We start from the raw sequence: 144,179 nt of genomic DNA on the forward strand, positions 1-144,179 counted from the left end.
AGCCCAGCCTTGTGTCTCAGATGGACAGAGGAAGGTGGCATGAAAGCTAGGAGTTCGATTCTTTCCGGAAGAGCTGGGCCTCAGTCCAGTCTGTCCCCCACCGTCCCAGGGTGTTCACACTCAGATGCGCAGTCTCGGTTCCGCACCTCTGGGCCTGCGTGCCGAAGAGGTCCCCTGCCCGGAGAGGTCGGCTCGCAGTGCTGTTCTGAACACATTCCAATAGCACGTGTTTATCTCCAGGGTCAGCCTTTCCGGTTGGTGCTCAGGAGGCCTGGGGAGCAGGAAGGGGGGTTGGGTAATGGCTGCTGGCAGCCACAGGGGTGGAGGCGTGGGGGCTCTGGGGACATAGACCTCGCCCTCGGGAGGCTGATGTGATGATGAGGTTTCCAGATGGTGCATGGCCACGTTTCTTTCCTCGCGTCAGGATGAGTTCCCCAGCTCCTCTGCTGCCCGGGGAGACGAGGCGGAGGCTCCTCTCCCAGGGTGGGTCTTCGGGAGCTGCTGGGACTTGGTGGGTGGGGACCGCCAGGTGGGGGCCGTGGGTCTGGAGCCAGGAGAATGGCAGGGTTTCCATTGTTTAGTTTAGATCTGAGCTCTGTTGGGACACAACTGGTTCTGCCTCTCCCTTTGAGCTCCGTCACCGGTGCCAGGACCCTCAGGCTCTGGCAGTGGGACAGAGGGGCCACCCGCCCTGACTAGGCTGGGCAAACCCCCAGGGTTTGACACCCTTAGACACCATTTCCGGGGGTTGCACCATCTTCCTCAGGAAAGTACCCTCCTTCCACTTATCCCCACCAGCAGAGGGCAAATGCCAAGATACCTCAGGGTCCCCGCCCCCAGCTCTGGGCGGCTTTGAGAAAATATCTTCAAAACCAATTTCAAGTCCTCTAATTTAGTCCTCATTTCCAAGTGAGATAGTCTCATCCTCCCTCAAGGTTGAGTTTTGGGGGGCAAGAGGGAGGAGGCTCATCATTTGATTCCTCTTCAGCAAAAATGGATCATGTCCACCCCCCCCCCCCATCCTCAGCCCAGGAATATTTACCCATGTTTACATAACCATGACAACAGGCTTTGTTCTCTACCACTTAACCCCTTTTAAAAAAGAAAGACAAATTGGAAGGCAGCCTTTTTTCCTGCTCATACCTCCTGCTCTGCCCAGATGACACCTCTTCAGAAACAAGGTAAGGGAGAGACCCCCACAGCCCTGGTGTGATGGTGGCCTTCTCAGGGGGAAGGGAGCAAGGAGGTTGCAATGGCCCAGCATCCCGGGAGGACGTCAGAGTCTGACAGCAATTGTCCTGCAAACTCCTGTGGGAACCACAAAGGAATAGCACCTCTGACTGGACTTCTCTTTCAAGCACTGACTGAGATTATGGCCATCGACTTTTATATATATATTTAGGTTTTATTTATTCATTTTTAGAGAGACAGGAACACGCATGCGAGAGAGAGAGAGAGAGAGAGAGAGAGAGAGAGGAGAAAAGCATCAACTCCCATATGTGCCTTGACCAGGCAAGCCCAGGTTTCAAATTGGGGACCTCAGCGCTCCAAGTCGATGGATGCTTTATCCACTGAGCCCCGCAGGTCAGGCCTTCGACTTTTTTTTTTTTTTTTTTTTTTTTTTTTTTGGCTATCTTCTTAAAAGCGGATAGGTGGAACAATCTGGTTCGCTGGTGAGGTGTACTTTATCTCTAAATGGGTTCCTCCTGTCCAGACTACTTCACAGATCATTGTCAAAGTAGAGTTTTAGAAGGGGTATAAAAGTGTTAGATTCCACAGGTTTAAACTACAGTATAAGCAAGGGAAACTGAGCCTCATAGGAGGAAAGCATTTGCACAAAGTCATCCTGTGTCGTCAAGAGTCTGGAAGCCCTGATCTCCCCCCCCCCCCAAGTTCTTGCCATGAGATCAGCCTGCATCTCATGAAATTTTCACTGTAACCACCCTCCTAACTTCCAAAAGGATCCCAGCCCTGAACCCTCAGGGACAGAGAAAGCCAGGGCTTAAACTCGACTCTGAAGACTCTTTCAACCACAGACCCACACACCTTTCCTGGGGCTTCTCCGTGGACTATATACCACTGGCCGGGCTCCCTCCTGTTCCAACACGGAGGATTCAGCTCCAGAACTGGTTCAGTGGCTTAGTGGCTCCCACTCTGAACACTCAGGGGTCCCATGAAAAGGAGCCCCTTGGCGATCTCAGCCCACAGCTCCAAGGAAGCCGGAGGGTGGGGAGGGATTCGATGGAGGGACTCCATAGGGCAGGGGTCCCCAAACTTTTTACACAGGGGGCCAGTTCACTGTCCCTCAGACCGTTGGAGGGCCAGACTATAAAAAAAAACTATGAACAAATCCCTACGCACACTGCACATATCTTATTTTAAAGTAAAAAAAAAAAACAAAACGGGAACAAATACAATATTTAAAATAAAGAACAAGTCAATTTAAATCAACCAACTGACCAGTATTTCAATGGGAACTATACTCCTCTCACTGACCACCAATGAAAGAGGTGCCCCTTCCGGAAGTGCAGCGGGGGCCGAATAAATGGCCTCAGGGGGCCGCATGTGGCCCGCGGGCCGTAGTTTGGGGACCCCTGCCATAGGGCGACCTCCGGAAGCAGAATAAATGTAGTGTAAGGCTCCCAGAGGGCGTTGGAAATGCCTGAATAGGTCCTTGGCTCCATCCTGCGGGTGTCGGTTTTTCTGACGACCCGGAATCCTGTAAAGTGACCTCGACAGGAGCGCAGGCACCAAGATTTGACCAGAGGTCACCCAAACGCAGACTTCGGACCCGGTTGTGAGCCACCTGCACCTACCTCCTCTTTCTTCCCTTTAATCTTCAGCTCCCGCTGCCCCAGCTCCGTCCACACGGGCTCTCCAGGCTATGCCGGAACAGGTGGACATGTTCACTGTAATTGAGGGCTTAGGAGGCCATCCGACTGGACTCTGCGAAGTCCCCACGTCCGAAGATGTTCATTGTTATCCTCCTTCCCTCTCTCTCACCTCCGCCTTCAAAGATAGCAGAAGTGGTGCTCTTTGCTGACTCGGACCTGAGTGACTGCTGCTCCGGCCGTCTCTCTTCGCGCCTTCTCTGGGGACCTCGAGGTTCTGTCTCGCTCAGAGACCCCAAATTCTGCCCGGGGCACACTTTACTCGCTAATTACCTTGAAACAAGCCGTCGCTAATTACCCTAATTACTCTTGGGCCGTGCCACACCGCCCCCGCGCGGGCCAGGCCAGGTGGCGCTGCGCCTGGCTTGGGGAGGTTCCTGCCGCCTCGGCGCGCGCAGAGGCCGGCGGGGCGGATCCGAGCTCCGCTGGGAGGTGCACGGCGGCTCTGTCGCCTGTCTCGGGTCCCTCTGCAGAGACTCCGCCGCCCGGAGTCCGGCTGGAGCTCACACACTTCGGGTGCCCTGCGGTGCCTGTTGAATAGAATCGGGGCGTCTTTTCGTCTTCCTTTCTTCACCAACCTTTCAGAGCGCTTCCCGAGTTAGGATAACCGAAGCCACCTGAGTACCGGGCACGAAAAAGGCCTGCTTCTCACTCCCTGCTCATCTATTGAATATTGAAAGCAGCCCCCACCCATTATTCCGTCTTGTGTTTTCATAAAGAAATTACTGTGTGTGTGTGTGTGTGTGTGTGTGTATGTATGTATGTATATATGTGCGTTTGATTCATCTATCTCCTGCCCTCCGGCCCATGTACGTTCTTGAGAGCAGAAACCTTGCCTATCCCGTTCAGTACCCCCAGACCTACAACAGGGCCGGGTGGACCCCAGGGTCCTCAATGTGTTAAGTCAGTGAATGGGCCGAGAGGCGGCTCCTCTGCTCGTCGACAAGGAATTGGTTAAGAACCCCACACTGGGGGGCGGGGTGAGGGGACAGGTAGAGCCACAATTCCAGAGTCCACTTGGGGGAAACAAACTAACACCAACAAAGAGCTGCTGCGCGGTGGAGGATAGACAGCGGCGCTCCTCCTCTGATCCGAGTTCTGCAAAGGGGTTGCCCCTAAGGCACTCGGTCTCTTTCTGAGATAGCTGCTCAGGGCCCACCCATAAGTCGACGTCCTCTCATTATGACCAAACAGGGCTCCTGCGCTTTGTTGGCAGGCGTCGGTACAGTCTGGCGTCATAATGCCCCCCGCCGCGCGGGCCACGACCAGGTGTCCCCCGCCAGCCTCCCAGGAGCTGCGGCCCTGGCGGGGTGGAACCCCCAGCGGCGGAGTGCGCCTGTGGGCTCCGCCCGCTCCCCCGCCACGCGCTCTTCTGATTGGCTGGCGGCATCCCCCCTGCGTGCTCATAGGCTGAGTCTCTCCTCCTCCGCCCCGGCTCGGACAGCGCGCAGCCAGCAGTCGAGAAGCTGCTCCAAGTCCCCGCAGGCTTCGCTCGGAGCTGCGGGAGGCGCGGGTCTCAGGGTCTCGCAGCCCGCGGAACGCGCGATTTCAGCGGGGCGGCTGTTCCCACCCGGGAGTCTCTGGTAGAGCCGAGCCCGGCAAATGGGCGCATGAGGAAGAAGAGCGGGGAAATGGACTGCTACTTGCGCCGCCTCAAACAGGAGCTGGTAAGAGAGGAGCGGGCGCCAGGGCGGGCTGCTCCCCAGACGGGTCCCTACCTGGCTCGGCCGGACCCCGGGAGCCGGGACGCGCGCGGTGGGAGGGAAGCCCGAGAGGGGAGAGGGGACGCGCGCTGGCAGGCGGAGGGATGGGCCTGTCTCGAGGGAAAAGGGCCACGAGGAAACTTGAAGCAAAGATGGTGTGAGCGTGAGGACACCAGAACAAGTGACAGAGCCCGAGCTAACCAAACCCAGGCTGTAAGGGGCCCGCGGGAACCCTGCGAGAAAAGAGGGCGCACCCTGAGACGGACAGACGGGCGGACCGACTGGGGACTAGACGTCGCCCAGAAAGAGCGGGACGCAGTTGGGGGGCGGGGTGAACAAGGTGAAGAGAGGAAGCAAAGAAAAAAACAACCTCACAGACACAGAAAAAGAAAAGAGAAAAAAAGAGCGGGACGCGGGTGCCGGGCTGCTGGGCGATGTGGGGCGCGTGGGGCGGGCGCGCGGGCCGGAACGCTGCCCGGGGCAGAAGGTCAGCGGGGACTGCTCGCTCGCGGGGAGCTGGCACCGCCTGGGGCCCCCGGCTCCGCCGGGCTTGGCCGAGCTGCCGAGGCTGCGGGGGCTCGCTGGGCCGGCTGTCTGCCCGGGCTTGTCTGCCAGCAGGGAGGGGGCTGGCAGCTGGAGCGGCGGGGGAGGGCCGTGCGGAGAGGAGGGGCCCGCCTGGCAGATCGCGAGCGGAGCTGCGGAGACCCAGCCAGATGTCAGGTCTGGGCTTGGGGCGTGCGGAGGGAGGGAGCGAGCGTGCGGGGCCTGCGAGAAGTAGCTCAGGGCGGGAGGGGCGCGTACCCACCCAGGTCGGGGGAGGGGGACCAGCTAAAACTCTGTTAGGTTCTCACTGACTTCATACACCCCCTCCCCCCCCATCATGTTCCTTCAACCACTAGACTTCAGACGGACTGTCAACCAGGCTCTGCGTCTTCGCTTCTGCCTCTGTTTGTCCCTTTTCGATTGTTGCTCTTGGAATCGACCTCTTTTCAGCCTCACTTTTCCCTCCTCTTCTTACTTGACAGAGCCCGGGGTGGGGGTGGGGGGAGCACCAGGATAACAAGAGCAGGCCTGGGCCAGAAAGTGGCATCCCAGGGTTCTCTGGCTGGCCACAGCCTCTCCTCCAGCCCCAAACCTGACACTCCTCATGCTGGGGAGGGTACCTGGGCAGCGGTGCCCGAGGCCAGCCTTGGGGACAGAGACTTGAGGTGCAGGTGCCTCTCAGTGATGCTTTTCCTGGTCGAGTTAACCAGACATGCTTCCTGTCAGTCCTACTCCGGAGCCTGCCTTCTCAGGTCAACAGTCACTTCTCTGATTCTTCCTCCTGAAGCCCTTTTTGTGGTGCCGGTCAGATGGGAAAGTTACCCAGAAAAATGCTTATTCCATGAGGGATAGAAGAGACTCCGTCACATCCCCTCCCAAACTAATTTTCACATGCTTCCCATGTCAGTGTGGGCTGGCTGGCCCAGCCCACATAGACACAATTCTGACCTTTCCCATGCATTTGTCCAATATCAGAAAGAAAGGTCTAGGTCATCACAGATAATGTCTGAAGTCCAAGGCCCATGCTGAGAAGAGAATCTAACAGAATCCTCTTTTTATGCTTGGAATCTGGGACCACACCACCCACCTCAGGATCTGCTTTAATAGAGGGTTTGTGGGTGTTCCTGGCATGGGCTTGAATTTTAAAATCCTACTGATTTGCATTTTTTGCAGCACCCTAGGTGGGAGGTGGTGAGGGGAGGAAGCCAGTCTGTGGATGCCAGGAGATTAAAAAAGGCACATAGGAATCTGCACCGAGCTGAGCTCCAGGTCTTGATCTGCACCATCTCCTGCCAAGGACCGGAGCCCCCAGTCCCCAGGAAGAGGAAGAGGAGAGGCTGAAGTCACCCAGCTCCCCATTAGCTTTCATTTGGCCCTTTGTCTGAGCAGTGTCAGCCTTTGACTCTCTTGGAGAGGAAGCCGAATGCCTGGCCTGGGGCCCAGAATGACACTCAGATGGGAGAGCTCTGCACCCTCCCCCCCACCCCTGGGGCTCCGCCCCCTCCCCTGCACCAGTCTGCCCTGAAAGGAGACAGCAGAGTGACAGGCAGAGTTGTTAGAGTCTTGTTCACTCCCTGACACCTCAGCCCAGTGCTTAGGTTGCTGAGCCAAGTCTCAGTGCCTCAGTTTCCCCAATGGGAGTGAAGGAGAAAGCAGGGATGAGTTAACCCAGGCTCAGCCATTTGGGTCCTGTAGGCACTATGGGGGTTGAATTCAATGCAGCTTGTTTATCCCCCATGTCAGTTTATGCCCTGAGTTTGAGGGTGTGTGTGTGTTCAACCCAGCCAGAATCTCCTCTGCCCCCCAGGAGGACTGGTTTTGCAGTGTGAGCCTAGGAATGGCACTTGTGGAATACCAGTCAAGTTCAACACTTATTCCACTGAATTCCTTTCCAGAAGCATTCGTCCTGCAGACGCTGTGGTTAAACCTGCTGGTAAAGGGAACATTAACAGGCTGTGAAACGGGCTCTGTTGAGGGAGTTCGGTGCTCCCCTCCTGCATCCTGGCCCTGTCCTTAGTCCAGAAAATCTAGACAAGTAGAGTCTGTTCCTGAAAACCAAAGTAGCAGAATTTCCCAGTTTCTTGAAGCAGAATATTTGCACTGTGATGAGTGAGTAGCGGGAAGGGAGGCTGAGGTTTGGGGAGCCTGGCTCAGTTCGATTGATGGCTGATGTCTAGAGAACTGGACCTTTGGCCCTGCCTGGACGGGGACGGGGATCAGGTTTCAGAGACGAAATGTGGCCCAAGAGTAGCAGCAGCTGACACTCTTCTTCATTAGGACCGGGGCTTGGGGGCTGCAACTGCTCAGCAGGGAACACATCTCTTCCCCCCTCCAGCCACCAGAGAGGGGGCCCTGCCTGGAACACAAGGCCTTGGGACCAGCTGTTCCATACACAGTTCTCCCTTGAGGGCCTCTAACAAAGGGGTGGGCACGGTACACGGAGGAAGCAGCTATAAGATGCCCACAGAGTGTTCCTCATGAGTTCAGATCAGGATAGAGCAAAAAGCAGTGCATAAAGGCTGAGTGATAGGGGCTTATGAAGGACAGCTAGGCTGGGAAGGCTTCCTGGAGGAGGACGAGGTTGATGGAGGCCAGCTCTTGGAAGGTCCATTCTGGCTGAGGCATGGTGAACCAGCAGAGGGACTTCTCTCAGGCTGGGGAAGGTCAGCCTAGGACAACATGGTGTTCCTAGAAGGCAATTACCTAGCCGCTAGTGGTCACAGATTCAGGAGGTTTTGGTGTATGGAGGAGGACGAGGGCCTAAGAGTAAGGAGGGCCAAAGCAAGGAGGAGAAAAGATGGTGATAGAGGAGAAAGAGCCGGAACAGCCTTCAGGACTTGGGACAAAAGAGCAAATTTCCTGAGGCAGAAAGAAGCTTTTACAAAGGATCTCACAGTGCAGTTTCCTTTGATGTTTAGAGCTGGAGTAAAGAGGGGTTTGGACTAGACCAAGTGGGCTAGTCAGTGGGAAGACGTAGGCCTGAACTCAAATCCTGGCAGATTACTTAATCTCTCTGCGCCTTGGTTTGCTCATCTGTAAAATGGGGTTTTAAGAATACTGACATTGCCGGACCAGGTGGTGGCGCAGTGGATAGAGACCCCGTGGGTCTCGGACTGGGATGCGGAGGACCCAGGTTCAAGACCCCAAGGTCGCCAGCTTGAGTGCGGGCTCATCTGGTTTGAGCAAAGCTCACCAGCTTGGACTCAAGGTCGCTGGCTCGAGCAAGGGGTTACTCGGTCTGCTGTAGCCCCCAGGTCAAGGCATATATGAGAAATCAATAAATGAACAACTAAGGAGCCGCAATGGAGAATTGATGTTTCTTATCTCTCTCCCTTCCTGTCTGTCTCTATCTGTCCCTCTCTCTGACTCTCTCTGTCTCTGCCACAAAAAAAAAAAAAAAAAGAATACTGACATTAAGCAGCTACTGAAAGGATTAAATGACAATATAGGTAAAGTACCTCCCTAACTTTATGTCCTTAGCATGTAACAAAGCGTCTGATATGTGGTAGGCGTTTGGTAAACTTCTAGTGATGGACTAATCAGACTGGTGTGAACTAGTCATTCATTCACAGAATGCATTTACTGAGTCCACAACCGATCCTGCCTTCAGGGAACTCACAGTAATAAGAAAGATAGTAAAATTTATTGATATTAACATTAAAACATTTTTAAATTTTATTGATTGATTTTAGAGAAAGAGAGAAACATCAGTTTGTTGTTGCACTTATTGATGCACTCACTGGCTGATTCTTGTGTGTGTCCTGAGCGGGGATCTAACCCACAACCGTGGCCTATCTGGATGACACTCTAACACGCTGAGTGTGTTAGAGGCCTGGCCAGAGCCTCATTATTAACATTTTTGGTATGACAGGCATATAATGTATTATGTCATTTAATTGCCAAAGCGACACTAAGAAGTTGTATTTCCATTATTCCTGTTTAATAAATGACACATGGTTGGGTGACTTGGCCCAGGTCCTGAAGCTGAGAAGTGGCAGAGTTAGGATTCCATTCGGCCAGTCTGCGTGTGAAACTCGCTGCAGCCAGCGCACAAACGCCAACCTCCACTACAGAGAGAGGGTACGGGCTGTGGGAGGCGCCGTTCAGGGCCCTGAGAAGGGAGAGCTGCCTCCCGCTGGGGAGTCAGGGGAAACAGGTAGCATTTGAGCTGGACCTTGAGGGATACATAGGAACACGAGCAGAAGAAAAACGGCTTTTCAGAAAGATGATGAAACAACACGCACTAAAGGCAGAGATGCCAAGTAACAAGGATGTCCGCAGACTGTCTGGCAGACATGTTTGAAGACTCGGGGTTTTTTTTTTTTTGTATATTTTGTATTTTTCTGAAGTTGGAAACGGGGAGGCAGGCAGTCAGACTCCCGCATGCTCCTGACCGGGATCCACCCGGCATGCCCACCAGGGGGCGATGCTCTGCCCATCTGGGGCGTTGCTCTGTTGTAACCAGGGCCACTCTAGCGCCTGAGGCAGAGGCCACAGAGCCATCCTCAGCGCCCGGGCCAACTTTGCTCCAATGGAGCCTTGGCTGCAGGAGGGGAAGAGAGAGACAGAGAGGAAGGAGAGGGGGAGGGGTGGAGAAGCAGATGGGCACTTCTCCTGTGTGCCCTGGCCGGGAATTGAACCAGGGACTCCTGCATGCCAGGCCGACGCTCTACCACTGAGCCAATCGGCCAGGGCTGGTGAAGACTCATTTGAGTTTGGCTAGAACATAGGGTAGGTGCAGAGAAAGAGGGGCGACAGGGTTGAATGAGTTGTTGACAACAGACTGTGGGGACCCGAGTGCCATGCTCGGGTCTGGCCTTTTCTCTCTGCGTTAGAATAGGAAGGTCGGACACCCCGTGGGTCTAGGAGGTGGTATGGGGGGGGGGATAGAAGAGGAGGATGAGTCAGAAGGCTTTCAGAAGAGCCCACACAGGAAAGTATGAAGGCCTGAACTAGGAAGGAGGAAAGAAAGGTAACTTCTTGAGGTCCCTTGGATGCCCAGGGAACTTAGTTGACTGACTGCTGTGGCCTTGGTGAGGCAGGGGGCCAGCTGAAGGGGCAAGACTGGGCACCTCTCTATCTATCTGCTTCTTGCTGGATGGGGCACGTGCCCCCCAGGAGATGGTTCCGTTGGGAGAGTGAGTGCATCCTTTTCAGACTTCCTCCTTTCTTTCCTGTCCTCCCTTTCTGATTCTTGGCAAAGTTTCTACATTACCTTCCTGTGGAGCATTCCAGCCAAAAGCAGGGGCCGTGAAGGTCCCCATTCACTGGGCCGGAGAATGGGCCACTTGGCAAAGAGCGGGGCTTTCCCCGTTTCTGGCCCTGACCCTCCTCGGCGCTTCCAGAGGGGTTGAAAGGAGCTGTGTGGGAGCCTGTGAGTGATGGGGTGGGGGAGCAAGGCGGGGCGCGCTGCCAGGCCCTTGGGCGAAGCTGGGGCCCATGTCAAAGGATTCCGGCTGAGCTGGGGAGGGCGTGAGAGGGACGGATGGAGGGCACAGCTGTGGAGTCGGTCGGGAGCCTAGGAGAGGGTTTGGGAAGGCTGCCGAGGATGCTGGTGGCACACTTTCCTGTCCCCACTCTTCCCACACCCCACCAGCCCAGAGAGTGCCCAGGGGGAGGGTGCTGCCCGTGGACAGCTGGCCCCACACTGCCCCCTCGAGGGCTCAGCCCTGGAGGTCCAGGATGCTGGGTCTGGCTTCCCAGCAGCAATGTCCCCTCAGCCCTGGGCACTCAGCCCCCTTCCCTCCTCAGAGGAGTCAGTGAAGAGGTGCCTTTAGTGGAAATGAACTGAGCTGCATCTTGGAGGCCCTCCAGGACTCCCTGTTCTTCTCCTGTGCTGTGGGGCCTCTGCCTGTCCCACGGTCGCCTGGTTTCTCTTCACAACAAGCCTATGAGGCTGACAAGGCAGGGATGATGCTGGCGTGGAAAGCCCACTGGCCTCGAGTGAGGGTCCAGGCTGCGGGCCCCGGTCCTCCCACATCCACACGCGGAACTTCAGGTGATAGATCAGTGTCTCCATGGGAGGCGCCCAGACGACATGAGGTGATGCTAAGATGAAAAACTCATTTCAGAGAGTTGCCATCTGCTCCTGGCAAGTGATACACGTGTCATCTCGGTTCCTATGTGAACACATGTACATACACAGTAGACTTGAATAAACTATTACATAAGAGGCTAGGCGGTCCGTAGATACAGTGAAAATCAAGAGGGAAGTTGCAGGAAGCATGTGTGGGAAACAGAGAATCTGAACCTCTCAGCTGCCTAGCTCCACGTCCTCCCAGTGGAGGTGACGCCGGCTTCGCCCCTGCCAGCCTCCCACAGTAACTGTGGCATCAGATCGGATCGGGCCATGGCGAGGGGAAGGCAGGTGCTACTACCCACGTGGGAGGGGCTATCGTTTTACAGATTCAGGACCTGGAGCACAAAAGGTTGGTGAACCTGCCGGGAGTGTGGTGTGGCTGGGAATCAGCCTGACCCTGGCCAGGTCTCACCCCACAGCAGGCCGCTCCTCACAGACCCAGGAGGGTGCGTGGCGTGTCCAGCTGTAACACAGGGAGAGGGCCAGGTCTCACCCCACAGCAGGCCGCTCCTCACAGACCCCAGGACGGTGCCCGGCGTGTCCAGCTGTAACACAGGGAGAGGGCCAGGTCTCACCCCACAGCAGGCCGCTCCTCACAGACCCCAGGAGGGTGCTGGCGTGTCCAGCTGTAACACAGGGAGAGGGCCAGGTCTCACCCCACAGCAGGCCGCTCCTCACAGACCCCAGGAGGGTGCTGGCGTGTCCAGCTGTAACACAGGGAGAGGGCCAGGTCTCACCCCACAGCAGGCCGCTCCTCACAGACCCCAGGAGGGTGCTGGCGTGTCCAGCTCTAACACAGGGAGAGGGCTTGGTCTGCTTCAACTGCAGCAAGAGAAACTCAAGACTGACATGAAAACATTTTAGAACAAAACATCTGGAGGCTCTGGTGGGCAGAAGATGGACTGTGGGGTGGGTGGGTGGGTGCTGGGAGCGTGGGGAGACCTTGTGTGCACTTTCTGTGAAAAGATTCTGGGGAGAGAGAGAGAGAGAGAGAGAGAGAGGAGGGTCTGCAGTAAAGATGGAACTGGCTGTGAGATCTCATCCCACTCAGACTCAGACTAAGCAGGTTGTGATTTGGTCCCCATTCCGAGAACCCGGGGCACTGGGAGGCTGGATGGGAACCCTGCACCCTCAGGCCTGGAGCCTGGGATTTAGTGTCCCTTGTTCCCAGCTCAGATGCCTTCGAGGTGGCCCCCTCCTCTGCCCCTACCCCACACTGCTCTCTCTCCTCCCTCCTCTGTCACTGCTCTCTCTCCTCCCTCCTCTGTTCCGGAGGCCAGGGTCCCACGCTCGGGACAGGACAGCAGCGTGCCCCCTGGCTTTCTCCTAGGGTGACATCATTCCCCTCGGGGTTGGGAAAAGCAGCTGCATCTCCATCAAGGCCCAGCTGATGGCCCTGCCCCCGGTTCCCACACTCGGGGCTTCCTCCTTCCGTTCTCACCCTTCAGTGCCAGTGCTGCGCTCTGCTCCGCTCCTGGGCGGGCTGACGGGCTGAGGGAGCTGCCTGACCACAGTCCAGAGGACGCCAAGGCTTCCCCGTCCTCCCCTTCTCTCTCCGCTGTGCGGGCGGGGGTAGCAGGGACAGGAGGTGGACAGGAGGCGAGAGGGTTTCTCCCCGGTCAGAACAGGTGGATGAGTGAAACCAGTCATTACTATGCATCTATGCGTCGAGGTTCCCTGAGGAAGAAACGTTCTGTGAGTTCTAAGGAGGCCTGAAGACAAGACAACAGCCCTAACTCGCCTCTAGGCTGCTCATAATCACATCCTCCCTCACCTGACCCTTCCACAGCTGTTCGAGGCAGGAAGTCTTAAAGACTGGAGAAATTGAAAAACAGAATTTAAACAACCTGCCCGGATCACACAGATTACCTGATCGAGTTGGGGTTTGAACCCTGTTCCATTAGTCTCCAGGACCCAAGATCTTAAGCAATACAGTAGACCATTTTCCCCCCATGGCTGTCATTGCAGCTCTTGTTTACTTAAATGGGGCCTCTGTTTTATGGGCAGCCCTGAAGTCATACATACCCACATTCGTGCTCAGTGGACAGGGTACAAAATGTCAGCATTATTCCTTAAGGAGTTTTCCATACTGGAGATTGAATGGGTTCATTTCATTCCTCCCACCCTCTGACCTGGACTGTGTTCAACGGTCTGGACGCGAGCCTGCAAGCTCGGACTCCTTGCCTCTGCGTGAAATGCAACCCTGAGATCTGTCCCCGACTCTCTCCCTGTGCAGGGAGGTTCTGTCTGGAGGCAGCCAGCAGTCTGGAGGGGTGATTTGGGCGTATTCAGTGGTGCTCAATATATGTTTTATGGGGCTGTGGCCAGTGCAAGGTACTAGTGAGGTTCTGAGGAGACATAGTGAGATGAGCGGTGAGTGCCGTGACCAGGCTGTGTCGGTCGGTTAGACTGGTCTGGCAGCTGGATGGCCTTCCAGGACGCTTCTGCACGTCAAGGGATGGAAAGGCAGATGGGAGACATCGGGGGACAGGAACAGGGCGGTTTGGGCAGGAAAGCCAAAACTGACCCTGAGGTTCCGGGCTGGGGTGAGGATGGCACAGGGGAGGGAGGGAGCAGGACTAGGGACGTCAGAGGAGCAGTTTGCAGGGAAGGGGCCTTGCTGAGTTGGGTTGGGGTCTTGGCCACTCCTCTGACTCTGCTCTGGGCCCTCCGGGCTGCAGCCAAGGAAGGGGTCAGGGAGGTGGAAGCCACAGAGGTCAGAGAGGGGCCCCTGTGAGTGCAGCCAACCCAGAGGCCCTGTCTCTGCTGCCTGGCAAATCCGGGGCTCTCACCCAGCCACCGCTTCCAGCCCTGTTGTGGGGGAAGGTGCAGTGTGGCGATTCCCCATCCTCTGTTGTCTGTTCGTGTGGCTGGCTCAGGGGAGCCTGCCCCTGCTCCCCCACCAGGGCCATGCGGCTGGCTCAGGGGAGCCTGCCCTTGCTCCCCCACCAGGGCCTTGAGGCTGGCTCAGGGGAGCCTGCCCCTGCTCCCCCACCAGGGCCGGGGTGGGCAGGGCAGCTGACCCTGAAGCCTGCGAGGGTCAGCTGCCATGCAGCCCTGCAGAGCCTCGGTGCCTGTCCTCCGCCCCTCATCCCTCCACCCCTCCACCCTGTGGGCTTAGCTCTGTGCATTAGGACAGAGGTAAGACGATCCCCACTCCCTGCGGGTCTCTGGGGGGCTTAAGAAACAGATGGTCCCCGCACAGGAGGCTTGCAGTTGGTAACCTGAGCAGAGCTGGGGAGGGAGTGGGCAGGACTCGGGCAGCTTGGGCCCGGGGACGGGAACCTCGTGAATGTTATCAGAAGCAGCGTCCCCTGCCCAGCCTCCACACTCGGCCCTAGCCCAAGTCAACCTCTCAGCCCCTTCCAGCTGGCACCTAGGACTTGGGCCTCACATGCCCACAAAGGGGCTGGGGAACTGGCCCCAGTGTCCCCCCTCTTGGCAGCACCAAGTGTGCCGGGAAGGCAGGAAGGGCCTTGGAGCCAAGTCCAGAGCAGCTGGGAGAGGACAGGTGTTCAGAGGGAGAGGAGGCCAGCGAAGCCCTAGACAGAGGGTTTCCCAGCGGGAGCTTCCTGGCCTCCTGGGCCCCCTCCCCACCCCGCCAGCCAGATGTGAACAGCAGGAAGGAAACCCGGGCCTACCCCTCCTCCCAGGGAACCGAGACCCTCCTCTTCCCCCGTGGAGCACAGAGCAGCCTTCAGCCCAGGGCCACAGCCAGCAGGCTTGGGTCTCGCCAGCGAGGACTGTGGCACTGGGAGACGTGTGTGTGTGTGTGTGTGTGTGTGTGTGTGTGTGTGTGTGCGCGCGCGCGTCCGAGTCCAGCCCTGTGAGCTGTGTGACCTCGGGCGAGGTACTTCACCCCACTGTGGTTAACTCACTTGTTCAAATGGGAACAGTAATAAAGAAAGATGAAAGGAGGTGATGTGTGTTGTGTTCCTAGCACCAGTCCTCTTACATAGGAACTGCTCACAAAGTGTCATTGTCCTTGTCCTCATTGTTCTTGTCATTGTCATCATCCTCTCAGGGAGGCTCAGAGGAGGAAGAGGGCACAGACACGAGGTCAGAGATGATCTGTCCACCCTCCCACTTGGCTCACCTCTGTAATCTAGAGCAAGTTCCTATGTGCCTCAGTGTCCTCATCTGTAAAATGGGAACAACAGTCGTCACTCCTCCACAGACAAGTCTGGGAAGTTAATTTATATGCAGGCACCGATACAGACCCCAGAGGGGGTAGGGCAGCGCCCGCCACAGCAAGTCCGCTGCCACAAACGCCATTCCTTCACGCCGCGGTCTCGGGTTCGAGTGCCTCCTCCCCCATCTCTGCCTGCTGTGCACCGGGCTGTGCTGGTGCAGGTCGCCGGCAGGCTGGGGTGACACTGGAGGGCCGAGTGGGGGGAGGGGGCCTCGGGTCAGGGCCAGCGAGGGGCCGCCCTGCCCCAGCCCCCGGCTCACTGGCCCTGGTGGTGGTCTCTCTCCGCAGGTGTCCATGAAGGAAGTGGGCGACGGCTTGCAGGACCAGATGAACTGCATGATGGGTGCGCTGCAGGAACTGAAGCTCCTGCAGGTGCAGACCGCCTTGGAGCAGCTGGAGCTCTCTGGGGGCGGCCCTGAAGGCCCGGGGACACAGCCAAAGCCCCCTCAGTGGGAAGGTGCCCGAGGACCTGCCAGGTCTGCCTTCTCCTCCCCCGCTAGCCAACCTTCTCAGGGCAGCAGCGCCAGGCACTCGCCCCCCGGCGGCGTGTGGGCGAGGGAGCCGGGCCCCCGGCCCAGGACACAGCCGCCAGAGCACCGCAGCTGCGCCGGGCAGAGGCCGGAGCTGGGGGAGCCGGACGACTGGACCTCCACCTTGATGTCCCGGGGCCGGAATCGACAGCCTCTGGTGTTGGGCGACAACGTTTTTGCGGACCTGGTGGGCAACTGGCTGGACTTGCCGGAACTGGAGAAGGGCGGGGAGAAGGGGGAGCCCGGGGAGGCGGGGGAGCCCCGGGCCGAGAGGGCCCCGCCGCGGGAGCTGGGCCGCAGGTTCGCCCTGACCGCCAACATCTTCCGCAAGTTCCTGCGCAGCGTGCGGCCCGACCGGGACCGGCTGCTGAAGGAGAAGCCGGGCTGGGTGACGCCCACGGCCCCGGAGCCCCGAGCCGGCCGCTCGCAGAAGGTCAAGAAGCCAGGCCGGCCCAAGCGTTCCGGACGTTTCTCCTTCCCGGGCCCGGGGGAGCCCCGGCGAGGGGAGAGCCCCTCCGCCAGCTGCCCCAAGGCCCTGGACGCCTCGCCCTGCGGCTTCGACATCAACACCGCCGTCTGGGTCTGACTCCTGGAGACAGGGCGGCTGAACCCGAGGGGCAGGTCCCAGGGCCGGCCCGGGGAGGGGAGCGGAGGCTGCTGTGCCTGTCCGAAGCCCAGGCCCAGGTTCCTGCTCCCCAGAAGGGACGGAGAGGGGGCCACAGTGTCCGGAGCAGGACAGCCTGTGGTTGGGAGAGGCTGTGCGGGCCGGCTGGTGACTGTGTGTGCGTTCGTGTGTGGGAGTGCGTGTTGCTCACTTTGGGGCTGGAAGGGGATGAGACCAGGGAATCCTGCTGCTCCTCGCTGCCCCCGGAGACCTCCGCTGAACAGGCTGCCCGGACTAGGGCACCAGGGCCTAAGGGTCCCCAGAGAGGCCCCCAGTGAAGACCGCATCTCCCGTGTCCCCGTAAGTGTTAGCTTCCCTGGCAGAGCACTGCTGCAGGCAGGGACACCAGGAGCAGCGGACGGCAAATCCCCCACCTCCCCACCTGTTCCTGCCGCCGGTGAGGTCTCAGCCAGCACCCGGGCCCTGAGACCCGGCTGAATAAGGAGTGTGGGTGTAAGGAATCCTGGGGAAGCCCCTTGTCTTTCTTTCCAGAAGCACAGGGAAAATAGTGCCTGTAGCACCTGGAAGCGTTTTCATATCCATTATCTCCTTTGTAAGGGAGCAGGCGAGGCAGGTGTTAACCCCGCTTTCCAGATGAGATGCTACCTGTCCCTGAACTCGATAGTGAGCAGGGGCAGCCCGGCCCGGCCTGACCTAGCACAGCAGCTGGGCCCAGAGCTCTGTGGGGAGACCCACACTGCTCCCCAACACCCCGTCTCAGGACACAAGCACGTGGCAATTCTCCAGTGAGGCCAAGGCGTGCCTCCTCCTTCCCAGGCGTAGTCAACGGGCTCATCTTCCACCTGACCCAGAACGGGCCGGGGTGGAGGGGCTGGGCACAGGGCACCGGGCAGCTCCTGCCGCCCTTGGCCCTAGAGCAGTGCCCCCCCCCCCCAGGCCAGCGCTGGCAGCCACCAGCCCACCTCCTCTGGCCTGGGGAGCCTGCTGGCTGGGAGCAGACAACACGGACCCCAGCTCGGAGGGCACGCCCTCTCCCCCTCCCCCTCCCTCCCCTGGATTGGCCCTCGGCCTGATGGGAGGTGACAGCTGCAATTAGAGGCAAGACGCTGCCCTCAGATCATTAATAGCAAATTGGAGAAGAAAAATAACGAGAGAGACAAGAGAGGCTCTTCCTACATCCTGGGCCTCTGGGGAGGGGAGCGAAGGGGGCTCTAGTGTGCGCTGCTCTCTAGCTCCAGCTGGGGGGGGGGGGTTCCGCTCGCTGCCAAACTCCCACGCAGTTGAATGGCAGGTATGTAGCTTTGGGTGACAGAAGCTACAAGAGGAAAGGCCCAGAATTTATTTTTGTTTTTGAGAGGTCTCTATTAGCTGGACAGTATGCACACATCTTTCAAGCTTTAGAATGACCCTAGAAGGTACTGTCATCATCCTCCTAGCAAATGAAAGCAGCAGGATTTGGAGCAGAGGCTTGTCTGGTTCTGACACCGTCTCTTCTGCTGTCCCCGAAGTTGGCCACTGAACTGGCACTCCCCAGAGGAACAGGTGGTGCCGCCCCGGTCTCCCCCACAGAGCTCTGGTATTTCAGTCCTGTGTGAAGGCCCGTGGGCTGAGGCTGCCTCGGGTGTGTGTGTGTGTGTGTGTGTGTGTGTGTGTGTGTGTGTGTGAGAGAGAGAGAGAGAGAGAGAGAGTGTGTGTGTGTGTGTGTGAGAGAGAGAGTGTGTGTGTGTGTGAGAGAGAGTGTGTGTGTGTGTGTGTGTGTGAGAGAGAGAGAGAGAATGTGTGAGTGAGAGAGAATGTGTGTGTGTGTGTGTGTGTGTGAGAGAGTGTGTGTGTGTGTGTGTGTGAGAGAGAGAGAATGTGTGAGTGAGAGAGAATGTGTGAGTGTGTGTGTGTGTGTGTGTGTGTGTGTGTGTGTGTGTGAGGGCGAAGAGGCCACTACTGATGCTGACTCCTGAGAAGAGAAGCCATCCAGCAAATCATTCCAGGAGGCACCAGCTCCGAGTCAGGAATGAGTCTACAGGAAAACGAGTCATCTTGTGGCCATTCACCTGTGACTCCTCTGTTTTCTGGGCCGGTCACAGCACTTCTGACCAGTGGAACCAAACTTTGTGAACACCCCGCCACGCCAGACATCGCGATGGGAACAGAGAACAGAGGGATGGAAAGGACCCCGTCCCTGACTCAGGGGGCCCGGTGGGAGAAGGCAGCACCTGGAACCCACGGGCTAGCCAGAGGGAGTCAAGGGCAAGAAAACATTTCAACTTGGGCTGGAACTAAACAATGAGGAGTGACGTGTGCTGTGACGCCAGCGACAGGTGTCAGGCGCTGTCATCTTCCTGTTCTTATTTCCTTCCCCCCACACTCCGGGAGTGGATGCTGTTCCTCTCGGGTCACATGGAGAGGCTCAGAGAGGTTCAGCAACTCGCCCGGGGTCACAGTGACAGCTGGGACCTGACACACCCAGTCCAGTCTCCCGCTCCTCACGCCACTCCACACGTTGACCACATCTGCTCCAGAGCCCAGTCCAGGGGAGCACCACCGAAACCTGTCCTCACTGTCCTCACGGTGTCCGGGCACGGGCAGTAACAGAACGCTGACTCCGGTGGGGCGGTCAGCCTGGGCCCCACAGGACTGATGTAACAGCCGCCTCACTGTCATACTTTGCTAATGAATGCTTATGGTCATTTGCTTCCTTCTCCTTCCCCTTCTGGGCTCCTGCCGCCACTGTGACCCTGATGGAGACTGTTTTTCTGAAGCTGCGGGAAGAGAGCAATGGGAACGCAGGGGGCCCCAGCGGTGCAGGAGAGTGTGGGTGTGGGGAGCTGTGTGTGCAAGGTGGTTGGTGGTGGTGGTGGGGACCTGATCGTGCAAGTAAGCGAGAAATGATAGCTTAATTCTGCTTCTGGGGCTCATTTTATGGTTAATTAGGACATGCAAATAAGCTGGAAGCTCATTTAATACCCTCCCTGGTATGGGGCCCTGCCTCACACCTGGCCTGCTTCCCTGGCAGGTACAGGGGCCCCCGGCTGGCTCAGGGCCCCACCTGCTTTTCTGTGGCCCTGTGGCCAGAGTGGGTGCCTACTCGTGTCCCCGACCAGAGCAGGAGCTAGAAGCGGCCCTGCTGGGCATGGCCTGGCCCGCTGGTCCCCTCCTGCCTCTGTCCTTCCAACCCTTCACTCCTGGGACCCTCTGCCCTCAGGCGCCTCCCCTGCACCCACCCATCAGGTTGAGATCAGAACCCACTCTCTCCCTGGTTCTCCCACCCCATTTCCCTGCTCCCCAGAGCCCTGTGGGGGAGGAATCCTTTGTCTCCCCCAAGTCAAAGGTGCATTTCCTACTGGGGCCCATGAAGCAAAGCACAGCCTGTCCGTGGGGAGCAGGGGCCCGTGTCCCCGGGTGACTTCCCACCCACCAGGGCACTGCAGGTACTGGGCCAGCACACGGCGTGGGCACTGCATTCGGAGCGAGACCGACAGGGTGTGAGACCCATTCTTGTGTCTGCGTGGGCCTGTGCGTGGAGCTTGCCGTCTGGGGGCCTCGCTCACTGAGGAACAGGGACAGCGCAGGGCTGCCGTGAGACCCAGAGGACAAAATGCACTGACGGGTCACGCACACTATCTGCACGGTGAGCGGAATCATTTACTGGACCCCCTGACTCAGTTCAGGCGCCAACCACGGGACCCAGGGCAAAGCACTACAAAGAAAGCTTTCTCTGAGCCTGGTCTCTTCTATTAAAAATGTATACCAGGCCTATTACCTCACAGGATGTAGCCAGGATCAGAGGAGACAATAGGTGTGGACATGTTTTTGTATAGTGTAAAAACATTACCCAGAAGGGCTGTGATTTGCCAGCTGACAGTTTTCCATAGAAGGACGCTGTGTGTGCTGGGGGTGGGGGACGGAGAGGGCAGCAACAGGGGCTGCTGGAAGTGGGGACCCCACGGCCCGAGGGGTGCTTTGGGGAACACCTCACCTGCACCCTCGCTCTCCTGCACGGTCAGCCCCCGGGGCGCTCACGCTCTTGGCAGGGACTAGAAGGAGCCAAGTGCTGATGGTTCTGGGAAGAGCCAGGCCTCTGCTCTGAGGCCTCAGTGGCCGGAGTGTCCAGGCCCCACACCCTCCCCTCCCTCCCTCCCCCAGCCATCACGGGGACTGACGGCCTAAAGGGGCCTGTGGCCGTCCTGCTAGGACCCCCGCCAATGAATGGGGCACAAGGTGTGGTGGAGGGAGGCGCCCATGGAGCCTGCCCCTCAGGAGAGGTCTCAGGGCCAGGCTGGTGCTGCCGGGCAGGGCGATGGGCTTCCAGGCCTAGAAGGTACTGGACCGACCCTGACCCGGACCCTGACGGGCAGGGACCGGCCTCAGACCGCACTATTAGACGTTCCCGGCCTCTCACTGCCTCCTCTGGCTGATCCTAAAGCAAATAGGATGATGACACCTCTCGGCCTGGTTCCCTCTGAACTTGACAGACTTGCTCTCTCCCTTCGCTCAGTCCCAACATAGCCCTCCACACACCACCTCCAGGCCAATACACACCCCAGTTCTGGCGCGCGCGTGCACACACACGCACAGGCATCACAGTGCAGTCAGCCGCACCGAGGTCCCCGAAACCCAGACCCTGGGTAGAGAAGGCAGCAGGAACCCCGACTCCAGGTCTCAGGCCACGAGACGCCATTTCCTCTCACTAGGGCTCTCTGAGCATGGCTGCAATGTCCCGGGGACACAGGGCTCCCTGCCAACCTGATGCTCAGGACCTCTGCCCGCTCCCCACCGTGCCCAGCTCTGGGCTGCCCACTACCCCTTCCTGCCCTCTCCATGCAGAGCTGTGCCTCGTTTCCCCAGCTCCGGGCTGCCCACTGCCCATTCCTGCCCTCTCCATGCAGAGCCGTGCCTAGTTTCCCCAGCTCCGGGCTGCCCACTGCCCCTTCCTGCCCTCTCCATGCAGAGCCGTGCCTAGTTTCCCCAGCTCCGGGCTGCCCACTGCCCCTTCCTGCCCTCTTCATGCAGAGCCATTCCTCGTTTCCCCAGCTCTGAGCTGCCCACTGCCCCTTCCTGCCCTCTCCATGCAGAGCCGTGCCTCGTTTCCCCAGCTCTGGGCTGCCCACTGCCCCTTCCTGCCCTCCCCATGCAGAGCTGTGCCTCATTTCCCCAGCCTGAGGCTGCCCACTGCCCCTTCCCGCCCTCTCCATGCAGATCTGTGCCTCGTTTCCCCAGCCTGAGGCTGCCACTGCCCCTTCCCGCCCTCTCCATGCAGAGCCGTGCCTAGTTTCCCCAGCTCTGGGCTGCCCACTGCCCCTTCCCGCCCTCCCCATGCAGAGCCGTGCCTAGTTTCCCCAGCTCTGGGCTGCCCACTGCCCCTTCCCGCCCTCTCCATGCAGAGCCGTGCCTCGTTTCCCCAGCCTGAGGCTGCCCACTGCCCCTTCCCGCCCTCTCCATGCAGAGCCGTGCCTCATTTCCCCAGCCTGAGGCTGCCCACTGCCCCTTCCCACCCTCTCCATGCAGAGCTGTGCCTCGTTTCCCCAGCCTGAGGCTGCCCACTGCCCCTTCCCGCCCTCTCCATGCAGAGCCGTGCCTAGTTTCCCCAGCTCTGGGCTGCCCACTGCCCCTTCCTGCCCTCCCCATGCAGAGCCGTGCCTAGTTTCCCCAGCTCTGGGCTGCCCACTGCCCCTTCCCACCCTCTCCATGCAGAGCTGTGCCTCGTTTCCCCAGCCTGAGGCTGCCCACTGCCCCTTCCTGCCCTCCCCATGCAGAGCCGTGCCTAGTTTCCCCAGCTCTGGGCTGCCCACTGCCCCTTCCCGCCCTCTCCATGCAGAGCCGTGCCTCGTTTCCCCAGCCTGAGGCTGCCCACTGCCCCTTCCCGCCCTCTCCATGCAGAGCTGTGCCTTGTTTCCCCAGCCTGAGGCTGCCCCGCGCCGCTGGTTGCTAGGCGGGGGCAGGTGTCCCCATCCAAAGGAAGATTCAGGTGGTTTCCTGGCTGCTGCCCCCTCCCCGTGTGCCTCCTCCAGCCCCTTCCTCATCTGCTCCCCCGACCAGAGGCTGGAGACTACAGCTGCAAGGAAGTGCGGCCTGGGGCCTGCGGGACACAGGAGGTGATGGAATCTCTGAGAGCCTGTGATGTCACCTCTCCCCCCATCTCCCAGGGGTGCCCGGTGTCTGGAGGCCCAGCCCTGCCCAACCAGACCCCAAAGGAACTCAGCTTATTTCTGGGGACTTCTCACTTGCCCTCCAGGGAGATGAGCTACTTGGGGGAGTGTCCCCAGCCTGGGGTTTTATGTCCCGAGGTCGTCTGCCCCAGTCTCGGATTGGCAGGCCTCTACCCACCTTCCACTCCCCTGGGCAGCCCTCTGGAGGCCTGCGTGCGCCTACACCCAACCACAGGACTTCTCAGTCACGGTGTGTGTTTCTTCCTGGCTAGACTGTGAGCGCCTCCAGGGCAGCAACTACTCGCTCCCTAGTTGTGTGTCTGCAGCCTGCGCCCAGGCCGGGGCACCTGACCCCACTCCCCCGAGAGCCCTGGCCGAGCAGGCTCCCACTAGGGGGAGACCAGCGGCCAAGGCCTCCCACTGCCCCCTCCAGTCACGAACACTCCGTCCCCAGCCCCTGAAGCTGTGCGGGCCCCTCTGGTCTAATGCAGGCTGTCCTCACTCCTCCCGCCCGCTCCCTGGCCCTGGCATGCTGTCACCAGGCTGCCCAGAGCTCAGGCCCTTCAGGCGACTGCAGGCACGCTCGCACTTCTCAATGCAAGCAACCCGCAGTCCTTGTCCTGGGGGACATCACGAGGCCGCCCTGCCTCCAGATTTCTCCCCCTCTGCGCCCCTCCTCCTGACCTGGCCCGTCTCCTGGTTCTTTATGGCAACAACTTCTGGCGTGGGTGTTTTTTCCTCCCCAGTGTTGCCAGGGATCCCCACCCCGGCCGGGGACACTGAGTCTGCTAGATTCTCTCGCCCCCATTGTGAGTATGGAGGATCAGGGCGGGGCACCGGGGAAGGAAGTGGAGAGGTGGGTGCTCAGCGCCTTCCCACCTCCAGCCGCACCACTGGCCACACTCCAGGCATTGTCTCCCAGGGACTGAGGGGCCAGCGAGGCACCAAGCGGACTGTCACTTGTATAGAAGTAGTGGGAAAGGGGAGGGTGTCAGGCACACATTTATTTTTAAAAGTAAAAAAAAAAAAAAAAAGAAAGAAAGAAAACCCAACAAAAACCCAAACCAAAAGAACAGAGGTTCTTCCAAATAGGGTAAGTGTAGCAACTAAAATTGCTACACAGACTCAGTGCCCTGGAGGCTGGCGGCTGGTGACTGCGGCCTCCACTCAGGTCCCCCAAGCTCACCACACACAGCCTGCAGCACGCTCATTGCCCAGGGCACCCGGGCTGGACAGACTCCAGCAGGTGTTAGAAGCCCTATCGGAGGCTCCAGGCTTCTGTTCAGATAAGTCAGTTTCTACCCCAGAGAAGAAGGGGTGACACTCTGCTTCAGTGGTTTCAAGGGCCCAAGGAATTTCAAAGCTTCTGGCCTTGGCCTCAGGGCCCTGCTGGGAGCGTCCAGATCAAATATCCTCTTTACACTTCTCCGTTAAATCTAAAAGCCCCCAGGAAAGGCAGGCCGGTGCCTAGTCCCAGGTCCAAGACCTTTCCGAACTGGAAAGACTGTGTGCTTAGCACCCCCTCAGGTGTGGTGGCTCCTCAGACTCCCCACTAGCACCCCCTCAGGAGTGGCGGCTCCTCAGACTCCCCACTAGCACCCCCTCAGGTGTGGTGGCTCCTCAGACTGCCCACTAGCACCCCCTCAGGTGTGGTGGCTCCTCAGACTGCCCACTAGCACCCCCTCAGGAGAGGTGGCTCCTCAGACTGCCCACTAGCACCCCCTCAGGTGTGGTGGTTCCTCAGACTCCCCACTAGCACCCCCTCAGGAGAGGTGGCTCCTCAGACTGCCCACTAGCACCCCCTCAGGAGTGGTGGCTCCTCAGACTGCCCACTAGCACCCCCTCAGGAGAGGTGGCTCCTCAGACTGCCCACTAGCACCCCCTCAGGTGTGGTGGCTCCTCAGACTGCCCACTAGCACCCCCTCAGGTGTGGTGGCTCCTCAGACTGCCCACTAGCACCCCCTCAGGAGAGGTGGCTCCTCAGACTGCCCACTAGCACCCCCTCAGGAGAGGTGGCTCCTCAGACTGCCCACTAGCACCCCCTCAGGTGTGGCGGCTCCTCAGACTTCCCACTAGCACCCCCTCAGGTGTGGTGGTTCCTCAGACTCCCCACTAGCACCCCCTCAGGAGTGGCGGCTCCTCAGACTCCCCACTAGCACCCCCTCAGGAGAGGTGGTTCCTCAGACTCCCCAACCCATCCAGCCGGAGAGACAGCAGTGAGGCGCAGGGTGAGGGGACAGGCTGTGCTCTCCTCTCACCCTGAAGGGCAGCCCTGAATGTGGGATCTGGGTAGGAAAGTTGGCGCCTACCACACAGGGATGGAGTAAGGCAAAGGCCCTCTGACCAGCCTTCTCCATCAACAGGGCAGCCTCCCCGGGAAGGGCTGGGCGGGGCTGCTGTCTCATGCTATGGAGCAACCGCAGAGAGAACTTGGCAGGGCGTGAGGGTTGAAGTATTGACTGTGTTCTCAGCAGGTGCCCCAATGCTTTTTTTTTTTTAGATTTATTCATTCATCTTTAGAGAGAAAGGAGAGAGAGAGAGAGAGACAGAGAGAGAGAGAGAGAAAGGGGGGAGGAGCTGGAAGCATCAACTCCCATATGTGCCTTGACCAGGCAAGCCCAGGGTTTCGAACCGGTGACCTCAGCGTTCCAGGTTGACGCTTTATCCACGGCGCCACCACAGGTCAGGCCAGGTGCCCCAATTCTGAGGGCAGCAGAGTCACGCCAGGTGAAGCAGAGGAACACAGAGCAAACAAAGATTGTCCTCTTCAATCCTGACATCTTTGAGTCCCTGAGTATTAACGCTGGTTCCCTTCCCAGCTGAGCTTTGCTTTGGGCATGACCACAACCACACGCCTCAGAGATCATCGCCATTGCAGGGGGGAATGACGTGAGAAATGAAGACTGGGAAGATACTCCACGGGGAGTCGACAGTACTGTACTTTCCACCCCGGTCAGTTCTGAAACTCCCCCATCCCTGCCCTCTCCACGTCTCACCTAGAGGACTGCTCGGCCCCAGTGAGTTAGTTACCTAGTTTAACCTACAACTTCCCTGCTCCGAGGCTCCGCGCCTGCTGCGGCCCCAGCCTGCCCCTGCAGCCTGTTCCTTCCACTTGGACACCAGCGGACACTGGACCACTCCTTGCTCCTGTTTCTGCACTTGCTTCTCCCTGAAGCCTGCCTGGAATACTCTTCCCTGCTGCCACCTTTGAAGGCCCACCTCAAACTCGCCTCTCTGAAGCATTTCGGATCTCCTAAAACAGAGGGCATCTGTCTCTTCCGTCTCGTACTCCTTTGCTTAAAACTTCTTGATGGTATTTCTTTTTTACAAGAGCTCTTTATCACCTCCCAGTTCCTACATCCACACAGTCTTCCCATCCGCCTGCCGGCGCTCCGACCTGGTGAGCTCTACTTGGACACGAGACCCCATTGCACCTGCTCGGCTGTCCTCCGTGGACAGTTCCTGTTAGACACAAACGTGGCGCTGCGCCCAGCTAACAGAGCAGTCCGCGCCTGGTGTCTCCGATGCCCTTCTCCCCGTTTTCTCCTCCCCCTGCTCCAGACAGTGCCCACCTCTCCCCCGAAGCCCATCCGGGTCACCAGCGACCTTGTTCTCCTTCCTCTGTGTCTCCCAGCCCCATGACACCTCTCCTCTATCAATATGCACCATCACCTTCGTGTTCTCACATACCAATGTCAACCTCCTGTCCAGACTTCTTCCTCTGATCTGAGTCCCCTTCTAGCTCCTAACTGGTCCCTCGAACGGCTGGTCTCAAGGCCAGAATACTCCTGCTGGTAGGTGAAGTCAGAGATACATTGTATCCTTTGCTGAAATCCTGTCCATGGAGCCCTCTCAGAAAATGCTGAAGGAAATTTGCCCCCTCCTCAGTCCTGCCACACCACTCTCTCCCCCTTGTTCACCCTGCCTGAGCCACGCTGACCTCCTTGCTAGTCCCCGACATGCCAGGCGCCGTCCACCCTAAGGCACCTGGGCAGACCCGTCCACTGCATGGAAGGCCACCCCGCCCCGCCCCCAGCAGTATGGGCTGCACATTTTAAGTACTGATGCAAACAGGAACTTTAGGGAAACCTAAACCTTCGACTCAGCACCACAGGTCCCCTGTCCAGCGCTCCTGCCCCTTTAAACTGCCTGTCCTCCAGAGCACTCATTACACACACGCACACGCACGCATACACACACACACATACACACACACACACACACCTGTCAAAACCCCACGAGGGAAGGATCTGTATGTTCACCACTGTGTCTCCAACATGCAGACCAGCACCTGGCACACAGCAGAGCCCGATACATACTTGCCGACAAGCCCGTGATGACCACGCCTTGTTCGCCGCGTATGCCCTGCAAGGACTTCTACAGTGACAAGCACAAGAACTCACACGGTCAAACTTAAAAATAAATGCATTGAAAACAATTCAAAATAAGAGTCACATCACTGCTTCAAATGGGAAGGTTTATTAAGGTTTTGCCTCAAGAGGAACAGCCACGCCCATGCTTCTTAAGAGAAGCAATTAGCAGGAAATGTATGTCACACGTTGGGCCCAGAACCACAGAAGGCCTCTTCTTAACAAGCCAAAGAACTTGCACCCCGCCCCCAACACCCTTTTAAAGCTCTTGTTAATATCTGCAAAATAGAACCCACGCTGCCTTCCCGGAAAACAGAACCAGGTGCCCAGTTCAAAGTCTCCAGCCATTCTTGGCAAGAATATTTAAGCAGAACGTGGCATTAAATAAGTGGATTGCGCATTCAACACACCCACGGGGAAACTGTAGTAAGAAAAGCCCATGCTCAATGCAACGTCTGTACTACGTTTTCAACAGTAACTCGCATTTTTTACATTGTGGGAGAAGAGAAATGCTCAGCGCTGGTGGTTAGACCGCCTCAAAGCTTACATCCCTCCCTCCCTGCCAGATGGGCTCCTTCCAGCACGGACGAGCACCCACACCACTCCGCCCTTCCGAGTCTGGAGCTGAGCCCACACGGGCTATTTCAACATACATTTAAGTAGCACCTTACAGAAGTACAAGACCCAAATAAAACAAACGGTTATTTTACAAGCTGTTTTCCTCCTGCAAATACCTGAGGGCGCCTTCCCCGTTTGGTTTCTGCACACAGACAATTTATAACAGCACATTTTATGTCTTCTAAGGTTCTGTGACGGCTTACACAGGGAAATACGGAGGTAATCTTTACTTCTTTCTGTGCCCTCAGTCCTAAAAACAAAAATCGGACATGTGAACTGACCGACGGACCTGTGAGGATAAGGACGCAGAACAGTTGAAACTTGGCAGGTCCAGAGAATGAAGACCGTTCAGGAGTGGAGAGAAATAGCTCCAGATCAAGTAACCTGTTTTAATAAAGCTGGTAATAAAGCAAAGATCGGTATCTTCCTGAGAATTAACTTTTCCAAGTACACTCTAACTTCAAAGCAGCGGCTGTTTCACTGAGGAGTAACTGGTGGCCGGTTATGGCGGCAGATCGAGGAGCCAAACAGAGATGAGTTCAAAGTCGCAGGGGGGAGAGAGGAGCACACCAACATCCTTGTTTCTCCCAACACTCCTGAGAGAGCTAACCCCGTGGCCACAGGTCAATAAGTTATAGTACTGTTCATATTTGATGACTGCTGGTGTATCCCCTGCCCACTCAGATCGCAAACTCTTGGGGAGGCTTTTGTGCCTCCGTGCGCGGCACGCGGTGTTTACAGAATGGCTTGAGCACCGACTTTTAATCCAATGCTTACAGAAATACTAACTGGTACTGACTCTCCCCCTGGTGGACAGTAAAAGTATAGTTACATAACGTCCTTACTGTTAATTTCTAAAACTAGACTGGGGGAACCACGAAGCCACTGAAGTTGTGTTGTTAGCAGAAAAAAGCTAACTATCATCCGTGACACCAAGTCTCCTTTAAATTATATGATACTCACAGAACCAAAGCTATTATGCTTTAAATACCCACCAATACTAGTATGGTATCAGTTCTTATATATGTATCACATGAGATTCATATAACATGACGGAACGTTTTGAGCTATAAAAATACACCTTGTTTCCAGGCTCCGCCCCCTCCGGAGTCAGGCTGACGAGCTCACACAGGGACAGTATGAGGCACACCCGGCTCACGCTCTGTCAGGTGGGCACCTCTCCACCATGCTCAGTGAGGGCAGACTCCACCGGAGAGAGCAATGCCCTCTCTGATCTCAGCTGCTCCCACTCGGCACACGGGCATTTCCCGTGCCGGTCCTACCTTTCCCGCAAGTGGACTGGACAAGGCGTGACGAAGGAGCCCAGGACCTGTCATCTTTCTCTACCATGTTCTAAATTAGAGGACACTAGTTTCTGCTACTAGTCAAGCAGACAATAAATAAGTTATTCTTCTTTAATGACTTCTATTTAACCTGGTAAATAACTACAGTCTATGTAACAGGTAATATTCAGGAATTTTAACTCATTTGTGAGATGTTTTTCTATGATTTTAAGTCCAAAGGAATGTTTGAGACGCAAGTTTTAAAGGAAGAATGACTTTGGAGGAACTTAAATATGCTACCTCGACCCAGACAGGCTGGCCCTAATGCTCCACTTAAATTTTTTAATTTATTCCATTTATTAGATTTTTGGCCCCTCAATCCCAGACATAAGTATAAGTGGATCAATAGGAGATAAAGTATCAGGTAACTAAGTTTATTAGAAACTCAAAAGAATACAATTTCCAACTTTTCTTTTTCTTTTTTTACATAATACTTGAACATCTTTTCAGGTTGGTCAGAGCTTAGGAGCTGACACTATTTGAATTTCAATGTCATAGCTGATGGGCTGGCTGACCACTCCTGGCGAGTCCCAGCGAAGCAGGAACTCTGTTTCGCACCTGGTTGCTACGAGACAGCATCTAGATCCCTGAGCAATGATTCGGGCTTTCTAGGTCTGGTCTCCTCCTCACATTCGGGGACGAGGCACAGGGTTTCCTAAGCTTGTTTCTTTCCTTCCCCAGCACTGAACCGGCTAACAAGCTGATCTGCTCAATCCCTGTGGAGTACACATAAGTCATGTCACCCTCAGTCCATGTCCTACTTAAGCCCTGTCTTTTGTAAAAAATAGAAAAAACTGGGAAGGAACAGAAAAGCACCACTCTATAGCCAGCTAGTTTTAACTGAGTAATCTTTTCCATACTACTACTGCTATGCTGTCTTATATATAGTCAGAGCAAAGGCCTCTATGCCATTCTTACACCCACTTCCCTCAGTCTTCCATTTATTGTAAAGCAAACTTTAAAAATGTCACATAACATTTCATTGGTGGACTCATCCTCACAAATTTACAACGGCAAAGGGATTCCTCTGATGAGAATACAAGCCATGGAGTAGTTGCAAAAGTTAAACCCTGATACAGTATTAAACTTATCTTTTCACATATAAAAATAATACACCATGGGATATTTTATTAAATAAGGTACAATTTTTAAGATCAAGAGAGAATATACAAAACTATTCTATGTAGTCCAATGTATGTTGCTGTAGAGTAGGAGTAAATATTATATATCTCGAACAGACAGTGCGAGGCCTGTTCTTAGAGAAATCACTGGTTACTTAGGGCTGAAGTCAAGGGCGCTGCAGGCTCCAGGCCAAAAGGGGCTACTTGTTGCATTTTAAATGATGTGGTCATTATAAAATAAAGGCCTTAAATCTATAAACAATAACAAAAACACACAAACCAAATGAAAATGTACTAAAATTTAATCATTCATAAAAGCTGTAATTTAATCTGACAGTAAAACACAAGAAGCAATATTAGAGTTGGTTTAGTATATTATATATTTTAGCTTTGAAAGCCATAGAAATCAGTTATCCCAGTTTTTTTCCTATAAAAGACCCATTTTTCCAAAGCATTATGCACAAACAATTTTAATTAGAATATAATGACAGAATGATAGCTCATAATTTTTAAATATAAAATGAAGTCAATGACTCAAAAAAGTTATCTGCTGTAATGAGTTTGAGGGGAAATTTCATAATCTATATCATTACAGATATAAAGTATAATGGTTCAACATTTTAGTGCTTGACAGGAGGAATCATGATAAAAAGGTCAATATGAAATCATTTGATTATAGTAGCAATATCTAACTTCTGAAATGCATCCATGCTCTTTTGTATAATCATATTAGAGTCAAGTATATTTATTTTCACATCTGTTATAACTGCTATTGCAAAGGAGAAATACTATTGTCTTATTTTCCGAGAGATATACACAGAGCAATTTTTTTTTCCCCAGGGAACTTGTGCAAACCAATATAAGATCTAAATTCTTCACATAATATATAAAACAGGAGAAGCCTCTTCAGATTTATTTTTTGAAGTGGAATGCTGGCACTTTCCAATTAGGCAACAGTTCTTCATTCCTGTAATCTAGAAAGAACATTGAATAGATACAGATAGATATCACATATATGGTTAATCTCTTGATGTCAGAAGATGACAGTAAACAAGCAGGTATCTAATAATACAGAAAGAAACAATGGTTGTTCGTGATCGTTACTGAGAACTAAATTATACTCAAGAGCTCCAGTAATAAGGCAATTTTAAGCTCCCTTTAAAAATGTTTTAAAAGAAGTTTTATTATACTGAGTGTTTTACAATATTTCTGACAGTCCTGCCTATAAAAACAGTGATTGTTTTGTTTTGTTTTGAAAGTTCCTTCCCACTAAAGAACACCACCTGCCTGCAAAAGCTTTCTGTGGGAAACTCTTTCCTCGGCCACCTGACAATCGTATGTATTAGGATTATCACTTTAGTGCAGGTCAGGGCAAGAGATGATACAGGGAAAAGCTGATCCGTATTCAAGGGCAGAAGACTCAAAGTCTAATTGCTCAGCAGAAAAGAATCAGGTTAGAGGAAGAATTTCCCGAAAATGAATTTCTCTCCTAGGTCTTTAAAAGTGGTGCCTGTCAGAAAGAGATGAACACATGTCCAACAATGCTGCCTACAGGCCAAGGCTGAACTGACCTCCTCAAGACTCACACACTTCTACAGAAAACATCTGTCCCGCATCTCAGTACTTTTCCAACGAGATCGACATGGCCCTCAAGTCTGCAATGGGACAGATGTTCTGCATGCGCAGTCCCGACTGCTAGGTGACCTGTTACCCAACACTCAGAGCACAGGGGACGTACTAACCATACTGTAAGTTGAATTACATTGCCAAGCCTAACGATTTATGCAACCAGGATGAAAGTCTTATTTTGAGATCTAGGCCAAGATCTCTTCCCTCTAAGGTAAATCTCACAGTACAGTGCAGGGTGTCTAAGAGTGAATTTTCACAATAGGCCAGGAGATGGCAGCTTTTCCTTTAAAGACAAGTTTAATGACCATTTCTGGGAACGGGAAATGAAACTAGGACCAGCCGACTGAAATGGAGTTAGAATAGTCCACCTCAGAACAGGGACAGAGCCCACACGGTTCCTCCCTTTGCACCCTGACCTATACGCACACCCACCAGCAATTTTAACAACGATCACTTTCAGGAAGCTGATAATTTACTGCTATCAAATCAAAATTTCACTCAGAGCTTAAAGCAATCATTTTGCCAGAAGCTGTCTTTCCTGAATCTGACTCCCAGAGGTGACCCTGTGTCCCCTCCCCCTTTCCCTCTACCTTCTTTTTAAAAAGGGGGTACAACTACTCAGCCGCTTCCCTTAGCATAGAGAGAAACTCATTCACATCTAAGGAAGCACATTTTAGTTAACGTGGCGCTCGGGAAGATGCAGTCTACTACACAGACCTCTGAGACAGGGGGAAGCACAGCCACCTCTCAAGTGGGGACAGTGACTACCTCTTAAGTGGATCAAGTTTACAAATTATGAACCAAGTTTACAAATTACATCATAAGTCCACTACATAAAAATATTCCTTTACGGCATTGCTTATACAGTTGATGAAGAGAAACTGTTTGGGGGGTTTAGATACCTAACTAACGAAACAAACCCCTGGGGTTTCGCCCTGCCCGGCTGCTCGGACGCTGGGGCCAGCCTCCCTCCACTGGGCTCACTGCACGAAGGCTCCTGCGGGGTTTAAAGTCAACTACTGCTTAGAAGCCTCTAGAGAAAACCTCTGAAAGAAGTCGACTCCTACGTGAGCTAGAATGACTCCCTAAACTACAGTGACGTAGGACAAATCCAGCAGAGTGGCTCCAGTTACAGACCCATAGTATTCAATTTGGGAGGAGACAGAACTCCCAAATCACTGGTAGGTGTGTTAGCTGGTACAACTAGCTTGAAAAATATTTTGGCAGTATCTACTAAAGCTGTACACACACACACACACACACACACACACCCCTGGCTATTCCATTCCCAGATACACACCCAACAGAAATGCATGTACACATGCATGAGGACTTATACAAGAATGTGCACAGCAGTCACCCGTGCTAGTTCCCAAAATGAACCTGAACGCCCATCAATAGCAGAATATAGGAACATACTGCTAGTGTGGTCATGTAATAAAGTGAACTACTGCTATATACAACCAGGGTAGTTCTAAAAACAAAACTGCAAATTTTTGAGTAAAAGAAGCCAGACCAAAAAATAATACATATTTTTGTTTATATTAGTTCAAAGAGAGGCAAACTAATCCCTAACCCATGTTGTTAGGATTCAGGGCAGGGGTTCCACTTGGGGAGGAAACACTATTATTGAAATATACGGGTATGTTCACTTTGAAATAATTTACCAAATTCATCAAATGTACACTTAGGCCTTTTGTTTCAGATGAAGCACTGTTCCACTTCAATTTGGAATGAATCTGGGAGTGACCTTGTTGAGCATTCTATTCACTCAACCACTGTTTTCTGAAAACCCGTCTGTGCCAGGCACTGGGGACACAGTGGTGTCCCTCCCTCTGACAGCTCAGACTCCCACGGGGACAGAGACCCAGCTGTCTCCCTTAGGAGATGAACCTATCTACAAGCTAGGTGTCACACTCACAGTTACAGAGCCTGGAAAGGCCCAGACAGGTGCTGCGGGATGCGGCGATGGCTGGGGACAGCTCACAACAAAGCGGGAGGACAGAGAGGCACGCGCTCTGCTCTCAGCAGCTCACCTGGCTCAGAGCTGTGCTTCCTGTGGGTCTAAAGCAGCAGACACGACTTCTTTTTCGGCTTCTTCTTTTCCACTGGTGTTTTCCTATTTATCTGTCTGACCAGGTCATAAAATATCTAAATAAAAACCAGAAAAATGTACTTATTCAACCAACATTTGAGTTCCACAAAACAATCCTGGTTCTGTCAAACATTATTCTGCTCTTGGATTTGAATCTCGCTTTGTCCTAAAGGCAGGTTCCTCAGAAGCCCCAGCTGACTGCTGGTCAGGGTAAGGCAGGGCCTACCCATTTACAACACGGCAAACATACTTGCCCTTAGGCACTCAATGTCAAATTAAGAGAAAGAATGAGTGTGCCTGACCTGTGGGGTGCGGTGGATAAAGTGTCGACCTGGAATGCTGAGGTCGCCAGTTCGAAACCCCGGGCTTGCCGGATCAAGGCACATACGAGAAGCAACTACTATGAGTTGATGCTCTCTGCTCCTCCCCCTGCCTTTCTCTCTCTCTAAAAAAAATCAATAAATAATGTCTTAAAAAATTAGTATAAAATAAGGTAGCAAAGTTATATTCCTCATGGAATCTTCTATGCTTTAAAACCTAATTATAAATAGTTAATGCTCACCTTGAATCTTTGTATTTATTTTTTTAAACTTCCAACTTACAGAAGAGTTGCAAAAATAGTACCAAGAAGTTGTGTCTATTCTTTGCCCAGATTCACCTGTTGTCACATGTACTTACTTGATCACATCTCTCATACACAAACACACACACACACATTCGCTCACTCACTCTCACTTTCCTAGCACAGGTCCCTTCCTAGCAGAGTGCACACTCACTTCCACAGAACAACCACAGCACAGCGATCGCATTCAGGATAGTTAGGCTCTGCGACATCACTGCATCGTCTACAGCAGTATCTGACGCCACAGGGCCAGGGGCCAATGCTGGTCCGCCAGAAATCTGTAATATTCATACATCAGGGCGGTTAACTCTGTCGTGGACTGGCATGGCATACCTGGCGGACTGGAAGTGGTCCACGGACCGGAGGTTGAGAAACACCGATTGACAGTACAAAATCTAACTTTTGCCAGTTATCCCAATAATGTCCTTTATAGTAATCCCTGCCTGCTCCCCAAAAAGGACCCACCTAAGATCACATATTGCATTTAATTTCCTGTCACTTTTAATATTTTAAAATCTAGCCCAGTTTCTCCACCTTTGTCTTTCACGACATTGCCAATTCTGGGGGTGTAAAAAGCTAGTAACTCAATAGAACTTCCCTCAATCTGGGTTTGCCTGATGTTTCTATATGATCAGGGTCATGTCATACATTTTGGCTGGAATAGGACAAAAGAGATACTATGCTGCTCCCAGCACATGATTTTTGCTTGCCCCTTTTTGGTGATGTTAATTTTGGTTCAAGTGAAAAAGAGATGGGGTCTGCGAACTCTGATGGAAGTGACAAATAACATCTGTTAATACATCTTTTGGGTTCATTTCGGATGAAAAATACAAGGTATCAAAGACAAAAGGACAATGTTACTTATTTCACAGAAGCAGATTAATTCTGGAACGTTTATGTGCTTCATTCATAGCGCTATGTATGCCAGAGTCGGAACAAGAGACAGATCAGCCGAATGTGATTCTTTGCTATGAAATGCAAACGTTTATTACTAATGACCTGGAATAGAAACAAATGACCACGACCCTCCTTACTGTTACTCATCTGTAATAAACAGTGCTTTGGGCCCTGGCCGATTGGCTCAGCGGTAGAGCGTCGGCCTGGCGTGCAGGAGTCCCGGGTTCAATTCCTGGCCAGGGCACACAGGAGAGGCGCCCATCTGCTTCTCCACCCCTCCCCCTCTCCTTCCTCTCTGTCTCTCTCTTCCCCTCCCGCAGCCAAGGCTCCATTGGAGCAAAGTTGGCCTGGGCGCTGAGGATGGCTCTATGGCCTCTGCCTCAGGCGCTAGAATGGCTCTGGTTGCAACAGAGCGACACCCCAGAGGGGCAGAGCATCGCCCCCTGGTGGGCATGTCGGGTGGATCCCGGTCGGGCGCATGCAGGAGTCTGTCTGACTGCCTCCCCGTTTCCAGCTTCGGAAAAATGAAAACACAACAACAACAACAACAACAAAAAAACAGTGCTTTGTGGACGTGTATCAAAATCCTCTAGCTGTTAGGAGCACCAGAGGAACAACTGGCCAAATCTAAATATGTACTAAACATGGACTGTGTCATTATCAATTTTCTTGATTTTAATAATTGTATTATGGTTGTATCAGAGAATGTCTTTGGTCTAAGTGTACATAGACTAACATACTTAAGAATAAAGAAGAAGTATATAATCATGGGACAAAATGTTAACTGATGAATCTGGATGAAGGATAAATGGAAATTCTTTTTATGGTTCTTACATCTTTTTAGTAAGTTATCAAAGTAAAACGTTTTCTAAATTATTGGTCTACATTTTTAAAATATACACTCAGATAAAACAACTATTGACTTTTTTAAATGGTCCTAAGATTAAAAAAGAAAAAAACTACTGATTTACCCTAAATTCTATAAATGTGATTATTCACTTTATGTATTTATTTGTTTTTAGAGAGGCAGAAACACTGTCGGAGAAGACTGTCAAAGTCTAGTGCCTAATACAGTGCCATGCAGGCAACACAAGAAATGGAATTCATTAGTTTCTTATATTTTATTTATTTATTTATTTATTTTCTGAAGCTGGAAACGAGGAGAGACAGTCAGACAGACTCCCGCATGCGCCCGACCGGGATCCACCCGGCATGCCCACCAGGGGCAGCGCTCTGCCCACCAGGGGGCGATGCTCTGCCCCTCCGGGGCGTCGCTCTGCCACGACCAGAGCCACTCTAGCGCCTGGGGCAGAGGCCAAGGAGCCATCCCCAGTGCCTGGGCTATCTTTGCTCCAATGGAGCCATGGCTGCGGGAGGGGAAGAGAGAGACAGAGAGGAAGGAGGGGGGGGGGTACAGAAGCAAATGGGCGCTTCTCCTATGTGCCCCGGCCGGGAATCGAACCCGGGTCCCCCGCACGCCAGGCCGACGCTCTACCGCTGAGCCAACCAGCCAGGGCCTAGTTTCTTATTTTTATGTATTCATTAAAATTCGTTTTATCGAAAAAAGTAAGTTTCGACATTCTTGATTATTTGTAAAACAGAAATCTGCAGCCAGTTTAATTTTCCCCCCCTGCTATATATTTAAAGTAATTTGGTCATTTCTAAAGTCAGACAATAGTCTAAATATATTAGACAAATAAAAATGATTACAGAACCGAAGGCCAGAGAGGAACAGCAAGAACACACGACTGTGCTCCCCTGCTCGCTCATGGCCCTCATCCCTGCTGTGCACGAGCTGAGCTCTGACTCATGACCCGGGCTGCTACCAAAGGCAAGCACACCAGCAAGTGAAGCTCATGCACTTCTGGGAAAGGAAAGAAGGTATAAAAATATGCTTACGTCAAAACTAACAAAAGCAAAGGGCATCTCAAGTTTTTGCTTGGTTGGTGGTGGCAGTGGGGATTGCACTCATCTTTTTAGGGACCTAGTAAAACTCTTGGCCTTCACACCCAGGCCGGCAGCTTACTTGTGAAGCATTCCTGTCCACGCCATGCTCTCAAGATAGTGGAGTGCTTAAGTCACGGACAAAAACAGCCCTGTGCACCTGCCGTATCAGGCCGAAAAAAGAGCGAATTACCATACTCAGATTTCTCCCTTTGAGTCATGCAAGAAAGGGAGGCAGGACTCAAAGCACCAAACTCTGTGATACCCACAAGGTAACGTGTTTCTGTATAACCTAAGTTTATTATAATAACAACCCTAATTTTTATGGTTTCCTACTGACTTTACAACCTAGTCATTCATAGCTGCATAATTGTTACAATAAAAGGTTGATGTGACAATTTTCATCTACCACTTTCTGGCATATCGTTTAAAGGCTTAGCAGGATTTTATAAACATTCTTTAACTTAAATTTCCTCTTTGCCAAAAAGGTAAGTATGAACACCCTCATTACAGTCATCGAAGTGATCTTATTCAAGCAAAGGAACATATTTTCTAAGAATTAGTATTTTCTATCAGTTGGTAGAATGAGAACTGTGTGAAAGAATAAATTTTTCTTAAATGGTTTTGGCTGTTAAAGGACACTAAGAAGGCGCTTGCGCTCCTCGTGGCTGTAGATTACCTCATTAACGTTGATCTTTGACTTTGCAGAAGACTCTAAAAAGGCACAGTTACACCACTGTCTTGCTAAATTCTGACCCTGTTCTTTGCCAACTACTCGCTCATCTTCCAGGTCACATTTATTGCCAACCAAAATCATTGGAACCTGTGGGAAGGAAAGCACAGAAAGTGAACACCAACATACTTGTCACTCATCCTTCATAAGTAAGTAGCTCCGTGCCACCAAGTGCAGCGGCTCAGTGAGGACTGCTCGCTTCGCCACGTCTTACAAATAGGTAGGTATGTGCATGTGTGCTGAGGGGAAGACGGTGGACGGAAGGGGGAGAGACAGAAAAATTAGGGCCGAGATCCTACTCCACTGATCTGCTCAGTATTTTAAGACCATAACCCCCAAATCCTCCTGTGGGTGCTAATGACGGCTGAATTCCTGCACTACAGAAGGAATCCTCTGGCTCTAATGGCGGTTACATGATGCAGCTCACAATCCCAGCAAATGCCAGAGCAGTGGCCAGACCAACGGTACCAGCAATGGGGTCCACGTCTACATGTGACAGCCAGGTCTAAAGAGCAGTTTGGGTGAGTCGTTAAGAAAATACAGCCACAAGGCAGTGGTGTCTTCCCTTTTTCTCCACACCAGAAAAGCTGGGCTAAGGGCAGCCACACCCCTACCTCCTGATAAAACAGGATGCTACCACACTGTACAACCTGCTTAGTTCAGAGGAGCCCTGAGAGCAAGGTCAGTGGGGAGGCGGTGGACACTGTACAGAAGAAAGAACTGAAGGGGCGCAGTGGGTCTTGCACCGAACAGACGATTATCAGAGTTAGAGGAAACACAGGCACCTACGCTCCGTCGGCTCAGTCTGTTCCATGGGACGACAGAGTTCAGGGATTTGCATGTAATTGCCTAAAAATCCAGAATTCTCTTAGCTAATTCGTCATGAGAAGGAAGAGAATTATTCATTAGGTTAGGTTGGTCATGAGTCATCTGGTATAAACCCTCCAGCCTATGATATTACCAAAGTTAAAGTCCTGAGCAGATGCACGTGTTCCCATTAATAATGAGAGAGAACACCAAACAGAAAGAAAGGTACAAATGAAATTTTATATCCTAACTTATACAAATGAAAAGGAACTCTCTGTAGTTCAAAACCAAAGTGACCATATAAAATAGACATTTCACCTTTGCAAAAAAGCTCAACAATGACCAAATGAGAATTACAAAACAAAAAAAATTTTTTTAAATATAAAAACCCAGTTGACAAAAACCTTTAACATAATAAAAAGAAATTGTAAGTAAAAAACTATACCGATAGAACTTTAGAAACAGGAACAAATTGTGATGGCTCTTACTAACGGTCTCTGACCGCTGCATCTGACTGAACTACCGCCTCTCCATGCTCAACCCGATCCCACTTCTGCCAACTCTTCCCTGTCTGCTCTGCGTCCTCCTCTCCACGTGCTCACGGCCCACACTGCACTGAGTGCTTTATCATACACGTCCTCCTTTCTAACAGCTCAATAAGCATATAATTTGCAGGTAAATTCAGAAAGTTAAAAATTTTTTTTGGTCCCAGGGGCTCTTTTAGGCATTTGGTAGATATCTTCCAAATGCTCTACTGACAGAAGAAAACAGATACTTTTTATTTGGCTACAGAGAGAAAAATACTTACATCTTCTGTGTCCTTAACCCGTAAAATCTGTTCCCTCAGGTCCTGTAAGTCATTAAACGTGGACTGAGCTGTAATAGAATATACTAGTGCAAACCCTTGGCCATTCTTCATATACAAATCCCTCATCGCTGTAAATTGTTCCTATAATAGAAACATGCAATTATCAACATGGTTTCTTGGGCATGGAACAACTTAAATCAGAATAATCACAAGTAAGCTAATGCGTTTGTTCTGTTTTGTGACAGAGAGAGGGACAGATAGGGACAGATAAGACAGGAAGGGAGAAAGATGAGAAGCATCAATTCTTCATTGCGGCTCCTTAGTTGTTCATTGATTGCTTTCTCATATGTGCCTTGATGGGGAGCTATAGCAGAGCAAGTGACCCCTTGCTCAAGCCAGCGACCACTGGGCTCAAGCCAGTGACCTTGGGGTCATGTCTATGATGCCACACTCAAGTCAGCGACCCACGCTTAAGCTGGTGAGCCCATGCTCAAGCCAGATGGGCCTGTGCTCAAGCCTGCAACCTTGGGGTTTCAAACCTGGGTCCTCTGCATCCCAGTCTGATGCTCTCTCTATCCACTGCACCACCGTCTGGTCAGGCGAGCTACAGCCTTTTTTATTCCATGCTATATCACGACAGTAAACATAAGATGGGATGCATAGTTTCTAGAAACTCCTGAGGTGAACGCTCCTGTTCCCTACTTACATGACTAGGAACAATGACAAACTAGAATTAAAAGGAAAATCTAATTCACCTTAATTTGTTTTTGTGTGATTTAGAAGTAACCGATAATACAGGCAGAAAACCAAGCATGTGTTGTTTCCTGGATCAAATCAAAAAAGGAGAAAGCATCCTTACCGTCCCTGCTGTATCCAGGATTTCGAGCATACACTGTTGGCAATCTACTTCAACTTGCTGGGGGGGGGGGGGGGGGGGCAGAGAGAAAATGAAAAAGTGACATCAAAATGTCAGTCTGTTTCCCCCACCTCTTCGCTCCAAGTGCATATTAACAATTACAGAGCCTTTCCGCAGCTGTCGGCTGTATTGGTCGAGACTAAACTTGTTATTACAATTACAAACAGGAAGTCTTAGCATTTTCTATTACTATTCTAGAAGCCAGGACTGTTAATGCTGAATTTAGATATTTTCTGACCACTGTTAACTCTGTGGAATGATTTTTGTTATTATTAGAAAGCAAATGGTCAAATTCTGTGACTTAAGAAAAAGTGTAACAGGTACAGTTCTAACAGAAAAAAAAATGTATGAAAATATTTATTTATATTACTTTTTCAAAAAAACAAAGCAGATATAACTCAAAATGCAGGAGATCTGGGGGTAAAGAAATTTTGCCAACTTACTGCGTATCAAGGTGTTAAAAGTTTTACTGAAATATATCATATCCCAAATTTAATACATAGGACAATTTTAACGTAAGAGGTAGAGGGACCACAGAGGTGCCAGTGAACAACACTGAACTCATACAGTACTTTAAGAAAAAGGTACTTTTTGGAAAAGCTGTGTGCAGATGGTGAAATTTTATACACTCTGTTCTCCCAGTGTTTGAGAAAAGAAGAGAACATTGGCCTAAAGAAAGTATCAACTCTCAACTGTGTGGGAAATTTTTAATAAAGAAGGGATTAGGAAAGGGGTCCATCTTCTGCATTCCAGGTACAGACCTCTGTAGTTAAAGCCCTAACCAACAACTTATTTGGGGGAAATTTCAGTAATGCAACACTGTCTTCTAAAATTAACTGAAGGACTATTTTTAAACTCCGCTTCTGGGTCAGGTGAGCACCACCGGCAGCCACAAATTCATTGTCCCACCACTTATGGGACAAAGTGGTAACCCGCCAATCTGCAAACGGGCAGATTCAGTGAATAATGAATTAGGCCTGCATTTTCTCAGTGTCTAGAGTACAATTTTGTATCTAATTTGCAGATAATGAAACTGCTCCGCAGTATAGTCTGATGAACTTAATTTCCTATTTGTTGAAAGGTAGATTTAATCCCCCACACACACATATCAGCAGCTGCTGATCTTTCTTATAATACTCTGTCTTGCCCCCACTACCTCCCATAAGATTTGGAAAACAAAATCATAAAAATTCTCCACAATTCTAGCTAGTCTTATAATTAAGTAAAACAGTATTTTTTTTTGTTGCTGATTAACTTTTTCCTTTTAAATAAGCTTTACTTTTTAGATTCACAACAAAACTGGGCAGAAAGTACAGAATTCCCACATACCCTTCTCCCGCCAGCTCCCACTGTCAGCGTCCCACACCGGGGCTGATTCTGTTAGGACCCGTGAACGTACCATGGCAACGCACCATTACCATGCCAAGTCCAGGGTTCACCCACAGCCCAGTCCTGGTGTTGTTCATTCTATGGGCTGGGACAAAAGCCTGACCTGTGTCTACCACTGCCGTGTCATACAGGATCCAACAACTAGTATCTTAGTCTAAAGATGAAATATGTTTCAAGTTATTATATAACCAAATTTAAAGAAAAACTTTCAGTCACTGGAAAACTTCAAGCATAAAAGTGATCTTAATTTTATTTAACAAAACGTACATCATAAATATACCTACGAATTTATATGCAATTTTTCTACATTAAAAGTATTCTCCACCAGGAAAATGAGTAAATTAAAGAGTAGATTACTCATCTCTCTGTAGCTAAGTAGTATTTAACAAGAAATAGTTTGTGTTGGCGAAAAACAGATACAGAACGTTTGTATCATTTCTCAAAACTATTTTTAAAAAAGCAATTCCATGGATCGAGTTTGAATGTCATAAGAAACTACTTGTGAGCATGCGCACACAAGTGCCACATTTTACCTTTCTGTAGGAATCTTCTATCGTTGGGTCATATTTTTCAACAAAAATTCCCTGAACAAACTGAACTGTCTAAAAAAAAAAAAGAAGGCAGAGAAAAGTTAAAGACTTAAAAGAAAAATCAACCCCTCTAAATGCTACTTAACCTCACAATATGGTGAAGATTAAATGAAACGACATGAAAATTCTGGGTACACATGCAAACACAACGAATGATTATTTTTCAATATAAGGACAAGTTGATAAGAGTCTACTTATTATGAAAGAAGGTGGTCGTGTCAATCTGTCAGCAATGCTGCAGCTGACATTACATTGTTAATTACTCTTTAAGTTTTAAATACAACAAAGATACAAATAAGGACATAGATTTTAATTTATTAAAAAAATAAAAATTATTAGTAAACTCCTATTACTCCTCTAAGTATCTATAATAACTTTTATATCAGGCTCTCAAAGGCGACAAACTAAAGGTTCTAAATTTTAAAGTCTTGAACCAGTCCTTCTAATTCTGGGGAAAAGAGAACAGGGAATTAAAACGCATTGACTTTATTAGGTTTACAATCGCATTCACATTCCACGTTTACGCCAGGTGTTCTTCCCTTTGCCAGCTGGGATTCAAACATATACTGTCCTGATTCCAAAGCCTTACTCTTTCATCAGAAAATGGTGCCTGCAAATCTTTTTCAGATTATCTACTTTCATCTCTAGGATTTCTGTAAACTCAGACTAGAAACTAGGTATTTTTTCACTTGACAAATGACAAGAAGTAGAGACGATGATCGTGAAATACTTCCTGGGCAGCTTTACAACAGGACCTGGTCCATTATTGCCTAAAAACAAGGGTAAGCAGGTGGGCTGAGGCCATCCACACTTAAGTTCCCAAAGGAGCATTTTATACATGATTTTAGCTTCAGCGAAACAGATTAACTTGAATATAGTAAACTTCAAACGTCTTTCTCCCACTAAGCCGCTAGTCTTCAAAGGAAACTCAGGATCTAATTATACCAAGAACTTTATTTTTATCAAGGATATTTAATCCCTCATCTTCTTAGTACTACATATAATTTAAATATGAAAACTTCCTCATGTGCTTAGACTAAAGCAGAGGCTCTCAAAATATGCTTCAGGGCAGAGGTTTAGGAAAAACTTGTTTTCCTAATAATACTATAACACACTCTCATGGGGTTTTCTTTTTTTTTTTTTCCTTTAAAAAAAATTTTTTTAAGACTTTATTTATTCATTTTAGAGAGAAGAGAAGGAGGAGAAAGAGAGAGAGAGAAGGGAGGAGCAGGAAGCATCAACTCCTATATGTGCCTTGACCAGGTAATCCCAGGGTTTTGAACCGGCGACCTCAGCATTCCAGGTCGACGCTTTATCCACTGCGCCACCACAGGTCAGGCTCTCTCATGGGGTTTTTCAAAGGGCACATACAGTATATAACACACGCAAGAAAAGGATGCAGAAGCAGGTGTGGGAAGCCAATGCTTTCTACAAGCCAGCTGTTAAAGAGACTTGCAAAAAATACAAAGCCACACCTCTCACTCCTTTCTCACAAAAGCCAACTTTAACTCCTTCCCTGAATCTCACCCTCTCCATGCTCAGGGACATCCTGTTCGTTGGTTCGTTCATTCATTCATTTATCCAGACTTGTGCATTAATCCTTTAGTCTTCCTGCTGGGTCCTCTGCTTCCTCTCTCGCCTCTTGTCTTTTTCGTAACACTGACTCCCTTCTCCTAGAGCCCCTTTTCCTTTGCTCTGGATCACTGTCTACACCACACCAGCATGCTCCGCATACGGCCCCCTGAGGCCATTTATCCGGCCCCCACCGCACTTCCGGAAGGGGCACCTCTTTCATTGGTGGTCAGTGAGAGGAGCATAGTTCCCATTGAAATACTGGTCAGTTTGTTGATTTAAATTTACTTGTTCTTTATTTTAAATATTGTATTTGTTCCCGTTTTGTTTACTTTAAAATAAGATATGTGCAGTGTGCATAGGTATTTGTTCATAGTTTTTTTTTTATAGTCCGGCCCTCCAACGGTCTGAAGGACAGTGAACTGGCCCCCTGGGTAAAAAGTCTGGGGACCCCTGCTCTAGCATCTCCCAACTTGAAATAAAAACCTCCGGAACTCCATGATCCCTCCAGCCTTTGCCCCTCACTCTGCCCCCTCTTGCACTCAAACGTCTTCAGTGGTCTCCACAGCGGCCCCACCACCTGGGCTGTTTCCTCCTAGCACCGCCCCCTCCGGGACGGCTATGCCGCCCCCGCGTCCTGAAGCTGCTTTTGCCAAGTCCAGCCCTGCCGTGTTCCCTGATCTGTTCCCTCTGCTCCCCGAGTTCTGCGCATCAAGTGAAGACACTTCTTCACATTCCAGTACGAGATGCATTTTTCTATGCTGAATCCTTCGGTTCCACCTACTTTGAAGGCTTGAGAGGTCCTCAGCCCAGTCCTGACTCCTCTTCTCTCTCTAGACAACCTTCTTTATTTCTATGGATTTTTATTTTTAATTATTTTATTTTCAAAAAGGTAATTCACTGACATAGGATAAAGTGCAAAAGAGTGTGCAGTGGAAACTAACCTCCCTACCGCCTTTGCTCCCAGTGACCCAACCCCGCTCCCAGGGAAGTGACGCTCATCTGTACTCATCTAACCTCGCAGGGATGGCCTGTGCATTTCATCTCTCTCCCCTCATTCTCTCTTTCTTATGAAACACAAATTGTTGTCTACTCTGGTACCTTTTCCTCCCTAAATAATGCATCTTGAATATCATTATATATCTATTCACATAGAGTGACTATGTTCTTTTTAACAGTTATATAGTAGTCTATTCAAAATATGTATTAAAGACTTCCTTGACTAGCCCCTACTGGTAGGCATTAGGCCGTTTCCAAGCTCTCGCCACTGCACAGGGTGCTGCAACGGGTACCCTGACCCTGCCATTTTGTGACCTTTGCAGGGAGTAAATTTCAGATAGGGACTTGCTGAACTGAACATCACATGCATTTAAAATGACATTTCTCAAGTATTTACCAGAGAGGTACTAATTTATACTCCTAATAGGAACTTAATTCTCATGAAATTAAGTACCAATGACATATGCGTAGCACCCCAAATTATATCACTAGTCTCTCTTCTAAGCTATCTTGAGGATCTATTTGTTTATTTGATATATTTACTCAAATAGCTCACAAATGTCAAATCGGACACGGCTTGATGTCCACTGTAACCTGCTCACTCTATGTGTTTTCCTTCTATTTCAATGGTCCGTCCATACACTTAGCAGCTCAGCTGGAGCCCCGAGAGTCACCCTGACAGCCCCTGCTCCCCTAGTCCCCCATCAACCCAGCATGCAGTGATGTCCGTTCACCTCCCACTTCGGTCTCAGACCCGAGAGTCGCCCTGACAGCCCCTGCTCCCCTAGTCCCCCACCAACCCAGCATGCAGTGATGTCCGTTCACCTCCCACTTCAGTCTCAGAACAGCTCCTTCTCTCTTCTTTGCTGCCATGGCCCCAGTATGTTTCCACAAACAACAGCCGGTGAACCACGTTAACTCTCAACTCGCCCCCCCCCCCACATACTCGGCCTCCTCTTGTCTAAATTACTCTACACAGAGCATTCCAAGTGCTCTCTTTAAAACATACATGCAATTCTGCTGCCCCTCCCCCCAAATCCTATCTTCAATGGCTTCTCACTGTCACTAGGAATAAGTTCTAAGTTCCCATAAGGTCTTTAAGTCCTGGTCTGGCCCCTGCCTCTCTCACCTCATTTTCCTCCAATTTCACCCTTGTCCATTCCTGCCCCAGCAATTGTGACCTTTCTCTTAGTTGTTTAAATGCTAATTTAGGTTCACTTATCACAGGGGCCTATCTGTACTTTACCTTCCAAGTATCTCCCTTGCAATTATAATTAAGTGGTCCTCTAATTGTGCCTTTATCACATCTCCCCAGATGATGTAAACTCTACAGGGGCTTGGGACGATCTGTGTTCACTGTTACAATACCAGAGCCCAAGGCTGCAAAAGCTCAACATTTACTAAATAAATACCGCATGCAGACAAAACATCATCTTTACACTACTTAAGTCTGGGGTGGGGGTAGGGTTGGCTTACTCCACTGGTATCTGTAATAATCATTGGAATGCGAATTCCTTAAAAATTAAAGCAAAAGAATGAATGAGCCACCATTAGAAAACCATCATCCCTGGTTACTGAGAGAATCCCTGTCCCCTCTGGACCACATATAAGTGTATAAAAAATACTGCCACCTTTTCTCTTTAGTGACTTGAGGTTTCAAGGCAAGAAAACATCAATGTCCTTCTTGTATTAGACTAAGGAGTTATAGTTAGGTGGCTAACTTACCAGAGCAGACTTCCCCACGCCTCCTGAACCAAGGACCACTAGCTTGTACTCACGCATGATGTGGTCTGTTTAAATACTGACAATCTGGAAAAATAAAAATAAAAAAATTACTACATATGCTAAGATTTACATTAGAATGTACAATTGTTACATGAAATAATGTTAGATTTTGTTTCTGTTTGCTTTTCCCCTAAGACAGTGGTAGTCAACCTTTTTATACCTCCCGCCCACTTTTGTATCTCTGTTAGTAGTAAAATTTTCTAACCGCCCACAGGTTCCACAGTAACGGTGATTTATAAAGTAGGGAAGTAACTTTACTTTATAAAATTTATAAAGCAGAGTTACAGCAAGTTAAAGCATATAATAATAATTATATGCTTAAAGTTTCCAAGTACTTTATGTTGGATTTTCGCTAAGTTTGGCAGAATAAATCTTTATAAAACAACTTACTATAGTGAAATCTATCTTTTTATTTATACTTTGGTTGCTCTGCTACCGCCCACCATGAAAGCTGGAGCGCCCCCTAGTGGGCGGTAGGGGCCAGGTTGACCACCACTGCCCTAAGACATCAAAGCGAAGACAGAAGCTACATAGTAAAACCATGCAGATTTTAACATAAATTTATAGTAGTGCCAAGCATTTTAATTCATTACAGATCATCTCTGACTACTATCAATTATTAGCCTGTTCATGTTACTTCAAGAGTGTTTGATCAGAAAATAAGATTAAAACTAGCAGTTTTAAGTAGTTATAAACTCAATTATTTATGAAGCTATCATTTAAACAACTTCTACACTTTTTAATGTTTACTCATGACCTTTAATATAATGTACATGCTATTAATTTGCTTGAAATATCATATACTAATTTGTTCACATTATTGTGCTACAGCTAAACTATGTAAAATGTTACCTAGAAAATTATTAGGATATGAATGGGAGATTAGGGATGACATTGTTAGAGCTTAATATATAGGTAGGTATTAGTAATATATTCCACAAGGCCCAAATTGTTAGAGAAAAATATATAGGAACTTTATTTTTTATCTCCATGATTGTCTTAAAAGGTAAAAAGGCGGCCCTGGACGGTTGGCTCAGTGGTAGAACATCGGCCTGGCAGTAGATGTCCCAGGTTTGATTCCTAGTCAAGGCACACAGGAGAAGCGACCATCTGCTTCTCCATCCCTCAACACTTCCTTCTCTCTTTCTCTCTCTCTCTTCCCCTACTGCAGCCATGGCTTGGATGGAGCAAGCTGGCCCTGGGTGCTGAGGGTGGCTCCATGGTCTCGCCTCAGGCGCTAAAGTAGCTCAGTTGTTGAGCAATGGAGCAACAACCCCAGATGGGCAGAGCATCGCCCCACAGGGGGCTTTCCGGGTGGATCCCGGTCAGGGTACATGTGGGAGTCTGTCTCTCTGTCTCTCTGTCTCTCTGCCTCCCTGCTTCTCACTTAAGAAAAAAAAAAAAAAGAAAAGGTAAAAAGGCAGGAAAGAATTTCCAATGGCCATGATGGAATATGTAAGCATGAGCTTTCCGTCCTACAATAACAGCTAAAATTCCAGACAAAATACATAAGAATAACTGTTTTCAGACGCTGGTTGTAAGCAATGTAAAATGCACAACTGTCCATAGCATCCAATAAAAAAATTAGTAGCTATCTGAAGAAGAAAGAAAATGTGAACTGAAATCAGGGTGAAATGAGTCAGCTGTAACAATACCAGACATGAGATAATATAATAAGGACTCAAACTGCTACTATAAATATGCTCAAGGATTTAAAGGAAAATATGAGAGAAATGGCAGAAAATACAAAAGAACCAAAATGAACTTCTAGTGTTCAAAAATAATATCTGCAATGGAAATATCACTGGCTGGGATTAATAGTATATTAAATACTGCAGAAGGAAAGTTCAGAGAACTAAGGTACAGATATAAAAAAAGTGATGAGGAAGGTAAAGACGGAGTTGAAGGGGAAAGGGAGAGGGAGAGAGAAGTAAAATAAAAGAAAGAGAACCACAGGACAATATCAAGCTATCAAAAATATTTTCCAAGTTTGGTAATATAAACAAACAGATTTAAGAAACGTAGTGAACCCTCTTCTCAGATTAAATACAATTTTAAGAAAATATGTAGATTTTTGAGAGGCTATGCAAGACAGAAGAAAAGAAACCATTTTTAGACTGCTTAAAGAAAAAAGTGGTCAACCTAGAATGCTAAATACAACGAACATATTCTTCAAAAATGAAAGTAAAATATATTTTTCAGATTAAAAAAAAAAGCTGGGGGAAAAACCTCACCAGCACATATGATAAAAAGCAAAGGAAACTGTTGGGTGGAAGGAAACACCGAGAAAGGACTCAGACCCACATAAAGAACAGACCAATGGGCGCAACAGGGATGAGTCTCAAAAACACACTCAGCAACATAAGGCAGACACGTAGTGAATACCATACGATTCCACTTATATAAAATTCTAGCAGAGATTAAGCTATAGTGCCAGGAAGCTGCTCAGGACCAGCGGTGTCAGGATGGGGGTGATGACAACCAAGGAGCATAAGAAAACTCTTTGGGGTGACAAAAATGTGGTGGGGGTTACATGGGTGCATACATTTACCAAACTTATTGAATTGTACACTTAAAATAGGTACATTTTATTACATGTAAGTTATAGATCAATAGAATTAAGAATATTCCATTGGAATGCCAATCACATAAGTAGTGTTATCAACTAAACTGCATCCCTGCAAACTCTTATATTAGAAACCTCCCCCTAATGCGATGGATGGCTTTAGGAGGTGGGGCCTAATGTGATGGATGGCTTCAGGAGGTGGGGCCCAGTGCCTTGATCTTGGATGTCCCGGTCTCCAGAACTGTGAAAAATAAACTTGCTTAAGCGTGCTCGGCCATGGTCATTTGTTAAGAGCAGCCCACACTGATTGAGTGACACAGTCAAGATAAACGAGTAGCTGCAACAGACACGATGGCAAGTATGACTTGTTCTGCATCAGCCTTACCAGGCTCCTCCCAGGTATTGGCCCTGTACCGAGTGCCAGGGACACAAAAATCAAAAGCACATGTTTCCCATCCTCGAGTAGCTCACAGAGGAAGAAGAAAACAAATTGCTACCACATGAAGGGAGCAAAGTTATTACAGAGACGAAAATAAAAGGGTGGGGAGGGAGGGAGGAGCAGAGTAGTTTTTCAGTGCAAGTTGCATAACTGAATTGGAACGCTCCAGGTATGTAGGGAAGGGCCGTGTAAGCAGAAGGAACGGCTCGAGCAAATACTCTACACACCATAGAATACTGGAGATCCAGGGAGGACCGCACAGCCCTGTGTGGCTGCAACACAGGGTTTCAAAAGGTCTGAAAAACGAGGCCGGGCATCGACATGGGGTAATGCTTGCAAAGGCATCTGCCATGTCTGAGAGTTTACATCTTACCTGGTAAGCAATGCGGGGAAAACAGTGGTTTTTTAGAAAGGTAATATAGTGAGACACATACGCTGGAAAGATAAACAGCACATGAACTGCACTGACAGAAGGAGGGAGGACCTAGAGGCAGGGAGAGCAGTTAGGAAGTGCCTGGAATAGCTCAGGGGGACAGGACAGAGGCCTGCAAGCGGCACCTGGGCTGCAGAGGGAGCAGTGCTTTCTGAAGGTCGACCTGCAAGGACTTGCAGCTGATTACAGGTTATGAGTAAGGACAGTGGATGATAACTCCTAGATTTCTAGCTTGGACAAATTAGGTGGTCTGGTAATACACCTCCCTCCCCAGACAGGACAAAAGAAGAAAAAAAAAATGCAAGTTAGTACTTTCTTCCAAAAATTCAGTTTGAGATTCCTATGGGAAAACAGGTAGATAAGTCAGACATTTAAAAATCCAAGTCTGGCCTGACCAGGCAGTGGCGCAGTGGATACAGCGTTGGACTGGGACGTGGAGGAGCCAGGCTTGAAACCCTGAGATTGCCGGCTTGACCGTGGGCTCATCTGGTTTGAGCAAGGGGTTACTCACTCTGCTGTAGCCCCAGGTCAAGGCGCATGAGAGAGCAATCAATGAACAACTAAGGTGCCGCAACAAAGAATCGATGCTTCTCATCTCTCTCCCTTCCTGTCTGTCCGTATCTGTCCCTCTGTCACACACACACACACAAAAATCCGAGTCTGGAAGCTGGGTAGAAACCAGTGGGCTAGAGGTACAGACTCAGGAAGTGTTGTGAAGATGGTAGCGGAAACCATCACAGATGATCAAATAAGGAGCATTTACTTGTGAACACAGAAGGCTAAGGACTGAGCCCTGAAAACCAGCCACATTTTACTACATGGATGGACAAAAACCAGAGGAGAACGTGAACTGGGAGAGGTATATGCTGGTCACTAGTCATCCTGTACCTCTATGTGTATCAGGTGATTCTCGTCATTTCTATGAAAAAAAAATACTGACTATTAAACACCGAGCATGTATTTCACCCAGACCATCCCCATATCCGGAGCTCCCTTTCCAGGCCACAAGTGATTCTGAGTCTGAGGATTACTGTCATTTTAACAAGATGTGATTTCATTCAATGTGTATCTTTCAGGAGGGAATCCTAATATAGCAAGGCTCGTTTATACCTCCCCAAATGCCTCCCGGGGCAAGGGGACGGGAGAGCAGTCAGACACGGCCAAAGTATTCTGAGTATTCTACAACAATAAAATATTTGGGCCTTGTTCCTCAACTCAAGTGGCAAGATATTCAATTTCTATTTTTCACATATACTTTATGTACAGAAAATTATTTTCTTTATATATAACAAATATGATGGCTTACAAATGTAAAAAAGGTCTGTATGCACACATGCAAATAAAAGAATGTATAGGTCAGATAAGAAAACACACACACAAAATAAGAAATAATGTGAATTAATATTTTCTTTTTAAAGGGGGTAGTTCTAACTCGTTACTGCCAAGTTAGAAAACCAGTATGTTCTTCCAAGCAAACCCTATGCCTTTTTATGGAAATTTCTTGTGCCTGCGCTCCCAACACAGCACCAGAAAATTTCCCACTCTGGGTAAGAGTCCCTAGACAAATAAGGAAGACAAGAATAAACATCATACTATGTTTAAATTTTAAGTCCATCTTGAGTCCCTAACATTATGGTCCAAAGTTCTAGCAGCAATTTTTTCATTCTTCCTTGAGCAAAAGTACTTCTATTAACTTCAAAAATAACACAAAACTTGATCATTTTTGTGACACAAATTATCCCAACTTTGTTTCTGTTCTTAAATATGTAAACTAGGTAATTATAAGATAAAATAGTGTTAGCAAAACTAAACATACAAAACAAAATTTATTAAAGAAAGCTTACTGTGAGAAGGAATTTGAAAGAAAAATTTTTTTACATTATAAAACACTGAAGGCAGTTTCTTAACAAGCTGTTATTTTGTTGGTTATATTTAAATATTTGTAGAAGCCTTGAGTATTTTATAACTTACAACAACAACATGCTGGGGGGTAGGGGGTGCTGAATAAATATGAAAACTTGGTTAAGATTTAACTTTCTGAAATAAATAACAGTGTTCTTCACAGTGCATCACATCATAACAGAAGTACAACATTTTCTGTATGTAACATGAAATCACATTATTTTTCTCATTGAGAGAATATTCTTCATACTTTCTTCTCTTTCTTCCCAAGACTAGCACTTTGGGTGGAACCTACACTTCACTTTCTCCTCTGGTTTCTTGTCCATCCATGTAGTAAAATGTGGTTGGTTCTCAGGGCTCAGTCCTTAGCCTTCTGTGTTCATGAATAAATGCTCCTTGTTTGATCATCTGCTATGGTTTCCACTAGCATCTTCACAACAACTGCTGAGGGACAATGATGAGGCATAATGTCCCTATAAACAAAGTTTATAAACTAGTCCTCACACCCTTAAAACCAGGGCACAGTCCAGCAGCACCTCCCACCCTCCCACATGGAAGGAGATGAACTCCCGTAAGCAGAAAGGCCGGGATGGAGTCCCAACAGGAGCAGACAATTAACCACAGATTTGAAGAAAATAATTTGACAGAGCCAATAAAGTCAACAAACAGAAACAAAATTCAAAGAAAACAGAGTTAAGAAGGCCTATAAAAGACTGTAAAGTAAAGGTAATATCCTTAAAGAAATTAGTGAAAGAAACGGGAAAACTTCGGAAATAAAATATGACTAACTGAAAAAGTTCAGTCAATGGGCTGCAGAGAAAAATGGACCCAGCTGAAGTCTGTGAACCAATATGCTGAACCCACCCAAAAAATGCAAAAGAACCAAGAGAGAATGTGTGGAAAGAGGTAAAGGGATAAATCCCAAGTTCTGCCACGTAGCTGAGAGTAAGTCTAGAAATCGAACAGAAAAACCAAAGAAATAACAGAAGAACATTTCCAGAGGTAAATTAAGAAAGTTAGGAATCTTCAGATTTAAAGTGCCCAGTAAATGCAATCATCATCATCACTGTCATCATCATCATAATTGAGATTCCAACTAAAAATACTGTAGTTGAAATCTCAAACCACTAAAAGTGAAGACAAAAATCTTAAAAAGTTTGAGAGAAACGATCTATTCCACTCCCTTCGAATACGGGAGGGTTTAGTAAACAAAAAGCAGAGGTGCCGCTGTCTGACTTGTCAAGCTGCCCTGAAGCTGCCCGTGGTTTCCCCAGAGCCATGAATAAAGAAGCCTTCCAGCCCTGGTGGGTTGTTCAATGGATAGTGTCATCTCAGGGTGCTGGGGTTGCAGGTTCAATCCCTGGTCGGGGCACACACAAGAAGCAACCAATGAGTGCACAACTAAATTCAACAACTAAGTGGAACAAGTTTTATGCTTCTCTCTCTCTTTCTCCCTTTACCCTTGTTTTCTTCCCCACCTCAAATCAATGGGGGTGGGGGGGGGACGACTTCAAGATGATCCCAGGCAGCCACCAGCTGACTACAGCACTCTGAAAGACCTCAGGCCAGATCCGCCCAGCTGAGCCACTGCCCAACTCCAGGGTTAGGAAACTCGGAGTGACAATACATGGTTACTGTTTTAAACCACTACATTCTGGAATGGTTTAATAACTAAAAACAACAGGAAAAAAGAAAGAAACAAAGAACAGATGGACAAATGGAAAATAAACAGAAAGATGTCAGGGTATCCACATATATCAGTAATGACATTAATAAATATTCAATAGGAAAAACTAAAAATTAAAACATATGGCAAAATATATAAAGCAAAAGTTGACAAAACTGAAGGGAAAGCTAGACAAATACACAATCATGGTTAAATTTTAACATTTAACCCAATAGATATATATAGAACACCACACCCAACAACTGCAAATTACACATTTTTTTCAAGTACCCGTGGATCATTTACTAGAACAGACCCTGCTGGGCCACAGATCAGGTCTCAGCAAATGTCAACAACTGAAACCACACAGTGTCTATTTTAACAGTCATGCAATTGAACTAGAAATCAATACAAAAATTACACTAATCTCAAAATGTCTGTAAGTTAAACATAATCATAAATAATACAAACAATAAGAACTAAATGATAAAAATGCATATAAAAATTACTGGAGTCAGTCATCTAAAAAAAGATACTAGAACAAGAAATCATGGCAAGCAAAGAAACCAGTAAAAATTATAACTAGAAATCAAATTATCACTGTAAAACATACAAAATCTGGAAATAAAACTCCATAATTATCTCAACATTTTGGTCTGGAAGGAGTTAGAAAGTAAACTTATGTTAAAGCTTTACTCTTGCTTGGCAAAAGAATAAGGATATTGGATCTCTATATATACACATTGAAAAAATATAAATCTAAATGTGAAAGATGTAATGTCAACAACTGAATTTTATATAACCTAAAAATCACTAAAGGAAAAATGGGCAAAGAAAACTTGACCAATTCTACCAAAGTGAGAAAATAAAAAATTAACAACATTAAAGGTAAACAAAAGTAATAATTAGACAACAGATTAGTAGTCTCATTACAATAAAAGAGGTCCTCCCTTCTAAATCTTAACTCTAAACCACAAATGATAAAAGCTTAAGATTTAAAAAAGAATACATTTAATTGATGTGTAGCAAATCTTGTAACGTTGTAATGACTAGCTTGTTTTGTCTTTTCTCATTTTAAATACTGACTATGCCTGAACTACAGCAAGTGTTTCTTTTGTGGCAAGTCACTCTAAAGAGACATCTCCAGACATGGTGGCCCATGCAGCCCTTTCAAATGTACCCTCACAAACAGTCCATTCCGTTTCTGGGTAGCCTAGTGCAGGGGTCAGGAACCTATGGCTTGAGAGCCAGATGTGGCTCTTTTGATGGCTGCATCTGGCTTGCAGACAAATCTTTAATTAAAAAAATAATAATGTTAAAAATATAAAACATTGCCCTGGCCGGTTGGCTCAGCGGTAGAGCGTCGGCCTAGCGTGCGGAGGACCCAGGTTCGATTCCCGGCCAGGGCATACAGGAGAAGCGCCCATTTGCTTCTCCACCCCTCCGCCGCGCCTTCCTCTCTGTCTCTCTCTTCCCCTCCCGCAGCTAAGGCTCCACTGGAGCAAAAATGGCCCGGGCGCTGGGGATGGCTCTGTGGCCTCTGCCTCAGGCGCTAGAGTGGCTCTGGTCGCAACATGGTGACGCCCAGGATGGGCAGAGCATCGCCCCCTGGTGGGCAGAGCGTCGCCCCATGGTGGGCGTGCCGGGTGGATCCCGGTCGGGCGCATGCGGGAGTCTGTCTGACTGTCTCTCCCCGTTTCCAGCTTCAGAAAAAAAAATAAAAAAATAAAAAAAATAAAACATTCTCATGTATTATAATCCATTCATTTCCTACCGCTCATGTTTATGGTTGCGGGTGGCTGGAGCCAATCACAGCTGTCCTCCGGGACAACACCAAATTTTTATTGGATAATGCGTAAAGTACATGGGTCATTGTATGGCTCTCATGGAAAATCTGGCCTAGTGGTTAGAATGCTCTTCACATTGCTCTATTCCTTTGTAGTGGCCACTTACTGGATCTCTGCCCTTGGATGCCACACAGAATAGAGAGAATCCATCTTCCAGTCTATCTTCTTTCAAATATTTGAAGACAGTTATAAACCCCACCCCAATACCTTCTTTTTCAATAAGCAGTTCTATTTCTTTTTCCAAATGATGAAGTTTCAAATTCTGTGCTCATTCTGGTCTCCTCTGCAGAAGCTTTATTTCTTGTTCTCATAAAATAAAATTAATATATGCTAATAAGAGACCCTACTGTGACTTAAACAAAATTCAAGTATTTTTTCCCTCTCATGTGACAGCTGGAAGGGACAGCTTAACAGTCTGACGGAGCTCAACCCTTCCTTACATCCTGTTGCTCTGTCCTCCTTAGAGTACTGTCGTCTTCCACAAGGCCAAAAATAGTCCCCATCGTGTCCGTGTTCCAGTCCACAGGAAGGAAAAGGAAAGGAAGGAAGGGGATACCCCTTTCCTCTTAGAGCACAATCTATAAAGTTAAAACCTATGCACAAACAACTTTCACTTGCATCCAAATTGCCACGCCTGTCATAATCAAACCTTACTGTAACAGAGACAGCAAGCTGGAAGCCGTGGCTGGCCAGCATCAGCCAGTGAATCCACCCAGTGCTTAGAGAACTGAATCAAAGAAATTCAGTTTTCAATTTTCATTTTTTCCTCTTACATATTTTCCAGCCTGTCTCTTTATTTTGGTTAATTTATTTTTCAGATCATCTGCCAGTATACTAATTCTCTGGTCTTATCTATTATTAAACCTATCTACTTATTGAGTTTTAAATTATTTATATTTTTCATTCCTAGAAGTTCTCTTTCTCATAAGCAATACAGTGAAAATTTTAAAACTCTGAACACTTAAGGTGCCTCTTGTCTGACTAGAATCCTGCTCTGGCACTAATTTTTCCTCCTAAATGCGGAATATTGGGAATACATCTAATTAACAAAAGAAGAAAGAATATCAGTGTCCAAAAATATCCCACACTCTGTGCTGTTGGGTAGAACATGTGCCCTTGGATTCATGAGCTGACAAAACAAAGAGTGGAGCCTATTTTAGCAGCACAGCATAGTAAATCCTCAACAAGGTCATCACAGGGAACCCTTCCTACATGTATTACTAGCTACTTAGTAACATGAATATTCTTTAGCAACTGTTATCATCACAGACAAATAAAGACATTTGAAAACCATGAAGAAAATTTTATAGTCAGTGACTAATACTTTCTAGGTTGACAAAAATGTTTCTTCCTCAAAAGGTAAGGTTTGCCCTGGCCGGTTGGCTCAGCAGTAGAGCGTCGGCCTGGCGTGCAGGGGACCCGGGTTCGATTCCCAGCCAGGGCACATAGGAGAAGCGCCCCTTTGCTTCTCCACCCCCACCCCCTCCTTCTTCTCTGTCTCTCTCTTCCCCTCCCACAGACAAGGCTCCACTGGAGCAAAGATGGCCCGGGCGCTGGGGATGGCTCCTTCGCCTCTGCCCCAGGCGCTGGAGTGGCTCTGGTCGCAGCAGAGCGACGCCCCGGAGGGGCAGAGCATTGCCCCCTGGTGGGCAGAGCGTTGCCCCTGGTGGGCGTGCCGGGTGGATCATGGTCGGGCGTATGCGGGAGTCTGTCTGACTGTCTCTTCCCGTTTCCAGCTTCAGAAAAGAAAAAAAAAAAAAAAAAAAAGGTAAGGTTTACTGAGCCCTGGCTGGTGGTACAGTGGATCGAGTGTCATCCCAGAGCTCACCAGTTCGATCCCGGGGTCACCAGCTCAAACCCACAGCTGCAGGCCTGATCTCAAGGTTGCCAGTTCAAGCCCTGGTCAGGTCATTATGAGAAGCAATCAATGGGTGCACAACTACATGGAATAACGAGACGATGCTTCCTTTTTCTCTGCCTGCCCTTGCTTCTTCTCTCTCAAAAATCATTCAGGCCTTGGCCAGATAGCTTGATTGGTTAGAGCTTTGTCCTGAAGCACAGAGGTTGCCAGTTTGATCTCCTGTCATGGCACAAACAAGAACAGATTAATGTTCCAATCTCTCTCTCCTCCTTCCTTTCTCGCTGAAATCAACAAATAAAAATTAGCCGGACCGGTGCTGATGCAGTGGATAGGGCACTGACCTGGGATACTGAGGTCCCAGGTTCAAAACCCCAAGGTCACTAACACAATGATCCCATGGTCGCTGGCTTAAAGCCCAAGGTCACTGGCTTGGCTGGAGCCCCTGCCCTACATCAAGGCACGTATGAGAAACAATCAATGAACAATTAAAGAGATGCAACTATGAGTTGATGCTTCTCATCTCTCTCCCTTCCTGTTTGTCTCTTACTAAAATACATAAATACATAAATAAATATTTTAAAAAGCACTGGGAGGAAAAAATAAGGTTTACTAATTTATACCCAGCATAGCCATGTATATCAATTCTAGACTCTTTTCTTATCTTTTTTCCAAGTGAGAGGAGAGGAGATAGAGACTCCCACATGCGCCCCAACTGGGATCCACCTGGTAACCTCCTGTCTGGGGCCATGCTCGCAACCGAGCTATTTTTAGTGCCTGAAGCAGAGGCTCCATGGAGCCATCCTCAGTGCCCAGGGCCAATATACTTGAACCAATAGAGCTATGGCTGCAGGAAAGAAAAAAAGAGAGATAGAGATAGAGACAGAGAGAAAGAAAAGGGGGAGGAGGAGAGGTAGAGAAGCAGATGGGCACTTCTCTTGTGTGCTCTGACCAGGAATTGAACCCAGGACAACCACACACCAGGTCAATGCTCTACCACAGAGCCAGGGCCTCTTGATACATTTCACTGACTCCAACATCAGTCTCTCAAAGGCACTGCCTCGCAAATTATATAATCATAATTTTAAACTTTAACACGAAACACAAAACCAAGCCATAGCTCAAGTATAAATTTAGAATAATTTCTAAAGCAAAAGGGCATAATTGTCACTGAATTTCTTAAACCTTTATTCTTTAAAGACTACGTCATTTCTTAAAATGGGCTAAAATGCTATGACCTCTCCTAGAAGGGAAAGTAAAATGATGTGGCCAATAGCAACTAGATTTTATATAACATTTTATCATTTACAAAGATCTTTCCCTTTATATTTTTCGGTTTATTAAAATCAAAACTGTTGTCCTGATACGCCAAGGTTGAAGGTTTAATCCCCATTGAGGGCACATACTAGAATCAACCAATGAATGCATAAATAAGTAGAACAAATCAGTGTTTCAGTCTCTCTCCCTTCTTCTCTCTCTCTAAAATCAGTCAATCAATAAATTTCTTTTTAAATTTGAAAAGGCTTTAAAATCAAAACTATATAGCATCACCTTCATTATAAAGATGAGAAAACCATACAAAGTTTAAGTTGATTAAATGACTTGGTAAAAAGTAACTAGGAGGCTGTGCCTCCTGATTTTCAATGCCATTTCATTTTCAATGTAGTATGCTTTGCTATATAACAACAATAACACCATACATTTACTGAGAACTTACCACATTTCAGGCACTGTTATAATAAGACCTCACAAAATGCTTATGAGGTAGGTACTAGTAATTTGCCCAAGCTGCATGCTAACCTGCCCTTACTAATATATGTACACAGAAATTTGTATATGCATATCTCCTTCCCTTGAGGAATAAGGGGATCTGGAAAGAAGAGAGATTTTTCACTGTATGCCTTGCATGAATTTCTTAAAGGTCAGGCAGAGGACGGGCGTGCAGTAGAGGGAATTCTAATAGACATGAAATTCCATTTAAAAAGGCACAAATTCAAGAGGATAACATGTCTAATAAAAATTACTTTAAAAGTCTAGGTAGCTTGAGCATTTACAGTGAAAAGCAGGGAAAGGAATAAGGACAGATGTGGCTCCTACAGCAAGCTAACAAGCTGCCGAAGTCCCTGTATGACAGATCTCCTAAGAGCTTGAAACTTTCCCATCAGAGACAGAAAGCCTCCTGAGGTTTTTGACCAGAGAATCTGAGGGGGGGAAAGAACTACAGAATTGTATAGCTGGAACAAAGGCATGAGAAACTGGAGTATAGAGACCAGCCAGGTGGCCTGAAACAGAATGAGGACTAATCTTTCTGTAAGGGACACAGTTCAGCCATGTGGCTGTGCCCATTAAATGAGATAATGCAAATACAGCACTCAGCACAGTGTCTGGCAAATATTACCCACTGAAGAAATAACTAGTAATATCAATACTTCACTTCTGTAAATAGTGTTCCTGGTGTGGTGAGAAAAACTGTGGAGAGGTCATGTAAAACAAGTGTGGACAGCACTATAGGACTAGAAACCGCAAAGCCAGAGCCACAGCATGATAACGTGTATTGATTTTGAGCCTTACTGAACTGAATGGTCCCCAGTTCTTGAAAAGCATAAACACAAAAACGGAAGTAGAGACCCAGCAACCCAAATGAACAGCCCCTGACTGAAAGGGAATATATTTCTGCTGGCATATCTGGATCCAACACCACGCTTTCTGAGAGTCTGGTGGGAAGGGCTGTGAACACTCTGCTATCAAGTACCGTATTTTTCACTCCATAAGACGCACTTTTCTTCCCCTAAAAGTGGAGGGGAAAATGCCAGTGCATCTTATGGAGTGAAAAATACAGTATTTTATTAAATATTTTAACACACCATTTGGTTCAGAATATTTTTTTTCTTATTTTCCTCCTTAAAACCATAGGTGTGTCTTATGGTTAGACGCATCTTATGTAGTGAAAAATGCAGTACTGTACTACCTGTGTTACATGAACGTGGACTTGGAGTAGTTGTAAATGTATACTTCAAATTCAAGGGAAACCACTAAAATATATGTGTGTATGTGTGTGTGTGTTTAATTGATATGGTAAGAGAGGAGAAAAAAAGGTCATATAAAATGTTCAATTAAAACCAGAAGGCATCAGAAATACCAAGAAGACAAAACAAAACAAAGCAAAACAGAAAAACAAAGGCAACGAATAGAAAACAGTTAACAACTGTCTGACCAGTTGTAATGCTAGGTGGTAGCGCTATGGACACAGTGTCCACCTGGGACGCTGAGGATCCAGGCTTGAAACTCAAGGTTGCCAGCTTGAGCACGGGATCATAGACATGACCCCATGATCGCTGGCTTAAGCATGGGATCATAGACATGACCCCATGATCACTGGCTTGAGCACGGGATCATAGACATGACCCCATGATCGCTGGCTTGAGCATGGGATCATAGACATGACCCCATGATCACTGGCTTGAGCACGGGATCATAGACATGACTCCATGATTGCTGGCTTGAGCACGGGATCATAGACATGACCCCATGATCGCTGGCTTGAGACCCCAGACAAGGCACATATGAGAAGCAATCAATGAACTAAAGTGCCACAATCACATGCTGGTGCTTCTTATCTCTCTCCATTCCTGTCTGTCTCTGTTTCACTAAAAAAAAGCAAAAGCAAAGAAAAACAGTAACAACTGTGGCGAGTATTAATCCAACTATATCAGTGGTTGGCAAACTCATTAGTCAACAGAGCCAAATATCAACAGTACAACGACTGAAGTTTCTTTTGAGAGCCAAATTTTTTAAACTTAAACTATACAGGTAAGTACATTCCTTATCAAGGTAGCACCCACACATGGTATTTTGTGGAAGAGCCACTCTCAAGGGGCCAAAGAGCCGCATGTTGCTCACAAGCCGCAGTTTGCCAACCAGGGAACTATACCAATATCATTTTAAACATTAATGGTCTAAATTTTAGACACCAATTAAATTTAACACACCAATTAAAAGAAAGAAACTGTCAGTGTGGATAAAAAAAAAACTTAAAATCCAACTATATGTTGTGTATGAGAAATCCATTTTTTATATAAAGACACAGATAGATTAAATATAAATGGATAGAGCAAGACATATCCATGTTAATACTAATCAAAATAAAGCTGGAACAGCTATATTACTGGAACTTTCAAGAAAGCAGACTTTAAAGTAATAAAAAATTATCAGGGATAAAGTGTGGCATCACATACAAGAGGGTCAATTCTCTAAGAAGTCTCCAATCCTTCATGTGTACGTGCCTAACCACAGAGTGCCAAATACAGGAGGTCAAACCTGAGAGCACTACAAGGAGGAACAGATGAATCGGCCAGCACTATGGGAGACTTCAGTGCCGCTTTAGCAGTTACTGACAGATCCAACAGGCAGAAAATCAGTTAAGGACCAAGTTCAACTGAACATCCCATCAATCAATGGGATCTAATCGATATTTATAGATTACTTCACCCAACAACAACAAAATACACATTATTTTCAAATGCACATGAAACATTTAATAAGATAGACCACAATCCAAACTATAAAATATATCTCAATAAATTTAAAGGAATCAAATCATACAAAGCATGCTTTCTGACCACAGTGGCATTAGCTTAGAAATCAATAACAGAAAGACATCAAGAAAATCCCCAAATATCTGAAAACTAAATAATCTATGACTTAAAGAAGTCAAAAGGAAAATTAGTATTTTGAACAGAATGAGAAAAAAATGTAACATCAAAATCTGTAGAATAGAGAGCCCAGAAATCACCCTGTATATAGAAGAAGGTCAAATGATTTGACAGTGTGCTAATAACACTCAATGAGGAAAGGACAGTCTTTTCAACAAACAGTATTGGGAAAAGAGGATACTCATATGCACAAGAATTAATTTGAACCCTTACCTTACACTGTACACAAAAATTAATTCAAAATAGATCAAAGACCTAAACATAAAAACTGTAAAACTATTAGAAGATAAAAACAGGGAAAAGCTTCATGATACCGGATTTGGCAATGATTTCTCGAATATGACACAAAAGCATAAATAATAAAAAAAAATTAGCTAAGTAGAACTACATCAAAATTTAAAACTTTTGTGCATCAAAACATTATCAACAGAGTAAAAAGGCAACCCACAAAACTGGAGAAAATATTTGCATATCATATATCTGATAAGAGGTTAATATATAACCTACATGTGTACAGATAAAAATAAGTCTTACATCTCAACAAGAACAACAAAACAAATTTAAAAATGAGTAAATTGAGCCTGACCAGGCGGTGGCGCAATGGATAGAGCGTCGGATTGGGACACGGAAGACCCAGGTTCGAAATCACGAGGTCACCAGCTTGAGCCCAATGTCGCTGGCTTGAGCTATAGCCCCCCAGTCAAGGCACATATAAGAAAGCAATCAATCAACAACTAAGGTGTCGCAATAAAGAATTGATGCTTCTCATCTCTCTCCCTTCCTGTCTGTCTGTCCCTATCTGTCCCTCTGTCTCTGTCATTAAAAAATGAGTGAATTGAGTTGAACAACATTTCTCCAAAGATGATATACAAATGGCCCTGAGCACATAAAAAGATGCTTAAGATCACTATCTTTAGGGAACTGCAAACTAAAAACCACAATTAGATACCACTTCAAATCCATTAGGATGACTGTTAGTGAAATAAAACAAAACAAAACAAAACAAATGAAGAAATCAGAAAATAACAAGTGCTGGTAAGGGCATGGAGAAATTAGAACTCGTGCATACTGCTGGTGGGAATGTGGAAAACAGTATTATAAAGCGAATCACCATATCCAACAATTCTACATACTTCTGTGTATACACCCGAGAAAATTAAAAGCTAGGACTCACAAACGGATATTTGAAGTACACCCATCTTCACTGCAGCATTATTCACACAGGCCCAGTAGAAGCTGCATACTAAGTGGCCGTCAACAGATGAATGGATAAACAAAATGTGGTATACACATACAATGGAATATTATTCAGCCTTGAAAAGGAAAATTCTGACACATGCTACAGCATGGATGAACCTTCAGAACATTACAGCAGGTGAAACAAGTCAGCCACAAAAGGACAAATATTGTATGATTCCACTTAAAGTACCTAAAGTAGCCAATAGTCAAATTCATAGAGCATAATGGTTGCCACAAAACACAGAATGGTGGGGGGAGGGAGCAACAGGGAGTTAGTCTCTAATGAGTGAGTACAGTGGGCCAATTTGGGAAGACAAAAAAAGTTCTGCAGATGGATGGTACTGAGTGTTACAAAAATGTGAATGTACTTAATGCCACTTAACGGGACATTTAAAAATGATTAGAATTATGTGTATTTATCACAGTTTTTTAAAAAAATGTAATTCACCATATTAACTTTAAAAGAAAACATAGGTTAGAGGAGCCAATGGAAGACAAGAAGCAGCAACCAGTGAGGAAGGGGGAAAACTACTGTGGTTTCCTGGAACAAAGGGAAGAAACTTCCAGAGAAGAGGATGTGATCAACTGCTCCATGCTGCTGACAGAGTAAGATGACTGAGCACTGACCACGATCCAGATGTCACTGGAGACTTGAGCTCACTTCAATGGAAGAACCTAGAGGCAAAAGCCTGCCGCCCGCCAGCAATGGCTGGGAGTAAGAAATTGAAGTCGCATTACAGACAATTTTTTCTGAGGAGGTTGCTTAAAGAACAGAGAAATAAGGTGGCCACTACTACAAGGGAAAGAGGATTTGGGTTCAAGAGGGTTTTTCTTTCATTTGTTTTTACGATTGGTAGAAGTAGGTACACCATTGAAGAGCTACTCAGTAAGCGTCCAGAATGAACTACTTTTCTGTAGGTGAGTTTACCCCTGGACACGGTTGTACTTCTGAGTCTTGCTTTTCTTCTCTCCAAACATTACCTCACCATCTTTTCCCCAAGGTCACTAAAATGTTTAATAAAATTTTTAAACAAATAATCCCGCAATAAATATACAATGATTTAACTATCTTTTCTGCTGGATAATATCCAAATGTTATTACAGAAAATACTGCAATGAATCTTTGCACATACATTTTTATCTCAAGTTTTTTTCTCTTTGGGTTACACTCTCAGATGGATCATTACTAGATCTAAGATTAGAAACATATTTAAGGTTCTTCCTGAAACTTACCAGCTTTATCAATTTGCATTCCCATCAGGAATATGTGAGTCCCATTTCACCATATCCCTAACAGCGCAGTTTCAACTCAAATTTGATTTCAGCTTAAATGTTCTTATTTTGTTAACTCTCATTAAAAATGTAGTATTGTACTTTAACTTTCTTTGATTAACTGGTGAGATTAGATCTTTTTCAAATATTTATCAGTCGTTCTTTTTTTCTTTTGTGAACTGCCTATTCTTTTCTAATATGTTTTTGAAAAAAGTTCTAGCCTGACCTGTGGGGGCGCAGTGGATAAAGCGTGGACCTAAAATGCTGAGGCTGCCAGTTTGAAACCCAGGGCCTGCCTGGTCAAGGCACCTGTGATAAGCCATGAACAACTAAAGTGAAGCAACTCTGAGCTAACACTTCTTGCCCCCTCTCCCGCCTTCACCTCTCTGTCTGATCTGTACATCAGTAAGGACCGCCAGCTTCTGATTACCTCAGGCTTCCTCTCCCATTGCTGGTAATTGTTTATCATACGCAAGTTAATTTTTGTTAATTATATTAAATCCAACATTCCTGTGTCATTGTCCCTTCATAGTTCACAATTTAGTTAAAAATGCTAAGGACTGGGTACTAGTGGATCAAAGCAAAAGGCTGAGTTTAGAAATGAAAGTTCTGTTGTAAGGAAGTTGGAAAGGCTCTTGTGCTGTTAAATTTGGCTTATTCTGGTCTCCTTTTTAAATGAAGGTTCAGAAAGTTTATAAATATACATATAATATATAAATAAGGATATAATAAAATCTGGTAAAAACAATTAGAACAACAGGACTTGGATCAAGAATACCGATCATTAAGTGCTGGCTCTACCATTTAGTGCCTGGAAGACTTGGAACAGCGGTAGTCAACCTGGTCCCTACCACCCACTAGTGGGCATTCCAGCTTTCATGGTGGGCGGTAGCAGAGCAACCAAAGTATAAATAAAAAGATAGATTTAACTATAGTAAGTTGTTTTATAAAGATTTATTCTGCCAAACTTAGCAAAAATCCAACATAAAGTACTTGGTAAGTAATTATTATTATATGCTTTTAACTTGCTGTAACTCTGCTTTATACATTTTATAAAGTAAAGTTACTTCCCTACTTTATAAATCACCATTACTGTGGAACCAGTGGGCGGTTAGAAAATTTTACTACTAACAGAGATACAAAAGTGGGCGGTAGGTATAAAAAGGTTGACTACCCCTGACTTGGAACTTAATCTCATTCAATTCTTAGGATTTATTAATGACACTGTATCACTTTCTGAGGGCTTACTATGTGTCAAGAATGATTCTAAGAATTTTACTTTCCTCAACTTACTTAAATACAACTCTAGCAAATTATAATCAGCACTTTATATAAGAGAAAGCATGTATTTTACCTAGAGAGGTAAAATAACTCATCAAAACTCACATACAATTAGAAAACAGTAGAACCAGGATTTGAACCTTGGCTTTCTAACTGCAGTGTTCCTATCCTTGCATTGGAATGATACCATCTGTGTCACAAGTGTGCTGAGAGCACTAAATGAGGCCATACAATACATACAAAGTATATGGCTTAAAATTGGTTAAAGACAAAAAAAGACAGTAGCAAATCCTCAAAGCGTATCTGTACTGAGAACTCAAAGCCTTACAGTATAACCTGTTAAAAAAGCACCATGGGTCTTGCTTCCCAGCTAGATAAAAACATCCTGCCTTATGCTAGAAAGATATACAATTTATTCCATGGAAATAACACAAAGTGTGATTGATGCCTTGCAGGTCAGATCAGTTAACTATTCCAGATTAGAAGCCCCAAGAAAACCAGGGACTCAGCTTGCTTTTCTTCCTCTTACATCTTGCCACGTCTTCCTTTTCGGTTAACACCACTATCTTGGTTCACACTTCTTCCTGAGACCTGTCATGCCAACCTGCTTCCTCTTTTCCTACCCAAACCCTCCATGCCCTTTGGGTTGGCTGCAGGCCCCAACCTCAAAGTTACCTCCATTGGCTCATGCCTTTAGTCTTCTCGTCTTTACCTGACTTCTCATTTCTTCTTTTATAAAAACTACTTTGTCTCTGGTCACATTTTTTTTTTAAGATATAATTTACATACCGTAAAACTCACTATATATTCAAAAGGTTGTACAAGCATCACCACTCCCTAACTCCGGAACGTTTTCATCACCCTAACAAGAAACACCAGCTCATTAGCAGTCACTCCGCACTCCTCACTCCCTCCAGCCTCTGCAGCCACTAGTCTACTTTCTGTCTCCATGGACCGGACAGTTCTAGACATTTCCATAAATGGAGCAGTGTGTGTGACATTTTGTGTCTGCCTTGTTTAGCTTATCCTGTTTCTCCAGGTTCATCCGTGCTGTAGCCTGTATCATACTTCATTTCTTTCTACGGCTGAGTTATATTCCATTTTATGGCTATACCACATTTTGTTTATCCATATGTCAGTTGATGGACATAAATTGTTTCCACTTTTTGGCGATTAGGACTAATAATATTATGAACATAGTGTGCCAGTTTTTATGTGAAGTTTCCAATTCTCTCGGGTATTCACCTAGAGTGGAATTGCTAGGTCATACGGTAACTTAGTTTAACTTTTTAAGGGACTGCCAAACTGTTCTTACAACAGCCTCACCATTTAATATTCCACCAGCAATAGATGTTCCAACCTCTCCACACCATTGTCAGCATTTCATATTGTCTATTTTTTTTATGACAGCTTTTCCAAGTGGGTATAAAATAGTATCTCATTGTGGTTTTGATTTGCATTCCCTAATGTCTCTGGATACATTTTATGTCTGTGTTTTGAACCCCCATCCACGAAAGAGTTAACCACTCTTCTGTTCATCTGGGTGGTTAACTTTTTTGCAGATGGGCACGAAATTTCTGGTGGACGTCACTGGTCCACAGCTCAGCAGTTGAAAACCACTGCTTAATGTGCTATATATTCTTCTAATTCACTGTCAGTAAACTTTTCCTGTAAAGGGCCAGATATTTTATGCTTTGTGGGCCACACGTGGTCTGGTCTATATTACATACTCTCCTCTTTAAAAAAAAAAAATTTTTTTTTTTGCTTTGTTAAAGAACAAAAGCAAAAGTTATTCTTAGCTTGAAAGCCATACAAAAACAGGCCTTAGACTGTAATTTGGCAACCCCTACTATGACTGTCTCATAGGGAGCCTTGCCTTCTCTACTGGTGGAAGTCTGCTGAAAGCAAGGCAAGGACTATTTTGTACCCTTCACAGTGACCTGCTGCACAGCGCCCGTGAATAGAAGAGCAGAGGTGCTAAAAATACTTGAACTGAACTTCTTGCACAAAGAATGTCCCCAATTCAAAAGAATACTATGTATCTCCTCAAGAGTATTTACACAACATAAAGCATAATAGTTTTTGAAATGATTATTAAAAGTAGAGCCAATTTTCTTTTCAAAGTGAGCAGCTTAACTAAGGATGTTGTAAGAAAAAAAATTTTCATGATGCCTTTTGAATCAAAATTATATTTAGTGAGTTAACTTATTAAAATAACATTATAGCACCAAATATATGTTAGGGACATGCTTCTAAATCAAATATTTCTAAATCCTAAAGCTACAAATAACATTAAAATCATAGCTAAATACACTATGGCAGAACTTGATATACTTGAAATATGGTTCATCAAAAATCAAAAGGTTCATACTTCTAGCAAATGTAAAAATCCAGTAATTTCAACAATTTGAGTTTTACATCCGAAAATTATAGGCTGTTCATAGAGAAGCACTTTGATATAATAGAATGAAAACTAACGTAAGAGACAGCAGACATAACTAGCTAGTTATCTCGGGGCAAGTCACTAAACGTCTTTGAAACCCAAATTTTCTTGTCTTTAAGAGGAAGAGTTATTCCATCTGTTCTACCTTTTTCAGATTTGTGAAGACCAAATGAGACAAAGTTTATAAAGGTTTGTCAAAAGCACTCTACAAATATTACTCATATACTGTTAGAATTCTAAACCAAATTTCCACTATTAAAAGAAATAACTATAAACAACTTCTCTGAGTCTGTACAGTTATAACAAGTATTTTTCCTAATGGCCCTAATGACATCTATGAACACTATGGTGATTCTTTCCTTTTTGTTCATGACACTTTATTATAATCTGCTGGCAGCACAGATAGATATTACCAGAACCATGTCTTCACAGTGGGTGATATGTAGCCACTCTATGGGGAACTTAATCATCAGCATGATCTTTTCAATCTTGATGGTCTGCTTGTGCTGCTCAATATCCTTCTGCAGACGCTCAGTCTCCTTGATATGATGAAGGATCTTCAAGCCTGCCAACTGTTCTCTAGTCCTCACTCAGAAGTCTCACTCCTCTTCAGCCTGCTCTTTTTCCCCCAAAGGTTAGAAGGCCCCACTGGCCTCCCTGACCGAGCCTGAAATGGAGGTGAAATTCTCTGACCGCTTAGCCTTAAGGCTAACAGAGGAACAGAAATAGCACAAACTGTGGTCTCCCACTCTGAACGGCATAAAGGTTAACCAGATGCAAGAAAGCATTCAGACCGGTTCCCCAGGTCTAAGGCAACATTAATTCTTTCGCATGTTTAACTTATTTTAGCTACAAGGAATAATGTACTAAATAGAAATCCTTTAAATGCTAAACTGCCTTTTAAAAATTCAACTGGAACAGAACAGTAACCTCAAAGTTTAAGTCAGACTCAGTAGTCAAGTTTTGATCCACAGAAAAAGAATAAAGCAATGGTAATACCTAATAATTCGTGTAAGTATTTTATACCAGCCATACCGTTGGGTTTTCATGAACATATGGTAGGGGTACTATTATTATTGTTCATATTATAGCTAGAGAAAGTGAGGCTAAGAAAAGTATCTTACCAAAGATCAGAGAGAAATTTGCATAGCTGAGATCACAATTCAGGCAACAGGACGCTAGGTCCATATTCTGAACCTAAACTGCTGTTTTCTACAAAACTGTTTGTCAGATTTCATTTTCCACAGTAAAAGCAAAACAAAAGCAAAATCCAAGAAAAAGAGAAAACTTTTTTGCTTCATCTCATTTTCTCTCCGTATCTAATTATTACAAACCTAAATAAAAGTAAATGACCAGAACACCATACAACAAAACAGGGTGATGGATGAAGAGTTGAGATAACATATCCCACTTGACACAACTTATACTCTAATATTGGTTTCTAACCTTTTTAAGTTCAAAATGAAGCCCTGTTTCAATAGGTTTCTTTGTCCTCAGTGGCGGAATTCTTTTATAAAAGCTCATTCCAATGTCTTTGAGTAGACAGACAGTCACAGGTTGGAAATGTGCTCAAGAACTTTCCAGAGCAGGAGTACAGTAAACATATGAAGTACTGTTTGTTGGCAGAAATGACCACTAGGAAGTATTTGTAAACATCTGGGTCCACCCACTTCCCTTCAGCAGACCAGCTAATCCCACCTCCCCTTTCCCTGCTCCCATTGACATACGTAAACATTGACATAAACAGTGAGCAAGGCCCAGTTCATAAAGAGGCGCAGGTCTGCAGAAACCAATACAGTTCAAGTGTCTTTGAAAATGCAATTCTGATCAATGCTTTACGAAAGTTACTTTGAGTATAATACATCTGGGAAAATTGTGACTAGAAAAAATATTAATCTTTTTACAAGTTATACTTGAATGAACTGCATCTTTCCTTTATCTAAAGAACACATTATAGGAGGAAAAAAATCTTGCATTTGACATCAGAATGTTGAAGGGAAGTGACGAAGAGTCACAAACATGGAAACGCTTAAGAATATTAAATGAGTTGCCAAAGAAATAACGTTATTAAAATAACTAAAATTACAAAACTAAAATGTAGGTGTTTGGGAACAATCTTTAAATTATCAAAAAAGAAACAGTCCCATGATATGTGATAAAATTTCCAAGCAACCACACACGAAAAGACACAAGTAAATAGAAATTACAGGTGGGCAGCGACTTTGATATAGTACACCTGAAAATAGAATGATTATGAGGGATTTCTACATAGAATTAGTTCTAGACATAAAGTACGCCAGCTATTTTCACTGAGGAGTAGAATCCTCAATACAGCACAGACTAAAAGACTGGTGATGTAACTACAACATTCATACACATTCGCATTGACAGGAGCAATTTCTCAGTATGTAGACTTATCTTAATCTATTGGCATGTATGAAAGTGTCAGAATAACAGCATATACAAATTGTGAAATCTGAAAAATGCTGCATACAACAAATAAACGGTGAAATTACCAACACTAAACACTACGCTTTGGTCTAATACTTTTGGACTTATACTTCTTAAGGTTCTTCAAAAATGAACTACAATCTGCTGTTGTTGTAACAAAACAATTTACCAATCTGATTACCTTCACATTAGTTAAAAGATTCCAATCAATAAGAAATAAGTATTAAAATTCTCTACAAGCATATCAAGAGCTTACTTTGGGGCCTAGATTTAGACCAAGCTTGTTAACTGGGAAAAACTATTTACAGTCAAATTAAAAACCACCTGAACTCAGGAGACACCTGAAGTATTACCAAAGCCTTGAGGGTCTGGGTGCAAGGAAAATACTACATTAAGTATCTAGAATTAAATTTTCTAGAAGCAACAATCTTCATATGTATTAGATCTAAGGCCCTATTTCTAACACTGCCCTTCACAGGCTAGAAGCAAATAATTAAAATTATTAGCCCAAATCAATCTATAAGGCATGCCAAGCACAGCAAATATCAAACTTAACTCAGTATCTCAATTAATACAGAAAAATAAATAATAGTCCTTAATATCACAAATACTTATTATGTCTACTAAGGATATGAGGCAGTGAGAGAGAAAGAAAAATAAAAACAGTTACCTAAAATTAACAAGAAAAAAGAATACTAAAAATACTATATTCCCTCTTTCAAAATCTTAGTTTGATTAAATTATCAATTAGATATCCTTATCCCCCCAACAAAAACTGTTGGAAAAAGCCAAGCACTTAGGTGCTCCACTCATTTTTTTATTCTCTTAATTAGCATTTGCTGAAATTTATTTACAAATTGGGTAACAAGTTAAAAAATAATAATAAAGAAAAAAAAATTTGATGGAGAAGTCACAGAGAGCCACATGCATATCTCCTAAAAATAATAAAATGATGCTAGCTGTAACTGGCAGGGACCCCTTCTCCCCAATAAATGAACAGAAGTATACCAGTGGATACAAACACACTAATGTGAAAAAGCCTGCTAAGTAAATGTTATGGAGAGAAGAGAAAGAATAGTTAAAAATCTGGCTACTTACTAGGGATCCTGTCAAACCTAGGGTGGTTCATACAAAAAGAAAACAGGGTTACTTTTAGAAGAACCTTTTTTATTTTTATTTTTGTATTTTTCCGAAGTTAGAAGCGGGGAGGCAGTCAGTCAGACTCCGCATGTGCCCCATCGGGATCCACCCGGCATGCCCACTAGGAGGCAATGTTCTGCCCATCTGGGGAGTTGCTCCACTGTGACCAGAGCCATTCTATTGCCTGAGGCAGAGGCCCTGGAGCCATCCTCAGCCCCCTGGCAGGAGGGGAAGAGAGAGATAGAGAGGAAGGAGAGGGGGAAGAGTGGAGAAAGCAGATGAATGCTTCCTCTGTGTGCCCTGGCCAGGAATCAAACCTGGGACTTCCACACGCTGGGCCAATGCTCTACCACTGAGCCATCTGGCCAGGGCCTAGAAGGATCTTACTATCAGCACACAATTATGACTCATGAAAAAAGCTCCTGATCATTAAGAATTACTGATAATCACCCTGGCCAGTTGGCTCTGTGGTAGAGCATTGGCCCAGCGTGTGGAAGTCCTGGGTTCAATTGTCGGCCAGGGCACATAGGAGAAGTGCCCACCTTTTCTCCACCCTTCCCCCTCTTCATCTCTCTCTTCCCCTTCCGCAGCCAAGGCTCCATTGGAGCAATGTTGGCCTGGGCGCTGAGGATGGCTCCATGGCCTCTGCCTCAGGTGCTGAGGATGGCTCTGGTCACAGCAGAGCAACGCCCCCTAGTGGGCATGCCGGGTGGATCCTGGTCGGGCGCATGTAGGAATCTGTCTGCCTCCCTGCTTCTCACTTCAGAAAAATACAAAAACAAAAACAAAAAACCCAGAAAATGCAAATATCAGAAGCTGAGGAAGATGTAATATTGTGACTGTTTTGCAGCCTCCAAACTTATATCCCTCGAATCCATCTTCCAATGATTAACTTAACATACAGCCCTATTGTGACTCTCCTGCCTAATGTCCTTAAATAGTATATACCACCCTGTCCCTATGAGCTCTCATGCTTTCAGGTTAAGAGACTAGCCCCTCTTGCCACCTACTCTAGAAAGTACAAGCATTTCTAGCCTGACCTGTGGTGGCACAGTAGATAGAGTGCCGACCTGGAACACTGAGGTTACCGGTTCAAAACCCCGGGCTTGCCTGGTCAAGGCACATATGAGAGTTGATGCTTCCTACTCCTTCCCCCTTCTCTCTCTCCTCTCTCTCTAAAAATGAAAAAAAAAAAAAAAAAGTACAAGCATTTCTTAAAATGTTATACAAAACAAATCTTTTTAAAGCATAGTTTTCTGAAGAGAGGAAGGAAGAGGGCCCAGAATTTGGTCCAAAAATTTCAAATTCTCAATGGTGTCTATGATACCAGCCCCCTAAAGGTCAACCATTCTAGAGGATAAGGCCCAAGCTCACTACCGGGGCCTGAGCCATTTTCCACCATCTAGCCCTGCCCGTGTCCCTCACCAGCTGTCCTCGGGGGCACGTGGGCAGATGCCAAGCTGGGTGAAGTGGACGTGTTATTTCTGCATGTCTAGTATCCCTTCCTTCTTTTGGAACAGCATCCTGACGCTCTGTTGGGAAATAACCCTTGTCTCCCTCACTGCAGTTCTGGTGAGCATGGGAGACTTCTCACCCAATCTCAAGCCAAGCCAAGCAAGTAGAATTTCCTAAGAAGCTGAATCTTGAGCAGAATGATGTGCGGATGGGAATGGTTCCAGGGGATGCATTCTGACTGTGGCACACAGTTTGCTCCTGTTACAGGTCCCAGCCCCCGCAAACGGCCCTGGCTCTCCGGGGGTTTCCTCAGGCTGATATATTTTGAACTTTTTGAGACTCTAAACCTCAGAAAAATATATGAGTAACTCTGTAAACAATATATAAAAGAACGCTATAAAAATCAACAGAATGTATGAGAAATCTAAAATAAGGATATTACCAGAAATGTAAAGAGAGAGAATTTATCTCCTTCTAAAAGGAATAAAAGTTAGATAGTAGAGAGTAGGTGTGTAAGATACATCAATCAATAAACCCAAGATTAAAAGGCATATTTGACAGAAATGTTGTGGTTCCAGATATTCCCAGAGAGTTTCACAGCTCAACAGCTTGTTTATTCACTCTGCAAGTTAGAGATGCTTTTAGAGTGCTGAGTTACTGCCAGGCAATAAAAGGTTTCAAGCCTAAAAGTGAAAATCCTCAAAAATCTGTATTATTCCAAACTAGTTAAAATACATATTCTTGTATTAAAAAAAAGACACAAAAACTAGTCAAACTCAAAATCTGTAATCTGAAAAATATAATACAGGCATATCTGCTTACTTAACATTTTCTATCTCCAGATATAAAAGTAGAACACTATAAAGTTACAGTTATTAAAATCTAGGACTACCAACATCAGAGTAGGCAAATAAATGAGAAAGAAGAGAAAGTCTAAAAAGGGACTCAAACATATAAAGTGCTTCCATTTCTTAAATGACCCAGTAGTTCCACCACAAATAGGAGTTTATGGTATAGAAACATAAGCAAACAAAAATGTATGCCAAAACGGAAACAAAAAGCCAGGAATACTATGCACTGATATGATTTCTCCATTAAATATAACACTATTAAAATAAATTTTAATGAAAAACTCACAATATGTTTCTAAAAGGGAGCATAAAATATTATATACCTGATCTCATTTTTTTTTTAAGAAAAAATATATGCACTGAAAAGCACTGGGAAAGGTGAAGACAACACTGTTAACAGTCTGGGAGGTGATTTTTCTTTTAGCTTATTGCATACATTCTTGTCAGGAGCAATATTGCCCCCAAGTGGGTAAAAACTGGCTGTGGAGGGTCAAACACACACACACACACACAAATCCCCTTAACTCCTTCAGTGTATAAAGCACAGTTTAATATACAGTAAAGAAATATACAACGTATCTGCAGCGTTAAAATTTCATGAGGGGGACAATTAGGAAAAAGGATCTGAAAAGGCTGGAGGGGAGTGAATGATCATGACAAAAAGGCAGAGAAACACTGCCTCATTAGTACTTTTCATCTTTTCTACAATGAACTTGAATACTACTTGGTTTGATTAAGTAATATTCTTTAAACTAATTAAAAAGACATACAATGAAAGGTTAAGATATAACATTAATTTTCATTATTAAATATAAAATTTATTCCCATATCCCTAAAACTTAAAAAACAATAAACTATTTTTATACTACTATAATATATACTACTAAAAGATAAAGGGAAGAAACGGAAGACTCATGGGGTGCGTGGGGGGCCAACTGGAGACGTAACCTCCAGTTTCCTGGCCCTACTGCAGACCTAACAGAATCAGTATTGCTATGGATGGGGCTCGTGGCTTTCACTAAATGAGGGACATTTGTATCATCATACCACTCCAAGCGAATATAAAATCCAGACAGATATATTTTAATTTTGTCTAAGAAATTTTTTAAAAATTATATTCTAAAGTGATAAAAATAAAAATAACCTAAGTGCCCAAAAATCAAGGAATCCCTGCTAAACTCTTCCTTTCCCTTAAGGAACTTGAAGATTCAAATTTCTTCACAAACCAATGAAACACACACCATTATTCACTATCTGCACTGGGCACACGGCAATATGAAGAACATACAAGAAATAAGCAATATTTATAAATTTTACCACTAAAACCCACTTCAATTAAATCTGCAAAAACCAGCATTAAAAACTGGCTTTCTTAGGGCACCATAATTCACACAGAAACAAAGTTTTTAATCCTATGATGAAAATTAAACAAGTAGGGAACTAAAGTCACTGTTAGGTAATAAGGTGACCAAAAGGAGGACAGTCCTCTTTTGTAAGTTCCATCCTCCCTCGAAAAGTGTCCTCCTTTTTGATATTGGAAGACTAATCTGTAAATGTCTGTATTTGATTGATGCAGAGTCGATCCATTGCGTGTGATGTGACGTATCTGTATTTGATACAACGATTCGTCAAGGATCAGTACAGTGCGGTGAGACACGATTATGAGACGCATGCGCTCCGCACAGGAGACCTCGAGAGACCGTGTGATATACCAAGCGCGCAAATGGCTTTGTGTACTTATTTCTGAAACACAACACGACACATACGACATTGTAGACTCACAATTATTTCTTTCTCAGTGAATATTCAATCATAGACAGGTGAGCACAATTCATGTTTTATTAGTTCATTATCTATTTGATAATTTCCAAATACATATAATTTTATTTACAAGTATTTTCCCGAAATTTGAGTTTTAAAGTGGAAATCTAACCTCAAACTATATCTATTAATAACGCATTTGATTAAATAGTTGCATAAAACAGACGCATTTTAATTAGAAAATGATAAATATACCCAAATATCACTCCAAATTAGTGGTTTTGTTTGATACCTGTATTTAGTGTTGTTAATTTAGCTTCTGGAAAATTTGCCTTCCATGATGTAATGTTTTCAGTTCCTAATGTGCTTGCATCATTCATGTAGTTCTATATTTTATTTTTAATTTTAAATTTCATTTAAGGGATGGAAAAATCAAAAAAGAAAATGCCATTTCAATGATAAATTGAAAAAGGAATTTCCATTCCTCATATCAAAGAAAGATGCCATTGTTTTCTGCAATTTTTGCAGCGGAGAATTTTGTATTGCAGTTGGGGGCAGAGCAGCGATAACGAAACACTTGACCACCAACAAACATAAGCAACCATTAGATACATCAGCTTCCAGTTGTAAAGTAACAAGTTCTTTTTAAAACTTCAAATTATTCTGAAGATGAAAAACAGTTGGCTTCAATAGAGGGAACATTTGCATTTCATACCATAGTTCACAATCAAAGTTGTCATAGTATGGACTGTACAACTAAATTATTGAAAAAATTTCACGATGCAAAATTTTCATGTGCCAGGATAAAATGCGAGGCTATTTTGAAAACAGTATTTAAAAATAACTGTGACAAAATACTTACAGAGGACTTGGAAACTGCAGCATTTGTAACTATTTTACCTGATGCATCAAATCATAATGAAATTAAATTGTATCCAATAATAGTAAGATATTTTAATGCTACCAAGGGCATTCAAATAAAAATTTTAAATTTAGCATCCATTGAGGGCAAAACTTCTGAAATTTTGTAAACCATCTATACAGAGTAATAAATGAAAACAATTTGAAATCCAAAACGTTGCACTAACGGCTGATAATACGAATACAAATTTTGGTGGGCGAAGACGCAAAGGGGTGAATAATGTGTATGTAAAATAAAAGAGTTGCTCCAAAAGAAAATATCAGGGATAGGTTGTAATGCACATATTTTGTGAAATGCAGTCAACACAGCATCATGTGCCATGCCAATTGATGTAGAAGTAATAATTACAATTTATTTGCATTTTAGTCATTTTACCGTTCATGTTGCTACTTTAAAACAATTTTGTGAAGAAGCAAATGTTGAATACAAAAACTTAGGATATTCAAAAGTTAGATGAAACTTCCTCTAACACCTGCTATAGCGCGTGTTCTACAATTATTTGAGCCTCTCCATTCATATTGTTAAAGTTTAGACAAATGTCCTAAAATCCTGGAATTGTTTTTCAATAATAAAATGAGATATTAATGTATTTTGTACATAATCAAGCATCTGTTCTTAACAAAACTATTCAAAAGATTGAAGGTGAACACATTTCAGCTACGGAAGTTAGTCTTATTTTAAATGACTTTATCCTTCAAAATAAATCTCATTTTAAATAAAAATTTCTTCCTTTAATTATAAAAAGAAAATTGTCAGACTTAGAGGAATCAAATCCAGGCATAACAGAAAAGTTTATCAAAAAAGTGCAGAATTTTTACTAGACATGTTTTCAATATATCAAAGAATGGTCTGAAACAAACATGGGAAATAACAGTTTTCAATGGGTGTTTTTTTACTTCATCACAAGTATATTGGACAGATATTGAATCTTGTCTTTAGTTTTTATCGAAAGAAATGCCAGACTCAAAATAGATGACAATTGTCTCTTTGAAGAAATTAGAAGACTTAGAAATTAGAATGTATATTTAAATTCTGAAAAAGTAATACAATGGGAAAATAAACACATCAAAATTGATAGAAGATGGGTAGAAATAATCAGCCATTTCAAAAATGAACATATTCCATGTGAAAATTTATTTATTCTTGTTCAATTTACACTGCTGCTCTGGAACTGATGCAGCAGTTGAAAGAGCTTTTTCAGTTGCTCATGATTTTTAAACAAGTGAGAAATCGAGATTGACTGTTGATACTCTAGCTGCAGCACTTGCCATAAAATTCAGTATAAAGAATATTTGTTTAGATATTTCCAATATATTGTTACAAGATGATACACTGACAAAAATTATTCATTTCTTACAACTATTATTTAAAAATAGGCATGTAAGCATAATTATAATATAAAACATTACAAATGTTTTTATTATGCATTTACATTATAGTGTATTATTGTTGCAATGAATAAAATGTTTCTTTTATTTACGATATTGTTTTCTTCAATTTACTTTTGTCCTCCTTTTCATTGTAAAAAAGTTGGTCACCTTAGTAATAGTAACCAGGATGCTGTCAGCTACACTCACTTCTCTAGTTCACATACTTATCTGGCACGTCCATCTTGAAATATGTACAGTTTTCCCTACACCAAACTACAAATCTCCCACGTTAAATACTCTGAGTTTAAAATATGAAACTGCAAATGCTGAGATTTACTGTATACATAAATAATGAAACTACCTAACCTAACTAAAGGACAATGCGTGGGGTTGGTCAAATAGTGGATATAAAGCATAGGATATTGCTCCAGTCCCTAGCAATCTTCTACTCCCAATTTCTTCTAGACATCAATACATTTGTTGGTTGTAATAATAATGGCAGCAATAATATGTATTTGAATGTTTATTTTGTATGCCAGGCATACTATATGCAAACTTCCATGGAGTGTTTTGCCTGCTGACCATAAATACATTACCTAATGGCTCAATATTCAAAGTGAGACGTGGCATATTATTTATATAAATAAGTTTATATCCTGTAATTAAAAAAAATCCATAAAATAGTATATAAATAAATGTAACTGAGGCAAACCTGAGTTAGAAGAATCAAACAAAAGTCTTTCTCTCATTGCTACTTTTCCCACTTACTCCCTACACCCAGAAAATGGCAACCTAATTTTGCTTGTTTTGGTTTTAAAGTACAGATTTTATCATTGCATACAATTCCATTTCAGGAATGCATTCTGTTTATTAATTCATTTGTAAAGTCTTTATCCTCAAGAACCTTCATCTTGAAAAGTTTTATTAAATTTCATTTCATATTCTATAAATTCATTTTAAAACTTTCTAATTATAAAATATATGAACAATGTATAAAGTTCAGAAAATTAAGTTTAAAGAGGAAAGTAAAAATCACCTATAATTCCAATTCTTTTTTTTTTTTTTTTAACTCAGGGAGAGGCAGGGAGGCAGGGAGGCAGAGACAGACTCCCCTGCATGCTCCTTTACCAGTATCCACCTGGCAAGCCCACTAGGGGGCAATGCTCTGCCCATCTGAGGCCACTGCTCCATTGCTTGGCAACTGAGCTATTTCAGTGCCTGAGGCAGGTCACTGAGCTATTCTCAGCACCCCGGGGCTAACCTGCTCAAACCATCTGAGCCTTGACTGTGGGAGGGGAAGAGAGAGAGACAGAGAGGAGGATAAGGGTGGAGAAGCAGGAGGTCGCTTCTCCTCTGTGCCCTGATCAGGAATTAAACCTAGGACATCCACACACCCAGCCAATGCTCTACTGCTGAGCCAATAGACCAGGGCCTATAATCCCAGTTCAAGATAACAACTTTGGTCCTTTTGGTATGTCCATTTTAGCCTATATTCTAAATGAATAAATATTTTGTAAAAATAGGAACTGAAATCATACAATGTAAACACTGATTATCTGCTTTTTCTCCCATAACAATAGAGTACTTTTTAAAAATGGTGCAGACAAATGCAATTAAATGACTGATTTTCTACAAAACACTTTGGACTAAAACTGTTTGTTATACTGTGAAAATTACAAGGTGGGAAGGGGATGGTGGGCCCTCATCTAAAGAATTCTCTCTCTTTTGTAGGTATTTGAATCTTTAAAAAAATCATTTAAAAATTTTACTGGCTAGCCTTGGCAGGGTGGCTCAGTAGATAAAGCATCATCCTGGGGCGCTGAGGTTGCAGGTTCAATTCCTGGTCAGGGCACATTCGAGAAGCAACAATGAGTGCACAACTAGATGGAACAACTAAGTGGAACTGCAAGTTGATGCCCTTCTCTCTTTCTCTCTCTCTCTCTCTCTCTCTCTCTCTCTCTCAGAATGTCATCACACAGAAGATATTAAACACATGGTTATGGAAGAGTTACAGTTGCAAAAGATCAAAACTGGGACAATTCTCTGCAGACACACTCAGTCCAGTACACTTGTTCTAAGCAGAGCCAGCTAAGAACACCACAAAGTGATATTTCTTCATTTCCAGTGTCTAAGGCAGTGGTTCTCAAAGTGTGCGCCAGGGCGCACTGGTCTGCCCCAGAAGATTTCCAAATGCGCCCTATGGTATTCCAGAGAAATATATGCCTTTTGGGGACCACAAAACCAACAGGTTTTTTGGAGTTTAAATTTTGGGGGGACAGAGGTGTGGGGAATTGGCTGTAAGCTGACAGTCTGCCCAACCCCTCACCTCACTTGCCTGATTGGGCTGCAAAAGGCTGTTAAGCAAAAAAAAAAAAAAGGCTGCTAAGCTGTGGTGCTGGATTGTTTACACTACCCCCCATGTTCCCTGGAAAGACTGGAGGCAAGTTTCTTCTATTCTTTGGTATAAAGTTAAGATGATATGTATGGTGGGGGTTTTCTGCACTCAACACAATTAAGAGTAAAAAGAGAGGAATTCTTCAATGTATTGACGAAGAAATGAGAGTTTGCCTTTCAAATAGATGCTCAAACATTGAATAAATTGCTAGGACACATCAGGCTCATGTTTCTCATAAACACAAGAATGAAAAACTTAACACATTTGCACTGGGACCTGCCGAATTTACTAAATCTTACTAAGAACGTATCTATTATATAAAAAAAGATAACATTTTTGTCGTTTTATTTTTTTAACCCCTCTTTTTAAAAACTCTAAAAATCATAACTCAAAAAATGTAACATACAGTGTTTTGGTTTTTTTCCTTTACAGAGAGAGAGTCAGAGAGAGGGATAGACAGGGACAGACAGACAGGAACGGAGAGATGAGAAGCATTAATCATTAGTTTTTTGTTTCGCATTGCAACACCTTAGTTGTTCATTGATTGCTTTCTCATATGTGCCTTGACCACGGGCCTTCAGCAGACTGAGTAACCCCTTGCTTGAGCCAGCAACCTTGGGCTCAAGCTGGCGACCTCAGGGCCTTGAACCTGGGTCCTCCGCATCCCAGTCCGACACTCTATCCACTGCACCGCCGCCTGGTCAGGCAAAAGTGTTTTTTAATGTCAGAATAAATTTAATTTTGTCATTATTTATTTCATTTAATTACCAGAAAAGCACAGTTGGACTTTATATTTTTTCTTTAATATTTGACTTAATTATCATAACATATTTCTCAGAAATTTGTATATAATGTGCCTACAATTATTTGTAGGATTTTAAATACACCTGACTTCAAAAAATTTGAGAACCACTGGTCTAAGGCCTAGTGAGTACATACATAGCAGCATACAGCACTGAGTTGGTGACACAATCTCAGGTTTATTCTGTTATGACATCAGTTCAAGTCTAAAGCATAATTGGGGCTCAGGCCGGTTGGCCTAGTATAGAATATTGGCCTGGTGTGTGGGTGTCCTGGGTTTGATTCCACGTCAGTGCACACTGGAGAAGCAACCATCTGCTTCTTCACCCCTCCCCCTTCCCTTTCTCTTCTTCTCCCACAGCCATGGCTCAACTGCTTCGAGTGCATCGGCCCCGGGTGCTGAGGATGGCTCAGTGGAGCCTCTGCTAAAGGTGCTAAATATAGCTCAGTTGTGAGCACAGCCCCAGATGGGCAGAGCATTGGCCCCAGATGGGGGTTGCCAGGTGGATCCCAGTCGGGGCACATGTGAGAGTCCATTTCTCTATCTCCCCTTCTCTCACTTGTAAAAAGAAAAAAAAAAAGCATAATGGGAATAACAGAATAACTACATCACCTGAAACCCTCCAACTCATAGTTTCAACTGCAGATTTTGGGTAGTTCTTGAATTATAATGCAGTCATATTAAAAAATTATGACATTTGAGTACAAGTAAGAAGTTACTAAGCATTTATTTAAAACTCACATGTTTTACAATGGCATCTGTTCAGAGTATGAAATTCAATATTCAAAAGGCACAGAAACATTTTTTAAAACAGTATACTATTTGACCAATTTTGAGTTACTTATTTCCAGACTTACAATTTGGATGTAAAAGAACACCATCAAAACAACTTAATATTGGGAAATCTAAACAAAGATAGGTCGGAGGCATGAGAGTCAAATTCTAAATTCATTTGCCCACGGATTTTTAGTTAATCTGATATTTTTAAGTAATTAAATTTGTAAAAGTTCCACTCACATCAGTTTCTGGATATATATACATCTACAGGGCAAACTGATACTTGTACTTAACATGCAAAACTTCCTGAAGCATGAAAATTTCATACCAGGAACTTACGTAAGCCGCTACTAAACTGATTTTACTATGACTACAATGGAGAGCAGAGGGGCAGAAGAGTGGAGCAGTTTAAATGTTGTCCTATAGAAATCTATCACCCCCCCCCCCAATAAAAGAGCACTTTGAGGATACCAAACCCAAAATAGCATACAAAGTTATCTTTTATTAATTAGTCATATTATAGCTTTAGTCTCAGACAACTATAAGCAAATTCTAAAATATGTTCCTTCTTTACAAAACAGCCCCCTTTATTCTAAGTTTATTGTATTTTCAACTCAAACCAAGACAGATCCCCTACTTCATGAATGGTGGGATTCATCAAATCCTCTCTGAAGGTCCCTGTAGGCCACCACATTAACCTACAGGGTTCTTTCAAACCATTCAACATTAATTTATCTCCTGATAGACCTCACTTCATCAATTTCATTTCTCTTTTTGTGAAATAAATTTCTTTTCCACAGTCTAGCATAGCACCGCAACTTTTGCTTATAAACCCTGTATCATAATCCCTTCTCTCTTATGCAAACTTCCACTAAAATAGTTTGTTAATTTCTCGATTATCTGCATCTACTTTCATCCTCTATGTATCCATTCCTATTAGGTATTCATTTAAAAGAATTCTAAACTTATATTTATTAAGAAGCTACTATATACAGAAGCAGTTTTGAGATTTCATACTACTAGTCTGCCTGGGTATGGAAAAAACCTATTCCCTTATGTACAGTGTGTTCGTAAAGTCATGGTGCACTTTTGACCGGTCACAAGAAAGCAACAAAAGACGATAGAAATGTGAAATCTGCACCAAATAAAAGGAAAACTCTCCCAGTTTCTGTAGGATGATGTGGCAGCATGTGTGCATGCGCAGATGATGACGGAGCAGCCCACGGCCATGCCAGTCGAGATGTGGACGGTACAGAGGAAAGTTCAGTGTGTTCTGTGGCTCGCTAAATTCGAATCCGTGACCAAAGTGCAACGTGAATATCGGCATGTTTATAACAAAGCGCCACCATATAGAAATAACATTACTCGGTGGGATAAGCAGTTGAAGGAAACCGGCAGTTTGGTGGAGAAACCCCGTTCTGGTAGGCCATCAGTCAGTGACGAGTCTGTAGAGGCTATACGGGATAGCTACCTAAGGAGCCCTAAAAATCTGTGCGTGAGCCCACATCGAACTGCACTGAATAGGTATGAAACTGGGAGAGTTTTCCTTTTATTTGGTGCAGATTTCACATTTCTATTGTCTTTTGTTGCTTTCCTGTGACCGGTCAAAAGTGCACCATGACTTTAGGGACACACTGTATTTCTTTTAAGTGAGGACGGCAGATAGACTCCTGCATGCACCCCAACCGAGATCCACCCAGCAACACCAGTTTATTGCAGTACTGAGCTATCCTCAGCGCAGGAGGCCACACTCAAACCGATCAAACCACTGGCTGAGGGAGGGAAAGAGGGAGAGAAGGGGCAGAGGGAGGGAAAGAGAAGCAAATGGTCACTTTTTATGCGTGCTGTAACTGGTGATCAAATCTGGGAGATCCACAGGCTGGGCGGACACCCTATCCACTGAGCACACCGGCCAGGGCCTCCTTATGCATTTTTTTTAACCCAATTAAATTATCAGTTCGTATTTCTAAAGGACAAACTTACACATTTTGTTGTACAAGTAGAAAACAGAAGTGCATGCCCCCCACCCTACTAAAATAGAGACCAGGTGGACAACGAACCAAAAGAAGGTGAAACAGTGAATGCAAACAGAAGCGTCTAATGCAGATTGTTTTTAAAAAGCTGAAAACATTACAGACCTACTCAGACAGTTAAAATCTAAGTGAAATTTATGCTTTCCAGGTTTCTGGTCTTTATTTCCCTCTTCAGGATTTTTACTGTGATTTATTTTAAGTAATTTAAACCACATGGGGGAGAAAAGAGCTTTGTAGAGAAAAAAAGAAAGGTGAATGCAGTTGTTTCTGAAAAAGTTTTCAGACCTATCTGGAAGAAAAATGGTGTACTGTACTGAAGAAAAGATTCCAGTGTAGAGGCAGCCTTCCCTCACTCAGCTGATGACCGACTCATCCACTCCCTCATTCGTCTGTTCACTCCCTCACTCATGTTTGCATAGGTAAGCAACATACAAATGACTTTGTTAATACAAAGTTTTATTTATTTATTTTGGATTTTATTCATTTTAGAGAGGAGAGGAGAGGGAGGAAAGGGGATGGACGGAGAGAGGGAGGGAGGGAAGGAGGGAGAGGGAGGGAGAGAGAGAGAGAGAGAGAGATAGAGAGAGAGAAAGGGGGGAGGAGCAGGAAGCATCAACTCCCATATGTGCCTTGACCATGCAAGCCCAGAGTTTCAAACCAGCAACTTCAGCGTTCCAGGTCGACGCTTTACCACTGTACCACCGCAGGCCAGGCACAAATATTATTAATCATCTTTTTTATGCTTTCTATTGCAGCAGTCCCTGCTTCTGGTAATTTGCTATCAGCATTATTCTCTATAATTAGAGCTTATAAATTTTCATAAATTATATACATATAATTACTTTGAGTTTCATCATCTATAAAAAATGGACAAGAATTTTAAGAACTATCATCTGGAAAAACCAACTTTGGACTAAACTAAGAGGACTCTTCAACCAAGGATCACTGAAGAAGCCACACTGAGACTGCTTAGTGTATCCCAAGGTTCTCTTTACCAAGCCACAGTCGCAGAGCTCCAGGGAAAAGCAACCTGGTCTCATCTCTCCAGGCAGAGGAGAACAGAAACTCCATCTCCACACATGCTGCAGATGGCTTTTCCAGTCTACCTGAACCATTACCAGCTAGAAGCAGCGGTCATTGGGACTTGGACGTGAGCTGCAAAGTATAGAATTGTGACAACAATTCCAGTGCCATGTGGAACTTTTTCTGGATGTGGACTTTTCCTGGACTCCTGCTCCTTGTGTCAGCTCCTAACAGACTGAACTGGGGTTGGGTTGCATTTTTCAGGGAATTGGCATGGTGTTGGGGCCAACTTGGACTTGGTGAACATGTTAAGGACACTACTCTTTTATGGATTCTTGCTGTATTGGCCAAGAGTTTGCTTAAAGGCTTTAATCACTGTAAAAAAAAAAAAAAAGAAGACTGGATAAAGAAGATGTGGCACATATACACCATGGTATACTATTCAGCCATAAGAAATGATGACATTGGATCACTTACAACAAAATGGTGGGACCTTGATAACATTATACGGAGTAAAATAAGTAAATCAGAAAAAAACAAGAACTGCAGAATTCCATACATTGGTGGGACATAAAAACGAGACTAAAAGACATGGACAAGAGTGTGGTGGTTATGGGGGGCTGAGGGAGAGAAGGAGGGGGAGGGAGGGGGGAGGGGGAGGGGCACAAAGAAAACTAGATAGAAGGTGATGGAGAACAATCTGACTTTGGGTGATGGGTATGCAACAGAACTGAATGACAAGATAACCTGGACATGTTTTCTTTGAATATATGTACCTGATTTATTGATGTCACCCCATTAAAGTTAATAAAAATTTATTTATTAAATAAAAGGACAATATCTGTTTTGCAGATGTTGTACAGATTAAGAGACATGAGGGCTTTATGTTCTTTTATTTCAATCCTTTGGGAAAAGCGTAGGAAAGTCTTTCTTTCCTGTTTCACACACTTCATATACCACCTCATGTAAAAAATTGAAGGAATTTTCTTTTAATTTGAGCTTTATTGAGGTATAACTAACATATAAAAATTGTAAATGTTCTTATAATAGTTTATCACGAGCTGCTAGCCAGTCAATCTAATAACTTACTTTTCCTGCCAAGATGCAAGCGACTTCTAAGAATGTAAGACGGCACACCGGGCAGGCAGGAACTGCCAGCACAGTGACAGCACAGTGACAGCGCCCGCACGAGTGGCCAAGTAGGGAAGCGCCGTGCTCAGCTACCGAAGGAGGGGGGGAGAGAGTCATCAGTCCTAGGACAATGGCTGTGGTTCTGATTTCTGCTGACAAACACAAATACCCTTGAACCAATGCCAACAGACTGAACTGGAATTTGTTAAAATCTGAGATATTAAATCACTGTTTTGACTATCTGGGGTCACTTTAGTAAATGAAATATCTATCATTCAGTTGACCAGATCTGGGTTTTTGCTGGGCTTTCACAAAAGAAAAAACACAGTATTTATAAAAAGTAACATACACACAATCCCCAATTATTATGTGCTATATTTGCTCATTACAATCAAGTGCTGCTTTACCACAGACTTAGGCTCTGAGAAATACATCATTAGGAGATGTCATTGTTGTGCAAACATCACAGAATGTACACACAGTGCTCTCACACAAACCTGGATGGGACAGCCTCCTACACACCCAGGCTCTAGGGATAGCCTGCTGCTTCTTGGTTACCTACCTACACACTGAATTCTGTAGGTAACTAACACAACAGTAAATATTCATATATATCTAAGTAGAGAAAAGATACAGTAAAAATGTGGTAAAAAAGATAAAAAATATGGTACACCTGTCTGACCAGGCATTGGCGCAGTGGATGGAGCATGGGACTGGGACACAGAGGACCCAGGTTTGAGGCCTCAAGGTCACTGGCTTGAGCACATACAGGCTCACTAGCTTGAGCACAGAGTTGTTGGCTTGAGCTTAGAATCATAGACATGACCCTAAGGTCACTGGCTTGAAGCCCGAGGTCGCTGGTTTGAGCAAGGGGTCACTCACTGTACTGTAGCCCCCCCACCCCCCCACCCGTCAAGGCAAATATAAGAAAGCAATCAACAAACAGCTATGGTGCTGCAACAAAGAACTGATACTTCTCATCTCTCTCCCTTCCTGTCAGTCCCTATCTGTCCCTCTCTCTGTCTCTGTCACAAAAAAATAAAAAGAAAAGAAAAAAAAATGAAAAGGTACACCCGTTTGGGGCACTTATCATGAATGGAACCTGCAGGACCAGCAGTTGCTGTGGGAGTCAGCCAGTGAGTGGTAACTGAGCGTGAAGGCCCAGGCCATAACTGCACGCTATCGTAGACTTTATAAACACTGTACACATAGGCTACACTAACTCGTAAAGTAACATGAGATTAAACCAAGCACAGCACAGAACAATGCAGTCGAGAAACACAGTAATAGAAGGGACACACAGGACAGAAGAGGCTGCAGCCAGCATCGCCCGGCATCCTGTTTCCCAGCAAATATTTTGTATAAGCAGAAAGAGTACACTCTAAAATAACCATAAAAAGTACAGCACAGCAAATACATAAACCAGTAACAACGCTGATCATTATCAAGGATTCCATCCTGTGCCTTACCGTACGTGCTGTGCTCTTACAGGGTGGGCAGCACGGCCAGAGCGCCTACACCACGTCCCCACGGACAGTGAGGGACACCCTACCTTACGCCGGCACGAGGCAACGGAACTTCCAGCTCCATTATAATTTTTTTTGTGTGTGTATTTTTTCTGAAGTTGGAAACGGGCAGGCAGTCAGACAGACTCCCGCATGCGCCCGACCGGGATCCACCCAGCACGCCCTCCAAGGGGCGATGTTCTGCCCATCTGGGGCGTCGCTCTGCCGCAACCAGAGCCATTCCAGTGCCTGAGGCAGAGGCCATAGAGCCATCCTCAGTGCCCGGGCCAACGTTGCTCCAATGGAGCCCTGGCTGCAGGAGGGGAAGAGAGAGACAGAGAGGAAGGAGAGGGGGAGGGGTAGAGAAGCAGATGGGCGCTTCTCCTGTGTGCCCTGGCCAGGAATCGAACCCGGGACTCCTGCACACCAGGCCGACGCTCTACCACTGAGCCAACCGACCAGGGCCCCAGTTCCATTATAATTTGATGGGACCACCACTGCAGATGTGGCCCGTTCCCGACAGAAATGTTAAGTGATACCCGCGTGTAATTAAAATTTTTTTTTTGTTTAAAAAGGCTATGAATAAAAAAAAAAGACTTTACTTCTAAGTTTAGAAAATACTTGAAAACTAAAAGAAACATCTAAAAATGTATAAAAACTCAATACTTTAAAATAGACAAACATCTTCAAAGTACCACAAGCCTATATTTAATGTTTAGAAATGGGGGTTGCTTCTTTTCTTGATTGGAAATATTGGAGGAAGATAGAAAGCATATAATTCACAGCTGAGGCAAGTTTACTTATTAGTCAAAAAGAAATATTTATATCAACCTTTAGGCTAGCTTGCTTACGTATTATTCAGCCAAGTAGAAAGTTCAATTAACAAGAGCTAGAGCCAGGTACCAGAATGACTAAGAAGAGCATGTGCAAACTAATTTTTTTTTTAATTAAGAAATTAAGGGGGGCCCTAGCCGTTTGGCTCAGCAGTAGAGCGTAGGCCTGGCGTGCGGGGGACCCGGGTTCGATTCCCGGCCAGGGCACATAGGAGAAGCGCCCATTTGCTTCTCCAGCCCCCCTCCTTCCTCTCTGTCTCTCTCTTCCCCTCCCACAGCCAAGGCTCCATTGGAGCAAAGATGGCCCGGGCGCTGGGGATGGCTCCTTGGCCTCTGCCCCAGGTGCTAGAGTGGCTCTGGTTGCGGCAGAGCATCGCCCCCTGGTGGGCAGAGCATCGCCCCTGGTGGGCGTGCCGGGTGGATCCCGGTCAGGCGCATGCGGGAGTCTGTCTGACTGTCTCTCCCTGTTTCCAGCTTCAGAAAAATAAAAAAAAATAAAAAATAAAAAATTAAGGGGGAAGGGAGAGACATACTAAAAGTAATATTTTTTCTAAAGATTATATACTCGCTATCCTATTTTTCATTGCTCCATATTTCACTGCCCTCAACATTCTTAGTTGATTACAAAACAAGAAGTCTACACTTCAGTTTTCATCACTTCAGCTCACAAATGACATTTCCAAAGTTCAGTCACATTCATGAATGCAGGAAAGACTCACACAGAAGAATTCCCCCTCACAGTGACGTTTTAAGACACCTCCAGAAATACTGATGTCTAAAAGGGAAGGTTCCCGAAGAACTCAAAATGCTAAAAAGTAAAATAAATAAAATTTATAAGACTACAAATTTGTCTAAGGAATAGCATACACCTACTTTTCATTGATGAAATAACAGGGATTTTTACCTTTCAATTTTTTAAAAAGGCAGCAACCAGCAAAGGGCACTGCTGAGTCTTATCTTCTCCCAGAGGTTCTCTAACTGCATGTAGCCTGTATCTTAGACTCCAACTCTCCTCTGCATTTCATCTCCAAACTGGGTACACTTAAAGGGCCAGACCTTCACAATGGTGACTGACTCTCAGCAACTCCCCTCAAAACCTTCCCTCGTTTTCCATTAAGCCCTCAGATCTTGCCTTCCCTGTGTTATTAGCAGCCTCCCTAACTTCAGTCCCTTTCTTCCTTAATTCATTCTGAAATGAACTCTGTAGCCAATTCCTCTTTCAAATGATGAGGTCATTTTTCTCCTATCAAAACTTCCTGCGCTCCTGAATAAAGTCTATACTCCTTGACCTAGCGTTCAGTGACTTCTGAAGTCTCGCTCCAATCAATCTTTATGACCTTATGGCCACCTTTTCCAATTACGCAGGCTTAGGCTTCTGTCAGATCAATCTCCTGTCCTCTAACCATGAACTTTCTATCCTGGCTCATGCCATTCCTCCCATAGAGAACATCTACTACACCTCCCTCCAGCTTCCACTGCTCAGGGCCATTGTGCATCCTGGCACTTAGCCAAGTAAGCAAGGCCACATAAATGACATCTCCTGTCCCACCCACCCAAACTGGCAAAAACAAACCCACAAAAAACAAACAAAAAAAAGCAAACTTAACAACAGCTAGCTTTTATTCAATGCCTACTACATGCCAAACAGTCTTACTCATTATTTCTCATCCTCTCAACAATCCCATGATATAGGTATTATTATTCAGAAATATCAACTCATGTATTTAGTAAGTTGAGTTACATTCTCAATAAGTTGCCTCAAATCATGTACTTAGTAAGAGGCAAAGCAAGGACTTGAACCCAGGCTGCCTAACTCCAGAGCCACTGCTTTGAACACTTGAGTTTTTATTTTTTGGTCTGAACCATGGAACTAACCCCCAACTGAAATAATTTAGACCTGCATAAGTTATTTCTACTTACTACATCCTATAGGATTTCTCATGCTTGTGGTTTTAGTAAAAGCAGAACTTTAAAATGCTCTTTCTTCCCAATAAAATAACAATGCTCAAATTGTAACTTCAAGGAATATCGTCTTATGTCATGAAGATTATCTTTACCTAAAATATTTTCAAAGAAATTCATTCCAACCAACTTTCCCAAATATGACTGCAAATTACTAATCATACACTGTAGTTTTATAGATTATCAATAAGATGAGGATTTTGTGATTACCACCCAAGAATTGTAGAAGATATCTATCAAACTGGCAAAGCCTGAAAAACTGACCTACTACTCACTGCCATGGAAGGCACAGTGGGACACGCACTCTTGTACAGAGGGCACCCACCCTCTGACTTGGTCATCCCACTCCTGGGAACCTAGCCTAGAGAAGGAAAAAAACAAAGATGCAATCAAAGATAAACATACAGAAACGTCTGCTCCAGTGTTATTTAAAAGAGTAATACAAAGAATCAACCTAAAGAAAGTCCCACACTAGGTAGAACACAATATCCTCTTCAGAGAAAAAAGTAGAAGCAAAACAGTCTATATACAAGTATAGTTTCAACTGTTTATTTTAGTGTGAGACAGAGCCAGAGAGAGAGAGAGAGAGAGAGAGAGAGAGATTGACAAACAGGAAGGGAGAGAGATGAGAAGCATCAATTTTTAGTTTTGTCACCAACTTTTAGTTTTGTCACTTTAGTTGTTCACTGATTGCTTCTCATATGTGCCTTGACAGGGGAAGGGGAACTCTAGCCCAACCAGTGAACTCTTGCTCAAGCCAGAGATCCTGGGCTTCAAGCCAGTGTCCTTTGGGCTCAAGTCAGTGACCTTGGGGTCATGTCTATGATCCCATGCTCAAGCTGGTGACCCCACACTTAAGCTAGTGAGCCTGTGCTCTCAGAGTTTCAAACCTGGGTCCTCAGTGTCCCAGGTTGACGCTCTATCCACTGCACCACCACTTGGTGAGGCCCGATTTTTTTTTTTTACTAAAAAAAAATCTGTGTGTGCAAGGAAAAAAAAAACACACAAAAATGTACTGTACATTAAAATGTTAGCAGTAATTATCTCTGGGTGATAGATTTATGGGTGATTTTCAATTATTTCTTTACATTTGTACTTTTTTCAATTTGCCACAATGGAACATGAATTACTTTAAACAGGAAAACAATGTTTCAACAGCTACAACCACTGAAGATGATCCTGCACCTAACAAGAGCAGTTACTTGGAAAAGAAACTACATTTCCGAGGACAAAGAAAATGGCAAATTTGTTTCAGCTTCTATTATACTTACTTTTACCTTTAGATTGTGCTAAGAATGTTATCCAAAACTCAGTAGTAGCAGTTGTGAAATTACACAAGGCTCAGTATCTAAAAGTCAGCCAGTGCTCTAACAGAAAGCACCAGTTAAGTGAACTGTTTTACTGTATGTCTATTGAGAATAATAAACGCCCAGTTAATCCTAACTCAAAACATGCAAAATGGAAAAACCAGAAAAACTATTCTCATTTTGTAAATTAACTAAATCTACTGTTGTTGCCTTATAAGCATGTCACAATGAGGTCTGGAGGGAGGAGGAACTTGAAAATAAAGCTGGCAAGCTACCAACATTCACTAAAAACGCACAGTGATGCATTTGTCTATATGCACATTTCTGTTCTGTGGATGGTTAACTCTAGCGGCACAGAAAGATTTTAATCAGTGCAGGCAAAATATTAAGCTGGATTACTAAAACAACCCCTCACATTAAACACAAAATTGAAATTGCTAGCTGAAAAAGGAAAAAACTTTCTAAAATGTGCCATATAGGCAGAAAAGCAAGTTAGAAAAAAAGACTTGGCCTGAAGTAAAATAGGCAATAGGGAGCAAAAAAGTCTCATTTCATTCTATTTCCAACAACTGGGAAACTGGTTTGCTCAAATACTTAAAAAGCCGTTAAAAACAGCTCGTTGGTTAGAACATCATCCATATACACCAAAGTTGCAGCTTTGATCCCCGGTCAGAGCACACACAAGAATGAACCAATGGAAAAAAAGAAAAGAAAAAGAATGAACCAATGGATACACAAACAAGTAGAACAACAAATCAATGTTTCTCTCTAAAATAAATAAATAAACAAGACCACCAAAATAGTTGTTGGGAAGCTAAGAGAAAATTTAAAATATTTTACTTAGAAAAATGAATATAATTCTATTTTTATTCTAAAATTAAAATACAACATTTATTTATAAAACATATCTCAGGTTCTGGCAAACAAAATTACTAGACTACAAATTCCTTAAATAGAAACTACAGCCTCATATCTGTTTCCATCAAAGAGCCTAATACTGGGTCACTCACTCAAACATCTGTTCAATGAGTAAATCTAAAATCTACTAGTAAAATTATACAACATTTTCACAAGCACACAATGGAATTTAAAAGGTATTTCAAAACGTATCAATGATTTGAGCTAGATACTAAAAACTACACTAAATCCAAGATAGTGCTAAGATTTCAACTTCTAAAATAATTAAGTTATGGTTGCTTGCTTAATGTTCTATAATACTTGTCAAGAACAGAATGATTCTGTTTGTAAGTGAATTTAAAAATATCACTGAAAATACAGTGAATGAATTTACATTCTGGATGACACATCTGACAGATCTAAAATGCCCAGTCTGCAATGAGAGAATTTCCTACTACTGCTAACTTAAACCTCCCAAGCTGCAGCTGGGATTTGTCCAAAGAAGCAGCTGTAGCCAGTTCTTTGTGCCTCTCTTACACTCAGAATAAGTGAATACAACATAGTATTGCAAATAACCATGTGTGTTAGAGGTATATAGATTTAATGAGTTCAACATGACCCACTCCAATTTTTAATTAATCCAACAGTGCCTTTTATCCATTACAATGTGTAGTCTGGTATATTCCTATTCTTATGAAATGTGGCCTAATTTAAATATAGCCTGAAACCTAACAGGGGATTATGTATTTAATTCCAAATTTGGTTAACTTTACCATTCCACACTTTGAACCACTCTCTATCAGTGTGAATTAAATAGACTAGAAATTAAAAAACAAAACAAAACTGTATCTGGGAAAACTGGATATGAAAGGAAATTTTTTTTTCCAGATTTATCTAACCTAAATTGATATAGCCTAAATAAGTAAGTCATTAGTACAAAAAAGCTATTAACTTATCTAATGACTTATCTTATTCTTAGGTTTTATGAAGTTGATTTCATAGAACATATATCATCCTCCAAGCATATATCATGCAACTTTTTTTATTTTTTATTTTATCTTAGTGAGAGGAAGGGAGACGAGACAGACTCCTGCATGTACCCTGACCAGGATCCACCCTGCAAGCCCACTAGGGGGCGATGCTCTGCCCATCTGGGGCCACTGCTCCATTGCTCAGCAACGTTGCAATTTTTTTAGCGCCTGAGGCAGAGGTCAGAGAGCCATCCTCAGTACCTGAGACAAACTCCAGGCCAACTCTTTGGTAAACCAATCCAGCCGTGGCTGCAGGAATAGAAAGAGAGAGAGAGAGAAAGAGAGAGAGTGAAGGGACAGGGGTGGATAAGTAGATGGACGCTTCTCCTGTGTGCCCTGACAGGGAATCAAACCCGGGAATCTACACGCTGGGCCCATGCTCTACCACTGAGCCAACCAGCCAGGGCCATAATATGTACTTCTAAAAATTATATTAAAAGTATTTTTAGCCCTGGCTGGTTGGCTCAGTGGTAGAGCGTCGGCCTGGCGTGCAGAAGTCCCGGGTTCAATTCCCGGCCAGGGCACACAGGAGAAGAGCCCATCTGCTTCTCCACCCCTCCCCCTCTCCTTCCTCTCTCTCTCTCTTCCCCTCCCGCAGCCGAGGCTCCATTGAAGCAAAGATGGCCCGGGCGCTGGGGATGGCTCCTTGGCCTCTGCTCCAGGCGCTAGAGTGGCTCTGGTCGCGACAGAGCAACGCCCCGGAGGGGCAGAGCATCGCCCCCTGGTGGGCAGAGCGTTGCCCCCTGGTGGGCGTGCCAGGTGGATCCTGGTCAGGCACTTGCGGGAGTCTGTCTGACTGTCTCTCCCCATTTCCAGCTTCAGAAAAATACAAAAAATACAAAAAAAAAGTATTATTTTTAGACCAATTATAAAAGAATACTAGTTCTTGTTTCAACTTCATCTTAATCATTACATTCAATTTCCTTTTTTATTGGTGGGTGCATGTATCTTCTATCTCCAAAAGGCCTATTTTCAAGCGGAAATGAGAGCATAGCATAGTTCTCTGTTGAACTGCTTTGCTGATCAGAATATTGTGATAAGCTAAGCTTATAGGTTCAATACTCTTCTATATCATTTAACTTTGAAATGAACTGCCCTCTTAACCAGTCATCTCAAAACTGTGTAAAGGGTTGGACAGAGGGTATGTGAATCCTTCAGTGCAAACCCGTAACGATCATTACAAAAATTCAAAAAGTAAATGGGCCAATATTATCTCTGTGAAAAGACTGAAAAGCATATAAAAAGTACCCCAAATTTCATGCACAAAATGAACAAATGAAAGCTTAAATATTTTTATATTAACACAAATCTTTTTTCAGAAAATGTTATTGACATAAAGTCAGGCAGCAATATTTGATATCAGAATGCGCAGAAGACCTGTGGTGGCGCAGTGGATAAAGCGTCGACCTGGAAATGCTGAGGTCGCCGGTTCGAAACTCTGGGCTTGCCTGGTCAAGGCACATATGGGAGTTGATGCTTCCAGCTCCTCCCCCCCTTCTCTCTCTGTCTCTCCCCTCTCTCTCTCTGTCTCTCCCTCTCCTTTCTTAAAAAAACCCCAAAAACCCAAAAAACAAAGAACTTCCAGAATGCGCAGAAAATACTTGAAATATGCCATGTTTTTTAGAAAACTGATTAATTGAATTTGAAAAGGAACATCAGGAGATAATTTATGTTCATAATTTTAAACTTACCACAACATTAATATGAGATATTTTTACCCAACTTCTAAACCAAGAGCACTTTATAACTGGGAGCTCAGGGGTTATCTAAGGTTCAATGAACATTTGCTGGGTCCCTAGCATGTACAGACTGTGCCAGGTGCTCACAGGTAATTCAATTAGTTCAATCCACTCACTTTGTGGATGTTCGAGTCTCCAGCTCATTCCAAATTAAGCCATCTGGATTTCAGAACCAGATACGCTGAGCAATGCCCTCAAGGTGGTATAATTTCTATCAAAACAGACCAGTATCATCTTCCTTTAAAAACTAAATAAGATTTCAAAGCTATAATGCTGACATTATTAACAGAAACAATAGTCTGTCTTTTGAATAATGATAAAGAATTACAACAATTAAAAAATTCAACTGTGAGAGTCCTCAACTGAGTAGTAGTTGCATAATTTATTACAAAGAACAAAACGTGGGGCTGTCATAGATGTAAAATTCTAAAGACATACAGAACAAATTAAACAAATTGCAAATACCATTAAAAATCCCTTTGTAAGAAAGAAGAAATTGTGAAAAATTAAGTGCTTGATTGGAATGCCAACTATATATAAGAGATCATCAACAGCATACAAACAAAGTTCATGGTGAACAGTGAACACTGGTGAGATTTGAAGTTATTAGACTATAAATTAAGACAGAAAGTAAAGTTCTCTAGGGCACAGACCCTGTCTAATTCATCTCAACAATTAGCTAATAATATATATAATAAATCTAAATTAAATCTAATGATCTAAAATATCTTTATAATTCAAATTATTTTTAAAATAGCAAATAATAATACTCAATGCAGGTGACAATGTCATGAAACTTAAGATCAACAACTGTGGCTATCACTTTAACTAGCACAACTCACTCTGACGGAATTCATAGATACAACACCAAGTACACAAGTACATTCCTGTACTTTGATGAAAAGTTGCATTCACAAAACTGTTCATTTCATTGTTATTTTAATAGCGATAAGGAACCTAACTACCTATATGTCCCTCATCAGGTCCATGGACTAATTTGCTACCCTGAAAAAGATCTGAAATGATGACTAACCTCCTGATTGGTCCTCCAGCTTCTACTCTTGCCTCCCTCCATCCCCACACCAACTTATTTCCACACAACAGCCAGAATGACACTCACAAACTTAAGTCAGAACAGGTCTCTCTTTGACTCAAAACTCTCTAATGGCGTCCAATATACTTCACAGTAAGATGTAAAGTTCTGACCCGGCCTGCAAGGCCTTATGGTGTGGCCCCTGCTACTTCTCTAACCTCAAGTACCCCTCTCTCACTTTCCCTCTTGCTTCCCTCAGTTCCTTCAGGTCTCTGCTCTAGTCTCCTGCCTTTCCTGCCTGGCCCTTCCCCGACACCGTCTCTCTCACCTTCTTAAAATGTGACATATTCTCTATTTATGTGGTCATGGTCCATTTCTCCTGATTAGAATATAAACTCTATGATAGTAAGGACTCTGTTTTATTCCAAAAGACATTCAAAAAGGCACTTGTTGAATTAACACTGAATGTTGACACAATAATTATTAACTACATGAAATACTATGCATATAAACAAGCTTGGAAGAGAACAGGAAAATTGAATAGTTTGATTTGTGAACATTTTCAAGAGCTGTTCATACTGCTCAGAAGAAGTCTGTACAATGAAAAGCCTAAGTCCATCATGATTAGGATTTTAAGCTTCCAAAAGCCAACTAACTATAGCAATCTTATTTCCTTGGAAGTCATCAGTAACTGTTACTGACTGGTAAGAGTTATTAACGAGAACTTTGTCCCACAAAATTGCAATGACAATCATTCTTAAATCTTGTTCTCACAGACCCAAAGTTTAACCTGTTCATGTAAATCCTGCCATTCCTGAGGACACACAGAAAATGAACACAGGCTTTTGAACAGCTTTAATATGAAACAGAGTAATATTCAGTCGAGGGTTTCAGAGGCTCCCTGAAACTAAAAGCAAAATTTTGTGCATAAATGCCTATTTCTTTTTTTCTGCAGTCTATTTATTTTGTCATATTCTCTAAGGTGCCAGTGGCCTAGAAAAGGTCAAGAATTACTATTTTATATCTTGGAAGTGAAATGCAATATTCAAATGAAAGCTACCTCTCAAAGCATAAAAAACACGTGATACCTAGACATATTTGTAATCAATTCATTCAAGAAATACCAAGTGCCTACCATGCGCCAGGCACTGTATGATCCTTAAAAACTTTAGCCTAATCATAGTTCGCAGAACACAATTCAAAATGGGAAACAAAATTCACTGAAACACCAAAATAAAAAAGAATTTCAACCAACGCAAATATAATTTCAAAACAGAAAGTGTTATAGGAAATCATAATAAAGACACAAAGGAGCCCAGGGCCTCAGGTCGTGCTTTTTACGTCAAAATGTGGCAGATATCAATTACATCAAAAGAAAAGAAAAACTACACACACGCATGCCCACCCCCACACACTGACAGGAAACCAAAAGAAAGTTTCCAAATCCTGTTTCCAGCAGCATCCCTTCCGAGGCTGCCCTTCGGCGCGCTTTTGAAGGTAGGAGCCCCACGCCAACACTGAGAGCTGATACTTTATTCTTACTGTGATTAAAAACTGAAAGAAGCCTCCTCCCACACTCAGGAAGCAGAAAACCACGGCCACCTGTAAGGCCGTGGCCCATTAACCTCCTGCCCTCTAACTCTTCCCTTTCAGTTCCTACACCCTCCTCCCTTCAAAGCAATGACAAGACGATCCTCCCTCCCAAAACGACGTGCCTAACTGCTCAACGCTGGTTCTTTTCCCAAGGAAGTCAAAAGGTCCCCTAAATTCTGGTCCTTTGCCCTGTGACAAGACTCCATTTTTTTTAGGCACAAATGTCTTCCTTCATTTTCTCCCCCTGACAGTAAATTACACAATTCAGCTTAAGACACTGTCCCTTAACTTCCTGAGTGAGGGGGCAAACGACAACCCTGCTAAGCCCCAGTTTGAAGGAAGACAAGAATCAGACGGATCTCGTCCCTAACAAAATTCAGAAAGGCAGAGACACCTCCCCCCCCCCCCCAAAAAAAAAGCAACGTCGAAAAGGCGAACAGACGGCATGCTACGGAAGACTCGCGGAAAAGAGGGCGGGAAAGGGGCCGGGAGGCGCAGTGGGATGTAGCGATGTCAGCCCTGTGCACGCGGGGAAGAAAGGGACGCAGGGGCGACCCTGGACCCCGACAGAAGTGAACACGAGGCAGCGCTCCCGGCCACCCGCACCTCGCCAGCACAGGAGGGCGGACGGAGAATTCACCCAACCCGCCGACTCCCTCTTCGCGTGCCCCCCAAAGGGCGAGCTAGGTTTAGAGGAAGCTCTGACCCTGGGCTGGGGACAAGCAAGAGCAACAGAGCGGCGATGTCCGAGCTTCTCCATCTGTCGGGCAGCGCGGGGCGAGGGCACTGTGTCCGGGGAGATGGCGAGGGAAATGGGCTTGTGCCATGACACCTCCGGGAGTTGGAGGGTGGGGGACACAATGTCCTCTTTCTCTCCCACACCCGGCCCGGGCCCCTCCCGTCCGTCTCCCGCAGGCCCAGCCACAGTCGACCGGCTCCGTCCGCGGGCGTGGTTGGCTCTGGCCCTGGCGGCGGCGGAGCGGCGGCCGGGCCTCCGCGAACCCTGGCCCCTCCCGCCGGCCAGGCCCCCGGGCCGCCGCCCCGGACACCGAGGGAACGCGGACGAGGAAGGGGGAGCCAAGGGACTGACCGGCGACAGGAGTCGCCTCAACCCCGGCTCGGCCGACCCGCGCCCCCCGGTCCCTCTGGGGTGGCTCCGGCTCCCCGCCCCTCACTCACCCCCCCGGTCCAGCGCCTCCTCCACCTCCTCCTCCTCCTCCTCCCTCCTCTCGGCCGTGGCTCCTGCTCGAGCTCTGCGCGGCGACGGCGGCAGCAGCCTCGAGAGCGGCGGCGAGGGCGCCTCCAGAACGCGCACGCACGCCGCACGCAGGCCCCACCCCCTAGCTCCACCCCGCCCCTCCGAGTTAGCGTCAGCTTGGTTTCGGCCCCGCCTTCCCCGCGGCTTTCCGGAGCCCGCTTAAAGGGGTAGTGCAGGAAGGGGCGGGGAGAGCTAAGACGGTGGGGGAGGTGTGGAGAGTCGCGGCTCTGCGGAGGGTGGGACGTGGAGGTGCGTAAGGCTGGAAATGAGCTGAGGAAGGGTCCAAAGATGCAGAAGGAGTAGAAGCTTGGGGGGAATGCAATCATTGGACTAGTACTAATTGAACACCTAGTTGGTGCCAGGCACGGATCTAGGCGCAAGGGATGGGATAAAGCCAAGCCGTAGGCAAGCAAAGGCCGTCGTGAAGCTTGCCTTCTAGGGGGTGGGAGAGGGGTGACAGACAACAAACAAGTAAACAAAAATTTCAGATAGTGACAAGTGATGTGAAAAAAGATAAAGCAGGGAAGGGGGTGACTTTATTGCTGACTAGGTACTGCCACTCTGAGCACAGACACGTATGATATATGCTGGCACGAGCCTAGTAAATACCTTGGAAGGGGGGAGGACAGCCTTTCCAAGCTGAAAGAAAATCATTATAAGCTTAGAGATGGGAATCCAGTATTGCAGGAACAACAAAAGGCCGGCATGGAGAAGTGGCCTGATCCTATGGAGCCTTATAAGCTGTTATTATAAGAGCAACAGAAAGCCATGGGAGGGTGAGTAGAGGAATGACAACTTCTGATTCACATTTTTAAAAGTTACTCTTGTTAATATATGTAAAGTACACCATAGGGAAACACAGATGTCCACAGATGACCAGTCAAGAGGCTGTTTGCGGTAGATTGGAATAGGATGGGAACAGAGAAGGGGTGAGAAGAGTGAGTGCTCTTCAGACACATTTCGAACTGGAATGGATTTGGCAGTGTGTGAAAGAGCAGAAAGGTCCCGGATGATTCTTAGATTCAGGGCCTGAAGGATGGGTTAATGGCAGTGCTATTTAGTGAGTTGGGGAAGACAGGTCAGGTAGGAGGAACACCAGGAGAGGTGGAATGTTGGATGATAAGACTTGTTTCAGGAAGGTAGTAGTGATCAGTCTAATCAAATACTGATGAAATGAATAAGATGAGATCTGAGCATCTGAAGGCTGAATTTGGCCTGATGAAGGTGGCTAACAGTCCTTGACCAAAGCAGTTTCATTGCGGTCATAGGGAAGAAAGTCTGATTAGGGTGTTGTTAACAAGAGAATGGGAGGTGAGGAAGAGAAAGTGTTTATAGCAAGTCTAAAGAGCTCTTGGGGAGCTTTGCTGCAAAGAGCAACTGATAACCAGGCAGCAGCCAAAGGATTACTTGGGATCAGGGGAGAGTATTTTAAAATGGAAGCTGTTTCCTCATGTTGGTATTCTGGATTGATTCTCTAGGGCAGGGGTCGGGAACCTATGGCTCGCGAGCCAGATGTGGCTCTTTTGATGGCTGCACCTGGCTCACAGACAAATCTTTAATAAAAAAATAATAATGTTAAAAATATAAAAAATTCTCATGTATTACAATCCATTCATTTCTACCACTCATGTTCATGGTTGTGGGTGGCTGGAACCAATCACAGCTGTCCTCCGGACAACACCAAATTTTTATTGGATAATGCATAAGGTACACAAGTTGTTGTATGGCTCTCACGAAATTACATGTTAAAATATGTGGCGTTCATGGCTCTCTCAGCCAAAAAGCTTCCCGACCCCTGCTCTAGGGGGATACAGGTGATGGGCAGAGGATAAGAGGATACATCTGGGGAAGATTGTCCTCAAGTAGGGGAGAAGCAATTGGACCTAGCAGAGAAGTAAAGGGGTTGGCCTTGGATAAGAGCAAGGACAGTATGCTCACACACTATTTTTGGAAAAAAGGCCAAGTCTGTGGGCGCAAATGCAGGGATGTCAGGTGGTACATGGGTGGCATGCTCAGGCAACCGTGGAGCAGAAGGGGCAGGTGGCTACTGAAATCCAGCCCCTGTTCTGCCAACCAAACTGTGAGGCACATCAGCCTGGGAGAAGGGGCACCTTTTCTAAACACACACACACACACATAGAGTACACTTTTCCCCAGTTCATACGGCATGTGCCAGCTGCCTCACTGGGTTTGATGAGTTAGATCTGGGCTGTGTACTTTCCCTTACTTAATGTAATAAAAAGCTGTAAGTAGGGGAGAGTCTGTTGGCTATTTGAAGAGAGAAGGAGGTGAGAAAGTGGAACAGTTACTAGAGAAGTGTAGCAGTCTGGACAAGGCTAATGGCCCTCTTGAGGTGGTGATCCTATATTTAAAGTGAGACCACTCAGCAAGGTTATGTGGTTTTTCGACTGCCACATTCCATTGCTGGGTGGGTGGTTAGGTGGGGGGAGGAGGGATTGAGGGAGAGTTACCATATTTCCCCATGTATAAGACGCACCCTTTCCCCAAAAATTTGGGGTCTAAAAACAGGGTGCGTCTTATACAGTGGTTGAAGATTTTTTTACTTGGCATTTCCCGCTTTTTCGCATGGATGAAGAGTTGTATGAATTTTATAACGAATAAAATTTGAGTTCAATAACTTTATGTAATATATTTTACTTCAATTTTTGGGCCCCAAAATTAAGGTGCAGCTTATTCGTGGGGAAATAGGTGGATTTGACCAGGGCAGGGTTTTGCTGATGAGGGTCAACGGGAGGGGGAAGGAACATGCCGCGGTAAGAGCCGTAGACCTTGGGATCTACACTGGGAGGGAAGAGAGGGCAAGTCCAAAAGCGGTCTGGCCAATGGTTTGGTGGTCCCCGTGGGAGAGAATAGTTCAAGAGGAAGCAATCAAGTGAGTGGAGGCGCCCAGGGGACTTCCCAAGGACTGAGCACGGGGAGCTGTGAGGGAGGCGTTTAGGAGAGGGGAAGTGAAAGTCTCCGAGAGAAAAAGCCTCCAGGGCTGGGGGCTGCACTGCCCGTGGGCCCCTGCCCGCCTCTGTATAGGTGAGAGTCGGGCGGGGAGAGGTTGAGGGGGCTTAACAAGTTGGGGAGAAATGGGGTGCAGGAGGGAATAAGCCAACTAGATAGTGCCAGGCCCCTTTATAAGCCTTGGGAGAACCCGGGGTGCCTTGCTCTCCCCCACCTCCTGTCACCCTGGACACCTGCACATTTGTGTAGCTGCTTTCTCCTGCCTGCTGTTCGAAACTAAAGGACGTCTTTCCTCCTAGATCCAGCTCCACCTCCTGATTTCCCTTTGCAGCTCACGGCTCTACCTTTCCCAGTTACTCAGCCGCCTTTAATCCATTTTCCCGTCCCTTTACCCAGTTAGTCCCCAACTCATAGCCTTCCTCACTGTCCAGTAGGACATTGTGCCATGATGGACATGCTCTAGACCTGCATCGTCTGACGCAGTGGTGACACGCAGCCGTTGAGCACTTGAAAGGTGGTTAATACGACTGAAGAATGGAATTTTGAATCTTTCTGAACTTTAATGAGTTTTAATTAGGTTTCAATAGCTACATGTGGCTGGTGGCTACTATGTAACAGACAGGCATGGATCCTTCCTGTACAATGTCTCTCCCAGCTGTCATCTCTGTCTGCACTGCTGCTCTCCTAGGTCGGGGACTGATTGCCTCTAGCCTAGACTTTGGTCTCCTGCTTAGTTTTTTCTGCTTTAACCCATCTTGTATTTTTGCCAGAACCTTCTCTGTAAAGCAGTGGCCAGATCACAACCTCACCATACTTAAGAATTTATCAGTAGTTCCCTGTCAAAATAGGTGCAAACTACTTGGTTTGCCATTTGTGCAGAGCTGTATCTCCAGCTAGCTTTCGCAGCCTGGCCTCGACCACACCCTCACATAGAGGGAGCTCATCCTCAAGCGAAATTGACCTACTCACTATGATTCCCACCAACTTTTTACAAAGGAGCCAACTCATTTGCTTGAATTGTTTCTGCCTGGAACAATGCCTCCCATCCCTATTCCAAACCCGAAATTTGTTAAAGTCCTTGAAGGTCCGTCTCATATTGCAGCTCCTACCTGGAATCCTTTCTGATTTTGCCTCTCCTCTGAAATCCCGCTGTTTCTGTTTTTTTTTTTTTTTTTTTTTTTTTTCTTTTTTTTTTTTTTTTTTCATTTTTCTGAAGCTGGAAACAGGGAGAGACAGTCAGACAGACTCCCGCATGCGCCCGACCGGGATCCACCCGGCACGCCCACCAGGGGGCGATGCTCTGCCCACCAGGGGGCGATGCTCTGCCCATCCTGGGCGTCGCCATATTGCGACCAGAGCCACTCTAGCGCCTGGGGCAGAGGCCACAGAGCCATCCCCAGCGCCCGGGCCATCTTTGCTCCAATGGAGCCTCGGCTGCGGGAGGGGAAGAGAGAGACAGAGAGGAAAGCGTGGCGGAGGGGTGGAGAAGCAAATGGGCGCTTCTCCTGTGTGCCCTGGCCGGGAATCGAACCCGGGTCCTCCGCACGCTAGGCCGACGCTCTACCGCTGAGCCAACCGGCCAGGGCCCCGCTGTTTCTGTTTTTACTTCTGTGCTGCCTTGCTATGTATTTGGTGCATTTATTTTATTCCCTTTACTAAATATTCTACCTTGTAGATCCCAATGTGTGTTTTGTTTGTTTGTTGTTGTTGTGTGTGACAGAGACAGAGAGTCAGAGAGAAGGACAGATAGGGACAGACAGACAGGAAGGGAGAGAGATGAGAAGCATCAATTCTTTGTTACAGCACCTTAGTTGTTCAATGATTGCTTTCTCATATGTGCCTTGACCGTGGGGCTACAGCAGAGTGAGTGATCTCTTGTTCAAGCCAGTGACCTTGGGCTCAAGCTGGTGAGCCTTGCTCAAACCAAATGAGCCTGTGCTCAAGCTGATGAACTCGGGGCTCGGGGGCTCGATCCTGGGTTCTCCGCATCCCAGTCCGATGCTCTATCCACTGCGCCACCGCCTGGTTGGACTAGATCCCTGTGTTTTAATTATGTTAGTGTCCTTCGCAGTGTTGGTCTTGTGCCTTTTATATACATACATAAGGCACTCCTCAAGTAGCCACTGCATTGAGTTATACACTTTTGTAGAACCAAGAGTAGCATCTCTAAGCCTCAGTGAGAATGTCTTTGTGCCCTGGGAGGAACAAAAAGAAAAAGAAGCAGAAGCCAAAAGCAGTTCTTTCATGGTGCTCCCGTCGCCACTGAGAATTTCCTAAGTTGGAAGGCCAAGCTTTGTGCAGAACTCTTGGAAATGAAAAAAGAAAGGAATGAAAGACAAAGAACAAGCAGGACAAAAGAAATTAAGTGGGAAACAGCTATTTGAAACAGATCAGAAACTTGACCCAAGACCTCCAGTTTTTAGAGGATTCAGGAAACAGTATGGAGGCAGATGAGTCTTTGTTCCAGGAAATAGCTGAGTTAGAGCTTGAGGATGATGAGGCTCACCCAGACCACAATCCTACTGACCCAGAGCGTGACTTCACGGGCTAAGGGACCGTCCCCTGTGCAGAGAGGCACGACTGCCATGACATCTGTGCTGCCCATGCTGACAGGGTGTTGATTGCCCTTTATTTTTCTAAGGGAAAATAATTTTCGGGGAAATATAGCCTCTCATAGCTTTCATCATTGAACTTAAACTGACCCTACATAAAAATAAAACCATGAGATTTTTCTAGCAGGAGATTCAAACTTTCAAAGAAAAACAGACCGGCTACATTTCTTTTTCCTTCCAAATGCTTCCCAAATGTACGGTAGTTTTACAACTCAGTTCTAGCTTGTAATCCTAGAGAGTGTGATGTGCTTAGAAATGTCAGGACCTGCGTAGGCACTCCTCTGGTCAGTTTATGGGAAAAGGCCTTTCAGAAGCGTTCAGATGGTGACACGGATCAATAAAAAGAGGCTTCCATCTAACAAACGTTTAGAAAATGTATTTTTAGACCTCAGACTCTTAGAAACGTATAACCCGAGAGTAGAATTACATCTGCTATGCCCTGCAATGCCTAATATATCCTGTTGGTGCAGTGGATTTGAAGAGCAGCTATAATATTTTACATAAAAATATACCTTCCACATGTAGTCAGTACCTTGCACACATTTATTCAACAAACTTAAGCGGAGTGCTTGCTACTTGCCAAGTGCTTATGCTTACTGCAGAGGATACAGTGATAGGAAAGATATGGTCCTTGCCTTCAAGAAGGTAAAACTGTGACCTGACGTTGGTATATCACTCTACAGTTTTCAAAATGATTCCACAGTACCTAATTTAATCTTACCAACAATGTCAATCATTAAAGTTTGCTTAAGTCTCATTTTGCAGAGGGGAAAACTTGCTCAGAGGAATTAAATGAATTGCACAAAAACATAGAGCTATTAATAGGCAAGATCTCAAACAGGAACTGATCTTTGGGTGACAAAACGTTGATTGAACTAAAATGTAATTTTCCTGTAGGCAGGGACCCATTCTGTTTTGTTTACTACTGTATTCCCAGAGCCTAGAAAGCTGCCAGGCACATGGTTCTCACTAAATATTTCAGGAATGCGTGTGTTGCAGAGAGAGAGAGAGAGAGAGAGAGAGAGAGATAGAATGTTTATGTGCTAACTTGATCTTTTCTATATTAGTGCTACTCAAAATGTGATCTATGCACTGGGGCAGGTCCACAAAATTGTTTACTACCAATTTTCTTAGTCCATTTGGGCTGTTCTAACAAAATAGCACAGACCAAGTAGCTCATGAACAACCGAAATTCATTTCTCATGGTTCTGGAGGATTAAAGTCTGAGCTCAGGGTGTTAGCATGATCCTGTTCTGCTTAGGGCCTTCTTTCTGGTTCATCACAATGTATTCTTCCTGTGTCTTCACCTGGAGGAAGGGGCCAGGGATCTCTCTGAAGTCTCTTTTATAAGGGCACCAATCCTGTACATGTGGGCTCCATCCTCATGGCCTAAGCACCTCCCAAATCCCCACCTTCTAATCTGTCATCTTCAGGGAATTAGCATTTCAATATATGAATTTTCAAGGGACACAACCATTTGAACCATAGCACCAGCTGACCTTAAGATAAGTATAAAAAAACGAGAGTAAGCATTTAGAATATTTTGTGGCAGCTTGACGTTGCTGTGACGTACAAGCAAGTGACCATAGACTTGTCTAACTGAGCAGAGCATAAATCAGTAGAGGTGTTGTCCTGCTCATGTGGTGACTCACATATAGGACGAGTTCTGTACTTGTCATTTGGCCATCTAATTTTTTTTTTTTACCTTTTTATGCCCCCTCATTCATTTCTCCTACTCTCTGAGCCCCTGCCTCTGGCAATTACCAGTCTGTTCTCTAGATCTATGAGCTTGGTTTATTTGAGATTCTACATATAAGAGATGTCAAACGGTATTCGTCTTTCTCTGTCTGATTTATTTAACTTGGCATATTGGCAAGATTAAATATTTTTTATGGCTGAATAGTGTTCCATATAGAGTGTGTGTGTGTGCGCGCACACACACGCATCACAATTTCTTTTTTTTTGCATTTTTCTGAAGCTGGAAACAGGGAGAGACAGTCAGACAGACTCCCGCATGCGCCCGACCGGGATCCACCCGGCACGCCCACCAGGGGCGACGCTCTGTCCACCAGGGGACGATGCTCTGCCCATCCTGGGCATCGCCATGTTGCAACCAGAGCCACTCTAGCGCCTGGGGCAGAGGCCACAGAGCCATCCCCAGCGCCCGGGCCATCTTTGCTCCAATGGAGCCTTGACTGCGGGAGGGGAAGAGAGAGACAGAGAGGAAGGTGCGGTGGAGGGGTGGAGAAGCAAATGGGCGCTTCTCCCATGTGCCCTGGCCGGGAATTGAACCCGGGTCCTCCACATGCTAGGCCGACGCTCTACCGCTGAGCCAACCGGCCAGGGCGCATCACAATTTCTTTATCCATTCATTTACTGATGGACACTTAGGTTGTTTCCATATCTTGGCTATTGTAAAAAGTGCTGTGATGAATGTGGGAGTGAACATATCTTTACAAGACAGTGTTTTTGTTTTCTTCAGATAAATACCCAGAAGTGGAATTGCTTGACCATATGGTAGTTCTATTTTTAATTTTCTGAGGAAAATTCATACTGTTTTTTCTTAGTAGCTGGACCAATTTATATCCCCACCAACAATGCAAAAGTTCCCTTTTCTCCATATTCTTGCCAACACATGTCTTTTTGGAAACAGCCATTCTAACAGGTATGAGTTAATATCTCATTGTGGTTTTGATTTGCATTTTCCTGATGATTAATGATGTTGAACATCTTCTTTTCATGTACCTGTTGAACATCTGTTATATATATCTTCATTGGAACAATGTCTGTTTAGAGCTTCTGCCCATTTTTTAATAGAATTGTTTGGGGTTTTTTGCTACCGAGTTGTATAAGTTCTTTATTTATCTTAAATATTGACCCCTTATCAGACATGATTTGCAAATGTTTTCTCCCTTTCAGAAGGTTGCCATTTGTTTTGTTGACAGTTTCCTTTGCCGTGTAGAAGCTTTTTAGTTTGATGTAGTCCCACTTGTTTATTTTTTGTTTTGTTGCTCTTACTTTTGGTGTCAGATTCATAAGTCACCACCATGACCCAGGTCCTGGAGCTTACCACCTGTGTTTCCCCTAGGAGTCTTATGATTTCAGGCCCTACATTCAAGTCTTTAATCCACTTTGAGCTAATTCTGTGTAAGAGGGTGGTCCAGTTTTTATCCTTTTGTATGTGGCTGTCCAGTCTTCCCAACGCCATTTATTGAAGAGACTGTCCTTTCGCCATTGTAGACTGTTGGCTCTTGTGTTGTAAATTAATCGACCATATATATGTAGATTTGTTTCTGGACTCTCTGTTGTGTTCCATTGAGGCATGTGTCTGTTTTTATGTCCATCTCATACTATTTTATTTATTATGGCTTTGTAATAGAGTTTGGAATTAGGGAATGTGATGCCTCTAGCTTTGTTTTTTCTCAAGATTGCTTTGGCTATTTGGGATCTTCTGTGACTCCATACAAATTTTAGGATTGTTTATTTTATTTCTGTGAAAATTGCCATTGGGATTTTCATCAGGATGGCATTGAATTTGAAGATTGCTTAAGGTAGTATGAACATTTTAACAATATTAGCCTTTCACTCCATTAGCCTGGAATATTTTACTATTTATTTGGGTCTACAATTTCCTTCCTTAATGTTTCCTAGTTTTCAATATGCTGATTTTCACCTCCTTAAATTTATTTCTAGGTATTTTATTATTTTTGATGCAATTATAAGTGAGATTGTTTTCTTTTCTTTTTAATAGTTTGTTATTGTATAAAAATGCAACCAACTTTTGTGTATTGATTTTGTATTCTGCAATTTTACTGATTCGCTTATTAGTTCTAACAGTGCTTGATGGATTCTTTAGGATTTTCTGTATATAATATTATATTCAATATCATCTACACATTGTGACAGTTTTACTTCTCCCTTTGCAACTTGGATTTCTTTTATTGTTTTTCTTGCCTAATTGCTCAGGCTAGGACTTCCAATACTGTGTTAAAAAAAAAAGTGGCAACAATGGGCATCCTTGTCTTATTTTTTACTTTTTAAAGATTTTATTTGTTGATTTTTGGAGAGAGGGGGGAGAAGAAGGGAGAGAAAAAGAGAAGGAGAGTGAGAAAGAGAGGAGAGAAGCAGGAAACATCTACTCACAGTAGTTGCTTCTTATATTTGCCTGACCAGCCAGGCTCAGGGATTTGAACTGGCAACCTTAGCATTCCAGGTCGATGTTTTATCCACTGCGCCACCACAGGTCAGGCCTTGTCTTGTTTTGATCTTTTTGTTGTTGTTGTTGTTGTTTTTGATCTTAAGAAAAGCTTTTAGCTTTTCACCTTTGAGTATGATGTTTGCTGTGGGCTCGTTATATATTGACTTTATTAAGTTGAGTTATATTTCCTCTATACTAGCTTTGCTGAAAGTTTTTTTTGTTTTGTTTTGTTTTTTTTTTTTGTATTTTTCTGAAGCTGGAAACGGGGACAGACAGTCAGACAGACTCCCGCATGCGCCCGACCGGGATCCACCCTTGGCCTCTGCCCCAGGCGCTAGAGTGGCTCTGATTGCGGCAGAGCGACGCCCCGGAGGGGCAGAGCATCGCCCCCTGGTGGGCGTGCCGAGAGAGACAGAGAGGAAGGAGGGGGGGCGGTGGAGAAGCAAATGGGCGCTTCTCTTATGTGCCCTGGCCGGGAATCGAACCCGGGTCCCCCGCACGCCAGGCCGACGCTCTACCGCTGAGCCAACCGGCCAGGGCCTGAAAGTTGTTTTTTTTTTAAATCATAAATGCATGTTGAATTCTGTCAAATGCTTTTTCTGTATCCAGATGATATGATTTTATTTTTCATTTTGTTAATGTGGTAGATCACATTGACTAATGTGCAGATGTCAAACTATCCTTGCATCCCAGGAATAAGTCCTACTTGATCATGTTTTATGATTCTTTGGCTGTATTACTTGAATTAATATTTTGTTGAAGATTTTTAGCTGAATGTTCATCAGGGATATGGGCCTGTGATTTTCTTTTCTTGTGGTATTATCTTTGTCTGGTTTTAGTATGAGAGTAATTCTGGCCTTGTAAACTGAGTTTGGAAGAGTTTCCTCCTCCTCTACTTTTTGGAAAGAGTTTGAAAATAATTGGTATTCTTTGAATGCTTGGTAGGATTTACCAGTAGAGTCATCTGATCCTGCACTTTTCTTTGTTGGGAGGGTTTTTTCTTCTTCTGTTCTAAGTCAGAGGAGAGGCGATAGAGAGACAGACTCCTGCATGCACCCTAACTGGATCCACCCAGCAACCCTCATCTGGGGCTGATGCTCTGCCCATCTGGGGCCATGCTCACAACGCAGCTGTTTTAGCATCTGAGGCAGAGGCTCCGTGGAGCCATTCTCAGCACCCAGGGCCGATGTGCTTGAAGCAATCAAGCCATGGCTGTGGGAGGAGGAGAGAAAGAGAGAGAGGGAAGTGGAAGAAGCAGATGGTCACATCTCTTGTGTGTCCTGACTGGGAATTGAACCCAGGACATCCACACTCTGGGCCAACGCTCTACCACTAAGCCTACCAGCCAGGGCCTGTTGGGAGGTTTTTGATTACTGATTCAATCTCCTTATTAGTAATGACCCTCCTCAGATTTCCTATTTCTTCGTGATTTAGTCTTGATAGGTTGTACGTTTTAGGAATTCAACCATCTAATTTAATGCTAACCATTTTGATTATTTGCCACCCACCTGATTGTCCTCCTGGATATTCTTTACTCTTTCAGAAAGGGGACACTTCATGCCTTTGGAGTAAAAGAGTCAGCAACAGATTTGAAAATTTTTAAAAAGCCTCTTTTTTTAAAACCACAGAAGCTATATCTAATGCTCTTATGCTATGAAGGCAATAATTAAGCCTGTGGTTTCTGGAATGAGACTTCATAGGTTTAAATGCAGGTTCTACTAGTTATCAACTGTGCAACCTTGGGCAAACTACTTAACCTCTCGCAGCCTCGGTGCTCTTATCTGTAATATGGTACTAATAAAAGTACAAAACATCATAGGGTATTAGTAGAGATTAAACAAGGAGGCATGTACAATGCTTTTTGCAGACAAAATGTGTTATTTATATTACAATAAATATTATCTACCATTATTATTTTAGTCTGGGTTCAAACCAATTCATGCGATTTAAAATATTTTAAAAACCTGGACTACAAAAGTAATTCTCTTAACTATCTAGGCTTGTAAATAAATGGTCAATTTTCAATTATCCACATTATTAAAAGATAATAACAATCAGCTAATTCCAAACTTTTTATTAGTTTTTAAATGTATTGTGTGATCTGGGGGGAAATAGATTTGTCTTCTAAGTGGCTCTTAAAAGCAGTTTCTGTTTCTTTAGCTGAGGTTATTTGGGTGGTGAGAGAAGGCAGTCAGGTCGGTGCTTGTGCATTTGTATCAAGTGCATCAGTGAGGAGCGTGCACGCACAGGTAACGAGGAGTCATTTGTTTGGTGATGTGTATACTGCCTATTTCTGTGTTGCATATACTAGGCTTTGTATGTCCCTTCTTGCTAAGCTGTAGCCCTTCCATTTCCCATCTGGAAGGAAGCAGTGGCTCAACCATGCAGCTCTGCAGCTCCTAGAAAGAATCAAGGATTTTTTTCAGAAAGGAAGTTGGATAGGATGAGCACCAGGCAGGAGACCAGAATGTGCCAATAGTAAGCAGTTTCTTCTTATCAGAAGGGAAACGCTTGCACTCAACTACATTATCAAGGAGCAGACTGTCCCCAGACCAACCCAGCCTTCAGTAAATGGAGGGAAAAGGAACCCAAGAGGCTTGCCCTAACTTTGTGGCTATGAGTTCACATCATTCTGTAACAAAACTCAGGCATATGTAAACCACAAATTAAGCAGCCCAAATATATATAGACATATAAATTTATAGAAGGCAGGCAAGTGTGGTGAGGCTTGCTAGATTTAGCAAATAAAAATACAAGATGTCCAGTTAAATTTGAATTTCAGAGAAACAACAAATATGTTTTTAGTATAAATATGTTCCATGCAATATTTAGAGTTGTTTATCTGAAATTCAGATTTCAATGGGCAGCCTCTATTTTATCTGGCAACCCTAAGTATGGTTAAACATATTGGCTTTGGAGTCACACTGTGTGAGTTCAAATCCTGACCCTTCCACTAACCAGCTGTGTGACTTTGGATATATTACTTAACCTCTCTGAACCTCAGTTTCCTTTTGTATGAAATGAAGACAACATTTACCTCATAGAGTTGTTATGAAGATTAAATAATACACCAAAATTTATGATGGTAACTGATACATAATAAATGTTGAAAAAGTACTAGCTACTTTTATAGGAAAGATAAATGGTCATATACTAAATTTTTTCAATTGACATAATTTAGGATTTATTTATTTTAGAGAGAGAGAGAGGAAGGGAGAGAGGAGAAGCATCAACTCATAGTTGTGTCACTTTAGTTGTTCATTGATTATTTTTCATCCTTCTCATATGTACCTTGACTGCAGAGTGGGGATGGGCCCTCCAGCTAAGCCAGTGACCTTGGACTTCAAGCCAGTGACCTTGGGATCGTGTTGATGAGCCCACACTCAAGCTGGCAACCTTGGCGTTTTGAACCTGGGATCTTAGCATTCCAGGTCAATGCTTTATCCACTGTGTCACCACTGGTCAGACAGTACAAAGGTCTCTTTAAAAAAAATCTAGATGGAGATGTTTTTCCCCCATTTTCACGATACTTTCAATTTTATTAACAAATTATTCCAACTTTTAGACCCACTCTCTGTGGCATAAAGGAACACACTGCCAGCATCTTACAGCATCACCAGGCTTCCCACTTGTTCCCTTGATCTCTAACACTTGGACCCCACCTTGCAGATGTCCTAAGCTCCAAATTTCCGCTGAGCATTGGGTAAACTTTCATAACAGCGCTACCTGAGTATTTGACAGATGAAAAGCGGGAGCGAATGTCATCTCTAGAATGGGGTTTGTTGCAATGGGATTTATGTACTCAGTGGGTTATTTAAGAGCAATTTCCTTGTCCAGAGAGTCCCAATTCTTGCACACAGGATCTATTAGCACAAAGTTTAAAGTCACAGAAGAGGAAACATGGTAAAATATGAAGAATGGTAGAACTAGAACCCCAAAATCTGGTTCTACCACTCAGAGCAAGTCACCTAACACTCTTAGATGTTTGCTTCCTCACTTATAAAACGAAACAATTAATACCACCTTAAAGGGTGAGAATGAGGTTAAATAAGATGACAGAATGGATAGTACAGTTCTGGGAACAAAATAAGCACTCGATAAGGATTTGTTAATGTGCATCTGTTCATTGATTAGAAGGAAGACCATACTCCCACAGAGCAGCCTTACAGAACGAAGAAAGCCTGGGTTTGTGCTTCTTTCTGTGGCTGAGCTAAGACAGGAATCCTTCCTCTGTCCGTGCCTGCTTCTGGATGAGAACCAGTGACTTCCAAACAATGATACAACCTAAGGGGAATTCAAGCAAGGACTCCAGTGTTCCCATCTCCAGTGACCCGTGTGTGTGTGTGTGTGTGTGTGTGTGTGTGTGTGTGTGTGTGTGTGTTGGAGTGGGGGGAGGGGGGACAGGCAATGGTGAGATAGAGGAAAGACCAAAATAGGACTGAGAGATTCCCTATTCATTCCCTATTCATTCGTTCATGGAACTAGTCGAGCCAGGTACCAAACTTTGCCTGTAAAAAATACTAGCTGGATGCCAGAAAGTGAAAATTTTACTTCCAGTACCTTTACAGGTACTTCGAGCTGAGGGAGCAAATCCCAGCTTCAGCCAGACTCGGAAATCCAGACCTTGGCTTTTTCCAAAGCATAGACTGGTTAGAGCTATCACGGAGTAAATGGTGGTCGGGTGTATTAGGGAGAAAACATAGCAGAGAAAAATAGAATTCATGAGACTGTTCCAACTCAGAGAATGACATTTAGCACTGGCTGCTAACAGGTGAGACTCAGTGACGGAGTGTAGAACTTTCTAAGGGAGAACGAGGGGGCAAGTGTTAGGGTTTTGCCACAGGGATTACCCAGGGAGCCAGTAGTGCTGGGTTGAGAGGCCAGAAGGAGAGCACTGCAGGGCAGGGCAGGGCAGGGCAGGGGTGAGATGGGCAGGACAGCTGGCAGCTATAAAGTGAGAGACAGCGATTTTGAAAGTCCGTTAATCCACATTTGTACAGATACTGTTCAACCTACAATGGGGTTCCATCCCTATGAACCCATTGTAAATCAAAATGCATTTGATACACAACCTGTGAGACATCAGAGCTTAGCCTAACCCACCTTAAACACACTCAGAGCACAATACCCAGAAACGCTGCCAACACAGTACACTGCATAGCAGTGTCTTCCAAATGCTGATCCGTGGGCCAGTCCGCCAGAAATTTCCTGCGGGTCCACAAAAAAGTGAACCACCCTGATATTGTATAAAGATTATAGACGCAATGATCTTAGTCAAATTCGCTTATACTCAGGGTGATTTCTGCCTTAGAGGTCCCCAAAGTAATTCTTCTATTTTCACCAGTCCCCAAGTGTAAAAAGTCTGAAAACTACTGCTGTCGAGTGTCAGTGCCTTACCCTCGTGATCACGTGGCTGAGTGTGAGCTGTGACTGCCCAACCTCACGAGAGAACATCACCCCACAAACTGCCAGCCCAGGAAGAGATCACAGTTCAAATTCAAACTACAGCTTCTACGGAATGCATATCACTCTCACACCATTAGAAAGTCAGAAAATCGTAGGTAGAGCCATCACAAGATGGGGACCCTCTGTCTATTGAATATCAGTTATATCTCCACAGCTTCATAAGTGTTCAGGGGAGACAGTGACGTGTAAAGCAGAGCCCCAGCACCGAGTAGGTCTAGCTGGGGGAAAGAACCGATGAGCCCACGTGAGATGGAAGGTGATAAAAAGAAGGCTCCAACCGGAGGGTTGAGATATCTCAAATACTGGGTATCTACCCCCAAAACTCAAAAACATTGGTACAGAAAGACATATGCACCCCCATGTTCATTGCAGCATCATTCACAGTGACCAAGACATGGAAACAACCAAGTGTCCCTTGACAGAGGACTGGATAAAGAAGATGTGGTACATATATTCAATGGAATACTACTCAGCCATAAGAAATGATGCCATAGTGACATTTAGGACAACATGGATGGACCTTGATAACATCATACTGAGTGAAATAAGTAAATCAGAGAAAGCTAAGAACTGTATGATTTTACATATAGATGGGATGTAAAACTGAGACTTATGGACATAGATAAAAGTAAAGTGGTTATCAGGGGGAAGAGAACATGGGGGAGGGGGTTGTGGAGGAATGGGGAGGGGGAAGGGAAGGGTATAAAGAGGGATAAATATAAGGTGACGGAAAATGATTTGACTTTGGGTGATGGGTATACAACATTATCACCAGTTCAAATGCTATAGAAATGTTTGCCTGAACCCTGTGTACTCTTATTGATCAATGTCACCCCGTTCAAGTTAATTTTCTAAATAAAATTTTAATTTTTTTTTAAAAAAGCCATCTCAAATGACTAACATTTGAGTAAAAAAAAAAAAAAAAAAATGGGGGAGGGGGGCTGAATTCTAAAACAGAATAGAAAGAGAATTTGCTTCCAAAGAAGAGGCTTTTTGACAAAAATTTCATTCAGTGTCACATATACTGGGGACATGATCGGAGGCCACATTTGGGCCTTGGACTTGGCACAGGGTAGAGGGGAGCTATGCTCAAGCCCTTCCCTGGCCTCCTGCAGCATGGAGGTGCATGGGATAGAGGAGGAGAAGCCAGGGCCTGTGCCCCCCTGGTCAGGCAGCTGGGGGACCGAACCCGCCTGCTAGAAGTTTTACCCTTTCTCACCTCCCCTCTCTTCACCCCCTGAGCTGTAATTGCCCAAATGTACAAATTATCACAATTTCAGCCTGTACAAGTATCTCACTAATGCTCACTTGCTGATTTTAATGAGTTCCAGAACCAGTGTGTGATCTTACAAGCAGTTCAGGGTTATCACGGAAAGGAAGCACTGTCAGTGTTGTTAGAGAGGCCGGCTCCGCAGACTGAGGATAGACACCTTCATTCGAAAATGAATTCAAATGAGTTCTTGTGGACATTGCAAGGCTTCGAAGTTTCCTAACACCACCACTCCCTGTGAAAATGTTAGAGGTCGGGAGTCCTGATGAGCTAGCTGGCTTGCCTAACTTAATACCTGTGTCTCGCAAACTACATTCAAGCATCCGAAAGTTCCCTCTTCAAATTTCACAGCTTCCTCTGCTCTGCCTAAAAAGGAAAAGTGGTGTCTCCGAGCTGTTACAGTAAAACTATTGGCAGCGTGTAAAGTGAGAACGGAGCCTTGACTTCATTTATTGCACCGCGCAGATTTATTACCCATCAGGGTAGTAATAACAACACCGTGATGTGCCGCCTGACAACCTCCTCTCCGCGGCGGAGGGCGCTTGGAGGGCGCGGACTCCCTGTATGGAGCTAAGCTCGGCTGGGCAGGCTCTTGGCTCCGTGCCACCGGAGGATGTGGCTCTACTGGGCCGTGCAGAGCCAAGCTGAGGTGCAGAGCTGGTGAGGGGACGTCGTGTTTGGACAGAAAACACCGGAAGCCATTTGCCAGGTCTGAGTGTTTCCACGGTTGCTTATTGCCAGGGAACTAAACCTTCCCGGCGACCTTCTTCTCAGAACAGGTTTCTCTACCTGGAAACTGAGAGCACAGTTAGGGATCGCAGGGATGACGGAGTCCTTCCCAGGGCATTCCGCCTGCCTTTAGACAGCACCACACTGCAAAGAATCGGCGACCTTCAGAGGGAGATCTGTTCAGTTTCTGGGGAGCACTTAACCAAATGCAGGGTTAAAGGCAGTCACCCTGCAGGACAAGGGTGCTCTTCCGAGTGCCAGCCTCGCTTTGGGCTGCTCCTCTGTCTCCTCATCACGGCTTCTGGGTCCTGAGATGCCCAATGCGTCTTGGCTGGTTCCGGGGGAAGTGTGCGCAGGCCCTAGGGCACTCAGCTTGCCCCTGGTGACAGTGACAACCTCACAGAGGACACTGTCCATTAGAGGTGCCCTCCTGCTGCTCCGCTCACTCTGGAAGCCTCTCATTAGGGTTTCTTTTTTTTTTTTTTATAATGACAACTTAATGGGGTTATTATTTTGTTTTCTCCACCGGCCAACGCTTTTGTGCTGCAGCCCAGCTGCCCCAGCCGCACTGTCAGAGCTAACTGCATCCTGGGCAGGTGAAGCTATGGCCCAGGGGACCCCTGATGTGACCTCAGAGACGCAGCTCATCTGAATGCCTGCTTTCCTTTTCACTATGCCGGGGGTGTTGCCTGTCACCGCATTTCAGTTACCGTCTGTCTTGGTGACCACCGTGGACCGTCCTCTGTCTCCCCTCCAATTTTTTTTTTAAATTGTTGATTGGGGAGAGAGAGAGAGAGAGACGTTGATTTGTTGTTGCATACATCCACGCACTTCCGTGGTTCGTTCCTGTGTGTGCCCTGTTGGGGGATCGAACCCACAACCTCAGTGTATCTGGACGATGCTCTAACCAACTCTGCAACCTGGCCCGGGCTCCCGACCAATTTTTAGATAGAAGCATCTTTAACAAGTCATCAACGGATTAATCAGTTAATGCTAAGCATTTGGGAGGGTCAGGCTCTGATGGTCTTCTGCTCCTTACCACGTTTTATAAAAATCGAGACTTGAGTCTGCCCATAATCCAGGGGTCCCCAAACTTTTTACACAGGGGGCCAGTTCACTGTCCCTCAGACTGTTGGAGGGCCGGACTATAAAAAAAACTATGAACAAATTCCTATGCACACTGCACATATCTTATTTTAAAGTAAAAAAACAAAACGGGAACAAATACAATATTTAAAATAAAGAACAAGTAAATTTAAATCAACAAACTGACCAATATTTCAATGGGAACTATGCTCCTCTCACTGACCACCAATGAAAGAGGTGCCCCTTCCAGAAGTGCAGCGGGGGCCGGATAAATGGCCTCAGGGGGCCGCATGTGGCCCACAGGCCATAGTTTGGGGACCCCTGCCATAATCCATTACCCAGTTGTACTCGAAGACAGAGGTTTACCTTCCGAGGACACTGCTGGGACCCAAATGATTGGGAAATTACGAATGATTAATCCTCAGAGGAATCGAATGACATCAACAGATATCTTTTTGAGGCCATTAGGCTCTGGGGCTCCAAAGACATTGTCCTTGTCCTCTGCCAAAGCTGTGGCTTCCTTCTCAGTAAACAAATGTCAGTTTGTTTTTGCATTGGGAAGTGGCGGTCAGGGGGGTAAAGGGGGGATTGTTATCCTTTTAGAATGACAGCAAACCCCAGGAAACTACAAACCACCATCCTCAGTAGACGAAGTGTGCCCAGCACCTCCTGGGACAGGCTGGATTCGGGTGTCCCTGGTCTCTGTTGGCTTTTAGCTACTCAGACCTTTCAGCAAATCCTAAATCTCGAAAATCACTTCAGTCCAGCGGTGGCTGGTTCGTGGCAGAGAAGAAAACATGCCAGTCTTCTGTCTGAGGGTCGGTGGAGTATAATAACTACTAACCTGAGCTTCTCAAAGTAGGTCTTCATCTCACAACTCGCCCCAAAGCAACCTAACAGTATAGAAACCCGAGAGAGAGAGAGAGGTTGACGAGCCACAGCCATGGAGACAGACGAGGTCCCGGGTGTGTTCAGAGAGGTGACCGCCCAGATGCTTCAGAGCACATTGCTGATCATTTCTTTTTTTTTTTTTTTTTGTATTTTTCTGAAGCTAGAAACTGGGACAGACAGACTCCCGCAAGCGCCGGACCGGGACCCACCCAGCACGCCCACCAGGGGGCGATGCTCTGCCCCTCCGGGGCGTCGCTCTGCCGCGACCAGAGCCACTCTAGCACCTGAGGCAGAGGCCAAGGAGCCATCCCCAGCGCCCGGGCCATCTTTGCTCCAATGGAACCTCGGCTGCAGGAGAGGAAGAGAGAGACAGAGAGGAAGGGGGGTGGGGTGGAGAAGCAGATGGGCGCTTCTCCTGTGTGCCCTGGCTGGGAATCGAACCCGGGACTTCTACATGCCAGGCCGACGCTCTACCACTGAGCCAACTGGCCAGGGCTTGCTGATCATTTCTGATGGAGGACCCAGTACTTACTGTTTTAAGTAAACAATTGTTTTGAGGATAAATTTGTAAGACAGAGAATTATCTGTCAAGCTGCTTTGTGGGGTGGGTGTCAATAAGTTGGCCCAAAAGTAGGAAGAAGGGAAAGGGCACACAATATGGCAGATGACAACACAAGAGAAGAATAGGTAGAATCCGGAGTATTTTAAACAGAGCAAAAAACCGAAATTGTGTCCACAGCGGGGACTCACTTTCATTTATTTTTATTGTGATGATTTTCCTTTTCATTTTGTTTTTGTTTTGAAGGTTATAAAAGAAACTGTGGACACTGGCAATTGATTTCAAGTGGAACCAGCATGTTATAGGGACCTCCAAGAAGGATTTGGACCAAAGGGGGGCACTGAGGAGGTGAGAAGGAGGCAGCAGCATTTAGTCCCACAAGAAGCGGTCACCCAGCTTCAGAGGGTGCCTGTGTCACCCACAGCCTCGGAGCGCAGACGGTGCAGAGAGCTGGCTCGCCGGCCCAACACTGACTGAGCTGGGAGTTCCACCGCGGAGCACCGGGCACAGGCTTATTCCGGGTTTTCATCAGTCTGCCTGCAGGTGCTGACTCTGCGGACAGAGTCCCCGCCCCTGCCATGGGGCCTCTTCCCACTTCCTCCTCCTCACCGCTGGCTGCTCCCATCAGAGGAGCCCGGCCCCCTCGGCTGCTTTGCATCGCTTACACCAGAGCTTCGGGGTGGCAGATGGCAAATCATGCCATCTTTCCCTTTTCTGCTCTTGAAGTCAGAGCGGAGAGGCAAGGGCTCAGGGGCTCAGGGGCTCCGGAGCCAAGAAACTACATTCCCAGAACGCGACTGAAATGAAGCTCTTCTGACTTTGTAGCAAGGAGCGAAGACAACTTTCAGGGCAAATATCAATCCTACACATTTTACTTGTTCTGTTCAAAAGAGAAGAAAGAAAAAAAAAAAAAAAAAACAACCCTAGATACTATTCCTTTATTTGGCATGGTACGAAGAAGAATCTAAAATATGTCCATGACTTTTTAAATTGTAGTCTGAGCCGTTCAGCTGGGTGGAGTGGTGTTTATATTCCAACATTTAGAAGGAGAGGTGAACATATATTACAGAGGAAAAAATAATAATAATAAAACGATGGTGAGCTAAAATGTTCAGCCTTGACAAACATTTAAGTTCGGTTTACAAGCGAAAGGAACATTCTGTCAAAACTCACTGCACCGCAGCGAACACCCTACCGTTCGCCTCAGCTCTGCCTAATTTCGGCACCTTTCATCTCAGAATACAAGATAACTACTGATTAATTTTCACAGCGTTCTGACGCTGGCAGAGTCATTCACACCTAGAGTGATGACAGGTTGGGCAGTAGGTAGCAATATTCCTCATTGTCACTACCCTTCTCACCTGCCGGGAAACTGAGGCACGGAAGGCTTTGGGTTCTGGACCAAACCAGTGGTGTTCCAGGAACCGAGCCCTGAGCACGCCTATCATCTCTGGGAAGTGGTTTCTGATTCAGCAGCGGTACTTTCCAAAGTCAGCACTTTGTGTCAACAGCTAAGATGACTTTGTCCAAGGGGCCCCAAGTTCTTGGACGCTGCTTCATCGCAGAAAAGTTCTCAGGGTAGTCGGAAAAAAAAAATGCGGTGGGTGGGGAAGTAGTGTGATGGGTGGGTGGGGAATGGATCTTAGCCGGGAAGGAGAGGGCTCTGTGACTGAATTCACACAGCTACAGGGGATTGGATTGGAGACTCCGCGTTGTCTGTCAAACGCTGATAGGAGGCTGGCAGGACATGCACTAGCTCCTCCCCATCAATGAAGCATCGCAAGGCCATGACCAAGCCTGACCCCGGTCTCACTTGTTCTGCCCCCTTTGGTGTTACGTACACCCTGTAAACTTGAAAAGGGGCCAGGCTGGGGTAGATTGTTTTGAAGTCCTATTTGTTTTTTTTCTTCCATAAAGATTAAAGGGCACTTATTCCTAGCTTGATCAAGGTGGTCTTAAAGTTGCTAGATAATTCAGTATCAGCTGGACTTCAGTTTTTTAAGTGCTAGAAGAGAAAGATGGACAATTTTCACTAGGTAGAAAAGATTAGACCAGTGGGTGCTTCTTTCTTCCTGTCTTCATGATGTCTTGCCCAGAAAAGTGAGAGGAAAAATGAACTGACATATCATTCAATGAATGCCCCCTCCCACTGGGCAGTCTCTTTATCTCCCCGGGAAATGGGGGAAGAGGGAGTGAGAACTGACATTTAATGAGTGCCAACTCTAGGCTGGTCACATTATGTAAATAATTTAATTTAATCCTCATCCACATGATCTTACGATATAGGTATTATTATCCCTATTTAAAAAAAACAAACAAAAAAACGGGAAAAGAAAAGACAACTCCCATAGGCTCTCACATTTAGGAAGCAATGAAGCAAAATTTTAAAACCCAGGGCTTCCTGACTCCATGTTCTCTCCATGAATATTGTTACCATGCTGAGGTGTCTTTTGAATGAAAACTGGCTTGATCCTGAACTCTGCCTATAGGAGGAATAGGAAGGCAGTCAGGGACTATCTTCCACAGCATGGTCATCAGAACATTCTTAATGACAGGAAGGGTCAGGATGTCAAGTTTGTTTGAAAACCCTCTTTGGCTGAGGGTTCTGATTCATTGAATGAACATCTTTCTTTCCCTGGAAAGAAACATGGGATGCAGGTCCTTGTGAAGGGAGATCAGCTTATAGGGGGTGGAGGGAATACCTTACAATTTTTGTGTTGAAAAATCCAATCAGGCCCTGGCCGGTTGGCTCAGTGGTAAAGCGTCAGCCCAGCATGTGGAAGTCCTGGGTTCGATTCCTGGTCAGGGCACACAGAAGAAGCGCCCATCTGTTTTTCCATCTTTCCCCCTTTCCTTTCTCTCTATCTCTCTCTATCCCTCCCGCAGCCAAGGCTCCACTGGAGCAAAGTTGGCCCGGGCACTGAGAATGGCTCTGTGGCCTCTGCTTCAGGCGCTAGAATGGCTCTGGCTGCAACGGAGCAACGCCCCAGATGGGAGGAGCATCGCCCCCTGGTGGGCATGCTGAGTGGATCCTGGTCGGGCACATGTGGGAGTCTGTCTGATTGCCTCCCTGCTTCTAACTTCAGAAAAATACAAAAGAGAAAAGAAAAATTCAATTAGAGTTTACTTTAGTCCACTTATTAGTAAATCATGGGGTGTCTTAAACTAGAAAGGCCTTCAAAATCATAGTACTCTTACCCTTGTCATAAAATAACTATAGCCAAATTTATTGAGGGTTTATTATGTGCCAGGAACTATTCCTTAGATTTTATATGTATCACTTAATCTTCCAACAATCCTATGAAGGAGGTAGTATTCTTCCTTTTACAGATGAAAGGCACAGAGAGGTTAAGTAACTTACCTAAAGTTGCACAGGAAGGAAGTGGCAAGGCTGGGATACAGACCTGCAAACGTAGACACTTAGCACTTGCTTTGTGACTGCCTGTCATCCGGGAAGATTATACATAGACAAGAAGGGTCGTTTCTGTACTTGGAGAAGAAGATTCTTCTTTCCTCATTTTCCATTTCAAGAATAAGAGCCACCTTCTGCCACATGAGGCCTAGGTCCCCCCACACACGTTCACCTGCTAGAGAAGTCCACACACCTGAACCCTCGTCCTTCAGGACACAGCCTGTTCTCTCTCCTTCCTTCTCCCCGGCTGGTCTTCTGCATCTGCCCCTTGAGATGGGAACCAGTCTCTTCATTCTCAGCTGTGGGTCATCACCCTCTGCTGTGGTCACTGTCCTGGACACACACAGGCTGAAATCCGTTCCTTGGACACAAAGGATCACACTGTCATTGTCATCCTCACCAAAGAGAGGCAGGCAGTTTACCCACATTGAACACTGTGGTTGAGGTTAACGAACGCGGTCTTACGTTGTTGTCTAAATATAAGTATGCAGACCTCACTGGGGAGAGACTGGGCCCTCAGAGCAAGATCTCAGTTGCTATGGAGAGGGACTGAGCCAGACTGAGAAGACGCAGCTTTTGAATTTGACTGCTGAAACCCACATCTGCCGGCCCTTTCAGGTGTAAGCCGGGATCGCAGAATTACTCACACCACGCAGATGTGTAAAGAAAACAGCTTCCTTTTTCTCTGCGTTCCGATGTGCCTTCTGGGCCCCCACCTGCTGGGCAGCCAGACGGAAAAAAAACTAATATTAGTTCAATAGGTTTAAAAACTCATCCAATTATTTCAACAGTTTCTTTAGGCTTGACCCTGTGTCTTTGTGTTCAGGCTCAACCTTTCAGATTCCTCCCTTCTTCTGCTGGCTTCTCTGTAAATCAGTGATTTTCAAACTTTTTCATCTCATGGCACACACACATAAACTAATTACTGAAATTCTGCGGCACACCAAAAAATGGGATTAATTCTGATTCATCCATTCACACTGGACGACTATTGTGTTCGTTGTTGTCATTTTTTTATTTTTTTTTTAAATTTAACGATCTAAAAGAGAATAGGTCGGTGCCTCTGACTAACTAGTCAGGTATTGGGATGTTTTCCAAATTCTTGCAGCACACCGGCTGAAAAATCACTGCTGTGGATGGTACCCATGGTTCGGAGCCCAGGCCCTGGCACCCTCACCCCACGCTGTGCCCTCTGAAACACGATGCCCTAATGAGGGATTTCATGGGCAATGAGAAACAGCTCTCCTGTCCTTGATGCTCTTAATTTATTTCATTCTCCTTCAGGCGGAGACCTGGGGAGGACAAGGGGACCCCGGCCTGGCTCCATCTCCTTCCGACGTCGGGGCTGCAGAGGCCCGCTGGCTGCTATCTCACAGCTGTCTGCTTTATCCTAAGGGGCAACTCTAAAATCCAAGTGCTGGGTCCTTGAACTTCTACAGAGTGCTGATTATCCAGTTTGTTTTTTCAAGCTGTCATAAGTAACAGTCCTGACTGGCCCGAGGCATTACTCACCAGGGCAAGGCCTGTGGACTGCAAGAAGAGGGATTTAAGGAGGAACTGATATAATGTGTTTGCTGAGGATTGTCCCTGTTGTACCTCAGTGTAGGGGTTGCTGGTACATATATACTATGGAATACTACTCAGTCATAAGAAATGATGACATCGGATCATTTACAACAACATGGATGGACCTTGATAACATACTGAATGAAATAAGTAAATCAGAAAAAACTAAGAACTATATGATTCCATACAGAGGTGGGACATAAAAATGAAACTCAGAGACATGGACAAGAGTGTGGGGGTTACGGGGTGGGGGGGGAGGAGAGGGAGGGGGTTGGGGAGGGGAGGGGCACAAAGAAAACCAGTTAGAAGGTGACGGAAAGACAATTGGACTTTGGGTAATGGGAATGCAGCATAATCAAATGTCAAAATTACCTAGAGATGTTTTCTCTGAACATATGTACCCTGATTTATCAATGTCACCCCAGTAAAATTAATAAAAACAACAACAACAACAAAAAAAGGATTCTAGAACAAGCTTAAAAGCACCACTCCAAGGAGAGGCAGTGCGGGACAGCGTTTAAATGCGTAGACTTGGATCCACACTGGCTTCTGGTGTTTCCCCATCCTTAAAATGGGAGAACAGACGACAAAGTTTCAATCTCTTCACACACAAAGAACTTTGACAGTCTTTATAGTAAGCACTATCTCACAGTAAGCACTCAGCAAATGTCAGCCACTTAGGCTCCAAATGCAGATAACATTCGATTTTAAACCTCAGAAGCTCCTTATATGTGATAGAGGTGAAAGAATGTGGATATAGGTGAAAGAATGTGGATTTCAAAACAGAGAGCCTAAGTTACACGATCTTGACTGAAGATACGTGGCCTCTGTCAGGGGTAGCCTGAAAAACAAAGATGCTCTCACAGGACAGCTGGCAGAATACAATGAAGTAACGCACACGAAGCCCTCAGCAGAGAGTCTGACACATACATGAGGCTCAGCCAGTGTTTCTTCCTCTTTTATGTCAGTAACATGCTCTGTTATAACTGTTGACTGTTCTATCCTCAACCAGGAATCTACAGCTTCTATCAGCCCTTGCATGGGGAGCACACAGGAGAAGCCCAACAGACTCAGTGACAGATGCAAATGAGACACCCCAGATCTGGGGCTCAAGACCCAGAGCTTCTCTCCTGTCGGCTGCTCTTCGACTCTTCTGGGCACCCACACATCCATCCCTCTCTTTGGTAGTTACACCGCAGTCCGCTGGAAGCTTTTGTGTCTGCTTTGCTTGCATCATCGCTCAACCCACACTTGGAGAGCGATGTGTTTGCATAAATACTAGCAGATGAAAAATTTAAAATATCACTTTTTCTCTCCTGGCACTCTGTGAGAGAAATGAGCAAATATAAACAGAAGAGTAGCACACCAGAAATACAGCAGATGGGTTCCTGCTGGAGATCTGGACTTTCCTGGGTTTACACATTTGGGAGATTTAGGATTATGATAAGATCTACTGTACTGGTAATGCTCTTGTTGTTTTTATTTCTTGGGCACAGTATTAATCGCTTAATGACGGGGCTTAGTGGACACTTGCAGTCCACATTTTTCCTTTGGGGAACAAGCAGAAGGCTGTAGGCACTCCCTGTAGGAGGGACACCCTTTCTGAGCCCAGTGTAAATCCAGTTTGATTTAGGGATCAAGGGGAAAAGAGAAAGAGAAAGTTAAACTTTACGCTGCAAGGGCAGGGGAGAACAGGAAACTCCCCACTTCCCGTGGCAGATGGTGTCATGCTTACCACCCAGAGTTGATTATATATTAAAGAATGGAAACTGATCGCACACACTCTAGACCTATCCTGATTTGGGCCACCTCAGTTCAGACAGAACATCCTGAGAAACACATTGATGCCCGGGCAGTTGATCATGAGCCATCCTTAACTCCAGCCCATACCTTTGGCTCAGACTTGGTAAGATATTATTGTCAGGCAACAAACTTTACAACAAACAAGCATCTACTATGGGCTAAGCACTGTACTAGCAGTGGGAATATAGCAACGAAGAAGGTAAGTATGGTCCCTGGAAGACAACTCATGCACAGCTGACTTGGCTGTCCCCTGGTCTTCACGAGTTGTCTTCATGGGCTTCTCAGGTGAATGTTACAGATGACTTTGCCTGCCCATACTGGTGACTTCTGGATCTCAGAGAACATTCTACCCTTAATCGATAAGTAGTAAGTCGTTTTTAAATTACAAGCATGATTATCTATTAGATTTAAAAAGGGAGGGACCATGATGAAGTATAAAGACTACAGACTTTAAATTCAGCCCTGCCTGGGGAGCTCAGTTGGTTAGAGCATTGTCCCAATACGCACAGTTGTGGTACGATCCCCCCAGTGAAGAATCAACCAATGGATATACGGAACAACAATGAATAAATGGAACAAGAAATTGATGTTTCTCTCTCTCTCTCTCTCTCTTCCCTTGCTCCTTTCCTTTCTCTCTACTCAATAAATTTTAAAAAAGATTTAAAGTCAGCCCTGGGTTCTAATCCACCCCCTCCCCACCGCCATGCTGGAGAAGAGAGACCGGAGACAGTGAAAAGTACCTCCTCAGTTTTAAGATCTAGGTGGGAAAATACTGCTCTGTGTCACCTTTCCTATCTTGAGCTTCAAATGCATTTGATTCAATGACCTCTGGTTTAAAACGTACCTTCCCAAAAGAGTTCAGTGGTCGTGGCCACAAAATAAGTGAGGAGCAGGGCTCTCTCTCTCTCCTCCTCCGTGGTATGCTGTAACTCACCCTCAGTCGCTGTTATTTGGGGTGTTTGGGGGTTTCTTTTGTCCTTTCATTTCAGTGGTCTGGATATTCTCCATCATTCTTATTTGTTTGTCCATCTTTCCTTGGCCTACTGGTCTGAATTAGTTCCTGATTTCTCCCATCTTCCAAGCTGCACTGGTCTATGATATACATTGTGAACTGATTAGAAACTTTGCTTCTAGTCTCTGGCACTACCTGGTCCCAGTGCCAGTTCCGTGATCTGACTGTGGAATGCACTGGCCACCGTTGCTGTTGGAACTCACAGTGACAGCAGAGGGGTGACACTGGCAAGCCAGCGTTAGCCCTCCAGAATCTCCTCTGCCTCTCTAGACAGGTCCCTTTGTTCACATCAGCACTCCCCGCGAGGTGATCTGCAGAGCCATCCTTCTGTGCAGCTACTAAGTGTTGTGAAATGGCAGGCTTCATGGTCAAATGACTATGGAAATACTGGTTAATCCTGGTTAAGTGAAAAAGAATTGCGTGTGACTTAGGACTTCACAGACCTTGCCTCAACATTGAATAGCCATGTTCCTTTGGGTGAGTTATTTTACTTTTCTGTGGCTTAATTACCTCATTTCCTCATTTGTTGGGCAAATAAGTTAATTTATGCTCACTCTGTTAAAGATGGCCACTGCTCTTATGTGGTGATGCCCTCATGTGATACAGCTAATTGCCCTTCTTGCTTGGGAAGGGGCTTGGTTATGCTAATGTGTGTTGGGGGAGGGGCTTTCACTCCAAAAGGTTTTAAAAGGTGGAGCTAGGAGGCCATTTTGAGGAGACCACAATGTTCCAGGGGCAGGGAGGCCACGTGGAGAGGAGGCAGTCAAAATGGCAGAACAGTGAAGGAGAAGCCAATTTGTGCGGGAGAAGGAGATGGGGAACAGAAGTGAATAGACTGGTGAAGTGGAAGCCTTTGATTCTAGGAAAACTCGGATGAGTCAGTGGCTTTGGGAGCCCTGAATGGAAAGGGAATTGTTTTCCCACTGTGTGTTTTTTACTCGCTTGCCGAGTGCGAGTCTAGAATAAAGGAAAATGGTTCACTAGTTTTTGGCTGCTCCACTGTTTCTTTATGATAGATCCGAATTAAATGCGAACCTAAACCTGCATGGGCCAGGTGGCTGTGATGGTGGCCACGGCTTCTGGCCCTACATATGCAAAGTGGGGAAAAGAGTGCTTTAGATTGTTGAGATTCTTATATGAAAGAATCACTAAGGCGTGCTCAGTATGGGGCACATTCTCTACCATTATGCTCAGTAATTATATTCTATGCGACACAGGACTTGCCTTTGTAAGGAAACAGTCTTAGCCTGAAATAGTTAATGACCACACAACTATAAGTGATAAATTATATCCATAGCTGACTCTACCCATCCTGACTAGTCTTAATTCTTTCTGCTTCTGCTGCCCTAACTCTGCAGCTTGAAACCTATTGCTCCAGCAAGTGACCCAGTTAGAGGAGCTCAGAGAAAATCAGAATGCTCCACCAGGAAATCAGAATAAGGGGCAATCAAACGGTTAATATATGTTTTAAAATGAGATCCTCAGCTTTGTCACACCAAGTGTAGCCCCTCTCCTTTCTTTCACTGATATTTTCACTCACAATATTACCACCTTGCCGGATAGCTTGGTTGGTTAGAGCATTGTGCTGAAGTGCAGAGGTTGCTGGTTCAATCCCTGGTCAGGACACATACAGGAACAGATCGATGTTCTTGTCTCTCTCTCTCCTTCTCTCTCTCTCTCTCTCAACTTAAAAATGTCAATAAATAAATAAAAATACTATTGCTAGTCTTTAAAAAAATATTATCTGTTCTCTTCAGGATCCTTGAAAATGTTGGGCTGAAGATGAAACCTGTGGGTCACATTTGACAGGGAAATACACAGCTAGATGCTGGTGACATTGCCTTAAGCCAGGGGTCAGGAACCTTTTTGGCTGAGAGAGCCATGAACACCACATATTTTAAAATGTGATTCTGTGAGAGCCATACAATATGTTTTAACACTAAATACAAGTAAATGTGTGCATTTTATGTAGAACCAACACTTTTAAAGTACAATAAGTCTCTGAATTCTTTTTAATAATATTGTTATGCTGTTGCTAACCAATGATGAATAAAGTACTTCTTACCATTAATGCGACTTCTGGTGTTCCATGGTTTTGCTGATGGCTTTGTAATCTAGTTGATACGTGGTGAGATTAAGCTTCATGCAGGCATTGAGACTTCCATTCGTTAAACGTGATCATAGGTTGGTCTTAATGTTCTTTAGATGTGAGAAAGACTGCTCACATGCATTAGTAGAGCCAAACATTGTCAGTACAGCAATACTCACACGCTGCAGTGTGTGGTATATGACGGGAAGCGAATTCCAAGTTTTGACAATCAGCTGGTCCGTGGGTTGAAGTTTTTTCATTTCTCCCCACTTGTATTTGCTCGCCAACTCTGCTTGCTGTTGTGCAAGTCTTTCCAAATCTTCATTCAGTGACTTGAACTTGTTCACACACTGAGGTCAACAGCTTGTAGCTCAGAATCACTGACGGAGACACCGGGGATATAACTCAGGTCGGTGCTGTCCACCGCACACTCGTGTGGATAGGTGATGAACTTAAAAAGATGAGTGCGCTCACGAAATTCTCCAAAGCACACTTTGAATGACTGCAAGAGATTAGATGTGAAGCCCACTAGCTGCTGGAGATCTAGAAGTTGAGCAGGGTCACTTGCTGTGCATGCATCTTTAAACTCTCCCAGTTTTTCAAAGTGTAGTAAACGACCTGTTTCAATGTCAGCAATGAAGAGTTCCAGCTTGTTTTCAAATGCAAACACTGCTTGTTGAAGGAATAAGACTGTATTTCCAACGCCTTGCAGTTTCACGTTGAGCTGGTTCAGATGTTCAGTCATGTCCATGAGATAGTAGAACTTCAGGAGCCACTCAGTGTTAGCTAACTCAGGATGCTCGGCGTTTTTCACTTCAAGAAAAGTCCGGATTTCGCTCAGACAAACCGCAAAACAACTGAGCACCTTCCCTCTTGACAACCAAAGCACATTGTTGTGCTGAAGCAAACCAGGATAATTATTCCCAACTTCCTCCAGCAGTGTTTTAAACTGGCAATCATTTAAAGCTTAGGATGGGTCTCTTTTTATGTTCATGAAGAAGCGCTACGAATCCTCTGTTTTTCCCCACCATGCACGGAGCACCGTCAGTACACACCAAAATAAGTTTATCCATCGGTAGATCTTTTTCTTTAGCGAACCCAGTGAAAGACTTGAATAAATCCTCCCCTCTTTTTGTCTCTTTCATAGGCAAAACAGCAAGACTTTCCTCACGTAGTGTGTCACCAACAGCATACCTTGCAATCACGCTGAACTGGGATAAATGGCTTACATCTGTTGACTCATCCAAAGCGAGAGAAAAGAATGGTGCTGCATTTATGTCCTTCACTTGTGTTGCCTCAATTTGATTTGCCATCATGATGGTACGATCGTGAGCAGTTCTTGCCGACAGAGGCATGTCTTTTATTCGTTTGATTATCTTGTCTTTATCCAAAAAGTCATCAAAAGGTCATTGGCAACATCAAGCATGATTGTTTTGGCATACTCCCCATCTGTGAATGGCTTTCCATTTCTCACAATTGCTAAAGCACCAGCAAAGCTAGCTGAATTCCAGTCACCTTGTTGGGTCCAAACACAAGAGTTGCTGCTGACTAGCTTGCACTCTGCACAGTAGCTCTTGACATGCTTTCTTCCTGCTGTCCCACGCTGGATATTTCGATGCAAATGTAATATGGCATGTGTCGAAGTGCCGCTTTATATTTGACCATTTCATCAATGCAATTTTATCATTGCATATTAGACACACTGCAGAACCTGCTCTCTCCACAAAGGCAAATTCCTCTGTCTATTCCTGCTGAAAAGTACGATACTCCTCATCTTTTTTTCTTTTAGCCATCTTCTTTGTCAAAAGGGTTTCTGCAATTAGCTAGCTGACTACTTGATTAAAAGAAGGGAAGTTTACTTCCTGACCTCACAATGACCCGTGTATGTTATACATTATCCAATAAAAATTTGGTGTTGTCTCAGAGGACAGCTGTGATTGGCTCCAGCCACCTGCAACCATGAATATGAGCGGTAGGAAATGAATGGATTGTAATACATGAGAATGTTTTATATTTTTAATGTTATTACTTTTTTTGTCTGTGAGCCAGATGCAGCCATCAAAAGAGCCACTTCTGGTTTGCGAGTCATGGGTTCCTGACCCCTGCCTTAAGCAATGGCTCTGTCCTTCAAGACCCTTCTTCCAGAAATTTGTGAGTCTTATGGCTCCAGAGGGGCTAGAACCCCCAAGGAGGGAAGCTGGCAGTGCCTTTGATTGCCTGTCCTGAGGGTCTCTCTCCTAGCTCTCAGGTTCCCTATCCATTTAATGGTAGGATTCACCACATGGCTGAGTGATGGGGCTCATGTGAGGATCTCCAAATTTTATGCATTAATTAAAAAATGGTAGTTGTAAAAACTATAAACAAATGTGATGTCCAAAAACATCGGGGATAATGAAGTCAACTCTATGGATTATTAATCAACCATAGTAATTATGGTGACATAATTTTCCATATGATAACAAGGAAAAACAGGAAGATGCATTTGGCAAAAATCAGCATACAAAATTCTATATACAGAATGAGAGCAACTGGGTTAAAATAAATCTATGCCTAATAATGACTGGAAGGAAACACTAAAATGCTGACATTTTGAGTGTTGGAACTATTTTTTGTTTCTATTGTTATTTTTATAACAAGCATATATTGTTTATATGGTCTTTAAGAGTATTTTGAGCCTGACTTGGTGGTGGTGCAGTGGATAGAGCATTGGCCTGGTATGCTGAGGACCCAGGTTCGAAACCTGGAGGTCGCCAGTTTGCGTGTAGGCTGACCAGCTTGAGCGCGGGCTCACCAGGTTGAGCACAGGGTCACAAGCTTGAGCGTGGGATCATAGTCATGACCTCATGGTCGCTGGCTGAAGCCCAAGGACACTGGCTTGAGTCCAAGGTCGCTGGCTTGAGCAAGGGGTCACTGGCTCAGCTGTAGCCCCCTTGTCAAGGCACAAATGAGAAAGCAATCAATGAACAACTAAGGTGCCGCAACAAAGAATTGATGCTTCTCATCTCTCTCCCTTCCTGTCTGTCTCTCCCTGGCTGTCCTTCTCACTCACATACTCTCTCTCTCTTCCAATAAATAAATAAATAAATAAATAAATAAATAAATAAATAAATAAGCAAGCATTTTTAAACAGAGACGTCTGAGGACAAGAATATGGACTTCCACAGGATGATTTTCACGAATCACTTCCAAGGAGGTTTTTCTCAGGAATTCACCGTTTGGCTCAGTTGAGTGTAGGTCCACGTGAGCAGAGGCAGCAGGTTCAAGGAACTTAGTGGGATCAGAAAGCTGGCCATCGTCAAGTCTTGGGTTTCCGTCTTTCTTCATAGGCGCTGCAGTTTTCTTTCTAGCCACCAAGGTGTGTCCATTTCAGCCTCCCCCCTTCCTCTCGAGATCCAGCTTTGCTGCCTCGGAGTCTCCGATCGGCTTGCGCACGGATGCGGACAGGGGCGGAGGGCAGCTGGAGGTGCCCCAACGGGCTAAGTCAGCCCAGCCGGTGAAGCAGAACCGGGCTGCGGGCTTCCAAACCCAAATCAAACCAGTTTTGTTTTTCCCTGGTTTTAAGCTAGTCCCCATACTTTCCTGGGTTTTCACCTAAAACAAGGATTGGACAGTTTATGAGCTAATCCTGTCTTCCCAATCTGAGACAGAGTATCTCAGGGGACATTTTATAATTTGTTTTTTTCCAAAAAAATTCTCCCGGCAGCCGCACCCTAGTAACAGTCCTGGATGTGTCTGAGCCCTTTCCCCTTGCACACGGGGTTTCACTTTCTGGTGTGGGGGTTCAGAAGAAGCCACCAGAAGATGCGCCTCAGTGGTATGCAGGTTACTTTGAGCTCCAGGCAATTTTAGCTTCTGGAGCAAGAGAAACTGGGCCCCTCCCTTTCCTATCCGCAGGGCAGGGCAAGCTTCTCCTTACTGAGGGTCTCTTCTTATCATCCGGCCATGATCCTTTGAAGCCCCTAAGGCAGTGGTCCCCAACCTTTTTTTGGGCCACAGACTGGTTTAATGTCAGAAAATATTTTCACGGACCAACCTTTAGGGTGGGATGGATAAATGTATCACGTGACCGAGACAAGCATCAAGAGTGAGTCTTAGATGGATGTAACAGAGGGAATCTGGTCATTTTTTAAAAACTTAAATATAAATAAAACAGAAATAATGTAAGTTATTTATTCTTTCTCTGCAGACCAGTACCAAATGGCCCACAGACTGGTACCGGTCCACGGCCTGGGGGTTGGGGACCACTACCCTAAGGTACAAGATCTCATGCCTAGCTCAGATGTCTTCTATACCTCAGTCTCCATTTCCATCTCTAAACCTCTCCCTACAGATGGGTATGCAGGGTTCCCATACATACATATGCATTCAATTTGGTTACTTTCTCTTGCTAATCTGCCTCATGCCTATTTGATCGTTATTAGATGAGCCAGAAGAACCGTGAAGGTAGAGGAAAGTTTGTTCCTCCCTGACCCTGGCTTCCCTCTCTCAGTCTTCAAGAACTGTGAACTGGCCAGACAGATTCCCGTGAAATCAGACCTTAGACATGTTTCAAGAGCTCAGCCTACGCTACTCCTTTTTTTTTTTTTTTTTTTTTTTACAGAGATAGAGAGAGTCAGAGAGAGGGATAGACAGGAACGGAGAGATGAGAAGCATCAATCATCACATTGCAACACCTTAGTTGTTCATTGATTGCTTTCTCATATGTGCCTTGACCATGGGCCTTCAGCAGACCGAGTAACCCCTTGCTGGAGCCAGTGACCTTGGGCCCAAGCTGGTGAGCTTTTGCTCAAACCAGATGAGCCCTCACTCAAGCTGGCAACCTCTGGGGTCTCGAACCTGGGTCTTTCCAGTCTGATGCTCTATCCACTGCGCCACCGCCCAGTCAGGCCGCTACTCCTTTTTAACTTAGAAGAGTATAAAAAGCAAGAGTCATGTCCTAAGCCACCAGGACACATGCTCAGTGGTTTGTAAGTCAAACTGATCCTGAAAGGCCAGTGTCCACACTCTCTCAGCCACAGCCTTAGTGGACCATTATGTCCACCCTTCATGCTGCCTGGGGCCTTAAGCCTTGAGCTGGTGTTGGTCAAATAAGTTTTTAAATGTGATATATGTTTGCTCACTTATAGTTTGTATTGGGTGTGGGGGACAGGCTGTAAGCAGGCAGGGTGATTATAGCCTAAGGCTTAGTTTTAAGACTAAGCTTTTCTCCACACCCTTGACTGATTGCATGATGTAGGGTGGTGCACTCTCATGAGGAATCCCATTATGCCTCAGATAAGTGACTTTGTATCAGAGACTTTCTTATTTATATATTGGATTAAAGGTTTTAATTTCTACACTATGAAGTGGGGCAGACTGGCAGCTTGCTCTCTTTTTATTTTATTTTATTTATTTATTTTTTACAGAGACAGAGAGTGAGTCAGAGAGAGGGATAGACAGGGAGGGACAGACAGACGGGAACGGAGAGAGATGAGAAGCATCAATCATTAGTTTTTTATTGCACGTTGCAATTGTTCATTGATTGCTTTCTCAAATGTGCCTTGACTGTGGGCCTTCAGCAGACTGAGTAACCCCTTGCTGGAGCCAGCGACTTTGGGTTCAAGCTGGTGGGATTTTGCTCAAATCAGATGAGCCCGCGCTCAAGCTGGCGACCTTGGGGTCTCGAACCTGGGTCTCTGCATCCCAGTCCAACGCTCTATCCACTGCGCCACTGCCTGGTCAGGCTGGCAGCTTGCTCTCTTGGTTCCTGAGATTAGCATTAGAGAGGAGAGGAGAGTAAGGCCATGTGGAGGAGAGGAGAAACAGCCAAGATGGCAGAATGCTGAAGGAGAAGCCAGTTTGTGCAAAGTTTGTGCAGAGAGAAGGAGATGGGGAACAGAGGTGAATAAGGCTAGTGAGCTAGAGACCTTTAATTCTAGGAAACTCAGATAAGTCAGTAGCTTTGTGAGCACTGAACGAGTGGGTTTTGGAACCCAATGTGTATTTTTACTTGCCTGCCAGGTGCAAGCTAGGATTAAAGGTAATGGCCCACCAGTTCTTGACTCCGTTGTTTCATTACCGTCTGGCCGAATCCAATGCGAAACTGCATGGGCCAGGCGGCTGTGATGGTGGCCCTGGCTACTGGCTTTACAGCTGGTCATCCAGCTCCATCATTACGCTTCAAGATAAGGTCTGGGGGGAATAATGCATTCTAAAAATATTCGGACAAACAGAATAGTACAAAGAAGAAATTGAAGTTATGCCCGGACTCCTATTGCCCAGAGAGCAGAGGGCCAGCAAGGCAATGGCCTTGGAGCAAAATCACTGTGTCTCAGCTCCACAGCCTTGCAGCAACCTGGCCCAAGGGTCCGAAGCCCGAGGTCTCAGAACTGGCATACAGAAGAGGGCATCAGTCAGGTGACTGGTCCAGCCGAGTTTTACTAGACAGCCCAGTGCTAGCAGTTCCTGTGGGGCCTGCTTGGAGCCTGAATCAGCCAGGGTGTGACAAGCCACAGATCTGATCTCACCTTCGCAAGCCAATCCGCTTCCCCACCCCCTGCTCCCACTCAGCTGCTGTTAGCCACCTCTGCCAACTTATTCATTTTGTTTCTATTCCCAACCCCCTCTCTCTCTTTGGGAAGCCACCCCCTCTGCTGTTTATCCCCCAACATGCCCGCTCCTCATCAGGGCCCTGCTGCTGAAGTGTGATGACTCATTCCTTACTTAGGTATTTTGGGTTCATTGCTCTTCAGCCAGTTTACCCAGAAGAACCACACAGAGCCGACACAGAGAAGAGAGGAAATGGGGGCGTGCGGATGGGAGGGAGCGGGGCAGAAATCCAAGGGCTGCTACGGAAAAATTCGGCCGAGGTGCTGTTCTCCCAGCTGACTCAAAGAACGGGACCGTTCCAAAAGCAACAAAGGGAAGGAAACAGTGCTTTGATTAAAACTTCATTGAGCTGCCTGGACACCCCCCGCCGCCCCCCCCTCCCCACCAGAGTTCTTCCACAAGGGAGATGGAATGTGCAGGACTCCAAAAGAATTGTCATTGCCCTTTGGGAATATTAAGAGCAACCACACCCAAGCTGTGTTGACTTGGCCAAAGCAAGGTAGAAGGGAGCATTATGGGATAGCCAAGCAACGCCTACAAAACAGTCCAGATCAACTGCCCTAACCTTCAGTCCCCGCATCCATGTGCCTTTGGCTCAACTCTCCAGGTTTGCTTTGAGGACAGTATCTGGCATGGAGTCTAGCTCTCCTAAGTAGACAGACCCTGCTTAGGTTGTGAACAATGGAAAAAGCGTGCGTGACAGGTCAGCCAGAAGATTCACAGGTTTGAGAAGCTTCCAGAAAGTTATTGTTTAGAAATTAATTTTCCTTAAGTTGTTCCCCCTAAGACTGTTCAGTACATGAGGCTTCTGCTTGTACTCTAAGCTTTAGACTTCTATCTCTTTTGTAAGAGCATTACATTACTGCTTGTGACATTTGCCATCCGTTTCTAGTTTGGGGCTTGCAACATGAGCATGCTAGGAGTAGTCATTCCTTTCTAATTATGCATTCTTAAATTCAACAAATATTTCCCAAATGCCTAAGACCGGAGCCAGCCCTTCAGGTCCAGAGCTGGGACACGGGCTACATCTCAGGCTTCTGATGGGCAAGTCCAGAACAGGATTCTGATCTCAGAGAGAAAGAAGCTGATAAGCATCCAGGGAGGACTAATTCATGATACACCTCCTGATTTTTGAGTCTGGGCTGTTAATTCCTTCTTATGCAGCATGGTGTGTTAGAACAGTAGGTTGTCCCAGGTTGTACCCAACAGCTGTTGTGTGCAAACCATCTTACTGGAAACAGTGAGAAATATTAAAAAATGTATATGATGGAACTCATGTACAGTATTAGGATAATAAAACAGAGAGAAAGGATCCAGGTCTGTGATGACATCATGCCATCATCTCAGCCCAGGCAATGGTATCATGTAGACCAGTGGTCCCCAACCCCCGGGCTGTGGACCGGTACCAGTCCGTGGGCCATTTGGTACTGGTCCGCAGAGAAAGAATAAATAACTTACATTATTTCCGTTTTATTTATATTTAAGTCTGAACGATGTTTTATTTTTAAAAAATGATCAGATTCCATCTGTTACATCCATCTCAGACTCACTCTTGACACTTGTCTTGGTCACGTGATACATTTATCCATCCCACCCTAAAGGTCGGTCCGTGAAAATATTTTCTGACATTAAACCAGTCCGTGGCCCAAAAAAGGTTGGGGACCACTGGGTTAGAGCTTTGGCCCAAAGTACAAAGATTCCAGGTTCAATACCCAGTTAGGGCACATACAGGAACAGATTGATGTTTCTATCTTTCTCTTTCTCTCTCTCTCAAATCAATAAATAAAAATTTAAAAAATAAATATAAAACAAACTTATAACACATGATCAAGAAACAAAAAGATGATGCTTTGAAAAGACTAATAAAATCAACAGAGATTAAAAGGGAAAATTACTACATATATAATAGAACTTTTAAGAAATAAGAGAATGTTATAAACTTCCTGCAACTAAATTTGAAAACTTTTATGAAATGACCAGTTTTCTAGAAAAATGATACTTACTAAAACTAACTCAAGAAGAAATAGAAAATCTAATTAGAGAGCTATAGCTATTTTTGAAAAGCTGAATTGGTAGTTTAAAATCTACCTACAAAAACAGGGAACATTTGTCATCTCGCTCCCAGGGTATGTCCTCATTTTGGCTCAAATAAATCCTTTTTTTTTGGTATTTTTCCGAAGTTGGAAACAGGGAGGCAGTCAGACAGACTCCCACATGCGCCCGACCAGGATCCACCCGGCATGCCCACCAGGGGGCGATGCTCTGCCCATCTGGGGAGTCGCTCTGCCGCAATCAGAGCCATTCTAGCACCTGAAGCAGAGGCCACAGAGCCATCCTCAGTGCCCGGGCCAACTTTGCTCCAATGGAGCCTTGGCTGCGAGAGGGGAAGAGAGAGACAGAGAGGAAGGAGAGGGGGAGGGGTGGAGAAGCAGATGGGCGCTTCTCCTGTGTGCCCTGGCCGGGAATCGAACCCGGGACTCCTGCATGCCAGCCAACGCTCCACAACTGATCAAATAAATTCTTATAAAGATTAAAAAGAAGTCTACCTACAAAAACAAAACAAAACTTGTGATAGCCAGGCTGGTTGAGGTCATCATAATCTTGCACAATATTTCAGAGAACAGAAAAAAAAATAATTGCCATAAGTTTTAAGATAAAAGCGGAATTTTGACTTTTTATTATAATTTATTAATTTGAGAGAGAGAAAACATCAATTTGTTGTTTCACTTCTTTATGCATCCATTGGTTGATTCTTTTTTTCTTAAAAAGCTTTTTTTGAAAGATTTCATTTATTGAATTTAGAGAGAGAAGAGGGAGAGAGAGAAAGAAAGGATGGGAGAGATTGGAATGGGAAGCATCCCCTTGCTTCCTGTATGTGCCTTGACTGGACAAGCTCAGGGTCTCAAACCGGCAACCTCAGCATTCCAGGTCGAGGCTTTGTCCATTGCGCTACCACAGGTCAGGCCACATTCATTGGTTGATTTTTTTTTTTTTTTACAGAGACAGAGCGAGAGTCAGCGAGAGTAATAGATAGGAACAGACAGACAGGAACGCAGAGAGATGAGAAGCATCTATCATCAGTTTTTCTTTGTGACACTTAGTTGTTTATTGATTGCTTTCTCATATGTGTCTTCACTGTGGGGCTACAGCAGACCGAGTAACCCCTTGCTCAAGCCAGCGACCTTGGGTCCTAGCTGGTGAGCTTTGCTCAAACCAGTTGAGCCCACGCTCAAGCTGGCAACCTCGGGGTCTCGAACCTGGGTCCTCCACATTCCAGTCCGAGGCTCTATCCACTGCGCCACTGCCTGGTCAAGCCATTGGTTGATTCTTGTATGTGCCCTGACCAGGGGTCGAACCTGCAATTTTGAGTATCAGGATGACAGTCTACCCAGGGTTTTTCAACTGCTGGTCTGCAGACTGGTATCAGCCTGCCAGAAATTTTGTGCTGGTCTACAGGAGTTTAGCCACCCTGATGTTGTATGAAGATTATTCAACTGAGCTACCAGGCAGGGGAATACTGGCAGGATTTTGATGTCAAAACAAGATAACGATAGATAAGAAAGAAAAGTTATACATAAATCTGTCATAAATTCAGATGTAAAAGTCCTAAATGAAATAGTAGAAAATTAAATCCAGCAATGCATAGGAATTAATATTTATGATCTGTTTGGGTTTATCCCAGAATACAATGCTAGCACACTAGAAAATTAATGTCATTTACTACAATTATATTCTAAAGGAGAAAAAAAACAAATCATCATCTCAATGGGTGCAGAGAATACATTTGGTAAAGTTTAATTCATGGTAAAATTCTTTAGCAAATTCATTATGGAAGGAACTGCCTTAACTTGAGAAAAGGTATCCACCCCAAAATTACAGCAAACAATATACTTAATATTCTTAGTGGTTAATGTTTCTTAGAAGCATTCCCTTGAAAGTCAGGAATAAGATAAGAATGTATCTCTATCTGTATTAAAGTGAGTACCTGAGGGTCTAGCAAGCAAGCAGAAGATGAAAAGAATTAAATGTATAAGGATTTGATGCCTGACCAGTCAGTGGCTCAGTGGATAGAGCATCTGCCTGGGATGTTAAGGACCTTGGTTCAAAACCTCGAGGTGGTCTGCTTGAGCATGGGATCATAGACATGACCCTATGGTGGCTGGCTTGAAGCCCAACGTCACTGGCTTGACCCCAAGGTTGCTGGCTTGAGCAAGGGGTCACTAGCTTGGCTGGAGACTCTGGTCAAGGCACGTATAAGAAGCAATCAATGAAAAACTAAAGTGTTGCAATTATAAGTTAATGCTTCTCATATCTCTTCCTCACTTAAAAAAGAAAAAAAAATATGGGGCTAGGACACATATAAAATACAAAAAAAAAAAAAAAAAAAAGAAAAAAATACAATGACAGTTACCTCCTCATACCATGTACCAAAATTAATTCTAAGTGCATTAGACTCATTTGTCAAAGACAAACTTTAAACATCTATTAAGACCTGGCCAGTTAGCTCAGTTGGTTAAAGCGTCATCTCCATACACCAAGGTTGTAGATTCAATTCTGGGTCAGGACACATACAGGAATCAACCAATAAATGCATAAATAATTGGAACAACAAATTAATGTTTCTTTCTTTCTCACCCTCTCTTTCTCTCCCTCCCTTCTTCTCTCTCTAAAATCAATAAAAAATAATAAATAAACATTTAAGAAGAAAATAGTTTTAAGATCTTGGGAAAGGAAATGATTAAAAAAAAAAGATACAGAAAGTACAAATGATAAAAGTCCAGATTGACGTACTTCCTTATATTAAAATGAAAACATCTTTATAACAAAAGCACTCAAACTGAGAATTTAAGCCACAGCTAGCAGTGTACATATCTAGTATATATAGACCCTCCAAAATTAGCAGTATGAATGATATATCCCATGAATTACAGTACTGAGAACAAGATATCTATCTCAACAGGATAAACAAATGCTTCGCGAAAATGAACACTCCAACTGATGAGTCAGCATACGAAAAAAACAACCCAGTGTATTAGTAATCAGAGATAAATGAAAACAACCAGGTATCATTTTATACCTATCAGATTAATAAAATTTAAAAAAATGTCGGAGTGTGGTGATGATGTTGGATACACATAGTGCCTTTTCTGTAGCCGACCCCCGCTGGAACGTAAGTTGCACAAGAGCAGAGACTTCCTTTGGTTGACAAGTGTCATCTCCAGTGCCTACAATAGTGCCTGGTCTTACAGGGCAGTGCAGGCAGGAGTTGGAAAAGTTGAAGATGCATATAATCTGACACTTCATTCATTAGATTCTGAGTCACAGGAAGGTAGTCTTGACCAACCCTTCCACATGTGCTAAAGAGATCATGTCCAAGTCTGTTTGTTTATTCCAAAATAGCAACAAATTGGAAGAGAATAAATAAATAGACTGTGAAATATTTATACAGTGGAATGACACATGCCAGTTAAAACACACAAATTAGAACCATCATGCATCAATGTGGGTGGAGTATTATTATATTATTTTCTGTACTTAAAATATATTTGCTTGAAATATGTCACTAAAACAGTTATACATCGTCTTTAAGGGGTTGAAAAATAATGGTGAACAAAAACTGCAATATAAAACCAAATATAATTTATAGTATTTTTTGCTACACAAAAGTTAGAAAAATAAAAGCCAGACATGATAAGAGGTACAAAATGATATGAGAGTCTTGAAAGAGGAGAAATCAATGTGCCCGAAAGGAACCGGAGAACTAACTGTTCATGCAGGAAATTGCTCTTGTTATTTAAGGAGTTGGAAATGGAGCAAAGAGATTCTCGGTGGAGGGGAGACAGGCCCAGGGGAGGACAGTAAGCACTGGGAAAACATGGGGTTACAGGGGATGTTTGGGAGCTCGGGTTGACCCGAGCGTCGGCTGAGTAAAGAAAAATGTGAAAGAGAGCTGGGATGAAGTCTTGGAGAAATTTAAACACCAACCTTGGGTAGAAAACCTGAACGCTGGTGCCGGACTTCTGCCTCAGGTACTCGTAGTCTCCACTCGAATTTATTTCCTTGGGAGTTCAGTTCAAGGTATTTTCTGAATATGTTATTTTATTTATGTATTTCATTATTGATTGATTGTTTGAATTTTCAGTGAAAGAACAATTTGTTGTTCAACTTATCCATGTGTTCGTTGGTTGATTCTTGTATGTACCCTGACTGGGGATCGAACCCACAGCCTCAGTATATTGGGACGATGCTCTGACCAACTGAGCTACCTGGATAGGGCCAAGTTTTGTTTTGTTTTTCACTTAAAATTGAGAATATCAATAAGACACAAAAACATTAATAGTAACTGTATTAACACACTTATTTAAGGGAATGATACACTGTAGAAAAAGATGTAATGAGATATCTTATTTAATGAAATACTTTCTTCATGTTTCTTTCACTGTAATCACTGCTAAGTTTATCTAGAGTTTCCCTCTGTCTTGAGTATGAAATGACTTTTTATTCACTTGACCTAATTTTTAGACCCAAAGGCTCAGCAACTCATTTGTTCATTTATTTCATTCTAATATATATTAACAGCCCAAGCCAAATGATAACAGTCATTGCTTTCATAGAGCATAATAGTCTAGGACCAGACATATAAATAACCCAGCAGTGACAATAGGGGTGATAGAGGTGTGCACAGGATGTTCTTGTAGAACAGAGGAGGGGCAGCTAATCAGGGAGTGAAGGAAGGCTTCCTGGTGGAGGAGGTATTTGACAAGAATGCTCAGCAGTTAGTTAGCTGGACCAAAGAGGAGAGAGTAAGAGAACATCCGAGGAGGAGGCTCAGGGGCATGAAACATCCTGTGCATGTTGTCAAGTATGATCAGAAGAAATAAAATGTTAGGTTACTTAGCAGAACTTAGGACAAAGATGTATACAGGGACACATCATAAAGGATTAGGTGTTGGCCCTGGCCTGTTGGCTCAGTGGTAGAGCATCAGCCTGGCATGTGGAAGTCCCAGGTTCGATTCCTGGCCAGGGCACACAGGAGAAACACTCATCTGCTTCTCCACCCCTCCCCCTCTCCCTTCTCTCTGTCTCTCTTCCCCTCCCGCAGCAAAGGCTCCAATGGAGCAAAGTTGGTCTGGGTGCTGAGGATGGCTCCATGGTCTCCGCCTCAGGCGCTAGAATGGCTCTGGTTGCAATGGAGCAACATCCCAGATGGGCAGAGCATCGCCCCCTAGTGGGCATGCCGGGTGGATCCTGGGTCGAGTGCATGCAGGAGTTTCTCTGCCTCCCCTCTTCTCACTTCAGAAAAATACAAAAAATTAAATAAATAAAAAGGATTAGGTGTTAAGTGAATGCCAGGTGAAACTGGAGACAATCCTAAGAGGCAGACTTTACAATGGCTTTGAAGGAGAGAGAAGGGGCTATAGCTAGGAGAGGGGAGTGCTGTGAGGAAGGGCAGAAGTCGGTTTTAAAGAGAGTAGGGATGAAAATATTTATATGGTTTCGGAAGAGACCAAGTGAAGAGGAAGCTTCGGAGGAAGGAGAAAGGGGCGGGCTAACAGAGTAAGGGTTTCCGGAGGAGGAAGCCCAGACCAGGTGGACGGATTCACCTTGACCTGGAGAGTAAGTTACCCTGAAGCAGGAGAGGGGGAGAAAAGGATAGAATTAGAGTTTTTAGTTTTCAGTGCTGGGGAGGCAGCTCAGGGAGCTCAACCGACGGCTTTCATTTTCTCCTGGAGGAGAAAATAAGGTGGTTTGTCTGCCGTGAGGGGAGGTGTTGGGGGTTGGAGGGGAAGGGGGGAGGGGGGGGGCGCAGCAGCCTGAGCACCACCTGGGGCCGGAGCGAGTGTAGCTGCAGGAGGGCCACTGCCACCTGGGGCCGCAGCGAGTGTAGCTGCAGGAGGGCCACTGCCACCTGGGGCACAAGGAGCGAGTGTAGCTGCACGGGGGCCACTGCCACCTGGGGCCGGAGCGAGTGTAGCTGCACGAGGGCCACTGCCACCTGGCGCACAGGGAGCGAGTGTAGCTGCACGGGGGCCACTGCCACCTGGGGCCGGAGCGAG

At 45.1% G+C, this 144,179-nt stretch overlaps 2 protein-coding genes and 1 long non-coding RNA gene across 7 annotated transcripts in view; 1 reads left to right on the forward strand and 2 right to left on the reverse strand.

The window, feature by feature from the left end:
* The window catches only part of LOC136383218 (uncharacterized), a 4,176-nt gene extending 620 nt beyond the window's left edge, over positions 1–3,556 (reverse strand). The window contains exons 1-3 of the long non-coding RNA XR_010747377.1: positions 2,817–3,556; positions 352–544; positions 1–271 (exon numbers count right to left, since the gene is read on the reverse strand). The exon at positions 1–271 is cut by the window's left edge and continues 620 nt beyond it. This is a non-coding gene — a long non-coding RNA (uncharacterized lncRNA). The remainder of the gene's footprint in view (positions 272–351; positions 545–2,816) is intronic.
* A 791-nt stretch (positions 3,557–4,347) lies between these two features.
* Positions 4,348–19,359, forward strand: INKA2 (inka box actin regulator 2). 2 transcript variants are annotated; one of them, XM_066353129.1, is made up of 3 exons: positions 4,348–4,558; positions 15,697–18,280; positions 18,493–19,359. In XM_066353129.1, the coding sequence occupies exons 1-2, from the start codon at positions 4,502–4,504 to the stop codon at positions 16,522–16,524; spliced, it is 885 nt and encodes a 294-aa protein (XP_066209226.1). In that variant the 5' UTR covers positions 4,348–4,501; the 3' UTR covers positions 16,525–18,280; positions 18,493–19,359. The 2 variants fall into 2 exon arrangements, with proteins under 2 accessions (XP_066209226.1, XP_066209227.1); XM_066353130.1 differs by having other exon boundaries at positions 15,697–18,264.
* Positions 19,360–30,442: 11,083 nt separating this feature from the next.
* RAP1A (RAP1A, member of RAS oncogene family) lies at positions 30,443–99,932 on the reverse strand. Of its 4 annotated transcripts, none has more exons than XM_066352446.1 (8): positions 99,793–99,932; positions 46,885–46,968; positions 42,532–42,600; positions 40,553–40,609; positions 39,694–39,834; positions 38,025–38,168; positions 33,824–33,938; positions 30,443–31,132 (listed from the first exon to the last, which is right to left on the reverse strand). In XM_066352446.1, exons 2-7 carry the CDS (start codon positions 46,939–46,941, stop codon positions 33,852–33,854), a joined length of 555 nt encoding a protein of 184 aa, XP_066208543.1. In that variant the 5' UTR covers positions 46,942–46,968; positions 99,793–99,932; the 3' UTR covers positions 30,443–31,132; positions 33,824–33,851. The 4 variants fall into 4 exon arrangements, with proteins under 4 accessions (XP_066208543.1, XP_066208544.1, XP_066208546.1 ...); XM_066352447.1 differs by lacking the exon at positions 99,793–99,932 and adding an exon at positions 99,746–99,756; XM_066352449.1 differs by lacking the exon at positions 99,793–99,932 and adding an exon at positions 99,320–99,489.
* Positions 99,933–144,179: the final 44,247 nt, after the last annotated feature.

The sequence above is a fragment of the Saccopteryx leptura genome, chromosome 11, assembly GCF_036850995.1.
Source record: "Saccopteryx leptura isolate mSacLep1 chromosome 11, mSacLep1_pri_phased_curated, whole genome shotgun sequence".
Taxonomy (NCBI): Eukaryota; Metazoa; Chordata; class Mammalia; order Chiroptera; family Emballonuridae; genus Saccopteryx; species Saccopteryx leptura.

What these genes read in the sequence shown, in the direction of transcription:
- RAP1A (XM_066352446.1), bottom strand. Translation starts at nt 46,941, where the DNA reads ATGCGTGAGTACAAGCTAGTGGTCCTTGGTTCAGGAGGCGTGGGGAAG. An exon ending in GCGTGGGGAAGTCTGCTCTG is followed by an intron (nt 42,601 to 46,884) that starts GTAAGTTAGCCA and finishes TTTTTTTTTTAG; the next exon opens with ACAGTTCAGTTTGTTCAGGG. An exon ending in TAGAAGATTCCTACAGAAAG is followed by an intron (nt 40,610 to 42,531) that starts GTAAAATGTGGC and finishes CCCCCCCCCCAG; the next exon opens with CAAGTTGAAGTAGATTGCCA.
- INKA2 (XM_066353129.1), top strand. Translation starts at nt 4,502, where the DNA reads ATGAGGAAGAAGAGCGGGGAAATGGACTGCTACTTGCGCCGCCTCAAA. An exon ending in GCCGCCTCAAACAGGAGCTG is followed by an intron (nt 4,559 to 15,696) that starts GTAAGAGAGGAG and finishes CTCTCTCCGCAG; the next exon opens with GTGTCCATGAAGGAAGTGGG.